General features: G+C 39.2%; 1 protein-coding gene across 1 annotated transcript; it reads right to left on the bottom strand.

Moving 5' to 3' along the window:
* Positions 1-59,765: 59,765 nt before the first annotated feature.
* On the bottom strand, positions 59,766-127,709 carry IL20RA (interleukin 20 receptor subunit alpha). The gene is made up of 7 exons (XM_036767888.1): positions 127,350-127,709; positions 79,403-79,538; positions 70,824-71,002; positions 67,658-67,833; positions 66,010-66,154; positions 61,641-61,780; positions 59,766-60,737 (listed from the first exon to the last, which is right to left on the bottom strand). The coding sequence occupies exons 1-7, from the start codon at positions 127,459-127,461 to the stop codon at positions 59,931-59,933; spliced, it is 1,695 nt and encodes a 564-aa protein (XP_036623783.1). The 5' UTR covers positions 127,462-127,709; the 3' UTR covers positions 59,766-59,930.
* Positions 127,710-144,179: the final 16,470 nt, after the last annotated feature.

Raw genomic sequence — 144,179 nt, 5'->3', positions numbered from 1 at the left:
CAGGATACCCTGGAAATAATCAGCAGGAGGAAGGCATCAGAATGAAGATGAATGCGGAAAGGCTTCCTGTAGAAAGTGGGAACTGAAGGAAGCAATTTAATAATTAATGACATAGGAGCAACTAGATGGTTAAATAATGAGCACTGGCCCTGGAGTGAGGAGGACCTGATTTCAAATCTGGCCTCAGATACTTATTAGCTATGTGACCCTGGGCAAATCACTTAACCTTGATTACCTCTAAAAAACAAATACATAATGACATCCCTGAAAATTTAGAAAAAAAAAAACCATGAACGTTGCATTTCAAGAAAACACCCCCAAAATAGGGAGCTTGGCAAAGTTATGAATTCATAATCAAGGAAACTGCATTCCAATTCTGTCTCTACCATTTACAACCCCTTGTGACATTGGGCAAAGTTGCTTAATCTCTTTGGGCCTCAGTTTCCTAAACTGTAAAATGAGTTTGGACTAGATGAAAATAAAGGAATGTAAGAGATTTAGAGATGGAAGGGATCTTCAAGGTCAACTAGTCCATCACTCTTGTTTTAGAGATGAGGAAATTCAGACCCAGGCAGGTGAAGAGACTTAACCAAGGAAATGACAGTTCTGTTTGGAAATCAGGTCCTCTGGTTTTCCTATAGGTCCAGCAGCTTTTCCACTTGACTGTAATAACAATGGAATTAAAGGGCAGAGGACCCTTGATTTAGAACTGAAAGGGACCTCATGATTTGTAAGAGAATTACTTTGTTTTAGCAGCTCTGCATTGTATACTATTCCATTTTGTTTAGTGGTTTCTTCTATGAATTCCTAAAAGCTATTTTAGGGCCTTTCTTATAGCAGTTTTCTTTATAATTTCTTCTTGTTTGAATTAGGGTCTTGAGGATAGGAACTATGAAGGGCTAGGGCTAGGGTATTGAGAACGAAAGGAGAGTGGATGTCAATCCCACTAACAAGCATCTACCTTCCCTACTATAATCCTGGATATCCTGCATGGTCCCCAGGCCAGGCCATGAGTTCAGAGGGCTGAGGCATTCTGCCTTACCTCAGCGGGAAAGCAATAGAAAGGTACAAAGTCCATGTAACTCTAGCACACAGGCTCTTGGAGGGAGGATCTGTCCCCTCCACTCCCCCACCCCTTGGCTCCCACTCTGACATGTCAACATCTACAGCAGAATTCTGGCAAGCCCTTGCTCCTTACGGTTCAAAGTCAAAGGACCCGAGGTCTGGTCCTGGCTCTACCACTCACTGACTGTGATTTTGGACAAGTCTCTTAATTTATCTTGGCCTTCTTTTCCTCATCTGCAAAATGAGATGGCTACATGAGCTCATTCCTAAATCCCCTTTCTCTGGGCCTCAGTTTCATTAACTATAAAATGAGGGAGCTGAAATTCATTTGAGGAACAAAAGGTCAAGAATCTCAAGGGAAATTATGAAAAACAGTTGAAATGAAGGAGGCATAGTTCTTCCAGACTTCAAACTATATAATAGAGCAATGATAATTAAAACTACTTGGTACTGATTAAAATTTTTTTTCTATTTAGATAAACCAGTGGAATAGACTGGGTAAGTAGAAATCTAAAGCAATTGAATACAGTAGCCCTGCGTTCAATAACTCAAGAACATATTTTACTAGTGGGGAAATGTCCCTTTCCAGCAAGAACTGATGGGAAAACTGGAAAACAAGTCAGCAGAAAATGTTTCTAGAGTCTTATATCATAAGCAGATATGCAACCTACGTATAAAAGGTCACATCCCCAAAAAATGAGATGGGAGTAGGCATCTATTACAACTGTGACTTAGGGGAGAATTATTAACCAAACAAGGGATAAAAGTGATTTAAAAGAGACAGTAGACACTTTTGATTACATAAAATTAAAAAGCTGTTGCAAAACAAGATCAATTCAAGTAGTTGCCTCAAATGTCAGGGAAAAATTTGCATAAAATATTTTTTAAGAGATTCTGAGACCCATATTGTATAGGGAATTCATAGAAATATGTAAGATCAAAATCCATTTTTCTAATAGACAAGTGACTAAAGGATGTGAATCGTTATCAAAAATGAAATGCAAACAATCAACAACCACATGAAAGAGTGATCCAAATCACTCAAGAGAAGATAAATGTTTCACCTCACAAGCAGGAAATTGACAAAGATAGCAAAAGTCACAAATAGTTAAGGTTGAAATAAGATAAACGCGCTACTAAGCACTTCGTGGTTGTGAAATGGTCTAGCCATTCTGTAAATAAATTTGGAAATATGTGAAAAAGTCACTAAATGGTTCATACACTTTAATACCATTGCTGGGGATAGTCCCCAAGGAGATTGATACTAGGATGAAAGAATATATATATATAAATATGTGAGTATACATATAAACATACACACACACATATATGTATATACATATACATATACACACACATATATATATACACCAGTATTTTTAGCAATGCTTTTTGTAGTAATAAAAGAAAAACAAGAAACAAAGTAGGTACCCTTCATTTGGAGGATGGATGAACAAATTTTGGTATATTACTATAATCAGGAGGCAATATGATAAAATAGAAAGATTCCTGGATTTGGAGTCAGAGAAATTAGATTCAAATCTCCATTTTTCCATTACTGCCCACGTGACCTTGGGTAAGTGACTTATTCTCCCTGGAGCTTAGTTGTAAAAGAAAAAGGAGGCTCAGGCCCATATCTACGGCCCCTCCTAGCTTTAAATCTATTATCCTATGATAATGGAATATTATTGCACTATAAGAAAGAATGGGCATGAAGAATTCAGAGAAACATGCATGAACTGATGCAGAGTGAAGCAAGCACAACTAGAATGAAATATATACTGTTAACAATAATGCAAACAAGAACACTAAATTAAAGCTGAATGTGGAATAATTGTAATGACCCACTTTGGCCCTGGAGGAGAGATGAGAAAAGACACCTTTGATTGACATCATTACTATTTATCAGTTATTTTTTGTATAAGCTACTTTTCTAATTTGAGTATACTGTTGATTGAACAGAATAAAATAATATAGAAATATTCCAGTCTCAAGATAATTAGAAACTGGATTTTTGGTGCATGGGAAAAATGAAGCCAAATTGGCATAACTTTACCTAGTAAGTGATTGTCTTTTTCTTCTAAGCAAAACACTGACATCATCTTTTTGTTTTTAATCCTATCCAAGTATAATTATCAACTCTGTATGTTGTGTTTTATTTTTGCTTATTTTTATTTTTAATGTTATTTATTCTATTACCTCAAGGATACAAAATGTCATCAATCTAGATAGTCCTTCAGTGAAGACCATAGCTCAGATGATCTTCATGAGTCATTCTGACACAAAAAGAAATAATCAGCTGGTGGCCAACCTTTTCTTGATGAGCCTTTCTAAGTTTAGCTGGATTGGCCTATGGATGGACAGTCTTGCAACATGGGCCCATGGACTCAAAGTTTTTCCAGATTGCTAAGACCTGCCACAGCATGTATTGTGCAGGAATAGTCTTTGGGACTCCATGGTTATGCCCAGGATATGATGTGATCATCTAGGTGTCCCAGTGGATAGAGCAATGAACCTGGGGTCAGGAAGACACAAGTTTAAATCGGTCCTCAGATGCTTACTAGCTGTGTGATACTGGGAAAATCACTTCACTTCTGTTTGCATCAGTTTCCTTATCTGTAAATTGAGGATAAAGCAGCACCTCCTTCCCAGGGGTGTTGCGAGGATGAAATAAGACAATATTTGTAAAGTAATTTACAAACTTCAAAGTGTTACGTAAATGCTAGCTATTATCACTAATAATAATAACCGGAAGTTGTCATTTTTATTATATAGTGATACAAAGTTTACATAACTGTTGGTCTTTTTTTCCCCAAGAGGACCAATGAGATCACGGGCAATATTTTGACTTGTGAGTGAGTTGAGTGTAAAGCAGAGGCATCAGCTTCACTCTCTTTTCCAGAGTCGTTGAAGTCTGGTGACAAGACAAAAGTCAAGCACTTTATAAATGTAAGTCATTTGAGCCTTAAAATGACCCTCTGGCGTTCAATAGGGCAAGTATTAGTTGAGTTTTTTCAGATTTGAACATTGAGCCTTAGAGAGATTACGTGACTTGTACCAACAGAACACAAAATGTGAATCTTTGAACTCTGAGTCAAGTGCTCTTTCTTCTATATCTTGCTGCCTCTCTAGCATGATTTAGGGACAAAGAAAACTTATCTTTGGCCTTACCTAATACTGCTCTTAAAACTGTATTTGGAGACAGGAGGAGGTCCGTGGTGAAATGTAAAGAAGGTGTGACAGATTAGGAGTCAGATCTTGGCTCCATCACTTACCACTTACATGACGTTGGTTAAGTCAAGCCACCTCCTTGGATTTCCTCACTTGTAGAATGAAGGGCTTGAACTAAATGGCCTCTAAACTCAATTTCAACTAGAAATCTGTGATTCTATTATCTTTCTTTTGGTAGAGAGATGGGGACTATGTGTGTGGAAGGTTGCATATGCCAGTGGCATAAAACTCAAATACAAATGGGGGCCACTAATCCATACATAAGTATCTCTGTGGGCCATATATTACTTGCATAAAATGTAATCCTATCTGTGGTTTATTGTCTTTTTATTTGCTTTGTTAAATGTTACCCAATTACATTTTAATCTACTTCAGGCAGTATTGGGGATATTGCAGGCTTCTGCCCAAGGGCCATGTGTCTGACTCCTCTGGCATAAATTGTTCTATATAGTCACTGTGTTGCTTGGTTTTATTGAGATGGCTTTCCTTATACAAGGGAGGACTCATGGATGGTGTGGAGGGACATGTCTAGAAATGTCTGTAACCTCAAAAAATGAAAGGTGTCAAAAAATTTAACAAAAATAAAAATAAAAGGATGAAGTTGGACTTGGTGATCTTTAAAGCTTCAGTTCCAAATCCTATGAGTTTGTGCTCTTTTTAACGACATTAGTCTTGATCATCAATGTCTAATGAATAAGAAGAGAAGGCATTGGGACAGGAGTAAGCCCCTTAATTCATCACTGGAACATGAAAGTCAGGGTGTTACTATGAATGCTGGACTGAACATGACCTGATACATTCCAGAATCACACTAATTAATACAAGTAATGAATTGCCAAGGGACATATCTAGATGTGGCCCATTCTGAAGGTCAGGGAATGAAAATGTTCTAGGAGTGGCCAATTCATGACATTATGATGGACTTCTTTTAGGTGGGTACACAAATCTCTGGTACTAACAGCCAATGGAAGAATGCTCTCAGAAACTAGCAGGGAGTCATGAATTCTATCAGGCTTTGGCCTCCTAGGGTACATAGCTCTAAGTACAATAATCTTTAAATAGTGAGTGTTTTATTGGCAGACTGATTTCCTAGCTGCACTGATGGGAATAACTATGAGCTATGTGCAACAAAATCTATTGTTGACATCTCCAAGCTCGTAATTCCTGACCAAAGAAATGGTCATAGAAGTTTGCTCTGTGACATAAAATTAAGAAACATGTGTATACTAGTGGTGGGAAAATGGGCCTATAGAGCTAGGCCACCACCCAGTTTTAAGGCTTCTCAGAAGCCCTGGGTGAAGAAGCTTCCTAGGACACTGATGAAGGGTGATGATGACTTCCTTTCACTGGAGAGAAGGCAGACACACCTCAGTGATTCCTTCAATATGCCTGTCAAAGTATATGTTGGGAACTCACAGAAATTTGACAATTTGAATTTTTTTAGTTTTGTTTGGAATCACTACCACTTGCTGGAATACATACATTGAAAGAGAGTGAATACCACTTTCTTATAATCAGAAAAGCAGTGTATAGAATAGAGAGATCTGGGTTTGAATTCTGCCTTTGACTCATAGTTGTTTGACCATGGAAAAATGATAGTGAAATGGACTGTTGGGACTAACTCACCTAGCTCACACCACTAGGGGGTGTGACTGTTGCTACCCTGAGGATTCTAGGGGTGACCTTATGAGTAGCTATCCTCTTCAGCTTTAGTTCATGAGCCCCCATAAGTGTTCTTCCCCTTAATCAGACAGTGGACTTTTTAAAAAAAAATAAATGAGGCTCAGTCTCCCTAACTCACCCTGATGACAAAAGTGCAATAGTTAATTCGTTAACCTGATTCCATTATTGATCAGTCCGACCTCCATTTTTCTGACCTGGGCTAGTAGCCCTTAGGTAGTCTGGTGGCCCTGAACTCTCAAGGGCTTACCATTCTGATGCTAGACTTGGTGTTGCTACCTGATTTACTTTAGCCCTAGTGCAACTCAGAACTTCTGAACTCCCCTACAGCAGAGACATATAGGCAAGCCCACCATTGTTAGCTCCATTCAGTTCTTTAACAAAGGCATTTACTCAAATGAATAGCAAGAATAGTAGCTATAAAGCATTTCCCTTAACACCAAGGGTACATTTTCTTTCTTTTTTTTTTGATGTTGCATTTTTAATTAATTTTTAATTTTTATTTTACAACACTCAGTTCCATGAGTTTTTGAGTTACAAATTTTCTCTCCCCTCCCTCTCCTCTGTCCTCCCCCCCAACGCCAAGGGTACATTTTCCTCACAGACACACCTAGAGTCAAGAGGAGGAGAAGAGTGGGCATGAATTTAAATTACAACAGTGGTTGTTCACATGATCACCCTTGTAGTGACCAAGACAAGTCCCAATTTGGAAGCCGCAAGTCCTTGATGACCTTTCTCTTCCCAGTGGGCTTCCACATAGTTTGCTATGAGTGACTGTTGTTCAGCTGGACTGGCTCTTTGTAAGGCACAGTTTCCACTGGACCAATAGGTCAGTTTAGCTGTTCCTGCTAGGGGTGCAGTGTCTCAGCTGGAAAGGCCAATCTGCTACTAGGTAGGGTCAAGCAGGTTATTTGGTGGTTCTGCCGACTCCTCTCCAAACCCCACTGCTGCTATTCTGGGCTGGATAGCATCTGGTTGCCAGAGTGGGGCTGAGCAGGCCACTTGTCTTGCTGACAGTACAATAGCTGCTGTTAGGCTGGCATGAGTAGGTTGCTTAGCCGCTGGGCTCTTCTAAGGCCATAGAATCTCTATGATATCAGTAGATCTGTTGGTCTCCTAGTCTTGCTCTTCAATGGACAGCTGCAACCTCTCCATCTTCAGCCACTGGCTGGGTTAGGGGAGGTAGGGTATTATTCAGTTAGAGCAACAACCCTTAATTTAGAATTAGAAGAAGCCTCTTCTTTATGACTTCCTAAGCTCTGAGGTTGTTGGTCAACTCTAAATAGTAGAAGAGGGACTTGCTCCAACTGAACATTCTTCCTGGCTCAAAAGCCCTCCCCCTTCATAAGCCACTCTATGTTGCCTTAAGGAAGAGGTTCTTGACCTTTTTTATATCGTGGATCCCTTTGACAGTCTGGTGAAGCCTATAGACTCCTCAGAATAATTTTTCAAAAAATTCATAATGGAAGGAAATGCTAAATTCCCACTAGATTAGTAAAAATAAAAATGTATTATTTTTCTCATACAAATTAACAGCCCCTCCCTAAACTCTGTCTGTGGATCCTTTGAGGATCTGTGGACCCCGGGTGAAGAACCCCTGTCTTATGATGATTAGTTTCAGTTCAAGGCATTTTCATCTCCCATAATCCTTTGGGAACATTATACAGATGAGGTTGTTGTTGTTTGTCCTTTGTTCCTGAAGAAGACCATGAAATCAGGGCGGTGATGCCATGACATGCAAGTGAATTGGATTTAAGTGAGAGAGGGCCGTGCAAAGTCACCAGCCTCACTTTCTCCTCCTTAGATGTCAGTCAGGTCATGGCAAGGTAGAGATGAATGGTGAGGGACAAAGCTATGAATGAAGTCTATGCCCTGCAGCAACATTCCTGTCTCGCTGTTCTCTTCATATACAATTGGAGAACCCAGGCTCCTTCTAGGCTGAGGAATGTTTATTTTTTATCAAAGTTGCTCTCCTTTGCATTTCAGTGACTCTGTCTTTTTATCAAGTGATATCAAACAGAAACCTGTGGGCAACATACCAACATAGAAAAAACTACAAATTAATATTATCTATGTTGTATTGTATTTTTACTTTTTTCAATTACGTTTTAATCTTCTTCTGGTATGCTGGAGCGTTGCAAGCTGTATGCCTCGTTTAGGCCACACGTTTGACACTTACATCTGTTTTAGTCTCTACAGCTTTTGCTGAGGTCTCCCTGGGATGCCTCTTTTTAAATATAGAGCTAGATGGGACCTTACTGGCCTTGCAACCCAAACTCTCATTTTACAACTTTACAAGAGAAGAGATTAAATGATTTGATACTGGTCACAAAGGTGGTAAGGAGCAGAATCAGGATTCAAACCCAGTACTACTGACTCTAAGATCTAACACTCATTATACTGTTCCATGTCACTTAGTTTTTTAATGCCTCAGCCTTCTCCTCTGTAGAATGACCGTAAAAAATCTAAAACTTGGAGGTTTGCAGAACATTTTACAAATATCTTCTCATTTGAGCCTCACAACGTCCCCTGGGGACCAGTGCTATGAGTATTTTTATCCTCATTCCACAGATGCAGAATTTTGTTGTCGTTAGGGCAGCTGGTTGGTACAGCAGATAGAATGCCAGGCCTGGAGTCAGAAAGATCTGAGTTCAAATCCAGGCTCAGACACTTACTAGCCATGCGACCCTGGGCAAGTCACTTAACTCTTTTTGCCTCAGTTTTCTCATCTGTAAAATGAGAGGGGGAAGGAAATGACAGACCACTTTAGTATCTTTGTCAAGAAAACCCTAAAAGGGGTCACAAAGAGTCAAATGCAATGAGAACAACAAAATTCCTCATCTGCAGAAAACAAGGATAAAAATACTAAAATTCTCATAATCCTTATCTCCTGGGGATGTTGTGAGGTTCGAATAAGTTGATGTGTGTAAAGTGCTTTGCAAACCTCAAAGTGCTATAGTGTATGAATGTCAGTCATTGTGACCATTCTTATAATAATAATACTATTGTATTATTACAATGGCTATGATGATGATGATGGCGATGATGATGATGGTGATGATGGCGATGATGGCGATGATGATGATGGTGATGATGATGATGATGGCGATGATGATGATGATGGTGATGATGACGATGATGATGATGGTGATGATGATGATGGCAATGATGATGATGATGGCGATGATGACGATGATGATGATGGTGATGACGATGACGATGATGATGATGACGATGACGATAATGATGATGATGACGATGATGATGATGATGATGATGATGATGATGATGATGATGATGGTTGCTCAGGTGATATAGAATGGGAAGCTGCGCAGGAGCAGTTGGAAAAGCATGAGTTATCACCATTGCTGGTTTCTCCCAGGATGGTAGGGGCAGGATGGGGGGAGAGCTGCCCTTGCTCCCACCCTTTCAGGGACTACAACAGATGAAAGGGTTCATGAAAGGCAGTCTTCCGTCCCCCTCCTAGGCTCTCAGGTAATTGGGGGATAGTATAGAAGCTGGGCAGGATTCAGCGGCCACTATTAGGTACATAAGAAGAAATGGGGAATAAAGAGGAGACGTGTGGTGTGGAAAATACTGAGGCGGGAAGGGTAGGTAAGAAGATGACGAGAAGAGGACATGTTGCAGCTGCTGCCATCGACAAAGGAATGGAAGTGGTTAGATTTGGGGATCTCATACCCCTGGTGCATCAAGAGGCAGAGCTCTAGGGAGATGACCAAAGGAAAGAGTGGAGGGGAAGGAATCATCCATTCAATAAATGGTAACATATGCAAGGTCCTTGGAGAAAATTTCAAGGGTGCTATTTCCATTCAATTTTTCTCTCTCAAGACTTCCCAAGCACCAGATGGTCAATAGTCTGGGGTGGGAGAGTGGACAGAACCTTGAAGCTGGAATCAGCAAGGCCTGGATCCAAATCTTAGAGAGGTGGAATTAAAAGTGGAAAGATTGGCTCACTGGCTTTGGAATCAGAGGATCTGGGATTAAATCCCACTTCTGATGGTTATTCCTTGTGTGACCTTGGGTAAGTAACTTAACCCTTCTGAGTCTCAGTTTCCTCAGCTGTACCAGGAAGGTTTGAACTAGATGTCTAAAGTCCCTTCAGCCCTAGCTTTCAGATCCAGGTTCTAGGAACTTCAACCTGGGGCTATCTTTCTGATATATTGATGAGGGCCACAAGATGGCAGCAATGTCTTCTTCGTTGTGGACCTCTTGGACCTTTTATCTAATGAAGAGTTTCCTCCTGACTTTCATGTGAGTTTCTTATAACTTCATAGAGAAATTTCTTTTCCTCGTGATGAATTTTAAAAAGGAGAGAGCCTTGCTTTTGCATTGAAATTCAGTTCAATTCAATGAACTTTTATTAAATATCCACTGTGGCAAAGCCAAGCCAAGGCATTTGTTAGTTCCAGGTGAGAAAAAAAGTAAAATATGATCAAAGAATCCGAGAGCTGAATAGGAGCTCGGAGGCTCCTGAGAGCAACCTGATCCTGAGCAGGAATCATATACACTCCCAAAGCGGCCATTCAGCCTTTGCTTGAAAACTCTCTGAAAGGGAACCTACTCTTTCCTAAGGCAGCCTTTTTCACTTTTGGGTAGTTATATCAGTGGTGTGTCAGTAAATGTTTAATAATCATCTCTCTCCCCTATCTTTCCCCAGCCCCCAAAAAAGGACCCAGCATACTTTTACATTTGATCTTCATTATCTACATTTTCTTCATCACTTTCTTAAGTCTAGATAATCAAGGAAAGAATAAAAGAAGCCTTTCTTTACAGCATTTGCTGATTTCCAACCTGTAAATGTTCACACTAAAAATTTAACAATCAGCTCTCCATATGGTTAGACCTGGCTCCAGTATACCCCTGCTTCTAGTTATTAGGAAAAATTTTCCTGACACCAAGCCTACATGTGTTCCTTTGTAACTCCCCCTCGTTGGCCTTGTTTGGCCCTCTGGGGTCAACTTCAAATACTTGAAGATAGCTATCATGTCTCCCCTAAATCTTCACTTGTCATGGCTATACACCCTTGATTCCTTTAATCAGTCCTCAGATAGCATGACCTCAAGGCCCTTGCCAATGCTAGTCATCTACATATATATACTCTGGTTCTTATCAAAGCCCTTCATAAAATGAAGCATCCAGAATTGAATACAATATTCTAAGCAGGGGTTGATCCACATGTACAGAATGGTACAATGGTACGAGCATTGACTATGGAGGCTCAAACACAAAATCAAGAGTAGAAGAATACAACAGCTCACTATCTGTGAAACCTTGGATAAATCACTTAGCCTGCCTGGGCCTCAGTGTCCTTATCTGTAAAATGCAAGAGTTGGACGATAAGGCCTAAAAGTTCCTTCTAGTTGCCAGATGAATATAAGTCTATGACTTTCCTCATCCAAGAAGCTGTGATTTTCTTAAAGTGACCTAGGATCAAGTTAATTTTTGGCTGCCATATCATATATGTGTGCATATGTATGTATGTGTTTATACATATATATGTAACATAATATATGTATATTATATATATTAGATTTGTAGTCCACTGAAATCTCTAGATCATTTTTAAATGAACTGCTTGCTATTTAGCCACATTTTCCTTCTTGTCTTTGTGAAGATGAGTTTTTGAAACCAGTATAAGACATTTATCCTGATTAAGTTTCATTTTATTGGATTTTACCCATGGGCTAGCCTGTCAAGATCTTTTTGTAACCAGACTCTATCATCCAGTCTGTTGGCCATCCTTTCCAGCTTTGTATCAGCTGCAAAAGTGATAAATATACCATCTGTTCTTTCAGTCATTTTCAGTCATGTTTAATTCTCCGAGACCCCATTTGGGGTTTTCTTGGCAAAGGTACTGGAGTGGTTTGCCATTTCCTCCTCCAGCTCATTTGACAGCTGAGAAAACTGAACCAGACAGTAGTTAAGTGACTTGTCCAGGGTTACTCAGATAGTAAGTGTTTGAGACCAGATTTGAACTCGGAAAAATGAGTCTTCCTGACTCCAGGCCTGGCCCTCTTATTTACTGTGCCACCTAGCTTCCCCTAAATATACCATCTGTGTCTATCCACATCAGTGATAATAGCTAGTGTTTACATAGTGTTTTAAGGTTTGCAAAGCGCTTTACAAATAGGTAACTAGGTAAGTATGCCAAGAACCCTGTGGCACTCTACTAGAGACTTTACCACATAGTATCACTGACCTATTAATCACAACTCTTTGAATCTGGTCATTCTATGAGCTCTGAATGCACCCAATTCTATCAGCAATTAGTATATAACTCCATCTGGCTCACAAGCAGAACATGAGACAACTTGACAAAAACTTTGCTGAAATTTAGGTAAGCTCTTTCTTTAAAACTGTTTCCCTAATTTACCATTCTAGTCACCCTGTCAAAAAAGGAAATGTGGTTAATCTTCTATGATCAGTAGTTAATGAAGCCATGTTGGTTCCCTGATCACTGCTTCCATTTCTAGATGTTCATTCATGACCCTTTAAATAAAGCTTTCCAGAATTTTGCCAGGAATCAAAGTCAAATTCAGTGAGCTGTAGTTTGCAGACTGAATTCTCTTTCCTTATTTGAAAATCAGGACACCTGACCTTCTCCATCAAAGATCACTCACAGTGGTTCAGCTACAGTTCTTCCAACAGCTTTGCATGTAGCCTGCCTTTGCTGGGTGGCTTGAGCTTACTGAGGTCAACTAGGTATGTTCTCATCTCTTTTGATTGCCTTGGATTTGACTTACCTATTGCCAACTTCACTTTGTCCTTTCCAGGCCAAAATTCATTCTCTTTGGCAGAGGAACAGAAAAATGAGTTAACTAGTTCTTCCTTCCCTCCATCATCTTTTATCATCATACTATTTGCTTAAAACAATAGGCCTATCCTTTTCTTTTTCTTTTTTAAATCTTCCTCTTTCTCCTAATGTAGACAAGACCTCCTTGGTTATTGTCATTAGCTTTCTTTGACAGGTTAGACGCATTCTACGCTTTTGTGCTGTTGGCAGTATTATTCCGTGTGTCATTTTTTTGTATTCATGCTTCATTTTTTGTTCCTCTATCTATTTAAAGGCTACATTGTCTTTTTAGTTATTTTTGCTTAATCTACTTTATGATAACCTTATTTCTACCACTCTCTTTTACATACCATCAACCATCTCCTATTTTAAAATGTTTTGTTTAGTTTATCAATTCATTTTTCTTTCTTCTATTGCCTAATCCTTCCCCTCTTTTTCCACTCAATTAATTAAAATCCTTTCTTTTACTTAACTTTTTTTTATTTCTGAACTTTTTTTTTTACTTTTTTAAAAATTATTTTATTATTTATTTAATATTTTCGTTTTCAACATTGAATTCCACAAGATTTTGAGCTACAAATTTTCTCTCCATTTTTACCCTCCCCCTACTCCAAGATGGCATATATTCTGATTGCCCTGTTCCCCAGTCTGCCCTCCCTTCTGTCACCCCATTCCCACCCCATCCCATTTCCCCTTTCTTTCTTGTAGGGCAGGATAGATTTCTATATATCTTATTTCTCAGTTGCATGCAAAAGCAACTTTTTCTTTTGAGTATCTGATTTTAAAACTTTGAGTTCCAAATTCTCTCCCCTCTTCCCTTCCCACCAACCCTCCCTAAGAAGGCAAGCAATTCAACATAGGCCGCACATGTATCACTATGTAAAACACTTCCACAATATTCATGTCATGAAAGACTAACCAGATTTCCCTCCATCCTATCCTGTCCCTCTTTATTCAATTTTCTCCCTTGACCTTGTCCCTTTTCAAAAGTGTTTGCTTTTGATTACTTCCTCCCCCTATCTGCCCTCCCTTCTATCATCCCCCCTTTTTATCCCCTTCCCCCTACTTTCCTGTGGAGTAAGATACCCAATTGAGTGTGTATGTTATTCCCTCCTCAAGTCAAATCCGATGAGAGCAAGATTCACTCATTCCCCCTCACCTGCCCCCTCTTCCCTTCCTACAGAACTGCTTTTTCTTGCCACCTTTATGTGAGATAATTTACCCCATTCTATTTCTCCTTTTCTCCCTCTCTCAGTATATTTGTATATCATCCCTTAATTTGATTTTTTTTTTAGCTATCATCCCTTCATATATATATATATATATATTTATATGTATATGTATATGTATATGTATATGTATATGTATATGTATGTATGTATATTCCCTTCAGCTACCCTAATACTGAGGTCTCACGAATCATACACATCATCTTTCCATGTAGGAATGTAAACAAAACAGTTCAACTTTAGTAAGTCCCTTATGATTTCTCTTTCTTGTTTACCTTTTCATGCTTCTCTTGATAGTTGTGTTTGAAAGTCAATTTTCTATTCAGCTCTGGTCTTTTCTCTGAGAAAGCTTGAAAGTCCTCTATTTTATTGAAAATCCATATTTTGCCTTGGTGCATGATACTCAGTTTTGCTGGGTAGGTGATTCTTGGTTTTAATCCTAGCTCCATTGACCTCTGGAATATTGTATTCCAAACCCTTTGATCCCTTAGTGTAGAAGCTGCTAGATCTTGTGTTATCCTGATTGTGTTTCCACAATACTCAAATTGTTTCCTTCTGGCTGCTTGCAGTATTTTCTCTTTGATCTGGGAGCTCTGGAATTTAGTGACAATATTCCTAGGAGTCTTCTTTTGGGGATCTTTTTCAGGAGGCAATTGATGGATTCTTTCAATTTCTATTTTACCCTCTGGCTCTAGAATATCAGGGCAGTTTTGCTTGATAATTTCTTGAAAGATGATATCTAGGCTCTTTTTTTATCATGGCTTTCAGGTAGTCCAATAATTTTAAAATTATCTCTCCTGGATCTATTTTCCAGGTCAGTGGTTTTTCCAGTGAGATATTTCACATTGTCTTCCATTTTTTCATTCCTTTGGTTCTGTTTGATAATATCTTGATTTCTCATCAAGTCACTAGCTTCCACTTGCTCCAATCTAATTTTTAAGGTGTTATTTTCTTCAGTGGTCTTTTGGACCTCCTTTTCCATTTGACTAATTCTGCCTTTCGAGGCATTCTTCTCTTCGTTGGCTTTTTGGAGTTCTTTTGCCATTTGAGTTAGTCAATTTTTTAAGGTGTTATTTTCTTCAGTAATTTTTTGGGTCTCCTTTAGCAAGTCTTTGACTTGTACAACTCTTATTTCTTGTTCCAATTTTCCTCTACTTCTTACTTGCTTTTCCAAATCCTTTTTGATCTCTTCCATGGCCTGAGACCAATTCATATTTTTTCTTGGAGGCTTTTGATGTAGACTCTTTGACTTTGTTGCCTTGTTTTGGCTGTATGTTTTGATCTTCTTTGTCACCAAAAAAGATTCTAAAGTCTTAGTCTGGATCTGAGTCCTTTTTTCGCTGCCGGGTCGTGTTCCCAGCCAACTGCTTGACCCTTGAGCTATTTGTCAGGGTATGACTGCTTGTAGAGTAGAGTACTTTGTCCCAAGCTTTAGGGGCTGCCCTGCTGTTTTCAGAGCTACTTCTACACAGCAAGCTCTGCCACAGCAGCACTCCTCCTCCCCCAAGAACTGCCAAGCAGTACCGTGAGCCAGATCCAAGCAGGGCAAAGCAGACTCTGTACTCTCGCTCTGATCCACTGCTTAATTCCTCCCACCAGGTGGGCCTGGGGCTGGAAGCAATCACAGCTGTAGCTCTGGAAGCAGCCTCAGAGCTGCACCACCTCCACCGCCCCTGGGGCTGGGGCCGACTGTGCACTCCTCTCACTCTGATCTAGCAGTTTTTCCACTAGCCTGCTCTGTTGTCTTTGGCGTTTGTGTGTTAACAGGTCTGGTAACTGCCACAGCTCAATGATTCATGGCCCTATGGCCTGTTCCACCTGGCTCCTGGTCTGATTGGTCCTGGCACAGCTCATGATGGGCTGTGCTCTGCTCCCAGTTCCATGCGATAGACCCTTCCCAGCGAGCATCCAGGCTGTCCTGGGCTGGAGCCCTGATTACCTTTGCTATTTCGTGAGTTCTGCAGCTCTAGAATTTGTTCAGAGCCATTTTTTACAGGTGTTTGGAGGAACATGGGGGAGAGCTTAAGCAAGTCCCTGCTTTCCAGCCTCCATCTTGGCTCTGCCTCGATCTCACCATTTTCTCATATCACCTCTTCATTATTCATTCATAGCACTCCCAGAAATAAGCAGATCAAGGGGCAATGGATAATATTAAGGAGGTCCTTAGACTTGCTTCTTGCTACCTCTGTGATTTTGTGCAAATGGTTTCACATCTCTGGGCCTCAGTTTCTTTATTTTTAAAATAAGGTGATTGGACTAATAACCTTTGAGATCTCTTTAGGAGACTTTATGTACACTGTCTCATTTGCTCCTCACAACAATCCTATGAGGTAGGTACCCATTTCATAGGTGAGGACACTGAGACACAGAGAGGTTCACAGAATGACAGATTTAGAGATGGAAGGAACCATCGAGATCCACCAGTCTAACTCTCTCCTTTTACAGATGAGGAAACTGAGGCAGAAAGGGATTAAGTGACTTGTCCAAGATTTCACAGGTAATAGGTATAAGAGGCAAGATCTGAACTGAGTAACATATCTAGTAACCACCAAAACAGATTTTAGAGGCAACCTCAGCCCTACCTAACTTTTTCATTACAAGATATGGGGTTTTCCCTTTGCAAAAATGGTCCAGGTGAGGCCATCCCCCCCCCTCCACATCGTAAAGCCACAAATTTTATTACTATATGTTGGAATAACAGATTCAGGAATAGATGAAATTCAGCCAATCTGATTTCCCCTACAAGTCTTAGGACTCAATGTAACTATGTATGCTGCCAAAATTAGTGCACAGGTGTTAATAAACCCTGGCTTAAAACAGTTTAGGTGAGAGGGCTGGCAGGTCTCTTGAAGATGGCTTAGGATAATTTGCAATTTGCCTAAAATCTTTGTGTGACATACGTAGTATTTATTTCAAGAATTATTTTCCTTTAGGGGTAATCTTCAGAGCTACACCCAGTGCTTTTAACACCTGACCTGCAATGATCAAGTTTTAACAAAGTGTTTATTTAACACAGACTCACACAGAAATGCACAAAAATGAATAAATAAATGAATGGACATTTCATTTATTTTTGTGCATTCATTCAAATAGTTTTTCCATGGCTCTGCTCTGTGGCATAGAAATGATGTTGGAATATTTAGGGTGCCAGTCCCTGGTGGACATGAAATAGCATATGGTGTGGCACTGACTGAGAGTAAATAAGGTATGGGAGCTGTCCAGGGACCTTGAAAATGGGTGTCCTTGGTTCTCAAATATATTTGCCTCAGAGTAAGGCTCAAATTCACTGAAGGGAAATCATTAATTTTCCTACTTAAGAAGTACTTGGCTGAAATAGCCTTTTAAGTGACCCTTCTTGATTCTAGAATATTCTTACTCTTCATTCTCTACTTATAGGCATTTTATTAAGCATGATTGTTTTGACAAGAAGTGTGCTGAATGTCTAGCCCAATCCAAGCCAAGAAGTAGTTACTAAGTACCTAATGTAAGGCATTGATAGTCTATGCAGATATGAGGATAAAACAAAGAATAATCCTTTTTCTCAAGGCTCTTACAGAATACTGATTAATCCACATACATTTGCCTCCCCTGCTGTGGGCAAAGAGCCACGTTGTATGATAAGGAAGCTATCAGGAAGGAGTTTAGAGCCTGCTTCAGTAAAGTCAACAATTTGTTAAGCACCTACTATGTGCTATGCACTGTCCTAAGTGCTGGAGGTCCAAATAAAGCTCTCCAGGAGCTCATATGCTTGTGGATAACTAGACAATTCAGAGGAGTGGGTGATATATCAATGACATATGTCAATTGTCCTATGTGGATGACAATGTGAAGGAAGTTGAGAGGAAGGAGAGGGGCACAGTGTTCTAGATTTCCTTCAAGATTTCCAGGATCTGTGACTTGTTGGAGGGGATAATCCCTCTGTATAGCATGCCACAGTTCTTTACTTTAGCAGTAGAGATTCATTTGTTTGTTTAGAGTTGCTATGACAAAAAAAAAATTAATTAGGTGTGGCCAACCTTGTATAAAAGAGCGTCAGTGAACTTAGTCATGCTGGTCAATGACGGTGAAAATAAAATATTTAGTATTTAGGTGGGCCCGCATTTGAACATTTTGCAGCCTGATAGGAGCTGCTATTGTTTGCACCCTAAACCAGCGCTTCTTAAACTGTGGGTCATGACCCCCTATGAGGTTGTGAAAAATTTGGCAACAGTAAAAAGTTACTAATTAAAAATCAAACACAGAAGGTGTTTCTGGCAGCGCTTGTGTGTGTTGCACTGAACAACTTCACTGCAGCCTTGGTTCTGAACACAAGGCATGTGCACTTTGCACTGTGCATGGCCTGAGGCCATGCAACACCAACGAGTGCTGTCTAAATGCAAAAAGGGGTCTCAAGAATAAAAAGTTTAAGAAGCCCTGCTCTAAACATACCTGGAGAACCCAGGGTCACCTCCATAGTGGCATTAGTGCAGGATATCAGTGGAAACTCTGAAAGTAATAGGACAGTTAGGAGGTAGAGTAGATGAAGATAGTATTTAAAAAGTGCTTGGCAAACCCTGTATAAATGCTAGCTATGATAATTAATACAGGGGCTTAAAAAATATAAACATATTTTTTGGAGGCAATCGGGGTTAAATGACTTGCCCAGGTCACACAGCTAGAAAGTGTCTGAGGCCAGATTTGAACTGAGGTCCTCCTGACTCCAGGGTTGGTGCTCTATCCACTGTGGCCACCTAAATGCCCCTTAATAAATATATTTTTTAATTTAAATGACTGGAAGCAATGGGACGTGGTTGAAGGATGAATTGGCTATGAATAGGTGAAAGGAGGGAGAAAGAGTACAGTGTAAGAAAAGATATGGAGGTAGGGAAGCCCTACGAGTGTTTGAAGTCACTGAGCAGATTTGTTTGGCTGGAGCTGAAGATTCCTGTTTGGAATTAGTGTGATATAAATGTAACCCAGGTGATCTGAGAATACATAATATTAATGTTTGGTGAGTGAGACAATAGCCTTAACCCTAAATAGCCAAGGATAATAACTTTGGGCTTAATTATCAGTATTCTACTTGATATGATAGAATTGACAATTTTCTTGGGGGGGTAACTATAGACATGAAAAGTTTTTATATTTCCACGGACTTGGCAATTGTCACCTTTTCCACAGTTGATGCTTGATTTACTGTCTGTAACAACCCTCTGTTTTTGTGAATCTTGTCTAAAGTTTCTCTGTGTGATGCCTTAGACCCAATTTACCATCATTTGCTATTCACCATCTACATTTCAGTGAAATATGGAAGAACTTTTAGAGTTTATTTGGAAGAAGTCAAAATGTAGTGTTCTGCAATGTGGTGACAATGCAAGAGATGTTTCCACTGCCCACCCTGACATATACATACACACACATATACCCACACATATACACACATACACACATTTACATACATACACCCACATGCACACAGATACACACACAGACACACTATTCTTGGCTTCACTTTTTTTTAACTTCTGGTATCTGATCTGAAATAAATGAGCTGGAACGGCCTTTAATTTCACATGCAAAGAGTCCTACTTGAGATTTCATTTCATTAGTTTCATATTTCAATCACTGAGGTGGTGAAATAAACTTAGCCATAAATTATATCGATGCTAATTAATGCTAAATGGATGTTTCCACATCTATAAAATGGGGTTGGATTAGCTAATCTCCAAGGACACTTCTACTTCTGATCCTGTGGTATAGATTCTATTCAGGTGATTGTTGTGGTGTAGGAGCAGAATGGACTCAGCATCACGAAACCATAGGACTTACAGCTGGGCCTTAGAAATAATTGACTCAAACTTTTTATAGATGGGAAAAGTGAACAAACTTACAAAAAAATCACACAGTAATTTAGAGCTATGGGTGAATCCATAACCTTAGTCCTCTGACTCTTAACAAAGTGCTACTCTATAGACTGAATTTTGGTTTTCTCTATGCCCCCCGCTCCCTCCCAGACCCCCCAGTGCCAGTCCTGCTCTTTCATCAGGGTGACTCCCATGTTCCACATAGGCTTATAGGTCTAGAGCCAAAAAGGACCAATGAGGACATCAAGTCCAATGAAGGGTCCCAAGTCACTTGCTCAAGGTCTTACTATTATCCAGATAATAAGCAACAGAGATGGTATTTCAAACCAAAGTCCTACTATGCTAGAATCAATGTTCTTTCCATCATACTGTGTCTGGCTCCTTGTTCTGCCAGCATGAAAATTTATTTGTTTTATCTCATTGCTTCAGGACCTATATGAATGAGGGTCAGGCTATATACTACGGGAAAGAATTTACCCTAAGCTATAAATGACTGGTAATGACTTAATGCATTATATACATCCCTGGGAGCATGTTTATTTCAAAACTGACTGACTCTGTAACCCTAAGAATTTCAGAGATCAAGGGCAGGTCAATGGGAGAGATATTTGGGGTTAGGAGGAGGAAGCCAATGATCTGTGCTCTAGAAAAGTAAGCTCCTGGTGGCACAGTAAGTAGGGCACCAGCTCTGGAGTTGGGAGGACCTGAGTTCAAATCTAGCCTCAGATACTTGACACACTTACTAGCCGTGTGACCTTGGGCAAGTCATTTAATCCCAATTGCCCTGCCTTCCCCCCTCAAAAAAAATTAAAAAAAGAAAAGTAAGCTGCTGCCTCTTTTGTCCATATGTGAAGCAAGTATGTGTTATAAAAGGCAGTTTATGACCTGAGTCACAATTATTCTGCTGAAATGGATGAAATTATATTGGCATGGAAACTTATCCCTGAAGATCATTAATTCAGTTCAAGACACATTTCACAGAATTACAGAAATCTTAGAATTGGGAGGGAACTCAGAGGTCACCTAGTTCATTCCACACCTACGAGTCTCTTTTAGAACATTCCCAACATATGGATAGCTTTCCAGTCTCTGCTTGAAGTAGTCAAGTGAGAAGGAACCCCTTGACCTCCCAACAGTGAGCATTCTACTTTTCAATACCTTGAAATTTTCAGAAGTTTGTCCTGTCTTCCTATCAAGCCCAAACCTGCCTCTCTACAGCTCCTACCCACTGCTCCCAATTCTGCCCTCTGGAGCCAGGTAAAACCAGCTCAATTCCTCTTCCACACAATAGCCTTTGGGTACTTGGAAATAGCTACTATGTTCTCCCTAAGTCTTCTTCTTCCTAGATTAACTGCCTTTAGCGTTTAACCAGTTTTCAGATATCATGATCTGGAGGCCTTTAATTATCTTATGTCTTTCCTAAAACATAGTGCTCAGAATGGAACACAGTACTCCAAGTGAGGCTGAACCAGGGTAGATTTTAGCGAAACTGTGACCTCTCTCATTCTGGACACCATGCCTCTCCATCCTGTTTAGGTTAGTATTAGATATTTTTTTTTCAGGGATGCCACATCATTCCCTCACATTGACCTTGTAGTCCATTAAAACCTTCCTAGCTTTTTCAGTAGAACTATTTTCCAGACATGTCTCCCTCACCTTATATTTGTGAAACTGATTTTTTTAAATGAAATTGAAGAACTTTACATTTTCCTTATTATATAAACATAATCTTATTTAATTCATCTTATGATTCTAGCTTGTTGAAAAATGGGGAAAGGGTAGGTCAGTTGGGCTAGACATTTTAAGAACAATCATCTAAACAAGATATTATGTTTATACTCACATTTGCAGTCTGGTTCTTATCTATTTCTTCAAATTTGTCTTCTACTATTCCCTCACCTGAACCCTCTCCTGCAGTCAAATTGATCTGTGTTTAACAGACATTCTCTAAGCATATCTGCCTCCACATTTCATTGCTCAAGCTTTTCACCTTGACTGGAATGCCCTCCACCCTCCTCTTTGTTTATCCAAGTCCTCTTCTCCCTTCAAAGACAGGTCAGATTTTACCTCTTTCATGGAACCTTCCCTGACTGGTTTTGTTGTCTGTGACTGCTTCCTTCTTTCTATTGCCACACGATCTGAATAGATCACTTGGCTTTTAGCCTATCCTATCTTGCATTGTCTGTTGTTTCTCTTTCTACCTGTGGATCCTTTCTATTAAAATGCCTTGTAAATGCCTTGAGGGCAGGGGCCATTTCTTATACTTCTATATCTCCAGTGTCTAGCACAGTGGCCTAACTGGAGTGAGGCACAGTAAAATAAGTCACACATATAACAAATAATACATTAAATTGTTCATTATTCTTCTTTCAATTTAGATACTATCTAGAGATTTTAAAAAAATCATTATGCATACATGTAAAAATATGAAGGAAGTAAATTCTGATCTATATTTTGAAAGAAATTATTCATCCCTTCATCTATTCATTCAATAAACATTTATTAAGGATAGAGAGCATCACTTGAAGCCATGAAGTTTTGTCTCTGGCACATGCTAGATGTGTGATCCTGGGCAAATCCCCCAACCTTTCAGTGCTCTTGGCCACACTCTAGGATTACAAGTAGAAGAAAACTTGCATCAATAAATGAAATTCCATCATCCAGAAGTTCCTTATATCAATGAAATCACGGGTCCAGTCTTTATCCCTATGAATAATGCACTGTGCACAGTTCTTGTTTTCAAAGAGTTTACAATCTAGTAATTAAACGTCAGTTGAAGAGGAGAAGGAACTTCTTTAGAGAATTCTGGGAGGGTTTAATAACAAGACCAAACCTTGAGGAACATTTCATAAAATAATAACAGAATGCCAAGGAGTCAGATGACCAGATGACACAATCATCTGTGCTAGTGTTGCCCAACCATGCACACAAACACCTGTATGTGTAAAGGAGAACAGGCTATTTGAGGGGAGAGGGAGAAGTGAAACCAGCATACCTCAGAGAAAAGGGGTGGGATTTAATTAATATAATTGGCTCTTACTGAGATCTCCTGGACTTGAATTATGCATGCATAGCAAGTCCATTCCTTAGACCAAGTTATGTTGGCTTGATCTTCAATGAGCTGTGATCCATAGATAATTCTGGTTACGTCTGACCTTACTCAACCAACAAGCTGCTGTGATGTAAAGAAGTGTCTGGAAGTAGCATCGTAATGCTATGGGCAAGATTCCTCACCAACACTTGGGAAGGCTATAGTTTCTAGTGAATGACCTGGTTATTCCTTGAATGGAACCCCTGAGTGAAATACTTGTTGCTGGCAAGTTATCTAATCTCCTTCACGGAAAAGTGATTAGTTTAAATTCAGTTTAGTTCAAAAAGCACCAATTGAGTACCTTCTAAGGGATGGACGCTGTGATAGGCTCTGGGAACACAATGACAAGTCACTATTCTTCAGGAGTTTACATTCTACTGGGGGAAAACATTACAAAGATAAGTATAAGCAAAATGTAGAGGGTAGAGACTGGATCTCTGATTCCATTGGTATAGGGAACTCTCAGGTAAGGAAACTCCCTCTACTGATACAGGTTGGCACCTTCTCTACAACTGACAGCCTTAGAGTACTGAGAAGTTAAGTGATGTGACATATTAAAAGTTTGAGAGATATAGCTTCCCTGGGTAATTTAATCATTTTATTAATAAGTTTAGCATGTTATTAATAAAAGAAGTCAGTGGCACTCTTGAATGCCAAAGACCCCTCATGGTGGTAGGTTCACAGTTTAAATGTCCTTGGAAAAGCAGATGTCCCTGAGGGTTGAAATCAATTCTGATTGGTTAACAATTAATGAGAGAATGAATATTATAATGAGATGTGGGTTCATTCTAGTGAGGGTCTTGGGGGTATACCTGGATTACTCAAATCTTGGTCAAAGAGACGTATCTATCTATCTATAAAAACATATATACATATATAATACATATACATACACAGATATATATATATATATATCTGTGTATGTATGTATATATGTGGATTTGCTTCCACAGCAGACCTGTCTGACCAATAGGAATTCACCAGGTTGGGTAAGTTTTTGCCCAAGATTTTCCCAAGATTTCTGGCTAAGGAAGAAGAAAGGGGGGAAAAACCTTGGTCCTAGTTTCAGTAATTAGTTATTAAATATGAGAGGGAAATAATTATTTCTCTCAGTGACTTGCCCAGGGTCATGCAGTTAATAAGTGTCAGAAGGGAAGTTTGAACTTAGGCTTTCCTTGCTCTCTATGCACTGAACCACACTGCCTGCCATAGATAATATATAGAATGAGTGGGGTATATAGGATATCCAGGGAACACTAGTACCTCTGATGTGAGGTGTTGCTGAGCCTTTTTCATGGCTTCTCATTCACCTTTGGTATCCACCTGCCACCCAACTTTCACCTGTGGCTCCAAGAAGCTGTAGCACGTGCAGTAGCCCAGTAAAACCATCTCAGCATGCAGACTAAACCAAGTTGAGGGTAACTGACAGGCCTTAAACCCATCGGTGAGTTAGGGAGATGTCTAACCCAAGCATGTGAAGACTTCCCCTGGTGGAATGGGCAGATGAGAATAATTTGTTCCCATGGCTATGAAGGAAGCTGAAGCAGGCACTATGGAGTGCTTAGAGCTTGGTCAGACATCTAAGACTCCAAGATCATCCATACATTCCAGGCCATCAACAGTTGTCTTGACTTTTTTCTTACCACTAGACTTCTATGACTCTTGAAGAGAGAGGGATTCTGAGGACTTTGTGCAATTCTGCCTCACTTAAATCCGATTCATGTACAAGTCAAGACATTACCTTATGATGCCATTGGTCCTCTTTGAAAGTTAAGAGGAAACAACGTAGAATGAATACAAAATAATTTCAAGGGTTGATGGGGGTCAGGGAGTAGAGTACTTACAACTGGGAAATGAGAAAGGGCCTCCTGGAGGTAAGGAAAATTGGGATTCTATGAGATGGACTTGAGGTGGCAGAGCATTCTAGGCATTGTGGGGAGGATAAAAGCTTGTGCTTTTATATGGGCAGGAATAGCAAGGGGGCCAATTTGGCTGGAACACAGAGTATATAAGAATTAATGAGAGATCAGTCTGGAAAGATAGGTTGAAGTCAAATTATGAAGGGCTTCAAATGCCAGACAGGGGAGCTTGTATTTTCCCCTAGAGGCAATAAGGAATGGGCAGTGGTTGTCTCCATTCCAATGAAGGAATCCCATAGGGACTGGAAAGGAACCTTCTTATAGATCCTGGTGAAGGGGCTTTCTCTAGATTAGATGAAGGCAGAGGATATTTATGATACTAAATCCAAATGCTCCCTCTCAAAATAAGAAGATAATTCCACAGGCCCTGAATGGGAGCTAAGTGCGGGGGAGCAGGGTTATATTCATGGTTTGGAAACCTGCTGTCTGTACTTAAGCTGGGCAGACATAACTAGAATTCTGCTTTGAGTGAAAGGGTAAAATATGAAAGGTACATTACAGGTTTGAGTGACCCACATATATCTCTGAAAAGGAAAGGGCCTTTCTAAATATGTATTAGTTCAATTTTGCAGGCTCAGGAAGATTAATATAGATTCAGAAAAGTGGGCTTATATTTTATATTTGCTCACCAGGTTGAAAAGCTTTTACCATTCATTGGGAAATCTGTGTATTGTATGAATCGGGGAGCCTAGAGGAAGGTCTAGGCTTATTCTCTTTGTGATTTTTCTGTTCCTGCTTGTTTTATCCTCCCTCTTCTTCTCTCTTTCTCTCTGTCTTTGTCCCTATCTCACTGTCTCTCTGTGTTTCTGTCTTTGCGCATCTGCCCCTCTCTGTCTCATTCACACAGATACACAGATGCAGAGTCAGAAGCTATATGCTCTCAGGTCTTTTTCTATTTCTTTTTTAAAAATGTCTTTTCTTCTTTTGTTCCGTTTTTTCTTTTACTAAGCAACTGCTGGAGAAAGACAGAGTACTTAACCCAAAGGCACACATATTAAAAGAGTAGGAGTGTGAGAGGTTAATTACCCTTGGGCGAATTCCTAGTTCTTCCTCCAGCTATTGCTAAATGCAAAAGAACGAATAACTCATACAGCAGCTTCTAATTCCTCATGTGTGAATAAATACTGACAGTTTCAACAAAGATAAGTAAGTTTTCAGAAAACTTCAGGAAATTCTAGCAGGACTAGAGTGGGAAGGAATTGAACTCACTTCCTTATGCCTGGTCAACATTTGGTTGGGACCTATAATTTCATGGGTATAAAGAGCTTCCTGTGAGGGGATGTCCTTCGCTAACTAAGGCAGACCAGTATTAGCTCCCCAACTTATATGCTTAGAAAGTTGCCAGTACCTCTACAAAAACTGACCATGTACTAGGGCATAAAAACCTCACAGTCCAATGCAGAAAGGCAGAAATATTAAATGCATCCTTTTCAGATCATGATGCAATAAAAATTATATGTAATAAAGGGCCATGGAAAGATAGACTAAAAATCAATTGGAAACTAAATAATCTAATTCTAAAGAATGAGTGGGTCAAAGAACAAATCATAGAAACAATCAATAACTTCATCCAAGAAATGATGAGACTACATACCAAAACCTATGGGATGCAGCAAAAGTAGTTCTTAGGGGGAGTTTTATATCTCTAAATGCTTACATGAATAAAATAGAGAAACAGGAGATCAGTGAATTGGGCATGCAACTAAAAAAGCTAGAAAAAGAACAAATTAAAAATCCTCAATTAAATACCAAATTAGAAATACTGAAAATCAAAGGAGAGATTAGTAAAACTGAAATTAAGAAAACTATTGAACTAATAAATAAAACTGAGCTGGTTTTATGAAAAACCCCAATAAAGTAGATAAATCTTTGGTTAATTTGATTTAAAAAAAGAAAGAAGAAAACCGAATTACCAGCATCAAAAATGAAAAGGGTGAATTCACCACCAATGAAGAGGAAATTAAAACAATGATTAGAAATATTTTGCCCAACTGTATGTCCATGAATTTGACAGTCTTAGTGAAATGGATGAGTATTTACAAAAATATAAATTGCCAAGATTAACAGAAGAGGAAGTAAAATACTTAAATAACCCCATCTCAGAAAAAGATACTGAATAAGCCATCAATGAACTCCCTAGGAAAAAATCTCCAGAGCCAGATGAATTTTCAGGTGAATTCTATCAAACATTTAAAGAACAATTAATTCCAATTCTATATAGACTATTTGGGAAAACAGGCAAAGAAGGAGTCCTACCAAATTCTTTTTATGATACAAATGTGGTACTTATTCCTAAACTGGGAAGAGTCAAAACAGAGAAAGAAAATTAAAGACCAATTTCCCTAATGAATATAGATGCAAAAATTTTAAACAAAATATTAGTAAAAAGATTATAGCAACTTCTCACAAGAATAATACACTATGACCAGGTAGGATTTATTCCAGGAACCTAGGGCTGGTTCAATATTAGAAAGTTGCCTGGGACACAGAGAAGTTGAGTAACTTCCCCAGGGTCACCCAGACAATATGAGGGGTGGTGGAAATGAGGCAGGACTTGAACCCACATCTTCTTGACTGAGATTAGTTCTCTATCCCACAATACCAGGATACCAACTGCTGCTCAGTGTCATTGTTCAGTTGTGTAATTGTGTCTGACTCTTTGTGACTACAAATGGGGTTTTCTTGACAAAGATAACTGGAGTGGTTTTCTATTTCCTTCTCAGTGAATTAAGGTAAACTGAAGTAACAGAGGTTCAGTGACCTGCGCAGGGTCACACGGCTAGTGAGTATCTGGGGCTAGCTTTGAACTCAGGTCTTCCTGACTCCAGGCCCAGCATTCTATCCACTGAGCAATCTAGCTGCTCAGTGTAGGTTAGTAAATTTTGGTGGAGATCAATGTCTCCTGCTTGAGTAAGGGACAGAGTAGACTTGACGAGAGCACAAGAAGGGAGATCCAGGGTTCTCCTAGTTTCCAGCTTCAAGAGAGAAGATACATGATGCCAACCTCTCTTCAGGTCACTGAGGAGAGAAAAAGATCTAAAAGGAAACTGACAAGAGAGGAGCTGGAAGTCTCCAAATCCATAGCTTGCTATACCAGAGACTTCAAGTCATTTCTCCTGGGTGAGATCTGGGACCCTCTCTTTTGGTTGGGCTGAGCTATCTCACTCCCAATGAGAGAGCTCCTTTAATCTATATTATTGGATATAATTCCCATTCGTATATTTTCTCTCATTTTGTTTTGTTATAGACTTAGATAAGTGTGTTTCTTTGCTAAAAAAAAATAAAATGAATGCTCATTGTTGATGGCAATGTTTAGCAGGGTTGGGCTCACACTTGGTGGAATTTCATGGATTTGCCACATAAGCATTTTCAGGGAGAGTAGGTTAGGTTTCATAGGTCCAGGTGCATTTCCTTTCTTGGGCTTGAATGAGAGAGCCCCTACATGGTCATGTGTCAGCTGGGGCAGGCCCTTGTGGCTAACAAAGGCTTTATGGGAACTTGATTTGCACATATGCCATCCCTTAAAGGGGAACCTCTACCCTGTGGGAAAGCCAGATGATTCACCTTTTTTCCACCTATCTGCCTGACTCAGGTACTAGGTCACACAGTTGGAGACTTCTTTGATAGTGCTAGGCTTGGGATTAGGAAGACTTGAATTTGAATCCTGCCTTAGAGACTTACAAGCTGTATGACCCTGGGTAAAGCATTTAACCTCTCTCATCCACAGGTTCCTTATCTACAAAATGGGGATAGTAATAGTATCGATCTTCCAGAATTAATGTGAGGGTCAAGTGAAATATATGTAAAGTATTATATAAATGTTAGCTATTATTCTATTGACCATGACATGGCCTACCCATTTTAAAACTTTCTAAGAGAAAGAGCGCCACATTCTGGGATTCAGGTTAGCCAAATTAGATAACTATGTAGATAATGCATTTATTAAGTGCTTGTTGTATGCCAGGCACTGTGTTAAGCACTGGGCCTCTTTTTTTTTTTTTTTACTTAGGAGCAGGTTTCTTACCTCATTTCTTACCTAGCCTTAATCAGTGAATGGGAATTGCCTCAGTCAGACTGAGACCTGGGAAAGACCTTAACTTAAAAAAGCCAAGGTTCCCTACTGCATCCTGGGCCATCTCCAGTTGTCCTGATCTACTTGCTACTGGACCCAGATGGCTCTGGAGGAGAAAGTGAAGCTGGTGACTTTGCACAGCCCTCCCTCACTCAATCCAATTCACTTGTAAGTCATGGCATCACTTTCCTGATATCAAGGTCCTCTTTACAAACAACAGCAATAAGCGCTGGGAATACAAATATAAGCAAAAAGAAAGACAGCCTCTACCCTCAAAGAGCTTCCATTCTAGTCAAGGAGTCAAAAATACAAAAGGGAGCTGAAAAGTGGGGGAGGGCTGAGCAAAGTTGCCCACTGTGGTAAGGTGGGGAGGTAGTCTGAGCTATCATTAGCTGGTCCTAGTTTGAGGAGAGCACGATGGATGGTATTAGTGCTTCCTCTGGAGGTTCAGAGAGGAGCTCATCAAATTGGAGGAAGAGTCTATAGGGGAGGAAGCAAGGGTATCCTAGAGGTAGTTCAAACAAAGCCTTGGGAGCCAATTGTTAAATTTTCAGTGTGAATATTTACACCTGAGAAATCAGCAATGCTACAAATTAGAGCTTGATTTATTACTTTGTTGATTGTTTACCAGAGGGGTTAAAACAGATCCTTTCAGGCTGCTTTGCTGCTTATTTACTTAGAAAACTACAAATTAACATTATCTATTTTGTATTATATTTTATCTGTTTTGTTAAACATTTCTCAATTATATTTTAATCTGGTTTGGGCACACTTGACAGTTTTTTGGGCAGCATTCAGGAGGGATACAAATTTGACACCTGCAGCTTAGACTTAAAAAGGTGATGATGAAAAATAATGTAGATTAAAGTTAAAAATGTGTGTTGCAAAAACATTTTTTTGGAGATCCAGTTGTTAAATATTTACTAGTATACTCCCAAGTAGAATTGCTGCCAGTATGAGAACATCACTAGGGCAGAGGTAGAGAGGTGATTTGGTGTGTCAAGGGCTGATCTGGGTTTGAAGAAAATTGTAGTAAGAACAAAAGTATGCGGGGACGCTAGACTATGGTCCTTCTCCCATCGTAAGCATGAGGAGCAGAAGGTTCTCCAAGGATTCTCATTAACTAGGTTAGCTTTGTTATGAGAGAATTAGGTTGCTCATAGGCCTATTGGACCCTTGACCTCTCTGTCACTCCCAATCCTGGGAGGCCACGTTCACTGGATTCCTTTTGGTTTTCCAGTTGTTAGGAAGAGTAGGTTTATATCAGTGATGGGGGAAAGCATAAAGATATGCATGGAGAGTTTGCCATGACCTAATTAATGACCAAGAGCCACCGGAGGCCCTGGGCTGCTTGCTCACTGTATGTCTCATTTGTTGTATTTGTTAAGGCTCATTTTATATTTCTGTTACCAAAAAATAAAAAAAAGGATTGTTGGGAAAGGTTAACATCAAACCAGGCTTTGAGGAACGTTTCACAAGAGTTTAATAAAAGATTATGTTGTAGCCAAACAGGGAGAAGAGTTCAGCCGCGGAAGGTTGCACAATAATGCACCCAAGAACCCAATTATGGATAGAGGAAAAAGATATTCAGAAGAATGGGTGAAGTGATGTCTCCACACATCAGGGTAGAATTTGAAAATAATGGCCTGAAACCAAGATGTCAGCAGACTGGGCTTGTGCAGCAGGCCCAATGGCTTTCGACCTGATTTCTTCAGGGCCAATCAAGTACTTACTTATTGCCTGGTTTCATCAATATCTTAGTACTTCATGGCTTTGGCAGCTATGACAGAAGGAAGGGGTCTGGAAGCAAAAGACATTCCACTTAACTTTGGAATGAGCAGTATAAGCTGATGCATAAATAATGAATTTACATAGCTAAAGCTGTTAACCATGAGTAGATAGCTATATGTGTTTCCACTGCTGGACTTGGAAGACCTGAATTCAAATGTGACCTCAGACACTTACTAGCTATGTGACCCTGGGCAAGTCACTTAACCTCTTCAAGCCTCAGTTTTGTTATCTATAAATTGGGGATAATAATAGCACCTACCTCCCAGGATTGTTATGATGATCAAATTAGGTAAAAATAATGATAATTATTATAATAGCTAACATTTCTATAGCACTTAGGGGAAGTTAGGTGGTGCAGTGGATAGGGCACCAGGCTTGGAATCAGAAAGTCCTGAGTTCAAATCCCACTAGTTATGTGATCCTGGGCAAGTCACTTAATCCTGTCTGTCTTAGTTCTTCATCTGTAAAATGAGCTGGAGAAGGAAATGGCAAACCACTCCAGTATCTTTGCCAAGAAAACCCCAAATGGAGTCAGGCATGACTGAAACGACTGAACAACATACAGTTATCCCTTCCACGTTGCGACTTTCCCTCTTGGGGTTTCGATATATCACAGAAATTAAATGGGAATTTTTTGGAGGTTTTGTGGAAGCCACAAATGCGAAGGTCAGCAGAAAAAGTTTAGAAACTCAGAAATTCATATAATATATGTATAGTATTGTGTAACATCAACCCACATTTTACAATAAGGTACTATAAACACTCCATAAAAGAAAAAGAAAAAAATTCACACTTCTTCTCTGGTACAAAGAAAGAACCAAAAAATTTTATGGAGATTTTTTCAGATGGCGGGCTGCCATACCCTTACCCCCCACAACACATTGGAACATAGCTGTATAGCACTTACTATGTACCAGGTATTGTACTAAGTACCTTGGAATTATGATCTATTTGATCCTCACAACAACTACGAGAGGGAAGTACTATTCTTATCCCCGTTTTACAGATGAAGAAACTGAGGCAAAGAATGGTTAAGTAAATTGCCCAGCTAGCAAGTTTCTGAGGCTGCATTTGAACTCAGGTCTTCCTGACTCCAGGTGCAGCTCTCTATCCACTGTGCTACCCACCCGCATATGCAAAGCACACCGCAAATCTTAAAGAAAAAAAACTGTACTCAAACTACATAAATGCTAGCTATTATCATTATTACTAAATAATGATGATTCATATCCTGTACTTTTTTTTTGTGTGGTTGAAGGAATAGTCCTTGGTTAGAATGGCAGAAGGGAGGATCAGTTGTTGCCTTTTTAAAAAAGAAATCAAATGACTTCCAGTCCATTCCTCTTTCTACTACATTGTGTGGCTTTTCTTATATTCTATATGACAATTTTTCTGGGCAGTGGGTTCAAAAAAGGAAGTTAGTGAGTCACTTAATTTCTTTGGGGCTTAGTTTCCTCCCTGAGTCACATGAGATAATGTGACTATAAAATTTGAAGTGCTCCAGAAACATCTTCTATCATTATTCCCCTTTTGCATAAGGTCATTTCAGATTCTCAAATTTTATGATTCTGTTCAATTAATGGAGCTTTTATAGGGTCAACTCTGAGACCTAGAGTTAGTCACCAGCTTGTCAGAATCCAGAATTACGAAGAGCTCCCATGAGAGGCAATAAACACAAGAAGAAGGTGTTTCTTAAACAAATCCCCCAAAACATAACTATGGACTATAAGAAATATTACATTAGCAAAAATGATTTTTTTAGATACTTAGGAAGATTTTGCCTTAATAATTTGAGAGACTGTCCTCAAGGAGAGTTGGTGAAAAATACTGGATTAGGAGTCAGAGGACTTTAGTTTGAATGCTGACATTAGCAGTGTGACCTTGGACAAGCAAGGTAAATTGTTTGGGTTTCAGCCTCCTAACTTGCAAAGTGAGTGTGGGGAGGGAGAATGTTAGATAATCCTTATGGCTCCTTCCAGTTCTATGCCTGTGATCCTAAGAAGTGTTTCTGTTGACTAGATTTAGCTTTCTCTTCCATCTGTCCACACAGTTCCTCACGTACACCAAGCAGGGCATCCAGAAATGGCAAGTAATCAAATCATGGCTAATTGAGTTGAGCCATATGCCTCCTACTTAGCTTACTTCTCAGAAATCAGATACTGGAGACAGCTCTGGCTTCTTATCTTTAGGTAACAAGTCAACCATGTCAAATTTGGTGTCAATGAAATTGTTTACTTGGTTCTTTGGAAAAGATAGCCAGGAATGCTGATACCAAAGTGATGACAGACAGCTTCAAGATCAAGGATAAGCGCATCATGAAAAAACAGGTCTATGCACAGCCCTGAAATGCAAATTTTTATTTTTAATAAAGAAAAGATTAGGGCATGGCAAGTACCTTGGCCACCTTCACACAGCGCTTGGCGCATATCAAGTGCTTAATCAATGCTTGTTGGTTGGCAGGATTTTCTTGAGAGCCAAAGAGTATCCCTTATGAGACAGATTAGAGAGAACTCCCAGTGAAGAAGGTACTTCTAGAGAGAGTCCCACAATTGTCCACAAACTTCAGCATAACATCTGGATGGTAGGGATTTTGAGCTTGAAGGGACCTTTGGGTTGTCTTATTCAATCTGAGTATTTGATTTGCATGTGAGCGTTTGGGAACACACCATGACTTAGTGATAATAGAACCTGAAAGAAGTTTTACTGATGCTTTTTGTTTTAATATCAGCCATTTGGGGATATACTCAGTTTTTTTTCCAGTGAGCCTTTGTTGTAGCAAAGGAAACCTGATGAAATGAAACCAACCACTGTGTCTGACTGGTTACAAGTAACTTTTCTCTGTTGGTGGCTGTAGACCATTGTCTTTCTGTCTGAGTAGAAGGTTGTTGTTTGTTGTTCAGTCATTTCAGACTCTCTGTGACCCCGTTTTGGGGTTTTCTTGGCAGAGATACTGGAATGGTTTACCATTTTTTTCTCTAGCTCATTCTACAGATGAGGAACTGAAGCAAAGAAGGTTGAGTGACTTGCCCAGGGTCACACAACTAGTAAATGTTTGAGGTTGGATTTGAACTCATAGAGATGAGTCTTCCTGATTCCAAGCCCAATGCTCTATCTACTGTGCCACCTAGCTTCCCCAGAAGAAGGCTACTTAGGGTTTATATCAGAGAGGATCTCCAGGGTCCTCTATATATATCTGAGGGGCTTGATATGTAATGCAGAGGAAAGAGCATGGGGCTTCCAGTTAGAAGAGACTTGGGTTCAGTTCTCCTCCCTATGTGATAATGAGATGAATAACTTCATTTCTCCGAGCCTCAGTTTCTTCAGCTGAAGAATGGGTGTGATATTACCCAGAGTAATGACTTCATAGTATTGTAGAGATCATGTGAGCTATAAATGCTATAAAGCATTTCACATATCTCAAAGTAGCATATAAAATGCTTGCTATAACCATCATCATTATTATCATCCTTAAAGTGACTGAAGGGGAGGAGAACTTTCATGTTTTCAATATATTGAATATACTGCGAAGGATTGAAAAACTCTTAGTAGTCATTTAATTTCATTACTTACCTATGTATTAGTATGCATTTTCCAATCTGGACTCTTTTGATTACGTGTTTCATTCAAACACCAAGGAATGAACATATCCAGTGTTCATGTTTAAATCTCCATTAAAAGGCTAAAGCTGAAGCATTGATTTTAGTCTGCACAATTATTTTGAATTTACCACTTCATGGCTTTTTCACCCAGAATCCCACTGCTTTAAGTTCAGCAGGACATAGGACTGGGAGAAAGCCAAGGAGAAATATCCACAAATAGAATGATATAAAAACTTTGGCCGAGGTCACCCCAAATCTATTGAAATGTCCTTTCTCGGTATTTCACAAAATACAATATTATATAACAAAATACAAAATGAATGCAAAGATTCACATTTTTTATAATTTATTGCTGAGTTTGACATGTATTTTTGACCAACATTCAAGTTTATCATGGTAGCAAATTAGTCAATCTATAACCATTAAGACACTCTCTCAAAAAGGAATTTTAAAGTAGCAAATCTTCCTGATGTGATAGTATGATGATCATCAAATGTAATAGTTTCATTTTCTACAGATGAGAAAACTGAGTCCCAGAGAAGTGGGTATCTTGCCCAAGTTGACACAAGTTAGTACCAAAGCTGAACTACAAGCCAGTTAGTTCTCATGAATCTAGAATTGTATTCTTATGAATACAATTTCCATTATGACAAAAAAGGTAGTATGGTTACACTTCACTTGTCCAGAGATTAGATTTCTATTGATTTTATCCATCTGGAAGACAGGTTAAATGGGAAAGTAACTAGGGAAAGCATCTTTGAGCTTTTGAAATGTTGATCTCTAAACTTGGCTACGGTTACCCCTCAGGAGATCACACAATCATAGGTGGAGAGCTGGAAAAAGCCAGACAGTTGATTTAGACCAACTCTCAGACTCTTGCTTAAGACACTAATTTCATTAATTTGGCACTTTTATTTCATATACAGTTCAAACAGGCTTGGCTATCTGGTTTTCCACCCACGGCTGAATAAAAGCAACAAATTGGATGGGGAGGGGTACACAACCAGAGCAGAGGGAAGTGGCAGCTGACAATGGGGTAGGAGTCAGAAGAAAAATATCCATAAAATGGGGTCATTAAGTCTCTGATGGCATCACAGTTCAGAAACTGTACATAATGATAACTCTCTGAATCCTTCAGGAAAAGTTAATGATATATTTTTAGAAAGATTAACATCAGTAATAACATAAACAACAAAATAGATGTACTGAATTGTTATCATTGAGTAGTTTTAGTCTTATCTAATTCTCCAGGACCCCTCTTGGGGTTTTCTTGTCAAAGATACTGGACTGGTTTGCCATTTCCCTCTTCAGCTCATTTTATGGAGATGGAAATTGAAGCAAATAGGGTTAAGTGACACAGCTAATAAGTGTCTGAGATTGGATTTGAACTCAGGTCCTTTTGGCTCCAGCGCTGGCATTCTATCCACTATGCCTGCTAGCTGCCCTAATGTGTTACAAGGGGAAAGCTATAGCTCTCTGGGAAGTTCACTTAGGTAGATTCCATGGGGATACCAGGTAAAGAAGGCAGTGTGTGGTACAGTGGAAAGAGAATCAGGTATTCACCACTGATACCACCTGCGTGACCCTGGGTATGTCCCTTAATCTCTCTTGGTGGTAAAATGAGGGAGTTGGACTGGAGAGGTCCTTTCTAGAAATGTGGTCCTAATCTCTTGAATGTGTCCTATACTCTTGTATCTATGTTTATCTGGTTTATAGAAACTATCTTGGCCTATTTTATTCAGTTGACACGCGTAGGATCTAGGGAATTCACATACATCCTGTATCTTAAGATCTATGTTTATTAAAGGCATTGCCTCTTCTTGTAGGAACTGGTGGAGATATGTTCCCTTACTGTGTTGTGTCCCTGGCAGGCAGCTCGGACTGGAGCTCCAGCACAAGGCTGCTAGCTGTTTTTGTAGTTGTCAGACACAAATCTGCTTCCTCAGGGCTGGAAGATAAGAGAAAGGCAGGGCTTGACTACCGCAGAGGATGAAATAGCCCTTTATTTGGCCTGCAGCTTGCTCTGTCCTCTGCCTTTTTGGTGGTCATTCCCAAAGCTGCCCGCAGGGAGCCTGGCACCCAGGAAAACAAAATGTCATATGTGAATCTCCCTAAGAGAAGACCATGGGGGTTCCCACTTAAAAAGGGAACGTGTCTCGGTGAAAGTAATAGAAATCTCACAATATACCAAATAGATTTAAGAGACCTACAATTTCACTTGTATGGGCACTGTTTCTGACCACAGCCTCTTGATATCTCAGTAGTTGGTCCTCAGAGTTGCTGGGGCCCCAGGAAGATCCAAACCCTGCTGGCTAACCTTCTGATGGATATCTCCACACTTCACTAGTTTGGATCCTCAGATAATAAATAAATACATGAGTCCACATTGGAGAAGAAAATGGTGAGCTGTCCCAGCATCTTTGCCAAGAGAACTCCAAGGAGGGGTCATAAAGAGTTGTGCAGGACTGAAAAACGATGAAACAACAAACAGACTAAAAAAAACCAATATAATCTAACCTCCTCACTTGGCAGATAAGGACACTTAGGTGGGGAGGGGTTAAGTGACTTTCCTGAAAGTCCACAGGCCATAACTGATAGAGGTGGGATTCGAACCCAGGTCTTCTGACTCAGAATCCGATATTCTTTCCCCTATACCACATTGCTCTGATAGACTATGTTCTATGTCCCAGATCTAAAAGTCTGTGTTCTAAGATCCCTTTTAAATCTGACATTCTATTTTTCTGTGGTCTCTTCCACATAGAAAGTTCTGTACATTTTATGAAAATCTCAAGGAAGAGGTTTAGGGTGCTGTGTTCTTATATACACACTCCTACTTGAATATATAAGCTTGGGAGCAAACATTGGTGGATAAGGCCAAATGTTATTTATTCATTATTAATATTTAAGAGGGAAAGATGATACTTTCTGTAACTACTACATTCAAACAACTTGAAATGGAAAGATGACACACTAATCCTCACTCCATCATGCTGTGCTTTCTCCTCTGCTCTCGCCCCACACCCAAGTCATTCTACATTCATTTTGAGGCACTGGTATTTCTCACTCTATTTACCAGGGACAGAGCTGTCCCAACAAACCCACAGCGTGTTTCATTCTCACGGTCAGTGTAACACACTTTTATTAAGTAAGCACCTACTATATACAAAGTCAGTCAATCAAAAAGAACTTACTCTGTGCCATGCACTGTGCTAAACCCAGAGATACAAAGAAAGATAAAAACAGACCTTGCCCTCAAGGAGCATCCATTCTAATGGGGGAGAAAACATATAAACACTAGCCATATATCAAATGTATGCAGAGTATAAAGGAGGGAGTCTGAAAGGGTAAGGAACTTGCTGCTGGGGGTACCAGGAAAGGTCTCCGGCAGAAGGTAAGACAAGCTGAGACTTGAAGGCAGATGTGAGGGGGCAGAAAGTTCCAGGAACAGGGGACGGATCCTTCTCCAAGATAGGAGAAAGGTGAAAGAATTGACTCTTTATGCGTATGGGCCTAGGTGTAGACGACAGGGCACATAAACATGGCTATAATAGACTAAGTGCTTTTGAAAGTAGCCAGAGAGATTTGAGGTGAGAGAGCAGACAATAATAATAATAATAATAAAAAGAAGCAACAAATCTCATTACGTTAGTATTATAAAGTTTACAATGTGTTTTCCATAAAAGTATCTGTGAGGCAGGTAGATTGAGAATAGAAACTTAGAATATAAGCTCCTTGAGGGCAGGGTCTGATTCATTTTTATCTTCATATCCTCAGAGCCTAGCAGAATGCCTGGTGCATAGTAGGTACTTTAATGCTTATTGATTGAAGACTTAAAGTTGGGGGGGCGGCTAGGTGGCGCAGTGAGTAGAGCACCAGCCCTGGAGTCAGGAGTACCTGAGTTCAAATCGGGTTTCAGACACTTGACACACTTACTAGCTGTGTGACTTTGGGCAAGTCATTTAACCCCACTTGCCCTTCCTATGCCCCTCCAAAAAAACCGAAACAAACAAAAAATAGAATATAAAAAAAGAGTTACAGTTGGTCAGATTGCTTACCATCTCAGGGAGGGGGGAGAGAAGGAGGGAAAGATAGAATCTGGTACTTAAAAAAGAAAACTAAATGTTAAAAATTGTTTTTACCTGTAATTGGGGAAAAGTATATTTTTTTTTAAAAAAGAGTTACCTTTGGTGTGGATCTTGGTAGGCTTCACAGAGGAACTCACCTGGACTTTCCTCAAAACCTTTCTACTTTGGTACAACCTACCACAGCCGGACTCTGCCGGTCAGAGAACCTTTGAGAACCAAAGCTCATTTCCTCCTTGCGCTAGGGCTTCCTATAAAAGCTGATGTTTAAATTAAATGCAATAAAGGATGTGCTAAAAGAAAGGAGCTCAGCCTCTTCTGTCAGCAGTCAGGCAAAGGAGTAATGATCTCTTCACGTTGTCAAACCACACTGGAAACGGAGCCCTGAATTACTTTCAATCACCTGCTAATTATCTCCACCTGGCACTCTCTGACAGTTACTTGACTCCTGTGAGCTTTTCATCTGAATGTTTAATTTTTTGAAAAGGAAGACTCAAAAAACAGAGCGTTTGATCTATTATGAAAAAGGTGGAAGTTAATGGTTGCTCTCTGCAAAAACTGAATTGTAAAGCCCCAGGCTGCTCTGAACAAGGGATCTGGGCCGGTTAGAATCCTCCCTACCCATTCCACCTCTTCAAAAGCCCTGAACTATCTCCATATCCCCGTAAGTGTTTATCCTTAAATATTTTCAGAAAGATTTTAAATAGGTTTAATTGACAAGTATACTTTGTGTTTAAGCATCAAAACTATTCAGAATTTGAGTAGGGGTGTTGTGAGGCTCAAATGAGATAATGAACGTAAAACACTTTGCAAACCTTAAAGTGCTATTATTAATGCCAATTATTTTATTATTATTATTTCTATTATCCTACAGTCACTAGGCCTCCAGTCTGGTGACGATCATTTCCCGAGCCTTCTACAGTACACTTTTGTTGAGCTCAAGTAGTGTTTACAGAGCAGTGTGTTGGTAAATTTAACTGTTGGGCTCTCCTCTCCCCAAAATGTATTCATGCACACTTTTAAGTCCAATATGCATTGTTAACATTTTCTTAAGTCCAGACAATCAACAAAACAACAAATGAAACTTTTATTTGTAATCACTGCTGGTTTCTGAGGTGTAAAAACTCATAACGAAAATTTAGTAATTGGCTCTCACAAGCTGATTAGAGCTGGCTCCAGTGTATCCCTGTGTTTCAGTACATTTAGGCTAAACCTGAAGCTTCCAAAATTGGGATTTTTCACTTAGAATCTAATTGGCCTAGGTTGAGTACAAGGATTGCCCTTTTAAATTCTTTGCTAGGGCATTTGGAACTGAATACAATACCCTGTGTATGGACTGATCAAGGCGTAAGATAGAATCATAATCTCCTGTGTTTTGTACATCATTTCCAGAGGATCTAGGTTCAAATCCTAACTCTGAAATATATTACCCATGTGACTTTGAACAAGTCATTTTTTCTTTCTGGGCCTCAGTTGAGAACAATATGGCCTGTGAGGTTCCATTTCTAGATTTATAAACTATGATAGTCAGTCTTCAGGCTAATTTGGGTAAAGTTTTTTTTTTTTTGGTGTGTGTGTGGGGGGGCGGGGAAGCAATCGGGGTGACTTGCTCAGGGTAACACAGCTACTAAGCGTCTAAGGCTGGATTTCAACTCAGGTCCTCCTGCCTTCAGGACTGGGACTCTATCTACTGTGTCATCTAGCTACCCCAAATTTAGGCAAGGTTTTAATCAAGGGTTAGCAAATATGGCACTACTCACCCAGCGCGGCTGGTGAGGGTGAAAATGTGGTCATTATCTCTCTTCTTTTTTTTCGTAGTCATGTTACAGTGGAAGCTAGCATAGGCCAGGAATACAGACATGGGGCTGGCATCAAGCATGAATGAACAGCCTGATTCTATTTCTGAGTTTAGGGGCCGCCAGTCATTTAAGGATTCTTTTAAAAGAAAACAATTGATGGTGGCCCTCTGGAAAGAGATGATACAGAAATAACCGTTGAGCCTTTTCTCTAACTACAGGAAGGTTATAGGTTAGGAAGAATAATTTGGGGGAACGAATGTTTTTGGTTTTGAGTGCCACAGTTCAAGGTGAGAATTAATTGCTGTCTGCTGCCTCTATCCTTCCCTCAGTACTTAGCCACCCACCTCCTTTGAAGCAGATCTATACACATCAAAAAGATGAAAGACTTCACAAAGCACAAAAGTTTTCCTTTCTACCCTTCTAGAAGATTTCCCTAACTTTTCCATTGCATTGAAATCAGGTGCAGCCTTAGAAAGGGTAGAAACCAAAAACTGCTATTTATTAAAATAGAACATCCAGGCATGGGGAAGGAATTCTGTATTATGTCTATTATTGTTCAGTTGTTTTCAGTCATGTCCAGCTCTTTGGGACCCAATTTGGGGTTTTCTTGGCAAAGATACGGGAGTGGTTTGCCATTTCCTTCTCCAGGTCATTTTACATATGAGGAAACTGAGGAAATCAGGGTTAGATATTGGAATGATTTGGCATTTCCTTCTCCAGCTCATTTGACAGATGAGGAATAGAGGCAAACAGGATTAAGTGACATGCCCGGGGTCACACAGCTAGTAAGTGTCTGAGGCCAGATTTGAATGCAGGAAGATGAGTCTTCTGGACTCCAGGCCTGGCACTTTATCTACTGCACCGTCTAGTTGTCCCTACATTATATACATAGGTATATGTAATACCCCATCAGCTCCAGCCCAAGAACATAGGCCTAGTATGGAGAAGGGGCTGCTCCTGGTAAGGAAGAGGTTAGCTGAGACAGAAAGCAGTTAAGAGCAGGACAGGACAAAGGATAGGTTTGTCTTACTTGGCGCAGAGAGTTTTAGTTTGTGCATTAAAAAAATTACATTCTAGAATTTAAAAAGAATCTTCTTTGGGAACACAGAATGTTATCTAAATACCATCAGATACAGTCATCTACACTTCCATAGGAAATACAGAGAAGCTAGTGTTTGCTTTGACAATACGTGCACGCAAATTGGAATGACATGGAGATTAACATGGCCCTGTACCAGGATGACACAACATACAGAGAAGATACAAAGACCTGCATTGATTTGACTTCCCTCAGGTAGACACACAGTCATAGGAATGCAGACTTAGAGGTAAAAGAGATGTTAGAAATCATTTAACCCAGCTCCCTCCTTTTATGGATGAGGCAATGGAATCTTAGAGGGGTGAATTGATTTTGTACATAGTGGATGGAACACTGAAATACAGGTCAGGATGGGCCTGAGATCAAATCCTGCTTCAGACACTTACTAGCTGTATGTCCTTGGGTAAGTCACTTAACCTTTCTCTGCCTCAGTTTCCTTATCTATAAAATGGAGCCAATGATAGCACCTATCATACAGGGTTGTTATGAGGATAAAATGAGATAACATATGTAAAATATTTTGCAAATCTTAAAAGTAATCTGTCATCATCATCACCATCACCATCACCATCATGATCACTACTACTACTAGTACTACTAGTACTACTAGTTCTACTAGTGCTAGTACTACTACCACCCAAGGTCATTGTTATTTTCCTTTGTTTTTGAAGAGGACCAATGACATCATGAGGTGATGCCCTGACTTGAGGGTGAATTGGATTTAAGTGAGGCAGAGTTGCACAAAGTCCTCACCCTTGCCCTCTCTTCCAGAGTCATCAAATTCCAGTGGCAAGACAAAAGTCAGGATGATTGGTGATGGCCTGGGATGCAGCAGATGACTTTGGCATCTTTGATATCTGATCAAGCTTTAAGCACTCCACTTTCATGGCTGTTGGAACAAATTGTTCTCATCTGCCCATTCTGCCAGGGGAAGTCTTCACATGGTCTGGCAGACACCCTCCCCGCCCAAATCACCAACAGGTTTGAGGTCTGACACTTATGCTTACTCTGGTTTAGCCCGTCTGCTGAGACAGTTTCACTCAGGTGTGGCCACTGTGCATGCTATAGCTTCTTGGAGATGCAGGTGAGAGTTGAGTGGCAGGTGAATACCAAAGGTGGATGAGCTTCCCTGAAAAAGACTAGCACTGGAGGTGCTAGTCCTCCCTGAACACCTCAACCCAAGGTCATACAGGTAGTGAAAGGAAGAGCCAGTATTCAAAACAAAGCCCTCTGATTATACATTGAGTAACCACCTCTTTTATTTCCCTTTTTGCCTTCCTAGTAGATGGTTTTTGAAAATTGCAGGGGCTGCCAAGATACCCCATTATTGCTTGGTGAGCAACCATCATCTGGTGGTAATGAAATTCTTCACGCATAGATCGGCTAGTATACTAATTCAATCTATCCTTGGCCTATGCTTGAAGATTTTCCAGCTTGGTTTTATTTGCCAAAACTTGTGATCCACTGGTGCCTCATTAAGGAGGCACTGGAGTAAGATTTAAAATTTCAGTGACTTGGGGTATCCTTTAAACTTTATTGAAGTAAGTTATAGGTATAAAAATAGCTATTTATACTGCTGATATAAAGGGCACTTAAAACTAAATATGGACAGAGCCAGATGCTGCAGTAGGAGGAAGCAGTACGGCTGAGCCCCTCTCCACAAAATTCCTCTAAACATATCTAGAAAATGTATTAGACCAAAGCCTGGTGGGTAAATCCAGAAAAGTCATAGTGAGTCATTTATCTAGCCCAGGTCACCATAGGAAGATAGCCAGAGAGGTCTGCAGATGCTGGGGATAGAATTAGGCTAAGAGCATCCTGCATACAGAGCACTCAAAATATTTTTGAGATTCTCTAAGAATGGGAATCTTAGGGGATATCCTAAAATATCCCCGTAAATTGGGGAATGGATAAACAAATTATGTTGTATAAATGTGAAAGATACTATTGTAGCATAAGAAATGGTGAAGGAGATGGTTTCAGGGAAACCTGGGAAGAATTGTATGAACTGATGCTGAGTCAAGTGAACAGATTTTTGTTGTTGTTCAGTCATTTTTCAGTCTTGTCAGACTCTTCATGATTCCAGTTGCGGTTTTCTTGGCAAAGATACTGGAGTGGTTTGGCATTTCCTTTTCCAGTTCATTTTACAGATGAGGAAACTAAGACAAACAAGGTTAAGTGACTTGTCCAGGGTCACACAGCTAGTAAGTGTCTGAAGCCGGATTCAAACTTAGGGCTTCCTGATTCCAAGCCTGGCCCTCTATCTACTGTGCCACCTGGCCTTCCTCACTTTTGATAAACTAGGTTATAACAGCTAGTGACAGCTAGTAAGTATCTGAGGCAGAATTTGAACTCTCAAAGATGAGTCTTCCTGACTCCAGGCCCAGCACTCTATCCAATGTGCCACATCACTGCCCCTGAAGTGAACAAAACCATAACAATTTATAAATCATCACAATATGATAAAGACAAACAACTTTAAAAGAATTAGAAACCCTGATCAGCATCATGATCACCCACGATTCCAGAGAACTAATGATAAAACATGCGACCCACCTCTTGGTCGAAAGGTGAAGGACTCAGAGTGCAGAATGAGACAAATGGTTTTTGGACATAGCCAATATAGAATTTTTTGGGGGGGATGGACTATATATTTTTGTGGCTGGTTTTGTTTTTCTTTAGTTCTCAATTGTTGGGGGAGTGGGAGCAACTTGGGGAGGTGGACTTTTGCTGCTTGAAAACAATAAAATATAATTTAAGAAACTAAATATATTAATATTCAGGATAATAACTGTATGCAAGGTATTATTGTTACTGATCTCTGGATAACTGAATTGGTATTTACATAATGTAAATATTGATTGGAGCATAGTTTCAAAAAGTCTATCAGGATTTATAAAATAATTTGCTGCTCCTTATTAAGAGGATTGTAGCTAGTTTTTATTGCTTCGGTCTAAACTGTTGACAATTTTGAAGTCAGAAACTTTACAAGGACTTTGTGACCACCCTGCACTAATAAGATAATTTCTTCCACCAGACTAGAAGCAGAGATGCTATTTCTCTGATAAATTCACTATCTAATTTCAAATAGATTAGCACCTCAGCACTGAACCACATGCCTGGAACATTTAGCATGACACCTGGTTAATAACAATGCCCTTTTATTTTCTTTCCTCAAACCTATTTTCAATAATCAGAATTGTGGAATAGTATACAGTTGCTGGTCAAGTTTTTCCTATCATGAACTTCTTTTTGAACTCCACTGGATTGTGACCAAATTTTATTTGAAATTTAATTTATTATTTTTTCAATTAAAATGCACTTTTGTCCTCTATCCTCCACTACCCCCCCCCAAAAAAGAACAAGAAAGAGGGAAGGAAAGAAAAAATAAGGAGAAGGAGAAAACTCATATAACAAATATGCATAATTAAATGGAGCAAATTCTCTCACTGGCTGTGTCTAAAAACATATGTTTAATTCTGCATTTTTGGTCCATCACCTCTGTGTCAGGGGGCGGGTGGTGTAATTCATCTTTTTGTGGTTCAGTTATTTCCTACTCATTGTGACCCCATTTGGGGCTTTCTTGACAAAGACACTGGAGTGGTTTTGCTATTTCCTTCTCCAGTTCACTTGACAGATAGAAAACTTAGGCAAAGAGGGTTAAGTGATTTACCCAAGTTGCACTAGTAAGCATCTGAGGCTGGATTTTAACTCTTGTCCTTCTGCCTCCAGGGCTGGTATTCTATCTGCTGTACCACCTAGCTGCCCTACCTGCCGATTACCCTGTATCTATTTTATAATAATAGCTAATAGCTTTCTAAAATTACCTTTCATCTACTCTGTCTCTATGGTGCTCACTGCCCCTGAAGTGAACAAAACCAGAACAATTAATAAATTATCACAATATGGTAAAGACAACTTTAAAAGAAATAAGAACCCTGCTCAGCATCGTGACCAGCCATGATTCCAGAGAAGTAATGCTAAAATGTGCTGCCCACCTCTCGATTGAAAGCTGACGGACTCAGGGCATAATGAGACAAATATTTTTTGGACATAGCCTAGTTATTTGTATCCAGTTATTTATATGTTGTCTCCCTTATTAAAATGTAGTTCCTTAAAGGCAGGGACACTGTTTTTTGCCTTTCTTAATATCCCCAGTGCTTAACACGGTGCCTGGCATGCAGCTAGTGCTTAATAAATGCTTGTTGCCTAATAACTGACAATCGGGGGGACATCCAGCTGGGGCCCAGACATTGCCCAGTGATGCAATGTTCCCATATACTCTAGAATAATTGTGGTGGTGATTGTTTCTGATATTTCTCACTCTTTTATCTTAGACCCTTGTTCCACAAGCCTTTTGGAATCCTGCCAGGGTTTCTAGTGGCCTTTGTACTTCCCTCTTCCCTTTCCCTTTGCTCTCTACATCTGGGATCTGGGTGAGAAAGAAGAGAGATGATAACCAATCAAGACATCAACATTGAGAGTTAGCAGTAATACACTTTTAACTTGAAACTTATCTGAGAAAAGACTATACAGAAGGTATGGAAATCAAATGCAAACACATGCAAATTCATGCACCCTAATGAAGCCTACTGCCTTAGAACACACAATAAAAGACTCTTATGAGTGGCAGTCAATCCCTAAGTGATAATTATGCAATGAAAACACTAAAATGGGATTTTCAGGTTCAAGCAAGCATGTCCTTGAGTTCAGATGAATCATCAGGTGTTGACTCAACTGTGTTTAACAAAATACTTTAAGGTAAAGATGCATCCAACCTAATTTAACTGACATTGGGGTCGCTTGGATCATTTTGATGAGAATTATGGGTAATCAGTGGGTTCAAGGATGAGAGAAGCAAGTCTTCCAGGATGTCATATATTCTTTGATACGTTGCTGTTGCAATTCTGTTTTTCACTGACTAATAATATGTTGTCTTGTATTGAAGATCTATATATATTTAAATAAAAAGAACATGACAATTCGCATACCAGTTTTGACTTCTCTACTGAGCTCTGGATTCTCCTCTTTAACTCCTACTACATATCTCTATCTGGCTGTCCCACTAGCACTCAAGATCAGTATGACGAAAAATCAAGCTTATCTTGTACCCTGTCAACAGCACTACCATCCTCCCAGTCACCCAGGCTTGAAATCTCAGAGCCATCTTTGACTGTTCTCTTTTGCTCATTCTAGACTAAATGCTGGGAGGTGATTATATTCCCTTAATACTTCTTGGATCCTTTTTTCCTTATCATTTCCACTGTCACCACCCTAGTTCAGATTTTTATTACCTCTCCTCTAGGATATTGCAGTAGACTCCTCCTCCAATTCATACCACTTCCAGATTTGTCTTCCCAATGAGCAGGTCTAATCATGTCATTTCAGGGCTTAAAAACCTTCAGTGACTCTCCATTGCCTATGAAATAAGTTCAAGCTTCTTAGCTTAGCATTAAAAGCTCTTTGTCCCCAAACTCCAACCTTATTTCCCAGTCTTACCTTACTCAAGAGATAGTGTGACATAGTGGACAAAGAGCCAGCCCTGGGATGAGAAAAACCTGGATTCAAATCTTACCTCTGATATATACTGGCTGTGTAACCCTAAGCAAGTCATTTAACTTTTCAGGCATCTCTAAGACTCTAAATTATGAAAGAGGGGCAGATTTACATCAGCAGTTTCCTCATTGGGAACACCCTAAACCCATGAAATCATAAGTCCTGATCAAAAAAGACCAAAACGAAATTTAAAAACTTACCTTTGTTTTTGTTATTGTTGTTTAGTCATTTTAGTCATTTCTGATTCTTCATGACCCCATTTGGGGTTTTCTTGGCAAAGAGACTAGAGCGGTTTGCCATTTCCTTCTCCAGCTCATTTCACAGAATGAGGAAATTGAACCAGATAGTGTTTAATAACTTGCCCAGGGTGGCACAGCTAGTAAGTGTCTGAGGCCTGATTTGGACTCAGGGGGTCCTGACTCCAAGCCTGGCACTTGATCCACTGCTCCATCTGGCTGTCCCCGCCTTTGATAAACTAGGCTATAAAATGGGGATAAGTAATACACGCACAATGCATGTTGTAAAGATGGAATGAGGTAATGTGTATAAAATGTGTTATAAAAAAACGGAGTGCAAGCCTCACTGAGGCTGATAGAATTGGAAAGGCTTTACCTAGACTAACTAGCCATCAGGTCACCCAGGTTTACAATCTGAGTCATTCTTGACTCCTTATTTTTCATCATCCCACGCAACAAGTGATGGCCGCATCTTATTGTTTCTACCTCCTTAACATCTCTCACATCTGTCTCCTCTCAATTCAAATGGGCACCACCCTACTTCACGCCTTCATCATCTCTAGTCTAGTCTATTGCAATAAGATCCTAATTAGTTTCCCTGCCCCTCCCCCCATCTCTTTAATTCATTCTCCACACAGCTGCTAACATCACATCCCTATTCTCTGCTCAAAAACTTTCCAGTAACTCCTTGGACAGTCCCTTCTGTTTGGCATATAAAGCGCTTCCCAGTTTGGCTTCAACCTTCCTTTCCGAGCTTATTTGACATTATTTAACCTTATGTATTCTTTGGTTCAGCCAGATTGGCCTGCTTCCTGTTCCTCGTACAATGACATTCTGTCTCCTATCTCTGTACCTTCACGCAGGTTGTCTCTGATTTCTGAAATGTGCTCCATTCTCACCTCTGACTCTTAGAATCCCTAGTTTCCTTCAGTGCTCAGCTCAAGCATTGCCTTCTTCAGGGAGCCTTTCCCAATGCCTCTAGCCACTACCTCCTACTTTCCTTATGTATATTTTATATTTGCTTATTTGTATACATTTCCCATGATGGCATATCAACTCCTTGAAGGTAGGGAATGTCTGTTCAACTTTTGCCTTTGTATTCTCCCGGCCTAGCACATAGTAGGTCCCTAATAAATGTTTATCGATTGATTCAATCATGTCTGGCTCTAGTGAATGGACTATGTCAACCTAATTCAGAAAAGCTTATTACTAGTTGGCTACATGGTGATGAACTTTTTCAGTCAAGGATGAGTAGAGCTGGAACTAACATGGAGCACCCAGGGCTTTCCCTTAGACAGTGACAACCTGAGGGGCATGAATCCCCGTCCCCCACCCCACCCCCACCATTCCACAATCCCCAAACCTAGTCCATTGGGTTGCCAAGCCACCACCTCTTTCCTGGATCTTTGGCCTTTACACCACTTTCCCTATATGCTTCATAAATAAATGTTTATTGCCTGACTGACACAAGATTGCCTCATTGGTCAGCTCTGGGTACCAAAACTACATACAGGAGAAGGATAGAGCCGAGAATCCTGAAAATAAAAACTACTTTGGAAAAAGAAATTATAGTTTATGAACACAATGATCCTGTTTTCAAGAGCAACATTCTCTTATCCATATCTATTCCCTCATTCATATGATTTCCCTCTAAGTATTAATGTAACACTCACATAATCTCAGTCCTTTTCTCCAGGCTAACATTTCTACTTCCTTCAACAATGCCTCAAATGACATGGTTTCTACATCCCTTCTCATTCTTTTCATCATCCCATGGATGTACTCCAGTTTATCAATATGCTTCTTACAGTGTGAAACTCTGAATCAGGATTCAGACTCTGATAGGGAAGAATGATTAACAAATGATTGTTTTCTCTTCATATTTAATTTTAAATGTTGGATGTTACTTTAAGTCCTGTTTCATATCTTGATCAGAGATGTTTTTGGTCTGAAAATGTTCACAGAGTACTGAATTTCACAAGTCTTTCATTTCAGAAGAGAGAGTCAAGGACATGGTACAAAATACAAAATTTGTGAAACCTAAACATACTTTTATTTATTAATGATGACTAGTAGTTTGTAATAAGATCCAAACTTAATAGGATAAATAACAGACAACTGATTCATTTGAAGCATAAATTCTAGGATGAGTTTCTTTTTTCAGTACAGGTTATAGGACCATAGATTTAGAGCTAGAAGGAACGTTAGAGATAACCTAATTCAAACTCCTCATTTTATAGATGAGACTCAGAATGGCTTAGTTTTTCAGGTGAGATCTGGGGTTTTAATCTACCTCCTTTTGGACTGTACCTAGGTAATCACTAAAGAGGTTAAAGAGATACAAAATATTTGTAAGTTTCTTCATTGGTGTTTCATTTATACTTTAAGTAACACCTGGATTCTTCCCTTTCACTAAGACATTTTAGACTTCTTTAGCAGATTCCTTATTACCTATCAGTAAGAGATAAGGTGCTTAAGTGTTAGAAGCAAAGTTGGGTACCCATCAACTGGAGAATGGTTGAACAAGTTACAGTTTACAAATGTAAAGATATACTATTGCACTGTAAGAAATTACGAAAGGGACTGATTCAGAGAAGCCTGGGAAAACTTATATGAATGGATGCAGAGTGAAGTAAAGAGAACTTTGTTGTCATTCAGTCATGTCTGCCTCTTCATGGCCCCATTTGGGGTTTTCTTGGCAAAGATGTCGGAATGGTTTGCCATTTCCTTCTCCAATGTGTTTTATAGATGAGGCAAACAGGGTTAGTGACTTGCCCAGAATCACACAGCTAGTAAGTGTCTGAGGCCAGATTTGAACTCAGGAAGAGGAGTCTTCCTGATTCCAATCCCAGTGCTCTATCTACTGTGCCACCTAGCTGCCCCTGAAGAGAACTAGGAGGACAATTTACACAGTGACTACCATAATGGAAAGGAAAACAACTGTGAGGACTCGAGAACTGTAATCACAGCCACGTGCAATCATGATTCCAGAAGATTGATGATGACATTTACATCCCACCTTTTGACAGAGAAGAGATGGATTGTAGCTACAGAATGAAGCATACATTTTCAGACATACAAAAGAAGGCTTGACCTTCATAAGTATGTGGCAACCTCCCATACCTTGGAAAGAACTCGGCCTTTCAGTATTTTTACATAACCACATCTCTCATTAAAGCATGGGACCTTAATCTAACAAGTTACTTGCCTTTCTAATAAGGCTTTCATTAAATAATCTACTAATTGCTATTTTCTGTTTACAGGCAACTCAAACATCTTGTCTTGACTCAGACACATAAAGATGTAGCTTAGAGGAATCTTGGCTCCCTTTAAAGATCAGCTCAAATGTTTCCTCTTATAAGAAGCTTTTCCTGATTCCTCCAGTTATTAGTACCACTCTATCCCTGAAATTACTTTGTGTTTAGTCATCTGTATTCACATTGTTTTCTACCAGTAGAAAGTAAGCTCTTTAAGGAGTAGGCACTGTTTCCTTTTTGTTTGGTTGGTTTTTCATCTCCAGGATCCATCATAATATCTGGCATGTAGTAGATGATAAATGTTTGTTGAATTGATTTATAAATTAGCCTTAATTTACCAAGGGGAAAATACTAAAGAGTCACCTCAGTTTGGGATAAATTTGCCTTTTGGTTGACAAGATTATTTGTTGATGATTTGAAATTAGTAGAAATCAGCCTAATTCAATTTTAATAGACAAATATCCTCATTTTATAAATATTATATTAGATGTCACTTCTGAGATCTGTTTGAAGTTATTGCTAGGTTAAATACATTTTCTGTAACTAAATGCTGCCAAATTCTTATTAAAAACAGAAGAAGTACAGTAATTCTGAGAACTACTCAATAAGCTCTCACTAGTTCACCTAAAAATATCCTAAGAATGGTTCTCATGCCATGATTTCTGGGCTCTAGGGGAGACTCATGTAGGGAAGATATATAAGAGATGAAAGAAAGATATGTATCAGACACTTGCATATTTCAAACCTTCAAAAAGAATTATAACCCGCTCATTTCCTCCAAATAGGCTTGGTACCAGGGTTGGGCAAAGGGCTAGGTTGTATTTATCTCAACCAATGTCCAGCCATCCTCTTAAGCAGCACATGTAATAAGACAACAACAGCGACAAAAAGCATGAACCATACGCCCATCTCCTGGGCCAGGGATGGGCTCCAAGCAGTCTCTATTCCAGAAAATGACAGAATGAGAAATAAAAATAAATCTGCAAGGAAGGGATAGGCAAGCTAGGCTGGCCAACATTACAGAGGGATCCAGCTTCAGGGGCAACACACCAGCTGACTGCCTGATCTGGGGAAAGAAAAGAATGAAAAAGCCTTTCTAAAGGGGCCCTTGAATACAGTAGAGAGATAGTGGCTTGATAGAAAGTTAATGCCATTGAAAGCTCATCTTCAGTGGAATGCCATGAATAAAATTCAACTGCGAGAATATAAAACCATCAAAGGAGACTGGAAACACGCCAGCCTTCGGTGGGAGAGAGAGAAAACAAGGGTCTTTGGAGGTTGCTCCTAAAGGCTTAAAATAAGATAGAGGCATACCTCGTATGACTTCATTATGATTGAACCACTCCTTAATATCACAAAATTCTACTGATGCAAATCAAATCAACGACCACTCCTAATCCAAGCTAGCACTGTAGGGAACCCTATTTGAGTTGACCCTCTGAGCGGGTCTGCTCACGGTCTGCAGCATTCTTATTTTTTTTGTGGAACTAACTGCCTCCCATTAACACACTTTTTTTTAACATCCTGTTTTTGTGGAACCACTTTATAATGTCAGATTGGGGCTATTTCAGTAGTAGGAAGAGACATGTCAAGGCAGCATTTAGTTACAGAAAATGTATTTGGAAAGGCAAGAAGGATCTTACACATTTCTTAGAAAAACTGCTATCCAATACTGACTCGAGATTTGAGGCAGTTTCATATATGCATATATGTATCTTTTCAAAAGTCCTCATGCAGCAGCAAAGTGGTTTAAGTATCACTTTTGATATGTTGCAGGTTCACTTTGTAACTGGGGGAGAAAAGGCCTGGCCTATAAAGAAAAATTCTCCATGCAATATAATAAATATCCATGTTGTTCAAGCTGGATCTGGAATCCTGCATCATCAAATTGACCTAAGTAGAATCAGACCAAATAGCACAGGAAGATTTATTGTGCCTTTAGCACAAGTTCTACCTCTACCCATGGTCTCTAAGAAGCTACTGGAGAGAAAAGATTTGGATAGAAACCCCAAATGAAATGGTGAAACCCAGCTCTTCCAAAAGCATTGTGCAAAAAATATCTGCATCTCGAGTGATACTGTGGGTGGAAAGGGTAAGTTTGATTTATGACACAGGCGTGCCCAATCACAGCAATCAAGTATTCTATTTAATGCTCTCATCAGAGTTAAACATGTGGGCCTGGCTGCCGCTGACTGGGGGCTGTGCAAACACATTTTCTTTCTGCATTTATTTTAATCCCATATGACTCTACAGGTCCCTACATCCTGTTCACTGCACCAGGCTGGAGCTACAAATGTCTCCTCTTTAAATAGTCACACATTTACTCTGCTTGTGGTGCTGGGCTATGTTGACAATAACCTTTTGCCTATACCATTGCCTTCTATTTGTTCCCTTCTTTGTTGTCACTTTAAAAAAAGTTAATTACGAGTTCGATGGCCATTTTCAGGCATGAAAAGCACTAATGAAAAAGGCCACATCACTGGCAAACAATTGCCAATAGAGTCGTTTGATAGTTCACCTCTGGGGGTTTATGAGATATGGAAATCATTAAGAGATTTACTTTTTAAATACAAATTGACTCACTGTCAATAACCGCAACCAAATATACGTGTAAAACAGGGTTCAAACACACAAAATCCTCAACCTTTGAACAGAGCAGAGGCAAATAAATTAGCAAAGCACAATTGGGAAATGAAAATGTTATTCTATGTCCTCTTCCAAGCCTGCCTGAAGTTCTACCACCTTTGGCTATGTTTTCCTTCCATCTTTCTTTCCTTTCATATACATATTCCAACATAGACAGACATACACACAGAGGATCCAATTCATACACACACATGTGAATGTGCACTTAATTCTGATTCTGCTGACTCCCCTTTGTATCACCTCATGTAAGCACATCAATGTTTCCTTGACAGCTTCACATTTATTATTATTTTAGAGCATTATAATGTTTCAAAAACAGTTTGGCATAGTGACTAGAGGACCATCCATCAAGTCAGAACATCCTGAATTCAAAGTCCTGCTTCTGACATGTAACGGCTCTGGCCCTGGACAAATCACTTAACCTAATTTTAGTGTTATTTGTATCGATGGAAGAAAATTTCACACTAGGAGTTCCCTACACCAACAAAATCACATTAATATACTTCTCCAACTGTTGAGCATATGGTTATTTAGAGATTTTGAAGTGGAAAAAAAGTTATCTATCATGAAACAAAGTTTAGAAAAACCTATCATTGAAGGCCAGTTGGTGGATGGGTGAATAACACTTTCCAGAGATACTATTTCCTTTTTTATTCCTTCAGTTTCCATTTGAGTCAAAGGCCTAGAGATTGTTTCTGGAATCCCTATACTGTGAGAACAGAGTGGATGGGACTTTTAGGATAGGTTATAGAAGAAGCAACACAGTATATAATCCCTGTGCTATGTTGATAACCTGAGTGCCCACTAATGAATGGTATATATGTCTTTTGTGAGAAATTATTTGCCTGTAAAATTGGTGTCCGTGACATATTAATATTTTTATTACTATTAATATGCTCATGATGTTGAGACAGAGATACAACAAAACATTCTGTTCCAGTGACATTAAAAAGTCACTAAATCTGCCATATCACCAAATGGTGTTGGCTTGGGACTCTGAAGTATAGAGAGAAGGGAAGTCAGAGTTATAGTGGAAAACGTGCTGCAGTAGGAATTAGGGAACCTGGGGTTTGGATTCTGGCTTCATACACTGCACTTACTAGCTGGGTCAACCTAGGCAAATCGATTAAAATCTCTGAAGCTCAATTTCCTCACCTGTAAAATGGGGATAATCATACTTGTGCCACCTACTCACAGGACTGTTATGGGAAAAGAGCCATAGAAACATAAATTTTATTGGAGGGTTGGGGGAAAACCCTAAATTAGGCACTATCCTTTTTTTCCAGTCCAACTATATTTGTCTACATGGCTTCCCCTTCAGTGAATAGACTACAATCTCTTCTCCCCTCCTCCCATCTCTTCCTATAAATTACTTTTGGCTGGTAAACATTATATACTTAGTGTAAATTGAATTCTCATAGGTTATGGTACGAAATGTTTGAAAGGAAGGAAGTATATTTTCTGCTTGATGAAATTGTCTAAAACAATGTGTCTTGGAGCTGTCTTGGTCTGTAGTCTATATCCAAAGATTACAGGGGTCTGTGGATCAGAACATCAAATTGTAAATAAATGCAACAGTCAGTAGGTGGCACAGTGGATAAAGCACCAGGTCTGGACTCATCTTCCTGAGTTCAAATCTGGCCTCAGACACTTACTACCTGTGTCACCCTGGGCAAGTCATTTAACCTAGATATTCCAACATATACAGACATAAACACGGATGATCCAATTCACACACACACTTGTGAATGTGTATTTAGTTCTGATTCCTTGTCTGTCAAATAAACCGGAGAAGGAAATGGCAAACCACTCCAGTATCTTTGTCAAGAAAATTCCAAAATGGTGTCCCAAAAAGTTAGACACGACTGAAATGACTAAACAACAACACAAATGAATACTAGAAACCAATGTGGGGGTTCTATAATATTTTAAACTTAATATCATAAGGGACTAGTTCATGAGACACTGGAAGGTTATTGGGGATCATCAGTGCTTCCTAGACCATACTTTTCTGGAGAACCACTGTCTTGAAATGTGTGATTGTGAAGTGAAAGAAGGAAAAAACTCACGGATGTAGAATAAAATGGAGTCAAGATGGTCTAAAAGATGGGGACCTTTGCTATAGTAGAAAGAATTAAGGGCAAAGTCTACCACTTTTAAAGGGTGTTGGGAACTTTTGTTAAAACAGCAAGAATGCAGAGCAAAAAAAAGGCCAACAATTCTACCAAGGCCCCCTAACCCAAGGTTGGGTTAGGAGAGTGAATTCTTTTCAAATGCCACGATGTCCCTAGCAACTAGTGACAGAGCCATGCAAAGCACCTTAAAGATCCATAATCCTCAAGTAGATATTTATCATCTACAATTTATTAAGTGCCTACTATGTGTCAGGCAGTGTGCTAAGTGCTGGGGCACAGTGCAAGTGCTATGTACTTAGCCCTAGACTAGGCAGGACAGAGCTGAGAATCTTTGTCTTATATTCCTTCCTTAAGGCACCATCCCTCACATGCTATATAAATCCCCTATTTTTGTTAAAAAGTCCTTCTTTCTCATACAAAGACCTGGGGAGGAAACTCTGTCACAGAAGGAAAAAGTTGGTGGCAATCTTCTTCCTGCTTCCTTGTTGTGACCTAGTGTTTTTTTTTACATAATTTTTTTTATTTAAATTTATTTTTAGTTTACCACTTATGGTTCTACATAATTTTGAGTTCCAGATTTTCTCCCCTCCCTCCCCTCTCCCTCCCCAAGATGGCATGGAATCTCATATATCTACCATGTATAACTTCACGTTGAATTAATTTATACACTAGTCAAGTTGTGGAGAAGAATTATGACCAATGGAATGAATCATGAGAAAGAAGAGACAGAAGCAAAAAAAAAACCCAAAAACAAAAGCAAAAGAGAAGAAAAAAGGCGAGCATGTAGTGCGCCTCAATCTGTATTCAAACTTCACAGATCTTTTTCTGGATGAAGATAGCATTCTCCATCATGAGTCCCCTGGAGTTGTCCTTGCACCTTTCGTTGCTGAGAAGAGCGAAGTATGTCAGGGTTGGTCCTCACGGAATCCATATATCTGTGGTTGTGTACAATGTTCTCCTGGCTCTGCTCCACTCACTCAGCATTATGTTGTGTAGGTTTTTCCAGGTTGTTATGAATTTTAAATAAAATATTAGCAAAAAGATTGCAGCAACTCATCACGAGAATAATACACTATGACCAGGTAGGATTTATTCCAGGAATGCAAGGCTGGTTCAATATTAGGAAAACTATCATCATAATTGACCATATCAACAACAAAACTAGCAGAAACCATATGATCATCTCAATAGATGCAGAAAAAGTCTTTGACAAAGTACAACACCCATTCCTATTAAAAACACTAGAAAGCATAGGAATAAGTGGAACCTTCCTTAAAATTATAAATAGCATCTACCTAAAACCATCGACAAGCATTATTTGTAATGGGGATAAGCTAGATGCATTCCCAATAAGATCAGGGGTGAAACAAGGATGTCCATTATCACCCTTATTATTCAATTTGGTACTAGAAACGTTAGCTGTAGCAATAAGAGAAGAAAAAGAAATTGAAGGAATTAGACTAGGAAAAGAAGAAACTAAATTATCACTTTTTGCAGATGATATGATGATTTATTTAGAGAATCCTAGTGAATCAAGTAAAAAACTACTTGAAATAATAAACAACTTTAGCAAACTTGCAGGATATAAAATAAACCCACATAAATCCTCAGCATTCCTATACATTACTGACAAAGCCCAACAGCAAGAGATAGAGAAATTCCATTCAAAGTTACTGTAGGCACTATAAAATGTTTGGGAGTCTATTTGCCAAGACAAAACCAGGGCCTATACGAACATAATTATGACACACTTTTCACGCGAATAAAATCAGATCTAAATAAATGGAAAAATATCAGTTGCTCATGGTTAGGCCGAGCTAATATAATAAAAATGACAATTTTACCTAAATTAATCTATCTATTCAGTGCCATACAAATCGAACTACCAAAAAATTATTTTACTGAGCTGGACAAAATAATAACAAAATTCATCTGGAAAAACAAGAGGTCTAGAATATCTAGGGTATTAATGAAAAGAAATGCTAGAGAAGGTGGCCTAGCCATACCAGATATTAAACTGTACTACAGAGCAGCAGTCATCAAAACTGCCTGGTACTGGTTAAGAAACATGGGTGCAGATCAGTGAATAGGATAGGTACACAAGTAGGAGAAATCAACAAGTTTAGCAATCTACTCTTTGATAAACCCAAAGAGGCCAGCTTCTGGGCTAATAATTCACTATTTCACAAAAACTGTTGGGAAAATTGGAAAATGGTAGGGCAGAAACTGGGCATAGACCAATATCTTACACCATATACCAAAATAAAGTCAAAATGGGTTCATGATTTAGGAGTAAAAGCTGATACTATAAGTAATCTGGGAAAGCAAGGAATAGTTTATCAGATTTATGGAAAAGTAAAGAATTCATGACCCAACAAGAGATAGAGAGCATTACAAAATGCAAAATGGATAATTTTGAGTATGTCAAATTGAAACGTTTTTGTACAAAAAAAGCCAATGCAACAAAAATTAGGAGGGAAGCATAAAATTGGGAGAAAATCTTTGCAACTAGTATCTCTGATAAAGGCCTCATTTTTAAAATATACCGGGAACTGAGCCAAATATATTAGGAATACAAGCCATTCCCCAATTGAGAAATGGTCGAAGGATACGAATAGTGTTTTATTTTAAGACCAAATGAAGTACTGGGGAACCCTAAATAGCTCAATGCAGGGCTGTGTGGAGAATTTGTGTACTAATGGGGCCCTGGGGATGGAGAAAGGAGATTTTTTCTATTTCTCTCTTTCAACTAATGTCGCCCCCTGTCTGAGCTATCAGTCAAACATCAAGCCAGCCATCGATGGTTCCAAATGACTCTTATGCCAGCTGGAGGACACTAGATGTCCCTTCCTCCAACCATCCCCCCTCCATTGATTCAGCATGAGAATTCTGAGGGAGGAGTCTAAGGAAATAAAGTGGATGCCTCTATTCCAGAAATGCTAGAGTAACATCACAGGGCCTTCAAATTGCTGCAGAGTTGTCTTCATTACCTTGTAAGCAGATAGCAACTAAGTGGTGAGGGGCCCTGGTATCAACAGAGGCTGCAGAGCTTCCAAGTGCCCCACTGTAGCAATGTCCCTGGCTTGATGAGAAAGACTTCATCAACCTCAACATGTCACTTGGGTTCAATTTGAATCCTTATCTACATTCATCTGCCAATGAGTCACCTTCAGCCTCTCCGTTTCTAGAGATCATGCATGGATATTTTGCCATTCATTGGAGGTCTCTTAATGTTTGAAAGTTATTGCTTTATGTCGTAGGGGATTCAATTATAAAGTCGAAAAAAATCACTATAATGTTAGCTTGGCTTGATATGTGATTTATTTGCAAAAAGCAATGTATACTTCATTTCCACAAACATGTATTAAACATTTACTATGTGCAAGTCATTATGCTAGATGCTGAGGATACCAAATAAAAACCAAGACACATCCTCTCTTCCCCCTTCAAGGAGTTGACATTCTCCTGGAGTGATCCAAGTGTAAATCAAGCAATTAATATTATAACTGTAATCATAGCTCAACTCCCAGAGCAGTTCAGCAGCAAATATTTCTCTTAAATACAACTTCAGAAATAAATATAATATTTTAGCATAAGATTTGGCCTTATTTTGCACACTGGAGCTGGTGGACAGCAACAAAAGTACAGTATTTATTATCTAAAAGGATTCTGAATTGGAAAGGAATAATAATAAAATTTAATGGACTTCTATGTACTCTACGAATGAACTCATTAAAAATCAAATGAGATAAGGTGTGTGAAATATTTTTGTAAATGGTGAGGGGCTATCCAAGTAGTAGGGATTATGCGGAGGCCACACGTGGTCCTCAAGTGCAGCCCTTTGATTGAATCCAAACAAATCCAAATCCAAACAGAACAAATTTGTTCTGTGGAGTTTGGATTCAGTCAAAGGGCTGCACTTGAGGACCTAGAGGACCACATGTGGCCTTGAGGCTGCAGGTTCCCCACCCCTGGATTCTTGTTAGGAAATGTCCAATTCAGTGTGACATTTGAAAGATTTGAAAGTCAGTGTTAGACTGTTAATGAAAATTTTGTGGTCCTAATTACACATGTTGAATGGAGGTGACCTATTTACTTGGCCAGGAGGAAAACTGGGTTGCTAACGACAGAGAAGTGAAATGAGAATGTTTCCTACAATGCATTTGTCACTGATTGATTGGTGGATTTCATTTAGAAGCATCTCCTAGGGTTCTTTAATTCGATTTGAAATTGAGGACAATAACACTTGTACAATATCTACCTCAGAGCAAGGGCTTCTGTAAAAAAAAGGAGCCCTTTCAATGTGATGGAGACATGAATTATCACTCATGTCATTATTAAATAGCTTCATTAACGGTACAAAGTACTTTAGGATGACCCTTATGAAACACAGCCCCATGCATCTAATAAGTACGCAAAGAGTTTGTGTCAATGGGCTTATTAAAAAACATTACCTAATACCAATTGAATAAAATATATTTTGAATTTATTTGCAAGACCGCACATATATAACCTTTATCAAATTGCTTGCCTTCTCAATGAGGGAGGTTGGGAGAGGATTTAGAACTCAAAATTGTAAAAACAAACAGGTTAAAATTGTTTTTATATGTAATTTGGAAAAAACATTTTAAATTTAAAAAATATTTTGGACTCATTGAGGAAAATCTGTTTATAAAAACTAATCTTTTTCTTGAGTGATTTATTTTATCATAGTTGAATTCATCTGCCTGTATGTGCATGCCTTGAAACAATATAGAGATATAACAAATACACTAAGTTTCTAAAACTAGTCTTCCATTTGGACGTGTAGTCCCCATTCCTCCATGAATTGCACAAGATAGGTTTCATTTCCTGGGGGTGATCTGTTGGGCACTTGTGCATCATAAAGTTTTGACAAAAGTCCCTCATTTGGATAGCCATCATAGTCAGAGTGCCCGCCTCCTTTGTCATCTACCACATGTTCACAATCAGATAGGGATGGTATACATAGTCTCCCTGTTTGGGGATCCCAATCTACTAGTGTCCTTGACTCCTCTTCTTCCTCTTGTTTCTTTTTTGTCTCCATGTCTTCCTGTGTTCCCTGTTGGAGATTTCTTAGCTGTGGATTGTATGAACAAAGTAATGCTTCCTGGTCAAAATTTACTAAAGTAGTCTCTGACTCAAGCATTAGTTTGCCCTGAAAGGGTGTTCCCTCTTGCAAGTTAATCTCCTGATCCTGATAATCTGTACCAGAGTCACTAGGTCTCACATCAAACTCATATTCTATGATGGGTTCATTCTTTGTTCTTGAAGTACAAAGTAATCCTTGTTGAGCTGGAGAAAGGCAGTGTAAAGTTTCCTCATTGTCACAAAAAAACCCCATTGCCTTTGACGCATAACCCAAGTGCTTCACTTCCGGTTCCTCCTGCTGGCTCTTGCCCTCCATATTCTCAGCAATGCTCAGGTCAGAAATGTCACCGACTTTTTCCATTAAACTCAGATCCTTTGAGGAAGTTTTGGCATCTTCTACAATACTGAAGGTAATAAAGTTAACTACTACTTTTTCAGCAGGTGCAAGAAGTCTTTGGTCATATCCAGTTCTATAAATCAATACCTGAAAAGGGGAATGGAACAGTTAAAAAAAAAAAAACCAAAAACCTTTTTAAAATTTAAAATGGACATTTATTTAAAAGAAACCTGAATTGGAAGTCTGGTTTCATTAGGTCCCTTTTTTAAAAGATCAACTCTTTCCCAACTCTGGCAGTGGTAATCATGACCTAAATAAATGATACCTCAAAGTCCCACTGCCATTTAGATTAAAAGTCTCAGGCTTTCTTAGAAATAGCATGGATGAAGTGGTCACAGAATGTGACAAAACCAGGGGAAAATCTCATCAGCTGGAATGTTCCCCTCAGCTTATTCGATGCATCTGGACCCACAATCTCACCTCTGAACAACAATTATCATGACTTATTTATGTGAATGAACACACAAACAAGATTTAACAACAGAAGAGCAGCATTGCTCTCTATCCATTCAAAACCATGGCCAGAGGCCATTGGAACAATTCTTTTCTTTTTTGGGGGGAGCTTTTCACTAATATTAACCCCTTAATCTTCCTCAAAATCCCAAGGAAGCGTACAGTCTTCTAAAGAGGAGGAATCTGAAATACAAAAAAGGGTACTCACTCATCAGTTAGCCAATGTGGCCTCATGCTCATTTTTAACTAAATAATTATGCATTCTTCCCTTATTTCACAAAGACAATGAAAATAAAACCAAAAAATAGGAATTTTAGTTAACCTTAAATTATCCATGTCAGTGCCTCTGTGGGTTACTTATAAAGGAAGCCTATTAATTAGCAGCCAATCTGTAATTGTTGCTATCCCTGTGTCAGGGGTGGGACTCAAACCCAGGTCTTCCTGGCTCTGAGGTAAGCTCTCTGTCCACTATGCCAAGTTGCCTCTTGACAAAGTGATTGCCATTTTATTTGGTGTCATTGGATAATAGGAACTTACCAAGTTGGTTGGTTGTTTCTCTTTGCCAATATGTACATATCTGTACATGGAGCAGCCTATTACTAAAAAAACAAAGGCTGTAACAGAAATGGGCAAAATATAACAAAGGATGATTTTTACTTTCAACTCTGAAGTTTGATCTGTCAAGAAAAACAAAAAAAAATGAGTGGGGGTAGAGTAGAAAGAAAACTAAATTGGGAATTTGGATACCTGGGTTCTAACACTGATCTGTAGTAGAAAGCACTGGATTTTGAGTTGGTGGAACTGATGGACCTGAACCTCGGTCTCTTCACTTTATGATGCTTAAGTGACAAAATATATGTAAAAGCATTTTTAACTGTAAGACACTCATGCATTTAAGTTATAAGAATGATAGTATGCCTACTCAGACCATCACCTCCACCTCTCTTTCCCTCTAACTAGTAAACTTGATTTCTCCTCTAGGTTTCTCTGCTCTAATAGTTGACCTTTTGCCTTATATTTTTTTGTGGTGTAACTCCATGCCATTTCATGGCCTTTTCCATGCCATGTCAACTCATGTGTTCTACTGTCTCCACCCCTGTCTAAGTCCCCTTCACGTCTTGTTTTTTTTCCCCATTAGACCATAAGCTCCTTGAGGGCAGGGGCTGTCTCGCTTGCTTATTTTTATATCCCTAGCACTTAGCACAGAACTTCGACTAAATAAATGCTTATCCATCTGTCTGTCTATTAATCTATCTAGAAAATTTAGAGCTAGACAGGTGGTAGGAGATCATCTAATCTAATCATACTTAATCATGAAGGATTCAAGGCCCAGGGAGGTTATTACTGATTTCAAAAATATAAGACAGAAGAGGATTACAAATATTCAAGGACTCAAATGAAAGGCTTCTGAAAGACATAATAGGTAGCTTAGCATCCCTAATATAATGGACAAAGGGCAGAGCTATAACTAATACCTGAGGTTACATAATTACCCTTCTTCCCTTTGTCAGGAATATATTAGGTAGCCTTGAATTGATGACATATGAGGATTGATTGAAGGAATTAGGCATGTTGGCATGGTAGACAGAGCACCAGGCCTGGAGTCAGTTCAAATCCAGCCTCAGACACTTACTAGTGTGACCCTGGGCAAGTCACTTGACCCTGTCAGCCTCAGTTTTCTAATCTGTCAAATGAGCTGGAGAAGGAAGTGGCAGAGCACTCCAGTATCTTTGCCAAGAAAACCCCAAATGGGATCGTGAAGAGTCAGACATGACTGGAACAACCTGGAAAAGAGAAGACTCATGTGGACATGACACCTCCTCCAGTGTTTGAAGAACTATTTCATGGAGGAGGGATTAGACTTGCTCTCTTTGGCCCCAGATGGCAGAACCAGGAAAAAAGGGTAAGTTGCAAGGAGGAAAATCTAGGCTCAACGTCAGGAAAAACTTGCTGACAGCTAGGACTGAACCAAAGTGGAATGAGTGGCCTCGGGAGGCAATGGGGTTCCACTCCTTGGAGGCCTTTGAGCAGAAACTAGACGACCATCTGTCTGGTATGTGATAGCAGAGATTCCTTTTGTGTGGGGCTAGATGTCCACTGAGGTCCCTTCCAAATCTAAAATTCTGTGATTCTCCAAGGACTTACGGTCCATATGAACACTTAGGACACTTTTCACGGAATCTGATCTCTATTTCTGCCATTTGCTTAAATGATTTCCAATGGCAATTCATTGGTAACATTTGACCACAACCTAAGCTGTTAATAAACAAGTCACCATCTCATTAAATAAGACAATTTCTTCAATCTGGTTTATTTTTTGGGCAGGGGCGACTTGATTGGCACTTTGGTTTATCTAACAGAGGGGGAAGCCAGGTGGCATAATGGATAGAATGCTAGGCCTGAAGTCAGGAAGACTCATCTTCCTGAGTTCAAATCTGGCCTCAGACACTAGCTGTGTGATTCTGGGCAGGTTGCTTAACTCTGTTTGCCTCAGTTTTCTCATCTCTCAAATGAACTGGAAAAGGAAATGGCAAACCACTCCAGTATCTTTGCCAAGAAACCCCCACACAGGGTCATGAGGAGTTGAACATGACTGAGCGGCAGTAACAACAACACTCTGACAGATGGTGTATTATTCTTAACTTTACAGAAAGGTGCCACGAAGTTTCTGGAACAGAATATCCACTAGTATATGTTCCTTTCTTTTCCCCTGTAATACATTTTACTTTGAAATTGGGATGGGGTGAGGAATTGTGTTCACATTATGGGTCCTATAACCCTGGGAAGATAGCAACGAAGGATTTAAACACTTGCCTAAATTAGTGCATTTGTGAGAGATCAGAGAGGTGATGGGATGAATTTTAACATGATCAAAGCAGTTTTTCCTTTCCTTTCAAGTTTCTGTTTCGGGACTTAATAACTCTCAGATTAAGGAAGAAGGACAAGGCACATGCTGCACCACTTGTAACATCTGTTGTTCCAGTATCTCTCACAGATGAATTTGAGGTTTTGTACAACCTGGTGATCACAATTTAAAGTCAGCTGTTCCCAGGGAGAGGCAAGAAGGAAAGAAAAAAAGAGAGGTGCTTGTAATTTAAACTTTTATCTTCTTGGTGAAATCCAAGAACATTTGGCTTTATGTGAAATGTGTTCCCCAGCATTTATTCTACCTACTGCTTTGATATGGACTGACACCCAATGCCGCTTCATCCAGAAAGCCCTTTCTGATCCCCTTGTTTTGTAATTCTTGATTCAATTATCATATAATGTTGTGTATTAAATTACTTGTGTTATTGTCTATCCCCTGATTGAATAACAAGCTCCTTGTGGGCAGGAACAAGTCAGATCTAAGTTGTGTATGTTTCTCAGTTACTCAGAGTATTCTGAACACAATAATTACTTAATATGTATTTTCCATAGTATCTTATCTATTGTTAAATTCCAAGGAATCACTTATGACAGTAGTACATATAGCTTAAAGGTAAGGGGGAAAAGAATCTATGTAAGTGAATGCTTTTATTTATTTTCTTCTCAAAATAGGAGGTAGGGCAGAATATATGAAGTGGGAAAATAGTTAAAGAAATATGGTGCGTATTTTTTTAAAAAAACATTTGCCTCCATCCATAGTGAGATAATATGGTACAATGCTGGATTTAGAACCAGAGGACATGAGTTCAAAGCTTGGCTCTGCTGCTTCTACCTCTGTGACCCTGGAAAAGTCACTGAACCTTTCAGTGTCTCGGTATTCTCATCTGTAAAATGAAGGGGTTAAGCTAATTGTCTTCTGTGGTCTTTTCCAGCTTTAAATCTAGAATCCCATAATTCTATGACTTGAGTTAAAATTGTGCCATTTGCTACCTGTGTGTCTTTGAACAAGTTAATTGCTTTCTACCTCAGTTTCCTCATTTGAAAAATGAGTGTTCAACTACCTGGCCTCAAAGGGTCAGTTTGGCTCTTTCTTCTAACACTGTGAACTTAAGAACTAGAAGGAACAAGGGAAATAGGAGGCTGAAGGGAGAAAAAAATGGGGGGCATGCTAGAGAGAAGTTACCAAACACTTTAATGGTATATCTTTTAGAGAGAAACCTGAAAATGTGATCCAGAGTATGAAACTTTAGGGAAAGAAACAGAAACAGACAGACTCACACAATTCCGAGATGGCAGGGGAACATTACACTGCCAGTCAGAGATACTGCCTAAGAGAGTCATTTGGAGAGAAGCCTAAATAAAAGACATCATGACTCTTCCTTTAGCTTAGAGGAACAGGTCAGGACAGTGGTTTGTCGGTGAGAGAGATTCAGGGAATAAGTGCAAAGATTCTTGGGTAATGTGGGAAATGCATCACAGGATTTTATGGTTGCTCTAGGCAACTTGTTAAGACATAAGTTGTAGAGAAGGTGCTGATGACCTGAACTGCTAGGGGGAGTTTCTTCACCAGGGAGTTCCCTATAACAGTGAAATCAGAGATCCGTTTCCTATCACTATCTGTTTTCTGCTTGAAAGCACCCTTTTAGATTAGACAGTAACTAGAGCAAAGAATAATGGTTGCTATGTTCTAGGTAATTACCACTTTTGCCTCTCAGAGGATCATATGATCATAGACACAGAACTAGAAGCAATCTCAGAAGCCACGTAGTCTAACTTCTTCATTTTACAGCTGAGGAAACTGAGGCACAGGTAGATGGAGTGATTTGCCCAAAGTCCCACAGGTAAAAAGCGAAAGATGAAGGACTTGTACTTAGTGTCAGAGGTGGGTTTGATCTCATGTGTCCTCACTCCAGAGACTGTGTTGTTTCCCCTATACCCTGCCGATCTTTTGCTTAGATAAGGCGGTCACATAATTTGACTTCCTTTTGATTTTATCAGGTTTCCTTCTTCACATGCCAAGAGATTTTTTTTTACATACCTTTCAAGGTAGTGATGCATTGGTTTTCTGAAGGCTTAGTCTTTAGCAGTGGTCCTGGGACGTAGGCTTGCACACTGACACAATAGAGAGTATCTGATTCCAGCTGGGGAAACTCCAAGGTATGATTTGTGACAAATTTGTACCACTAGAAGAGGAGATTGCAAATGTGATGTTTAGAGGTCAACCTCATAGACAGCATGCTGTAGTAGCTAGAAAGCTGCACTTGGATTTAGGAAGACCTGAGTTCAAATCACTCCTCAGATATTTATTTACTAGCTTTGTGACCACAGGTAAGTCACGTAACTTCTCTGAATCTCAATTTTCCTCATCAGTAAAATGAGGATCATAAGACCTGTGGTAAGAATCTCACGGGCTTGAGACACTTACTAGCTATGTGACCATGGGCAGGTCTCAGTTTTGTCATTTGTAAAATGGGAATAATTCCTGTCATAATTACCTCATGGGGTTGTTCATGAGGATTAAATGAGATCATAATTGTACAACACTTAATGCAGTGCCTGAAACATTTGCTTTTCAATTGTGTCCAACGCTTCATGACCCCATTTAGAATTTTCTTGGCAAAGATACTGGAATGGTTTGCCATTTTCTTTTCCAGCTCATTTTACATATGAGGAAAGTGAGGTAAACAAGGTTAAGTGACTTGCCCAGAATCACACAGCTAGTAAGTGTCTGAGGCCAGATTTGAACTCAGGAAGGCAAGTCTTCTTAGCTCCAGGCCCAGCCCTCTATTCAGTCTGGAACACAGTAAGCACGATATAAATGTTAGCTATTATTACCAAATGACATAATGTCTATAAGATCATTTGTGAGTTTTGAAACATTATGTAACTGTCAGCTATTACTATTTTCAAAGATTGTTCTCATTTTTTTCATCTTATATTTGATTGAGATAAAACAGAAATGGTCCAGGGACAGGTCACTATCTTATCATGGTTCTTTTGTATTGAATGTTTAGAGGACCATTATGCTGGTGGATGAAACAATGATTTTTTGTAATTGAATAAGGGATAATGATGATGATTCATAGCCAAATACGACTCCAGAAAAGAAAAGCAATAAAAGAATAAGAAATAATAAAATTCCTCGTCACCATAAGCTCTTGAGGAAAGAAAAAGATGATACCACCTTCCTACCATCATTTCCTTTAAATATGGTTTCCATGTATCATGCAAATGATAATGAACCGAGTGATTCTTATCCAAATCTGTCTTGTTGATTCTTGCCAACATTTTTTAGCCTTGGGTGTGAGGAACCAATGGGCATTACACAAAGAAGATAGGTCCACATACTTCATAACTATGATTGCTACACATGACTCCATTAGCAAGGTCTTGCCATGTCAACGGGGAGTTTCTCTGGAGAAGATCAGGAGTCATCTTGCAAGCCAACTCTGGAGTCACTTTCACCCCATCCTTTATGTGCTTTTTTAAAAAAAAATGCTACATACTTAAGAATCAAATTTTAAAAAAGAAAGAAACAATACGTGAAATTCAAAAAATTTATATTTGGAAATGCAAAGTGCCTATCTACACACACACGTACACAAGTGACAAAGTTACCTACAAGAATTAGGTTGCATGTAATGCAAACATCATCTGCCATTGCTTCATCTTCTCTCTGAATTTACCTTTTTGTTTGCTTTGGTGTTGTAGATTGATACATTATATTTCAGAGTGGGGTAGATTTGGTGCATGGATACAGAAGTGTCTTCTGCATTTTTCTTCCACTTCTCAGGGGCCGTCAGAACAACTGAAATTGATTTCTCACCAGGAGTCAAAGCAACCACTGGGGGGCCAATTTGTGCTAGATGGACAGAAAAACAGGTTAATCTAATTGCTGAAGGTAATGCTACACTGAAAGCTTGATAAAACTGCATGGTACACAATCGTATCGTAGAATCACAGAGGCGATCGCCAGACCCTTTCTGCCATTTGGGTTAAATAACCTGTCATGTACAGGATAGGAAGTGAACCCACGCTGTTTCACTTTCTGTGCTCTCACAAAGCTGTAACGTTGGAAGGGAAAAATTACTACTGCATAAACCCTGAATTTCAGACTGGTAAAAGAATAAGTCTCTGTGTTTTGTATTTAGACAACACTTTTCTAAAACGGCTTTAGGAACCTCAGTAAATGTTTAATTGATAATCATTCAAGATCATGAAAAATCCTCACGAGCACTCTTTATGGAACACTAGTTACTTAAGTTTTACAGTATTCTTATGGTCAAAAGGGTAGAAAACAAGTAAAAGGAGCCTGATTTTACAGGTGGAGAAACTGAGATACAGAGAAATAGAGAAGTTTACTGAAGACCTCGGGATATGAGCGAAAGAACTATGACCAGGGTTTGGGGCATCACAGAGACAAGTGGGTGGGTTGAAGCGTAATTGGGAGGCTCCTCTGGGCCACTGGCATGGAGAATCTTATATCCCTGGAAATAAGAGACAGGAAGTTTAGGGTAGGGAAGAATCCAAATACTTATTAAGCACCTGCCTTCTAGGGATGTGAGGATCAGGTGAACTAATAATTGTGTAAAGCTCTTAGCACAGTGCCTGACAACGAGCAAGTACTATATCACTGTTAACTATTATGTTATTTTTTTAAAGCAGAATCTGCTTCAGATTTTGAATTTGACCTAGAAGGAGAATAATTTTTGCTAGTCAGTAAAGAGGGATGAATGGGAGATAGGCTGTTATCTGTACTGCTTATGGGAAGACTCAACAAGTTTAATGACTATGATACTTTGGTCCAGACTTGAAAATAAATATGGAGATTTTATAAGTCTTTTATTTTAAATTTTTTTTTGCCTACAATGCCTGTGCTAAAGGAGAAATAAAGGTAAAATAAGCATCCTTTTCAATTGATTCATAAAGAATTTTAATTCTTCAGAGACTAGTTTTCCATGACTTGAAGTCACTGGAAGACTACTGGCCCTTTATTTCAGAGAGAAGCATTGAGTCACTAAAAGCTCTATGTAATTTCCCAAGAGCAATTCAGTCTGTCTTTATCTCCTGTTTAATTCTGGGCCTTCTCATTGTCTTATCTTTAGTGTTCATTCAAGATGTGGGTACTGATGGACCAGCTCCATGGATTGTTCATATGTATAACAAAGACTGGACAAAAGGCATTCTTCATCCACTTGGTTTTTCCCATGTGGATAGTTAGACTGAAATTTGGGAGCGTTATTCTAAATCTCATTTAAGAAATTTTGCAATGTTCCAGCACAACATCATTTCCAAAGACAAAGAAGTATGTCGGGGACCACAGCTTTTATCAGGAATCCCTCTTCAATTTGGAAGTTTTGCTAAGGGCCACCTAAAGGGACATGGAGAGGTGTGTGATGGGCATGGATAGTCTGCAGCATGGGACCAATAAGGAATTGCATAAAAGAAGTAGCAAAAAGCAATGGTTTAAAGCTTAAAGGGAAACTGGATCCCTGTAGGATGTATATTGATTTAGAAAAACCATAAACTGACATTATCTATTTTGTATTGCATTTTTATTTATTTTCTTAAACATTTCCCAATCACAATTCAATCTGATTTGGGCAATACTCAGATTGTGGCAGCCTGTACAGGGGAGAGTTTGACACCTTTATCATAAAGGATGTTATCAGAGAGAGGTACGCATGACTTGAAAAAGAGGGCTGGTCATGTATGAAGTGTGAGAGATAATTGATTAATGTTTGCATTCTCTACTGGAATTTATGCAATGGCAGGAGATTTAGGGATGGGCTAAGTGTGGTACAGGGAGAGATTTTGAATCAGAGTACCTGAGTTCAAAACCTGTTGCTCCCTGTGTGACCTCAGACAAATAATTTATCCTCTGTAATCCTTACTGATTTCCTTACTTATAAAATAGAGGGATTGGATTTGATAGACTTTAAGGTCCCTTCCAGGGCAGCTAGGAGGCACAGTGGAGAGAGCATTGGTCTTGGAATCAGGGAGACTCATCTTCATAAGTTCAAATCTGGCCTCAGACATATACAATTAGCTGTGTGACCTTGGGCAAGTCACTTAACCTTGTTTGCCTCGGTTTCTTCATCTGTAAAATGAGCTGGAGAAGGAAATGGCAAATCACTCCAGTGTCTTTGCCAAGAAAACCCCAAATGAGGTCACAAAGAGTTGGACATGACTGAACAAGGGCTTAGTTGAAGGTCCCTTCCAGCTCTCATTCTATGATCCTATGATAGTGGGCCACCCTCTCTGTGGAGTGTTTATAAGCAGATACGGACAACAGCCATAAAGAACGAGAAAGCCTAGATGAGTTGTGATCCGCATTGCTGAAGGGAGTATCCATACTGATAATATCACAGATTCGTCAAAGTATCCAAGATTAGAATTTTAGGAATAGCAGGGCCTTAAAACATTTCAAGTGCAATCCTTTCATCTTACAAATGAGAATCTGAGGCCTAAAAACGTTAAAAAGTGATTTGTCTAAGGTAGAGGTGGGCAACCAGGTGGCCTTCTAAGTACTTGGGTGTGGCCTTTGGATTTGTTCTGTGAAGTCTGGGTTCGGTCAAAAGGCTACACTTGAAGACCTAGAGGAAAACATGTGGCCTCAAGGCTGCAGGTTCCCACCCCTGGCAAGGTTACACAGTAAGTGTGTGGGAGGTGCAGAACTAGAACCCACATCTCCTGACACCTAGTATTCAATGACCTCATTTTTCTATAAGGCTGATTTTTCTTTTTTAAGCACCAATAGATCAAAGTAGAGAAATAAAAAGGTGGGTACCCTGAAAATAATTGCTTCCCCATTCTGTTTACAACCTCTGATTATTTAACTATGTTACTTACTTTCTAACCAAGGATTAAATCGTTCTGTCTCTGCCCATTTGGAACACTGTTTTCCCCAGATGGCCTTAACTCTCCCATAGTATTGCTCTTCATGGTCATAAGTCTCATAGGAGAGATCACAGGAGGTCCTGTTGATACTTCTGCATTCTGATTTATTCAGCCATCTCTTTTGGCCATATCTGTACAAAGACAAAGAGGTGTATGATGAACCCTGAATGTTCATTGTTCATTCCAATCAAAACAGTCATAACCTAAAACTGACTGAAAGTTAGGACATTCTTTCCAGTAAAAAAAATATAAAAAAAATGCTCTAAGTCACTATTGATTAAAGAAATGCGAATTAAAGCAACTCTGAGGTACCACCTCACACCTATCAGATTGGCTAATATGACAGAAAAGGAAAATGATAAATGTTGGGGAAGATGTGAGAAAATTGGGACACTGATGCACGTTGGTGGAGTTGTGACCTGATCCAACCATTCTGGAGAACAATTTGGAAATGTGCCCAAAGGACAACCAAACAGTGCATACTCTTTGATCCAGCAATACCACTACAAGGTCTGTATCCCAAAGAGATAGCAAAGGGAAAAGGACCTACATGTATAAAAATATTTATGGCAGCTCTTTTTGTGGTGGCAAAGAATTGGAAATTGAGGGAATGCCCATCAGTTGGGAATGGCTGAACAAGTTGTGGCATATGAATATAATAGAATACTATTGTGCTATAAGAAATGATGGATTTCAGAATGGTGGATTGGTGGAAATTGGTGGAAATTGGTGGAAATGGTGGATTTCAGAAAAAACCTGGAAAGACTTGCATGAATTGATGCTGAGGGTAGTGAACAGAACCAGGAGAATATTGTACACAGTAATGGTTAACAATGTGAAATGATTAACTATGATTGACTTAGCTCTTCTCAGTAATACAATGATCCAAGACAATTCCAAAAGACTCATGATGGAAAATGCTATCCACATCCAGAGAAAGAACTACTAAATCTGAATGCAGATTGAAGTATATTATTTTCACTTTTGTGTGTGTGTATGCGTATGTGTGTGTGCGTGTATGTGTATGTGTGCATGTGCATGTGTGTGGCTTTTCCCTTTTGTTCTGTTTCTTCTACATCATTACTAATGTAAAAATAAGTTTCCATGATTGCACATGTGTAACCTGTATCAGATTGCTTGCCATCTTGTGGAGGGAGGAAGGAAAGGAGGAAAGGAGGAAGGGAGGAAGAAAAATTTGGAATTCAAAATCTTTCAAAACTGAATGTTGAAAACCATCTTTACATGTAATTAGAAAAAATAAAATACTACTTACAAAAACAAAACAAAACAAAGCAAAAACTCAAAGGTGTCTGTCATGGAGACAAAGGAGAAAGCCACTTTTCCTGCCAGCATTTTCTTCATTTGCTGTCAGGTGAATGAGTCAGTGTTTTTGTCATTCCTTTCCTCTTCTGGGAATTATCATTTGGATGGTACAAATTTCTTTCTTTCTTTCTTTCTTTCTTTTTTATTCTTTAAATTTATTTATTTAACATATTTGGTTTTCAGCATTGATTTTCACAACAGTTTGAATTACAAATTTTCTCCCCATTTCTACCCTCCCCCCCACTCCAAGATGGCATATATTCTGGTTGCCCTGTTCCCCAGTCAGCCCTCCCCTCTATCACCCCCCTCCCCTCTCATCCCCTTTTCCCTTCCTTTCTTGTAGGGCAAGATAAATTTCTACACCCCATTGCTTGTGTATCTTATTTTTTGGTTGCATGCAAAAACTTTTTTTTTTGTTTTTGAACATCTGTTTTTAAAACTTTGAGTTCCAAATTCTCTCCCCTCTTCCCTTCCCACCCACCCTCCCTAAGAAGTCGAGCACTTCAACCTAGGCCACGCATGTATCATTATGGATAACCCTTCCACAATACTCATGTTGTGAAAGGCTAACTACATTTTGCTCCTTCCCAACCCATCCCACTTTATTGAATTTTCTTCCTTAACCCTGTCCCCTTTCCAAAGTGTTTGTTTTGATTACCTCCACCCCCATCTGCCCTCCCCTCCATCATCCCCCCCCCTTTTATTTTTTTTTTATCTTCCTCCCTCTTCTTTCCTGTGGGGTAAGATACCCAACTGAGTATGTATGGTATTCCCTCCTCAGGCCAAATCTGATGAGAGCAAGGTTCACTCATTCCCCCCTCACCTGCCCTCTCCCCTCCTCCCACAGAACTGCTTCCTCTTGCCACCTTTATGCGAGATAATCAACCCCATTCTATCTCTCCCTATCTCCCTCTCTCAGTATGTTGCTCTCTCATCCCTTAATTTCATTTTATTTCTTTTAGATAGCTTCCTTTCCTCTTCAACTCACCCTGTGTCTGCTCTCTCTCTTTTACATATATATATATGCATATATATATGTATATATATATGTATATATATAAACACACATATATACACATACACACGCATACATACTAGATACATACATACATACACATTCACTTATATATATATACATAAACATATACATACATATATGCATATTCCCTCCAACTACCCTAATACTGAGGTCTCATGAATCATACACATCATCTTTCCATGTAGGAATGTAAACAAAACAGTTCAACTTTAGTAAGTCCCTTGCAATTTCCGTTTCTTGATTACCATTTCATGCTTCTCTTGATTCTTGTGTTTGAAAGTCAAATTTTCTATTCATCTCTGGTCTTTTCACTGAGAAAGCTTGAAAGTCCTCTATTTTATTGAAAATCCATATTTTGCCTTGGATGGATGGTACAAATTTCTTAATGTTCTTGGACTACAGTATGAGTCTTACATATTGTGTGATCTAATTATGCAGTAATGACATATGCCAGTATGTATATGGCAGTCACTTGGATGGTATAAGAAAGGGTAGTCTCATCCTAGTCCTGGACAATTATTGTTGCTGACTTAATTATTCTATATCTTGACCATTTTGTATAATTTTAAACCTGTTTGACATCAAAAAAATCCAATAGAAATTCATTGCCAGAGTCCACCAAAATTATTTTGAAACTAATAATAATAAGGTTTTTTACACCTATTATCTTCCTAATTATGCTGCGTGAGGTAGGATGGATAAAGACTATTATTTCCACTGAATAGACTGAGAAACCAAAAGCTCTTTAAAGGGAGACAGAGATGGAAATAATAATAACTTTGAGGTTTCTTCACACCTGCTACAATGTCTTACCCAATAAACCGAATCATTAATGAGAGGTCAAGAACTGTGAAATTAGAATTTCATTTAGCTATAGATGGTAGGAATTCTGTTTAATAATTGAGCGCTCATTTCTTCCACTCATTATATTGTGCTGTCACAGCAGGCAGCTCAATTAAACTCAATTAGTGTTCATGGAACACCTAGTATGCTTTTCAAATTGTAAGCTACTTAAGGGCGGGGACTGTCTTTTGCCTCTTTCTGTATCCCCAGTTTTTGGCACCGTGTCTGACATAGGAGACACTTAAATGTTTATTGATTGATTCATGGATCGACTGGATTTTCTTATTTCCCTCAAGTTGGGCGTGCAGGTACTATTCGCAGGTCTATTTCCATTTTGATTAGCAAGGGATCTTTGATCAGCTTTGTTTCTGAAGTGGACTGGTTCTTTCTTCTTTAGGCAACTCTGTGGACCCCTGCTCCTGGGGACTTGCCATGTTGATGCTAGACTTAGTTTAAACACCTGAGCTGCAGAGTCTAATGAAGCTCAGAATTCCCAAGGCCCATGAACTTCAGCCATCTTGGATCACTACTGATTAGGGATTATTTTTATAATTATATATTATAATTAGATTAGGGATTACAGGATTGTGTCACAATGCCTAGAAACACCTACTTTGTCTAAGGCTCTGCCGCGTGCTAGGGATACAAAGATGAAGCCAGATACAGTTTCTGTGCTCAAGGAATAGGGCCTTTGCAAGAGCTGTTCTAATGCAGAAAGTACACTCTTTCTTCACCTCTGCCTCTTAGAATCCCTAATTCCCTTCAAGGCTCAGCTCAAGGCCTTTCCTGATCCTCCCAGGTCCTAGTGTCCTAACTCCCCAAGTTGCCATTTATTCATGTTGTATATATTAGGTACTGTATATATTTATACATGTACATTTGTCTCCCCCCGCCCCATCCAGAATGTAAATCCTTATGGGCAAGAAGCATTTCATTTCTGGCCTTGTATCTCTAGTGCCCTGCACAGTGCCTGGCACATAGTAAACATTTAGCAAAGACTTGTTGACTGACTGGTTGATTGAAGGGAGTTTATAATCTAGTGGTAAGAGTTGGGGTGGGGAAACAAGAGCATAGGTAAGCATAATAGAAAGTTATAATGTGAGTGCATTCTATTCAGGCAAGTTTCTCTTGCCCGTCATAGTTGACTCTCCTATGCACTGATATTTAGCAATCCATGAATGAGCACAAGTGCATAGGAAATTGTGGCAAAGTGCAAAGAGCCCTGGGTCTGGAGTCAAGGGACCTGCCAGAATCTTTTGACACTTTGGTGACCTGGGCAAACATAAAAAATAAGGTGATTGGACTAGATGTTCTTTGGATTCTCTTCCAGTTGTTGTTCTAAAATCCCCTGAAATTCAAATAGCCACCCTGTGATAGACAGAAGAAACCTTTCTATACAGACACTTGGTATAATATATAGCTCTTATCTATATTAAAGCTAGACAAATCATCCCATAAATCCCTTCTGTCAAATGCCTCACACTATACAGAAAGAGGATTTTCTTTATCATTTTGTCCATTCTAAAAGTACAGGTAACTGAATTTGTGCAATTGAGATTTGACTTTTATAATATAGTAATTATAAAGTGCAGCTAGGTGGCTCACTGGATAGGCCTGGAGTCAAGGAAGACTCATCTTCCTGAGTTCAAATATGGTCTCAGACATTTACTAGTCTGCCTGGTCAAATCACTTTGCCCTGTTTGCTCATCTGTCAAATGAGCTGGAGAAGGAAATGGCAAACCACTCTAGTATGTTTGCCAAGAAAATCCCAAATGGGGTCATGAAGAGTTGAGCATGGCTGAATAAAAACAATTGTAAAGGCAATAGTAATTATACCAAAATACTGCAAGGTAAGAACAATTATGGAGAAAACATGGGCTTAACACTTGAGGACAGAGTTGGCATCACTCTGCTGTGGGAAACTAGGCTTTTTGGCAAATAGATTTATATATACTTTTAGTAGAAATAGATTTCAAGTATGAATTTTGCAAAAGTATACAGTCACTTGTGTTAAAGTTACCTGGTCATCCAAGACATAACAGTGAACGTCTGATCCCATTGACCAATAGGGATTCTTAACCTTTTGGTGTTGGAATCTTTTGGCAGTCTAGTGAAGCCAATGAGGCCTTTCTCAAAATAATGCTTTCAAATGCATAAAATAAAATACATAGGATTACAAAGAGAACCAATTATATTAAAATACAATTATCAAAATATTTTTTAAAAGTTAATAGATCCCAGGTTGATGACCTCTGCTCTAACCAAAATGACATATCTCTATTATCACTGCATGAATCCTAATGTGTCAAACATCAACGGCCAGAATCTGCAGGGATCGGGACAACCACAACATCTGACCAGGCATAGTTATGCAGTATTTCAGCCAACATGTCAGTAATAATGCTACATGTATAAAAAAACATTAGACTGTATCTGAGCCTGGGGTGGGAGTGGGGTGGGAACAGGGAAAGAGGAGGAAGAGGATTTTCATGGGGAGGGAACCTAACATAATGGAAAGAGCACTGGATTTGGCATCAGACTTGGAATCCCATCTCTGCTAACTACTACCTGGATGACCATAAGGAAGTCACTTTATCTCTTGGGAGCTTTGTAGAATGAGGGCCTTGGACTAGATCAAGCATCCTTATCTGGGGCCCATAGATAGATTTCAGGGCATCTATGAAACTGAAACTTTAAAATTTTTGATAAAAAGTATAATTGGTTTACTCTGCAATCTTATTTATTTTTATGCACTTAAAAACATTATTCTGAGAAGGGATCCATAGACTTCTCCAGACTGCCAATGGGGTCCATTATCATAACAAAGAGTAAGAATTCCTGGAATAAGAGATCTTTGAAGGCCCTTCTAGCTCCAAATACTGTGATCCCATGATTTGTTAGACGAAGTCCAAATGGAACTAATAACAGATTAAAGGAGAAATTTTAAGCTATGACTGCAAATACAATGCAGTATAGTATATAATGCTAAGCTTCTCCAGTTGTATTATCGGGAAGGGTATTTCTTAAGTAGTAAAAAGCTAATTATCTTCTAACTCAGTTTAATTTCATCTCTGTTTATGTGAAATTGTGAAGGTACCTATAGGGAATAGGTTAAATTTTTAAAAATATTTAATTTATTTATTTTCCAGTTTTCAACATTCACTTCCATAAGTTTTAAATTTTCTCCCCCTTATTTTTCAAAAATAAATTCATTTTAATTGTTCAAAAAAAATTTTCTCCCCCTCCCTCCCTCCTTCTTCCCCAAGATGGCATGCAATCCGATATGGGCTCTACACATACATTTCTATTAAACACATTTTCACACTAGTCATGTTGTATAAAAGAATTATAACAAATGGGAGAAACTATGAGAAACAAAACAAAACAAAAGAGAAAAGAGCCTGCTTCGCTCTGCATTCAGACTCCATAGTTCTTTCTCTGGATGTGGATGGCATTTTCCATCATGAGTCCCTTGGAAAAGTTTTAGGTCCTTGCATTGCTGAGAAGGGGTAAGTCTATCAGAATCAGTCTTCACACACTGTAGCTGTTACTGTGTACAATGTTCTCCTGGTTCTGCTCACTTCACTCAGCAATAGGTTAAATCAATCTCATTTCTAATCACTGCATTAGCAGTAATTAACTAGCAACTTAGCAGACAATGAGAAACAGGAATTCTCATAGTTCAAATAATGTAGTTTTCCCCCCATTCTTATGAACTGGCTTTATGCTTTTATGTAATAATTCCCTCAGTTAGTAATGACCGCTCCTACCCCACCTACTCAGAGCAGAGTTCTAGACACCCATCATCATAGGCACTTATGAACTATTACTTTGTATTGTAGTTCATCGGGTATATGTTGTATCCCCCAATAGGCTGGCAGCTCCATCAGGTCAGGAGTCATGTCTTAGCTAAACTTAACCACACAGTCTCCTCTAGGGACTTATGATTAACAAATGGTGGTTCAACTGATTTGAATGGGAATGTAGCCTCACTGCTTGCAGGAGTCTGGTGACTTTGGGATGCCTTTTTGCCCAACTCTATTGTTGCTTGCCTTAAAATGTTTTCATATGGACTTGCAACATGCACAGACACATAAGTACTCCTTTATAGTAAAGAAATCTGCAAGTTTTTTTGTTGTTGTGCAATAAAAACTGTGTTTGCTTACATAAATCCTGTGTGGTTATGTTCTCCCCATTCCCAACCTTCCAATCACATTAACATCTAAGGATCAGAATAAGCCCTGTACCTCCACCTAAAGGAGAATTCTGAAGAGAATAGATACTGAGGAATATTCAAATATGAATGCAAGAACTCATTTTAAATGTCCAAATCACCAATTAAGAAATTTCTAAATCAATAAGAAAAGGTCAACTGGGTAGTGGTTCCATTTTAATCATAGGAGTATTATAAGCCTATATGTCTCTTCAATGTGCTCATTGATAAATGATGTTTTTGTTTATATATCACTGTCATTTTTGGATATCCCCTAACCTCCAAAGCTCTCCCTGGGAACAAGGAAAAGCATTAAGTAAAACTACCAACCCAGTGATCTTGGCTGACAGTGTGTATAACATTTTGTACTTGTATTCCCTCACCTCTACTACCCAAAGGAGGAGATGAATTTCTTCATCTCTTCATTGGTGCCAAGGCTGATCAATATCTTATTCAACAAGTTAGGAAGGGCTGATTTTGCTGCTCAGGATTTTGCACCAAATTTGTAGATCGTCTAAACGTTGTTAGCGTAAGAACCTTTGGAATTCCATTAAACTACTTTTGCCCATAAATAAGTTTCATACTGGGTGAATTGTCCTATTTGCTTGTGTAGGATGGAAATTTTGTCCATCCTTTTCCACTTAAATATTTGTCCCTTGACCAGGACCAATGCTGCTGCTTCTTTAATGAAAACAAACAACATTTTGTCACTTTAACTTAAAAATATTTTGTTGCTGTTTAGTCATTTTTGACTCTTGGTGACCCCATTTGGGGTTTTCTTGGCAAGGAGGGGTTTGCCATTTTCATCTTCAGCTCATTTCACAGATGGGGAACTGAGGCAAATAGGGTTAAATGACTTGCCCAGGGTCACACAGCTAGTAAGTGTCTGAGACTGGATTTGAACTCAGGAAGATTCCTGAATCCAGGCCCTGCTCTCTATCTACTGTGCCACCTAGCTGCCCTAACATAAAAATATATTAGAATTTAATGAACTAACTTTATTTGGCTTAAGAGCTATTATTTGATGCTATGAGAGTTTTCTCTTCGTTCATATCACGATAATCCTTGGTCAAAGATGGCAAAAAGGAAAAATCAAACAAATAGAAAACTTACATTAGATACTGCACAGTATAAACAACTTCAGCTCCTCTTAGACCCTCTGGTGAATTCCACTGTAGAACATTCTTCATGTTTACAGATGAGAAAGTGACATTGGTTGGTTTAGGTATACCAGTATTGATACAAGGTGCTGAAAAAGTAAAAAAAGGAAGCATTCATACAGAAAAGAAAAATATTTGTCACTTATTAAACTGGAGAGTGTGTGCTTAAAATACAAAACAGCAAAGTTCTATAACAACTTTAAAAAAACGACCACCTTGTTTTTATTAAAAGGGTATGATGATGGATGTTACAATATACACGCTACAATAGACAATCAGTGTGAAATAAGCGGATTTGTTCAAACGATTTGGTCTTGCCAAAATCATACTAGAGGATTTAATGAATCAATGGAATACACTGCAGATAATTAGCTACTATTTTAGTATAATAATGGAGGATTGGAGAAGCATTTAAATACCACATACCTAAATTATAAAAGAGGAAGAAGGACCATCTTGGAATGAAAAAACAAGTTTTAATTCCAACATGAAGGATGATACAATCCAATGAGAGGAAGAATTTAAATTTCATTTGTGATCAAAGCACTGAGTAATAGCATTACTGTGGGAAGAACATGTCCCGTCATGACTGCCCACATATCCTTCTTGACAAGAGGCTTGGAAATATCACAGTACAGGGAGTCAAAAAGTCTTCCAATGCAGCCATTGAAGGTGGTCTAGGGCTAGATAAACCCACTTGGTTCATGTATGCTAAAATTAGCACTAATAGCAACTGAAATTTACACAGAACTTTTGAGTTTGGAAAACCCTTTATATACATTATCTAATTATAGCCACACGATAGTCCCATGACGTAGGCAGTTTAAGTTTAAGTATTTTCATTCTTATTTTTATACAGGAAGAAACTGAGGTTTGGAGTATTTTTGTGACTTCTCCATAAGGGTTTGACTTTCATGCCTCATCTGGTATGGAGGTGCCCTGGGCTCTTGAAGGTGATGCCAGAGGACCATAAAGATCGTGGAATTAGAGCTGGAAGGGAGCTTAAAGGTCATCTAGTCTAACTCCCTCATTTTACGGATGAAGAAACTGAGGCCCGGAGAAGCTAACAACTAGCATTTATGTAGCGCTTAAAGATTTGGAAAGCATTTTACATATGTTATCTCATTTGATACTCACTGCAACTCTGTGAGGTAGTTAGTAATCTCTGACAGGTTCTATCATGCTAGAAAAATCTCTAGCATGGCCTCCAGCAACAGAACGAGACTGTTTTTCTTAGCTAATCCTAGCTGAGAGCAGAGCGCCTCATCATCTCTAAATACAGAGAGACCAGTAGACTGGCCACTTGGTTATTTCTTTGGTCACAGCAATCCACAAAGAAAAATACAAAATGGCCCCCATTCCTGTGGCAATTCTACAGTGACGGTGGAAGAGTGGCAGAAAAGGTAGCAAAGAATCACAACGTTTAGATGATCTACAAACTTTAGATTGGTTGTTGGTCTTATAAACATGAAATCCTTGGCCAATAATCAATGAGTAGATGAGGAGCAGTCATATTACTCTTGACATTTTCAATTATAAACAAAACCAAAGAAGTAAGAAAATTGCAGCTAAATAAAGGGATGGCTCACATCCCTGGAGAGACAAAGAAGGAAGTGGTGGAGCTGTTACTGCATGCCTAATGGCAATGAGAAGCATGATTTCAGGGCTTATTTGTACTCTTCATGATAAGCATTTGCAAAACAACCACCACGAGAGTAACTGTAGTTTATGTATCAATATTGGTTGAAGAGGTAGAGAAATTATCTGAAGAACTTGATAAGGTCCTCCATGCAAAACCAATAGGAACTGAAGCACCAGGGCATCCAGAGGGAGAGAGAGGAGGTGGTGGCATGTGCTGAGATAATAAAATCACCTCCAATATTTTGACCACCATCTTTACTCAGAACCCAATGGAGACAGCCCAGAATTTTGAACACAAGAGCCTTGGGAATGGTGGTATCTCCCAAACCACTAGCCCTGCCTCCAGTACAGCTCCCTGAAGCCATCCAGGGAATCATCTCTTAAACTACCTTACCATTTGCTTTTATCACTGCATTATAAGGACCATGGGCCTTTCCACCTAACTTGGTGCTGAAACCTCCTATATATTTTTTCCCCTGAATAGAAGTGAAATCCTTGAAAGCAAGGACTGTCTTGTTTTACTCTTTGTATTCCCAACACTTAGCTCAATACTTCATATGTAATAAATCCATTTTAATCAATGTTTTTGTCATAATTTTCCTTCCTTCCTTCCTTCCTTCCTTCCTTCCTTCCTTCCTTCCTTCCTTCCTTCCTTCCTTCCTTCCTTCATTCCTTCTTTCCTTCCTTCCTTTCTTCCTTCCTTCCTTCCTTCCTTCCTTCCTTCCTTCCTTCTTTTCCTTCCTCCCATCCTCCCTCCAAGTGGTTAATTGTGGGATGTGAAACAATCCCGGACCTCAAGAAGTTTATATTCTATCAAGAAAAACAACATATAGGTATAAAACTAATTCAAAATATATTTAAAATAAATACAAAGTAATTTGGGGAGCCACTGGTAGTTCCAGCAGATTAAAAAATTGAACTTTATGAAGAAAGTGATGCTTCAACTGGGTCTTGAAGGAATCTAGGGATTCTAAGAGATAAAGGAAAATTGGAGTTTGATGGAGGAAAATAAGCTAGTGCTTAGCACGTGTGATTTGGGCTCAACATTTTATAATTGTGGCATGTAAAAGGTGTAATGATTAAGGAAACAAAGTTCAAGCTTCTGAGAATATCCATTTATTAGGCAATGCATGTCAACTGCATAACAAATCAGGATCAGTCCTCCTCAGCTTAGGGGGAGAGTAGACAAATGCAATTACCTGAAATCAGAAAAAGAGGTGTCCCACTCCCCCCAAGTGTGTTTTTAATCAAGGGAACATGAAAACAATAACTGAATGAGCAAGTACAGAGCCAGTTTTCAGGTAAGACATGAGTTGCTTGAGATGTATAATTGTGAGAAAATTCCTAGCATCCATCTTCAGATCTGGTGAGCATAACCTAGGTCTTTAAGGATCTCTAAGCAGCAGGTAGAGCTGGTCTAACACCCAATCATGCAGAGCTAGGTTCAAGCAATGCAGCAAAGTCCTCTCATGATTCCCACAATTAAATAAAGATTTCACACAAGACAGAAATTGGACTAGATCCATAATTGAATGGAAAGAGAAGTGAGCTAGCTCTGGAATTAAGTCACAAGATGGAGTCAGCATGTTTCACCCAATTCCCACAATTAACCACTTGGCTGTCCTAATCCTCTCAAAGTAACCCTTCCTAAAGGATCCCTGAATTTAGGAATAGAAATCCTCTGTATCCAGGCCAGATCTTTAGGTCAATTCCCACTCCTTTTGTTGTTGTTCAGTCATTTTTTTTCAATCATGTCCATCTCTTTGTGTGATCCCCTTGGGGCTTTCTTGGCAAAGATACTGGAGTGGCTTGCCATTTCCTTCTCTTCCCACTCCTGTATGATCTATATAAAGGCAAGCCATACTAGATGGAGTGCTGGACTCACTGCAAGGAAGGACTTAATTTACTTGCATTTCTGTATACATAATGTGAAATAAATCTTCACCTCTGATCTGGGTAAATACTGAATTGAAATTTCCAGGAATCTGAAACTTATCTGGTTTAGATAGTAGAATGTAAGCTTCTTGAGAGCAGAAACTATTAAATTTTAACCTTTTTATCCCCAGGGCTTGTTAGATTGCATTTAGATAGCTTTAAAAAAACATACAAGCTCAGGGATTCTGTGCTGTAGTGGGCTAAGCCGATTGGGTATCTGAGTTAAGTGTAACACCAATATGGTGAGCTTCATGGAGCAGAGCTCCATCAAGCTGCCTAAGGAGGGGTTAACCATCCCAGGTGAGGGAAAAAAAGAGGTCAAAACTTGCCTACTGATTGGAAACGGAGTCTGTGGTAAGTGGCCAACTGCACTTTTAACTTGGATGAGACAGGGAGGCCCAGGCTCAAAAAAGGAAAAAATCCCAAAACATTCCAGAGGTATATAAACAACATGTGTGCATGTATGCAGACATATCTGTATATGCAAACACATCTTTATATGCAGCCCTTACATGAAACAGTGATGCCTGATAATTTTTACATTGTTTTATATGTTAATAGCTCTTTACCATCATGATTTGACTGATTCACACAACCCCAGACAGGTCCAGAAGCTGAGACCATTGTCTTCAGGAGCCTGAGACAGAGAGACAAAGGTGGAGGTAGAAATAGTGGGCTGGCAAAGGCCTTTCAGTGAGCCAGAGCTGGATGGGGAGAACTCAAGTGTTTTTGAGATATGATCTGACACCTTGCTACTGTAAGGAGGTGGACAGCACCCTGACTCCAAAAGACTAGCTAGGATTGGGCATCTCAGATGAGGACAGGACAAAGAAGATAGCCGGGGTCCACAGCTGCCCCAGGAGTTGGCATACATCAACAGTTTTACCTTGTTTGTGCTACAGAACAGATGGAGTATAGTGACATTTTAAGTGTCCACAAGTCTCGAGAACCAGGGGAGGGGCTAATCCAAAAACCATGTACTTAGTAACTATATTATTGCAGACCAGTCCTGAAATCTACTCAGTCCAGATTGGCCTCCATGCTGGGTGGGAAGGTGGCAAGGTGTGTAGTAGCAAAGAGATAGGAGCTGACCATATCTGACCCCTGGTTGTAGCTGATGACATGCAGACCTGATGACTTTAGTCCTAAATATATAAGGACTCTAAGGCATGTCTATCCGACGTGTCCATTTCTAGACTCCCTGGTCTGAGTTCTGTCCAGGGCCTTTCATGTAAGGTGTATCTGCGTGTGAGGTGGAGGTTCTCCAAGGGTTTCTTTGGCTCCCAGTCTCCACAGATGAAGCCAACTGGCTTGGAAGAATTGCAGAAGTCTCTATGGCTGAATCTCAAGTTGCAGATTGTGGAGAGCACAGGGAAGGGTCTGCCAGACTGAGAAATTGAGAGAACGATGATCTTACCAACTACATCTACTTCAGGGCAGCTATTATGGGTCCTTCTCCAGTGTGCCCTTGCAGTGGCATAAGGCTGACTCCCCGAAGAGGAAACTCTGAGCTTTGTCATTTCAGCCAGGGATTAAAGCCTCCTCGTTTCAAGGGCATTAAATATAGGAAATGTACTTGTCCACTTCCTCATATAGGTTTGCCTGGAGGCAGGGGGATGTGGTAGGAGAAAAAGCCAGGTGAGTCAAAGACCTCCAAGCCTAGTTTTTTCTTGTGCCTAATCAATGCAAAGCAGAAACCCTCGAACACAATGGAGCCAAACTGGGCCCTGTTATCTCCTTAGCAGCTAGGTAAATTAATAACCAGAGCCTTTCCCCACTGTGCAGATAGGACCCCACTGACAGGTTCTCCGATTAACTTCCTGTTGTAGGATATACAACAAAGGAACACTGATGCGCTGAGATACAAAGCCATGGCTGCAGATGTATGAAGCTTGCCTAACTTTAAATGTGGCCTTATTGGGCACCACCCAATGTGTCATCTCAGTTCTGCCCTGTATGGGAAGCCGCAAGGATTTCTACACTCACCATATTGCTGGACTCTTCCAAAATGGAGGACTTATTTGTGTCATAGCTGACCAGAGCTGCAGCCCCAGACTCATAGACACCTGGCCTGAGTCAGGATGGCCTTCTCTCTCCATTATCCTTTTGTTTCTCACACGCTAGAATCGGTGTTGCTTGACACAAGCTTGACAAGGAAAACCATTGCTGTCTCCTAGAGTAGATTTGGCCTGACAGTGTCTGGATCAGAACAGCATCTAAGAGATCAGTGATGGCAGCCAGCTTGGAAGGAGAGTATAACTTGAAGTCACAAGGACCTGAGTTCAAATCCCAGCTCTGACACTTACTACCTGTGTGGCCTTGAGCAAATCACTTAACCTCTCTAGGCCTCAGTTCCCTTCTCTGTAAAATGAAGCCCATGTGCTAGCTGACCTCAAAGGTCCCTTCCAACTCTAAAAATGAGATCCTAAATTCTTGCTGACGCCATCTCCTGCTCTGGTTGACACAGATCTTTGATTCATATGACTTAGCAAGAAGTTGAACAAAAGTTTCTTCATCTTTGCTGAGGAAATTTCCTGTCTCCTCGAAGAAATAACTCTATTTCCTCTCCTCTTAGACTGAGGAATGGGGGGAAGGATGGAGAAGTTGGACAGTTTACCAGATCCTTCCGAGTTACAGCTCTGGCACCATTATTTACTTTGAATTGTGAATTCCTTCAAAACCAGAAACACCCATATTCAACCACAGGTGCAAAAAGAATACCCCAAAGCCAAAAGAGATTTACAGGTTATCCATACTGATACACATACGTGTATATATGCGTGTGTTTCTACACACATGTGGTGGGTTTCTTATTCTTGGTGATCTGCTATGAAATATAAACATTTTGTTTAACGTATGCTTATATGTTTATGTTTTGCTTAATGTACGCTTATATTTTGTAGCAGATAACTGAGAATTAGAAACAATCTGCCTTTCTCTAACACCTTAACCCGTTTGGTATGAGCTCTCATCTGGCCAAGAGCTAGACCGAGAGAATTTTTAAGGTCACAGTCACAGGCTACCGGCCGCTAAGGCCTCGGGCTTATTGGTGACTGTTAGATGAACTGTCTGCCCATGGAGTCTTAAGTCAATTACCGTGACCTTAGAACTTATTAATAGATCATAAGCTCCATGAAGGCAGGTACCTCATCTTATTTATCCTTACATCTCCCCCATGCAGTGCTGTGCACAAAGTAGATACTTAATAAGCATTTGTTAAATTTTAATTTTGTTTCACCAGAAGAAAAAATAGTGTTGCCAATTGGTTGATCAAAATCAATAATTTTAAGCCATAAGAAATTTTTTAAAACGGGGGCTTTTGGGGGGCGGAGCCAAGATGGCCGCATGAAGGCAGCCTCTTACCCGAGCTCTCTCACAAGGTCTGTCAGATTCCCATAAAAAAGTGAATTTGAGCAGATTTGAGAGAGTCAGAAACCGCGAGCAGTCTGCGTGGGGCAAATTTCCGAGCCGGGAGAGTTTGAAAGGCCGGAGGAACGAACCTGCAGGCTCGGAGAGTGCCCGGTGCGGAGCTGCTCCAGACCAAGGCGGAAGCGGCTGGCTGGGAAATCCACGTGGGAGACGGGCTGGGAGAAAGCTGGGCGCCCAAAACCGGCAGAGATCCCCAGGCCTCCCAACACAGGACGGCAGTCTCTGGGAGCGACGAGAGGCAGCGCAACGCCACCAGCCGCGAAAACACCCAGTCCTGCCGCTTGCAAAACCCAGGATTTCGGCCTCTTGAACTTCCGGAAGACTCAATGGCTAGGTAAGCGGCTCTAACCCCTCCCCCCCTCACCCAGAGAATTCCTCGGGAAAAAAAAAAAAAAGAGAACTGAAACAGAGGAGAGAGTAGCGGGGCTTCACAGGACAAATACTAGAAGCTCATTAGTCCCAGAGGGGAAGAGTCGGCAGGGGGCCAAGCCAGGAGCCCAGACGTAACCTTGCTCCCCCAGGGGAAGCGCCAGTCATCAGCTCAAACAACAAACGGCTGAGACCATTGCTGAAAAGCAAGTGCTGGAGAGCACCCATAGGGAGTGAGACGCCAGGGAGCCAGACCCCTCCCCCACACCTCAGGAAACTGAAGGTTATAATTTTAGACTCACAACCCCCAGAATAAGAAAGCTGGGACAGAAAGCCCTGAGACTCACAGATAGAAATTCGTTCTAACGCCAGCAAAAGGCAATCCAACATGAAGAAGAACACAAAAAAACCGAGGACAATAGATTCTTTTTATGGAGACAGGCAGGATCAAAATATCGACTTAGAAGAAGATAGCAATGACACGGTAGATACATCAGATACCTCAAAAGCTAATATGATCTGGTCTCCAGCCCAAAAAGCACTGCTGGAAGAGCTAAAAGAGGATTTTAAAAACCAAATTAGGGAGCTAAAAGAAAATATGGAAAAAATGGAAAAAAGGGAGAAAAAATCCACTGACGAAATCAAGTCCCTAAAGAATAAGATTGGCGAAATGGCTATGGAGATTCAGAATCTAGAGAGAGAAAAGGACACCCTGAGAGGTGAAATCAACCAATTGAAAATGGATGCTCAAAAGCAAAATGTAAACACTAACTCATTTAAAATTAGACTTGAGCAAGTGGAAGCTAATGAATCTATGAGGCATCAAGAAGTAATAAAACAAAATGTAAAGAATGAAAAAATAGAAAAAAATGTGAAATATCTGATTGGCAAAACAACTGACCTGGAAAATAGATCCAGGAGAGACAATTTGAGAGTTATTGGTCTACCGGAAATCCACGATGAAAAAAGGAGCCTTGACAGTATCTTCGAAGAAATTATCAAAGACAACTGCCCAGAGGTCCTAGAACCAGAGGGCAAAATAGTCATTGAAAGAATTCACCGATCACCCCCTGAAAGAGATCCCAAACTGAAAACACCAAGACATATTATAGCCAAATTTCAGAGCTATAAACTTAAGGAGAAAATACTGCAAGCAGCCAAAAAGAAGCAATTCAAATATCGTGGAACTACAGTCAGGATCACGCAGGATCTCTCAGCTTCCACATTAAAAGACAGGAGAAATTGGAATATGATATTCCGAAGGGCAAAGGAGCTGGGACTACAACCAAGGATCAACTACCCAGCAAAACTAAGCATAATTTTCCAGGCAAGGCGATGGACATTCAATGAAATAAGGGAATTCCAGACCTTCCTGATGAAAAGGCCAGAACTCAATGGCAAATTTGATCTCCAAATACAAACCTCAAGAGAGACATAAAAAGGTAACCAGGGGGAAAAACCCCACAAACTTCATTAACCAATAAGCTTAGGTTGTTTACATCTTTATGTGGGATTATATCATCTTATGTATGTTTTTTATGTATATATATATATACATATACATATATAAGTCATTCGTGTGAATGGTACAACTATTGTGACAAATGAAAGGGATATACATAGGTTGTGAATGCCTGTATAAATTGACTGATGTAAAGATATAAAATATAAACAAGAGATATAAAGGGAGGGCTATGAGGGAAGTGGTAAGAAGGTTGTAGAAAAGGGTAAATTACACCAAAGGAAGTGGCAAAAAAAACATATTATAGTAGAGGGAAAGAAGGGAGGGAGAAGAGCAGTATTTGAGCTTTACTGTCATCTGATCTAGTTCAAGAAGGGAATAACATACTCGGATAAGTTTAGAAATCTAACTTGTCCTACGGGAAGTGGGAGGGAAAGGGGGGAAAAAGGGAGGGGGGAGGGCAGAAGGAAGAGGAGAAGTATCAAGTGGGTAACGGTTAGATAAGGGAGGGGAATAAAGAGGGAGGGTTAACTGAGGAAAGCGGCGGTCAAAAGCAAAACTTTGTTGGGGAGGAGAAGGGGAAAGGGAGAAATAAAAGCATAAACAGGGGGAATTAGGATGGAGAAAAAGACACAGATAGAAATCATAACCCTGAACGTGCAGGGGATGAACATTCTCACAAAACAGAAGCAGATAGCAGAATGGATTAAAAACCATAATCCTACAATATGCTGTTTACAAGAAACACATCTGAAACAGGGGGATACACATAGGGTTAAGGTAAAAGGCTGGAGTAAAATATATTGTGCCTCAGCTAAAGTAAAAAAAGCAGGTGTAGCAATCCTAATCTCAGACAAAGCAAAAGTAAAGATAGATCTAATTAGAAGAGATAAGGAAGGACATTATATCCTGCTGAAAGGCACCATAAACAATGAAGCAATATCATTGCTTAACATATATGCACCAAGTGGTAAGGCATACAAATTCTTAGAGGAGAGGTTAAGGGAGTTACAGGAAGAAATAGACAGCAAAACTGTAATATTGGGAGACCTCAACCTCCCCCTTTCTGAACTTGATAAATCTAACCTCAAAATAAATAAGAAAAAAGTTAAGGAGGTAAACAGAATTTTAGAAAAGGCACATATGATAGACCTCTGGAGAAAACTGAATGAGGATAAAAAGGAATATACTTTCTTCTCAAAAGTACATGGCACATACTCAAAAATTGACCATGTACTAGGGCATAAAAACCTCACAATCCAGTGCAGAAAAGCAGAAGTAGTCAATGCATCCTTTTCAGATCATGATGCAATAAGAATCATTTTTAATAAAGAACCATGCAAAAATAAGCTAAAAAATAATTGGAAACTAAATAATTTAATTCTAAAGAGTGAGTGGGCCAAAGATCAAATCAGAGAAACAATCAATAATTTCATTCAAGAGAATGACAATAATGAAACAACATACCAAAACTTATGGGATGCAGCAAAAGCAGTTCTTAGGGGAAGTTTTATATCTCTAAATGCCTACATGAATAAAATAGGGAAAGAGGAGATCAATGATCTGGGCATACAGCTGAAAAAGCTAGAAAAAGAGCAAATTGAAAACCCCCAATTAAATACCAAATTAGAAATACTGAAAATCAAAGGAGAGATTAATAAAATTGAAACCAAGAAAACTATTGAATTAATAAATAAAACAAAGAGCTGGTTTTATGAAAAAACCAATAAAATTGACAAACCTTTGGCCAATTTGATTAAAAAAAAGAAAGAAGAAAATCAAATTACTAGTATCAAAAATGAAAAGGGTGAGGTCACCTCTAATGAAGAGGAAATCAAAACAATAATTAGGAATTATTTCGCCCAACTGTATGCCCATAAATTTGACAACCTTAGAGATATGGATGAATATCTACAAAAACATAAACTGCCCAGACTAACAGAGAAGGAAGTGAAATTTCTTAATGACCCCATATCAGAAAAAGAAATTGAGCAGGCCATCAACGAACTCCCTAGGAAAAAATCTCCAGGGCCAGATGGTTTTACATGTGAATTCTATCAAACATTTAAAGAACAACTAATTCCAATACTTTGCAGACTATTTGGGAAAATAGGAGAAGAAGGAGTCCTACCAAATTCTTTTTATGACACAAATATGGTACTAATACCTAAACCAGGTAGAGTTAAAACAGAGAAAGAAAATTATAGACCAATTTCTCTAATGAATATTGATGCAAAAATTTTAAATAAAATATTAGCAAAAAGATTGCAGCAACTCATTACGAGAATAATACACCATGACCAGGTAGGATTTATTCCAGGAATGCAAGGCTGGTTCAATATTAGGAAAACTATTAGCATAATTGACCATATCAACAACAAAACTAGCAAAAACCATATGATCATCTCAATAGACGCAGAAAAAGCCTTTGACAAAGTACAACACCCATTCCTATTAAAAACACTAGAAAGCATAGGAATAAGGGGAACCTTCCTCAAAATTATAAATAGCATCTACCTAAAACCATCAACAAGCATTATTTGTAATGGGGATAAACTAGATGCATTCCCAATAAGATCAGGGGTGAAACAAGGATGTCCATTATCACCCCTATTATTCAATTTGGTTCTAGAAACATTAGCTGTAGCAATAAGAAAAGAAAAAGAAATTGAAGGAATTAGAATAGGAAAAGAAGAAACTAAATTATCACTTTTTGCAGATGATATGATGATTTATCTAGAGAATCCTAGAGAATCAAGTAAAAAACTACTTGAAATAATAAACAACTTTAGCAAAGTTGCAGGATATAAAATAAACCCACATAAATCCTCAGCATTCCTATACATTACTGACAAAGCCCAACAGCAAGAGATAGAAAGAGAAATTCCATTCAAAGTTACTGAAGGCACTATAAAATATTTGGGAGTCTATTTGCCAAGACAAACCCAGGGCCTATATGAACATAACTATGAAACACTTTTCACGCGAATAAAATCAGATCTAAATAAATGGAGAAATATCAGTTGCTCATGGTTAGGCCGAGCTAATATAATAAAAATGACAATTCTACCTAAATTAATCTATCTATTCAGTGCCATACCAATCGAACTACCAAAATTTTTTTTGCTGAGCTGGACAAAATAATAACAAAATTCATTTGGAAAAACAAGAGGTCTAGAGTATCTAGGATATTAATGAAAAGACATGCTAGGGATGGTGGTTTAGCCACACCAGATATTAAACTGTACTACACAGCAGCAGTCATCAAAACTGCCTGGTACTGGTTAAGAAACAGGGGTGTGGATCAGTGGTATAGGATAGGTACACAAGTAGGTGAAATCAACAAGTTTAGCAATCTACTCTTTGATAAACCCAAAGAAGCCAGTTTCTGGGCTAATAATTCACTATTTCACAAAAACTGTTGGGAAAATTGGAAAATGGTAGGGCAAAAACTGGGCATAGACCAATATCTTACACCATATACCAAAATAAAGTCAAAATGGGTTCATGATTTAGGAGTAAAAGTTGATACTCTAAGTAATTTGGGAAAGCAAGGAATAGTTTACTTATCAGATTTGTGGAAAAGTAAAGAACTCATGACCCAACAAGAGATAGAGAGCATTACAAAATGCAAAATGGATAATTTTGATTATGTCAAATTGAAATGTTTTTGTACAAAAAAAGCCAATGCAACAAGAATTAGGAGGGAAGCAGAAAATTGGGAGAAAATCTTTGCAACTAGTATCTCTGATAAAGGCCTCATTTCTAAAATATACAGGGAGCTAAGCCAAATATATAGGAATACAAGCCATTCCCCAATTGAGAAATGGTCAAAGGATATGAACAGGCAGTTTTCAGAGGAAGAAATTAAAGCTATCTACAGGCATATGGAAAAATGCTCTGGATCGCTGCTGATTAGAGAAATGCAAATCAAAACAACTCTTAGATACCACATCTCTCCTGTCAGATTGGCTAAAATAACAAATCAGGAGAATGATAAATGCTGGAAAGGATGTGGGGAAATTGGAACATTGTTGCATTGCTGGTGGAGTTGCGAGCTGATCCAGCCATTTTGGAGGGCGGTGTGGAACTATGCCCAAAGGGCTATAGAAATGTTCATACCCTTTGACCCAGTAATACCACTTCTAGGGTTGTATCCCAAAGAAATCACGCAAGCGGGAAAAGGACCCATATGTACAAGAATATTTATAGCAGCTCTCTTTGTGGTAGCCAAGAATTGGAAAGCAAAGGGATGCCCATCAATTGGGGAATGGCTGAACAAGCTGTGGTATATGAAGGTGATGGAATACTATTGTGCCATAAGAAATGGGGATGATGCAGACTTCATAACAACCTGGAAAAACCTACACGACATAATGCTGAGTGAGCGGAGCAGAGCCAGGAGAACGTTGTGCACAGCCACAGATATGTGGATTCCGTGAGGACCAACCCTGACATACTGCGCTTCTCTCAGCAACCTAAAGGGGCAAGGACAAATCCAGGGGACTCACGATGGAGAATGCTATCTTCATTCAGAGAAAGAACTGCGAAGCTTGAATACAGACTGAGGCACACTACATGCTCGCCTTTTCTGCTTCTCTTTTGTTTTTGGTTTTGTTGTTTTTTTTTTTTGGTTCTGTTTCTTCTTTCTTATGATTCATTCCATTGGTCAAAATTCTTCTCCACAACTTGAATAGAGCATAAATTAATTCAATGCGAAGTTATACATGACAGTTATATGAGACTTCATGCCATCTTGGGGAGGGAGGGGGGAGGGAGGGGAGAAAAACTGGAACTCAAAACTATGTAGAACCGTGTGTGGTAAACTAAAAATAAATAAAGGAAAAAAAAAAAAAAAAAAAAAGAATAAAAAGTACATTTACAACATAAAAAAAAAAAAAAAAAAAACGGGGGCTTTTCTTTCTTTTTAGTTAGCTATGTACAAAATTAAGCTATGCCATTTCCAGATTTCTCCTTCTCCTAGATTTGTTGCAGAACGTGACAGTATTTTTCAGAATAGTCCAAGGAGCATTTACACAAGGGTGCCCCCCATAAGATACCAGAAGGCTATCTTTAATTTTTCATCATCTATGATCAAACAAGCCTATCCCTCACTCCTTTGGCATCTAGTAAGAGTAAGGTCTATGGTTAGGCCCCAGAGGGCATCTGAGTATGAGACCGGAGCTACCACACAGGCAGTGAAATTGGGCCTGGTTTGGAAACCAGAAAGGCCTTTCTACAGGAGTGCTGAGTGCAGTAATAGACTCCGGGGTTATCAGGTACCCATTGTAGATAGGCATATTAAGTGGTGTGTAGTAGGGTGCGGACCTGAGCATCCAGGACATGTTTGAAGATACCTAGCCCCCTGCAATAACTAATTCACCAGGCCAGAAGCCACTGATGTATTTAAAACACTTAACAAAATGTATTTTATGTGAGAAATGTATGAACACTGTATATAATATTAGCAACTTTGTGTAAAAAAATTGGTAATCAACAGAGTAATATTTAAAACATTTTTTAAAGACAACCACCGATCTTTGATATTGTATGGAAGTGACTTCATGTTGTACCTTGAAGTCTAACTGGTAGTTTCTCACTGTATGGAGACAGTGTGTCTGGTCCCCAGGGCGCTGTGCATGCCAAATGGGGACCTGTGAAAAGAGCAGCTTCTAAATGGCAGTGTCCTTCATAAGACATGAATTTTTTTATTAAAACTATTAAATTTCTTTTAATAAAAAAATAAAAAAAACATACAAACAAACAAAAAAGTAAATTTTAAGGCAGAAATTGAAGAATGCCTTACTTAAGAACTGTATTTTTTGAATATGAAAATCTTGGGGATAACAAAGTTTGTGCTTCTGAACTCTTAAAGAAACCTATTACTCTTCCAACAGAGGAGACACAGCAGCATAGCTTTCTCTGCCGTCAAAAGCAGAACAATGAGGAAACAAAACTGGTTGACGTCATTCTGGAGCACCAACAATGTCTGTGGTTTAATTTGGCCTTTGCTTTGCACTTCCTTAAAGGCCTTCCAGCAAAGGTAATCCAAATGCATAGCAGTTGACTTCTACCAAGTTTTAGTGCTTCTTGTCAACCAAGAATATTCATTAGCAACTAAAAAAAGTAAAAACTAATTTTCTTGTTATTTCTTTTTTTGGGGATGCCTTCTATTTTAAATAGGATCTTATATATCATAATCTTATGTATCTTCTATCTTACATATCCTCATATAATCTTCAATAAGACTAAAAGTCACATACTCTATGATAGGAAACCTAAAATAAGAGAAATACAGTACCATCCTTGCCCCTCACGCCCTCTTCCTCCCCAAAAACTAAACAGGAAGAAGAAGAAAAAATTCTATCTTCTCTTCTCAGTTATCTAAGAAAATTTATAGTTCTTACTTATACTAATCCTAAATAACCATCTTTTTAGGCAGCTAGGTGGCTCAGTGGATAGAGTGCTGGGCCTGGAGCCAGGAAGACTCATCTTCCTGAGTTTAAATCTAGCCTCAGGCACTTAGTAGCTTTGTGACCCTGGGCAAGTCACTTAATCCCGTTTGACTTAGTTTCCTCATCTGTAAAATGAACTGGAGAAGGAAATGGCAAACCACTCCAGTATCTCTGCCAAGAAAGTCTCAAATGAGATCACAGAGAGTCAGACATGACTGAAAAACAACTTAACAAATAACTATCTTTTTAACATTTTTTATTTTATGTCAAATTGGAAAACTAAAAACTAAAAGCAAAACATTTAAAATTGAATAATCATTTAAATATAGAGGTGGTAGGAGCTTTTTTTAGGGTGGGGGGAAGAGATTTTAAAAGCTAAGTTTGTAAGTGTACTGCCTTGGTTTCAGAAAGGTAAAAGAAAATCAGTATAAACAGTACCCTAAAAAACTCCAATATTAGTTGTACTGTATTTTTTCAGGGGTGAGGGGTGGGGAGGTGGTAGAAGGAAGCAGAGGAGATATGGCAGTTTGACTACAGTAAAAAAAAAATTCTTAAAGCTTGATTTAATTTTCCTATTTTCACTTTCTGAAATGAATCGCCCATCTATATGATGTTGCAAGCAGTAGTTATAGCTGCCCTGGAACCTCATCGCAGTAATGAATGGAACTGCCAACTTGGGGGAAGCCTTCTAAAGCTGAAAGTAGGTCAGAGATTAGGCCCAGATATCTTACTTCTTCAGCTGAGACTAGGGGAATTGCCCAAAACGAAATTTATGATAGGGCCGGCTGATGTTTTGAACTTACCTTTGATGGGAGGAAACTGAACCATCAGATATTGGTCCTCCATTCTTTTCAGTTTGTAGCATGTCCAAAACAGAACTCATTATCTTTTTCCCCCAAATCCTTCTCTCTCCCCAGCTTCCCTATTACTACCCAGGGTACGCCTGTCCTCCTGGTCACCCAGGCTGTCTCCACTTTGTCATTCTCGACTCCTCACTTCCACTCACCCCACATATCCATTCTGTTGCCAACTCTTGTCTTTTCTACCTTTATGCCATCTTTAGTACATGTCCCCACCTCTTTGCTCACATAGCCACCACTCTAAGCCTTCATCACCTCCTTCCCATACAACTGCAATTGCCTTCTGGTTAGTTTCCCTGCCTTGTTCTCTCCCTGCTCTAATCCATCTTCCTCTAGGTGGTCAAAGTGATTTTCCTGAAGTACAAATCTGACCATGTCAACCTCCTTCCCTTCTAACTCGATAAACTCCAGTGATTCCCTATTACCTCTAGCATCAAATATATAAAATCCTCTGTTTGGCTCTTAAAGGCCTTTACAATCTGGTCTCTTCCTACCTTTCCAAGTTTTCTTATACTCCCCTCCATGTAATCTACAATTCAGTGACACTGGCCTTTCTGCTATTCTTCACGCACTTCACCTCCTAATTATTGCTTTTCTGTGACTGCCTCCCTTACTTGGAATGCTCTCCTTCCTTACCTCTGCCTCCTGGCTCCCTTCAAGTCTCAGCTCAAACCCTACTTTCTACTGGAAACAATTCTCAATCACTCTACCCCTGTCCCACTATAAACGCATCCTCTTGGGTACTGTCTTCCATTTATACTGAACAGGGTGTCCCAAAAATCTTAGTGCCATTTCAAGCTATACTATTGGTGTCTTGGAAAGTGTGCAATGCAATAGCTTCATATCATTATATTAATATTATATCTTGTATGTACATAGTTGTTTTCATCTTGTCCTTCCCTGTTAGAGTATGAGCTATTTGAGGGCAGGGACTGTGTTTTTTTTACCTTTATTTATATACTAACACTTATCACCGTTTCTAGCACATAGTAAGCCCTTAATAAATGCTTGTTCACTGATTGATTCCTGAGAATGAAGGCCTCATGTATAAAAACTGCTTATTTTGACGGACAAACTCCTGATTCATTGAGCTCTATGTGGTCCTCATTCCTGTACTCACAGGGCTTACAGGTAGAGCTGGATGAGCACCTAGAGATCACTTAGTCCAACTTCTTCACTGTACAGATGATGGAATGAAAGCCCAGACTTGGGACCAGATCTTGTTGGCATATCTATGATTTACTCTATGGTAATTTCTGTTCTTTCAGCAAAGGATAGTTCCAAGCAAAAGTTCCCTCACTTGAGGTATCCTCTCCTTCAGAATAAAACTGGTTTTACAATATAATTTTTACATTTAATTTTTAAAATAAGACCTTAGAGTTCTAGTCTGAGAGTTCTTAACCCTTTAGGCCACCTGTCTCAGCCCCAACAGAACCCCAAGAGGAGCATGGATAGATTTCAGAAAACCTATGACCTTGGATGGGAAAAAAGTATATCTTTCTTTCAATATAATTAGTTTCCTTTATTTAGATAGAATACCGGACCCAGAGGAGGGAAGACCTGGGTTGAAATCTGTCCTCAGATACTTACCAACAACTGTGTGACCCTGGACAAGTCACCTGACCACTACATGTTTCAGTTTCCTCAACTGCCAAATGGGGATAATATAGCACCCAGGGTTGTTGTGAAGATGAGATAATATTTATAAAGCACTTGCAGACCTTAAAGTACTATATAAATGTTAGCTGCTGCTGCTATTATTAATTACATTTATTTTAGTTTATATATGTAAAAACATTGTTCTGGAAAGTGGCCCCAAGGCTTCACCAAACTGCCAAAGGGTTTATGACACAAAAAATGGCTAAGAACCTCTGAGAGTTCAACTTTCTACTGATGCATGAAGTCTCTTTCTATAAGATTTTACCTCTAATTATTTTCAGTAATGAAAAATCATATCCTCCTACTCTATTTTGGACAGTTCTAATGGTTGAGAACTTATATTGAGCCAAAAAGCATTTATGCAGTTTTGCCTTTTGAATCTGGATAGAAAAAATCTAATCTTACTTTCAGATGGTAGTCCTTCAAATATTTGAAATCAATGAGCAAGTCCCTTTCACATGATCTTATCTCCATGTAAAACAATCCCAATCCATTTTGTCCTTTCTTCATATGGCATGATTTCAAGCCCACTATTCTGATCACCTTCTTCTGGATAGGCTGAAAATAATCCCCAATGTGGATCCCCAAAATAACATATTATTTTTGGTGTGGTTTAAGTACAGTGCAAGTATTGCCTCTCTTGTTAAGAACATTCTATTTCCGTAAATGTAGCTTAAAATCACATGACCTTTTTGGCCAGTCACATCATACTCTTGATTTCTACTGAGCTAACATTCAATTAGAATGCCGAAATCTTTTTCACATGAAATACTGTTAAACCAGGTCTCCTCTAATCTGCAGCTAAATTTTTGAATCCAAGTACAGAACTTTACATTTATCTCTATTAAATTTCAGCTTGTTAGCAATGGCCATTATTCCAGTCTGTCTAGATCTTTTCAATGATGACTGTCCACTGTGAATTTGCTTCATCTGCCCCAAATTAATATGATTTTCAAATGTGATAGTATGTCAACTCTGTCTTCATCTAGGTAAAATAGTATGTTGAATAGAATAGGACCAAGGGTAGAAACCTGACATGCACCATTAGGGAATTGCCTTCATGATGGCGTCATCAATTTTACAATAAATTTCTTCAGAGTACCTATTGATGTATGATGGGGATACAAAGAAAAATTAGAAACAGTACTCATCAGTTTGTGAGTAAAAATTCTTTGGTTTTTCAAATCTACCTGCAATCTAGCTTATATTTTTTGAATTTTCACTTAAGGAAAACATGAAGACTTTGTCAAATATCTGGCAAAAATCTGAGATACACTTAGATACACTATGTCTATAACCTTCACTGGAAGATAGTGCTACTGTACATACTCTCTGACCCAATTTTATTACTACTTGGTCTATAGACCATGGAGGACAAAAACAGAGGGAAAGTTCTATATACACAATGATATTTATAGTAGTACTTTTTGTAATACAAAGAACTGGAGACAAAGTGAGCATTCATAAATGGAAGAAAGACTAAATAAATTAAAATATCTAAATGCAATGAAATATTATCATGCCTTAAGAGATGACAAATACGAAGAATTAAAAGAAAATTGGGAAGGCTTGTATGAACTGATACAGAGCAAAGTAAGCAAAAGTAAGAGAAGAATTTACACAATGACTATGGCAACATAAAGGAAAATAGCAATTAATGACATGAGAGATATTTAGCCAATATTCTGGAAATGCACCTCTTCCAGCAAAAAACTAAAAATTTCACCAGGCCAAATAATGATAAAAAATTTTAATTTATTTTAATTTTATTATTTTTATTAATTTTTAATTTTTTTCCAATTACATGTAAAAATAATCTTTAAAATTCATTTAAAATATTTAGAGTTCCAAATTCCTTCCCTTACTCTATCCCCTCCCCCGCCCCTCCCCCCTCCATCCAAAAGGCAAGTAATTTGATTTAGGTTATATGTGTGCAGTTATGCAGAACGTATTTCCATATTAATAATGTTGTTAAAGAAAACACAGATATCCCCTCTGCCAAAGCAAGAAAAATAAAGAAAGTTTGAAAAAAGGTATGGTTCTATCTGCATTCAGATTCTATCAGCTCTTTGTCTGAAGGTGGATAACATTTTTCATCATAGTCCTTTGGAATTGTATTAGATCATTGTATTGTTTAGAATAGCTAAGTCATTCACAGCTGATCATCATACAATATTGCTATTACTGTGTACAATGTTATCCTGGTTCTGCTCACTTCACCTTACATCAGTTCATGTAAGTCTTTCCAGATTTTTCTAAGAACATCCTGTTAGTCATTTCTTATAGCACAGTAGTATTCCATCACAATCATACGCCACAACTTCACTAGCCATTCCTCACCTGATGGGCATCCCCTCAATTTCCAATTCTTTGCTATTACAAAAGGAGCTGCTACAAATGTTTTTGCACATATAGATCCTTTCCTTTTTTTAGTCTCTTTGGAATACAGATCTAGTACTGGTATTGCTAGGTGAGAGGGTATGCAGTTTCATAGCCCTTTGGGCAAAGTTCCAGATTGCTCTCCAGAATGGTTGAATCAGTTCACAACTCCACCAATAGTTCATTAAAGTCTCAGTTTTCTCACAAAGCCTCCTACATTTGTTATTTTCCTTTTCTGTCATATTAGCTAATCTGAAGGGTGTGAGATGGCACCTCAAGGGCTTTAATTTGCATTTCTCTAATCAATAATGATTTAAAGCATTTTTTCATATGACTACAGATAGCTTTGATTTTTTTGTCTGAAAACTTCCTGTTCATATATCAATTGGGGAATGACTTGTTTTATTTTAAATTTGACTCAGTCCTCTATATATTTGAGAAATGAGGAACTTACCAGAGAAACTTGCTATGAAAGTTTCCCCTGAGTTTTCTGCTTTTCTTCTAATCTTGGCTGCATTGCTTTTGTTTGCGCAAAATTCGTTGTTTAATTTAATGCCATCAATTATCCATTTTATATCCTATAATGCCCTCTATCTTGTTTAGTCATATTTTTTTCTCTTATCTATAGATCTGACAGGTACATTTTTTCATGCTCCCTTAATTTGCTTATGGTATTATCTGTTTGCTTATGGTATCACCCAATCAAAAATTTTAATGAGAAGCTACAGGAAGTAATTTCTTCTACCCCAAAACAGTACAAAAAGTTAAGTGGAAGCCTTCTGAAAATAGGAAAGGGGGCTATCAGCAAAGCTACTATTCACTTAGGCAGACAATTAGGCAGCTTCTGTAACCGGACTCAGTAAGAGCAGAGAGCTTTTCTTTTCATTTCTTTCCTTAGAATGTCCTTTTTTGCAACTTCTACTCATTGTTCTAATTTCTGCCCTTTGGGCCTAAGCAGGTAAAACCTAATCCCTTTTCCCTATGACAATCTTTTAAATATTTAGAGGCAGCTAAAATATTTCCCCTAAGTCTTCTCCCGACTAAACACCTCCAGTTTCTTCAACTCTATTTTCATTTGACATGAGCTTGAGGACCTTTGCTATCCTGTTCACTCTCTTTTGAATGCTTTCCACTTTAAATTCAATAACTCAACTCAACACACATTTAAGTGCCTACTGTATGCCCAGAACTGTGCTAATCCTTGGGATATAAAGAATAAAAATGAAAACAGACTCTGACCTCAAGGAGCTTACATTCTAGAGGGGCCAGGCTTCCTTGCTAAAATGTGCCATCGAGAAAGTGTTTTGTGAAGTTTTGACTTTAATGCCCTGTTTGTGAAGTGATCAGTTACAATCACCCAAGGAGAGACCTGAGACAACACTGAATTGTCTTGCTTTCACAATGACCAAAGGGACCAGGAGAGGGACATTGCTAATGCAGGAAAGAAGAAGACTTTCGAATTTAATATGAACAAAATGTCAATTTAAAGAAAGAAACAAAATTTCTCCATCCTTAATCACAGCTTGCATAAGAAGTAAATAAATAACTCTGTTAACCAGCAAAGCCATGGTAACGATATTGGACCTCCTATTTGGAGGAAAATGCTTGGTAAATTGGAAAGTATAAAGCTTTAAATAATATAAGCTATTAACTATGTAACATAAGCTATTATTATTATGTATAAATGCAAGCTATTATTAACTATGAAAACCTATTAGAATTTCATAATTATACTTTTATAGCTGAATTATATAAAATGCAGTTACATTATTTCTAACTGTCACAGTGCATTGGATATAATAAGAAATGATTGCTTCACAGCTCATATGGAATATCACTCTTCATACTCCCACCTTTAGCTGTCCATCTAGCGGAAAAATAGTACTTTCACTTACCCATAATATAGAAAGACTATGCTAAATATAAATTAGTCCCTAATTATCATCAGTAAAGAGTGGTGAACTGATTATAAGAAAGTTAACCCAGACTTTCAGATTGTGATTACCCCCAAAACCCTCACTTTGACCACTGCACTCAGACTTTCCAATTCACATTGTCAATGTCAATGTCATCAATAAAAAAGGGAAAGAACCTGGCTGCACAAGACTTAACAGTCAAAAGTTGCCTGTCTGGGGACTTTCCCTTTAGGGACAATGAAGTTCTTATGGTTTTGATTAGCTAGGGCAGTCGTGGGAAAGCTAATCAGAGACTACCACCCGACCTTCTAGGTCTACTTTTGATTTTCTAACATTGGATCTGTATGTAGAATCATGTGAATAACCAGAATCATGGGGGGCCCAGGAGCAGGCAGCAGAGCCTAGCCATAGGGGATTTTATCATTTGAATTATGATGAGATCACATGAGGTAATGAAATTTTCTGAGGTAAATCTATCAACCAACATTGAATGCCTCTATGCCAGGGAGGTACTCCCCATGTCTTTGCTACATGCTGGGGGGTACAAAGACAAAAAAAAATAGTCTTCCATCAAACAGCTTAAATTCTATTGGGGAAGACATCTTGTACACATATGAACATATACAAATAGACACACACGAATACACAAATATATACACATGTGTGTATTATATATTAATGTGTATATATATACATGTGTATATACATATATGTATGTACACACACATGTATGTGTGTATACACACATATTTTACGAGGCAGTTTGGTAGGTGGAGTAACAAAAACTGGCAAGGAATTGATTCCAGAAAGGCTCCATGTAGAAAGTGGTACTTAACTGGGCTTTGAGAGGAAATAGCGATTCTAAGAGACAGAAGTTAGCCATATGATTCATTACTCATCATATGTTTTTAGAATTCAAGGCCTGGAATAAATTTCCCCTGTGACTCCTTCCCTGAGGTTTCCAGATGCAATTGACCTCTCTGGTCTTTTTAGCATGTTATACTCTATGTGCTTATCATATCTTAATTCTTGTTATATTTACCTGTGAACATGTTTAATAATCTTTAATAGATTGTAAGGTACTTGAAGTATGGAATAGGTCTTAACATATCTATTTGAGGATCACTTCTTTACTCAGAGTTTTGCACAAATTGGTTGATTAATAAACATTTATTGATGAAAGACTTGAGAGAAATAATCATTTCTTTCTTATATTAATAACCAATTATTAATTGACATTAAGGTTTTTCTTTTTCTATTTCATCATTCAGAAATAAACCCCTGTCGGTTATTCAGCCAGTCTCCGAAGGACATTGCTGATAGATTAGATTACCCGAATGCTCATGATACATGCTTCTGGATCTTGGGTGGGACTCCATTCAACCAGAAGACCTTACAAACAGAATCCAGTCAAAGCAAGATCTTGCCCTTAGGAAATAAACCAGTCTGTCCCTGAAACCTTCCATTAGAATTTAGGGTGACTTATGAAGGGGAAAACCACACAGTGAGGTCTGAATAGAGATGGATTCTTTTCTCAGATTGTTGGAGACAGCTGAGTCTCATGAATAGGTCATGTTCTCTGTAGGAGGAGATGAAGACTTTTTGCTGACTACCTCATTAATATGTTTACCCCTTATTGATTGTTAACCAATCAAAACTGATTTTCAACCTCAGGGACATGCCTTTTTCCAAAGACTTTTTAAATATTCATTATTCTCCAGGAAGGATCTTTGGTTTATAAGAGAAAGCCAATGACAATTTTATTAATTATCTACTAGCCATAATTAATAAAATTATTAATTACCCAGAAACTATGTTTCTTAAACTTTTCATACACCACAAAAGGAGTGGAGATAAGTAAGGTAAAGTAGCAGGCAATAAACATTTACTGTATGTAACCTATGTATTTTGAAATGGGAAAGTACCTTGGAGTGTTTAAAAAAATACAACTTTCCACTCACTCAGTGTGGTTTCTATTGTGGTAAATGAGGTTAGCATGGATTGAAATACAAGCACTTACAGTTGATAAAGCAATCTCTGCAAACAAATTCACAAACCTTCATCTTAAAAATTAATACAGTAAATATTTTGGAGAAAGAAAAGTGAAAGAAGATGGTTAATTTAATATGTCTAATATTTAAAAATACTCTAAAACTTCTCGTCACTGAGAACATAACATGCACATCTCAGAATATGAATCAGGAAGGTTCCTCAGAGGCTAGCTAGTCCAAACTGATAGAATAACTTTCCACAACTTTCCTGACAAGTGGCCATCTATCTCTGTTTGAAGACTTCTAATTTTGTCTTGAAAAACTTCAGTCCCTCAATAGGCTGATAGGTTGTCTTTCAGCTTTGAAATTCTGGTCTTCTTAGCTGCAAGTAAGTTAAATTATGACAACAGTCAGGTCTAGAATTTTGCCTTATGGAAAAGATACAAGAGTCTTTATTAACTAGGTTGTATGATTGAGAGTTGGTAAGAAAAATCCTCTTTCTTTTTTTGTTTTTCTTGGTTCTGCTAATCATTTATATGTATCTCTTAATCTCTTAATGGTAGCTCTCCAATTTTCATCAACAGTTCTATTTGGTTTTGACTCCATTGAATATCAGGCCCCACACTGGGTGCTCACTGTCATTATGCTTTAAGTTTGTGCCAAATCTTCCCCTCCCCCAACTCTGTACTTGTGGAAGAGTATAACCCCCAAAGTGTTTGGAAAATGTTTTATACTAACTTCTTGCTGTGCCATTTCAGTAAAGGCTTTTAATGGTAACTATTTGAGTCTACTGGCTAATTATTAATGGGAAGTACAGTGATAGGGGTTCATGAATGACTGTAATAGCAGTGGGAATGTACAAGATCACCAGAAAGAAGCAGATCATCGGAGTAACTGGAGGAGTGACCCTAGAGGGGATGTTACATGAAGTGCCTACTGTATGTGAGATGCTGGATTCTGAGAGAGATATGAAAAAAAGACCTGAAAATACCTTTCCTCAAGAAGATTACAATCTATTAAGAGTGTCAAGATGTACCTAGAGAAATATAATGCAAATTAGAATACATTAAGTGTATGAGCAGATCATAAACTGTCATGAGATCAGAAAAAGGGAAAAGCAGCATAGTTTTAGATGGATTCTTTCTTGTCTTGTATCCTCACAACATAGCAGAATGCCTTAAAAAACATTTGCCAGATTGAACTGGGCGATGATATGCTTATTCCAATAATGCTGCCATTATTCTAGGTATTTTTGCAGTTCCTCTTTTGAATGACCCACAAGAATCACAGATTTAGAGCTGGAACGACCTTAATGGTCATGTAGTCCAATGTTCCTAACATCATCATTATCATCATCATCATCATCATCATCATCATCATCATCATCATCATCATCACCACCACCACCACCACCACCATCATCATCATCACCACCACCACTAACATTTACATAGCATTTACTATGTGCTAGGCACTGTGCTAAGTCCTTTACAATTTTACTGATGAAACAAGTGGGACCCAGAGAGGGTAAGACCCAAGTGGTGAAAGAACTGAGATTCTAACATAAACCCTGAGACTCCAAGTCTAGTGCTATGCTGCTCTTCTATGTTAGTTTCATTCTCTTATTGACTCTGCTTTAAAAACAACAAAACCTCTATACGTGACACTGCCCAGCTTGATCACCTACACTATTCACCAGACTTGATTCTGAAATGATTCTTGGTTATCTCTGAAAATCAAATCCACTTTCAAAGAATGATGATTTGCAACATTTAACATATTCATAAGACTGTACTGTAGGCTATGAGGGCAAATCCAAAAGGATAGTTCCAGAAATGACTTGCAAAATCATAGGATCACTGAAAGAAGTATATGGGCTCCCAAGAAGATTTCTTTACAGAGGAAAATATTCACTTGGAGGCAGAGGTGTGTGCTAGCAAATGTTTAACAAGTGACTCCAAAAAAAATTATCTATGACAATATAATTCAAGTTTAATCTGCTTTGTTAAGATTTTGTCTAATTACTTTCTTAAATCTAGACAACCAACAAAACAATGAATCAAATCCTGATTGTACGGTTTGCTGATTTCCGAGGTGTAAGTGCTCAAATTAAAAATTTAACAATCGGCAGCTGGTTCCAGCATACCCCTGCTGGGAGTACAAGTTCTATTTTGTGTTTAAAAAATTTCAAATAGTCCAGACTCTATCAGTCTCTCAGGGGCAATGTGACATAGTAGACAGAATGCTAGACTTGAAGTCAGGAACACCTGAATTGAAATCCCATCTCTGACACTTATTAGCTGTGTGACCCTGTATGAATCATTTAAGTGCACTGAGCCTCAGTTTTCTTATTGATACAAAGGAATAATGGTATCCATAGTGCCTACCACACAAGGTTGTTGTGAAAATTAAATGAAATAATGTGTGCAAATCACTTTGTCAGTTTTATAGCATGAGATAGTCATAGGATCATAAGACAATAACAGCTAGCATTTACATGGTACTTGGAAGTTGGCAAAGTTTATTATGTACCAGGCACTAGGCTAAGACTTTACAAATATTATCTCATTTGGTCCTCACAACAACCAGGGGAGGTAGATGCTATTATAATCCCTGTTTTATAAATGAAGAAACTGAGACAGACAGGGGTTAAGAGACTTGCCCAGGATCACACGACTAGTGAGTGTCTCAGGTCATATTTGCACTCAGGTCTTGACTTCAGGTCCACCACACTATCCACTGTATCCACTCCTAACTGCCTCTAAGATCATGAACTTAAGAGCGATAAGCAACCTTAGAGGCCATGCAGTTCAACCCTTCTTTTATAAATGAGGAAATCGGGAGACATAAAAGGATTTGTCTAAAAAAGTCATGCAAGTAGGAAATTATTTTAATGGGAAATAAACCATACTCTTTTTTCACTGACCCACAGTTATTAGTACATGCTAGTTAGAGAAAGGAACAAACAATTTTTCCACTTTGTAATACTCCAACATTTTATAGTGTCATGTACACTGTGGGAAAAGAGCAAATTGATCATGATGATGATGATGGAGGTATATTTGAATATCATCAGTTGTGGAATTATGATAATGGATGAGGCAACACGGAATAATTGAGAGACAATGCTGTCAAAAGAGAGGTCATGGACCCTCCCTACGGAGGCCAACTTGTGCCCCTGGGAAAAATACCTTGGTCCCTGCCTTCTGTATTTGTTCGTTTCCATTTTCCGTATAGGATCAGAGATCACGATCTTGTGAATCTAAAAGGTGAAAAGAATGAGCCTCTAAGAGTCCAGGATCCACCTGAGGTCTGACTATACTTGCATACCAGAGTGTGAGTTTTGCAATCAACCCAGTATTTGTTGTTGTTGTTGTGTCATTTTAGTCCTGTCCAACTCTTTGTGACCTCATTTGAGGTTTTCTTGGCAAAGATCCTGGAGTGATTTGCCATTTCCTTCTCCAGCTCATTTTATAGGTGAGGAAACTGAGGTAAACAGGCCAAGTAACTTGCCTAGATTCACACAGCTAGTAAGTGTTTGAGGACAGATTTGAACTCAGGAAGATGAGTCTTCCTGACTCCAGGCCTGGTACTCTATCCACTGTGCCATCTAGCTGCCCAGCCTAGTATTTATGCCCTGAGAAATAAAGAGTAACTTTCGGGATCCAGCCCTATAGAACCAGAGACCAGAACTCTGACAGCAGTGAGATATATTTGGCCATGGACTTGTCCAAATGAATGTTATGTAAAAACTGTGCTGAATGAGCCCATTCTCCTCTAGACCAAAGTGCAGAAGGGGAGAATGTGCCCTCAGGGTATTGGGGAGAATGTTTGAACTTTTGTAATGCTGTACTTTCAAAGTAAGTATCTCTTGTAAAAGCGAAATGATGTTAAGTGGCAAAAATAGAACTGGGGAGCTGGTTCATCACTCTCAACTATCAGTGGGATACTATGTTCCTGGCACTGTGCTAAGTCCTTTACAATTTTATGGATGAAAGAAGAAATACATATATAAGATTTATATAAAATATAATACATTTCCCAATATATAAATCATTATGCAAATACAAGAGGTTAAGAGTGGTTGTAGAACAAAATGCCTGAGGGATGTCTGTGCCTCAGTGATTTCCATCACATGAAACGACAGTAAGCACAATCTCAGAGCTAGAAGATAACTCAGAGGGAAGTTAGATTGTGATTGACCAGGGCAGGTATCCCTTTAAAGAAAAAAAATCAGAAAAAAAGAGGAAGAAAACCTGTCTTACCCAGAGAGGGTGAGACACAAATAGTGACAGAACCAAGATTCTAACATAAACCCTGAGACTCCAAGTCTTTCCCCTACTGATGGGGGTTTTAGCTGATGGCATTAAAGAAGAAATACCACTAATTTCTCGGAATAACCCCCAATCCTCCAGGTTGGGAAGGAATCATTACTACCCAGCTTCAGTCTGGGAGAGTGAGACCACAGCATACTCATTAAGTAGTCATACATTTGATCATAGAATCTTTGTAAAGCTTTGAAAGTTGGACGAGAGGGGCAGGTAGGTGGCTCAGTGAGTACAGCACCAGCCCTGGAGTCAGAATGACCTGAGTTCAAATGTGACCTCAGACACTTGATATACTTACTAGCTGTGTGACCTTGTGCAAATCACTTAACCCTGACTGCCCTGCCTTCCCCCCTCCAAAAAAAAAAAAAGTTGGAAGAGATGTGGTTCTGGGATCACGACTATATAGGGCTGAATTCCTCTTTGTTTAGAGGAACAATTAAAATTTAATAAAATTAATAGAGATACGGGTGCTATACAAACCTTGAAGAATTCCTCTGGTGATTTCTTTTTTAGGAACATAAAATGTTAGGAAAAAGAAAGGCAGGGATGAGGATCATTAGTGACCCTCGGTCAATAGTTATTGTTATCACTGAACAAGACAAAATTAAAGTTTCTCAAGAAACTACAGAAAAAAAGGATTGATTCTGGGCCCAAATAAAATCTCCATCACAGAGGATTCTGGACCAACATATTTGTCAATACTTTGCCATGTTCTCCTCCTTCCAGTGCAGCCAAGTGTCAAGGTAGAGACTTATTACAGAATGCTTTCCCTCATACATACTCTATGGTCCAGCCCCATGGTCCTAGTAGCTGTTCCCTTACAATCCATTTTCCATCTTCTATTGTGTGCCTTTGCTGAAGCCTATGCCTGGAATGAACTTCTTCCTTTCCCTCACCTCTTAGAATCCAGCTTCCTTCAAATCTTAGTTCAAACATCACATTCTACAAGATGCCTTTCCTGGCCCCCTCAGAAATTTCCTTAGACTTACTTTCTGTGTATCCATTGATATGTGTACATGCTGTTTTTCTCTCACACAGAATATAATAAGCTCCTTTTGGGCTGGGACTGTTTCTTTTTTTGTCTTTGTTACGCTCAGAGCCTGCCACTTAGTGAATGCTTAATAATGCTTTTGATTAGTTTAATGAATAAAGCATTTATTAAACAGTTAATGTGCAAAGCGCTGTGTTAATGACTGGGAATATAAATAGAAAATGAGACATTCCCTGCTCTCAAACAGCTCACATTCTGATGGTGGAGGCAACACCTATGAAAAGTTTTATATCATAGCAGGGTGATTTCCTAGGTTCGTATCAGTACAGACACAGGCGGTATTGTAGAAGAGGGAACACTACTAGATAGTACAGTGGTTAGAGCACTGGGCATGGAATCAGGAAAACTTGGCTGAGTTCAAATTTGGCCTCAGACTGTGGCTGTGTAGACCTGAGCAAGTCATTTAACCCTCCCCACCCTTTGTAAAATGAGGATAATGATAACACCTACCTCCCAGGGTTGTTGTGAGGATCAAATGAGATGATAATTGTAAATTGCTTAGCAGAGTGCCTGGCACTTAGTAAACTCTATATAAACATTAGCTATCATTATTAATCATTACTTCTTTTCCACTGAGGAAAAACAAAGGCCACTATGTCCCTGTAGATCAATACAGAATGGAGAATTATTATCATGAGACCCTAGCTGAAAGGAAACCCTAGAGATCATCTAGTTATTCATTTTACAGATGAGGAAACTGAGATTAAATAATCTGGCCAATATTAACACACCTAGCTAATGGTCGAGCTGGCACCAGAGTCCAGTTCTCCTTATTCCCAATCTGGACATCTGTTCACTTTGCCTTGATGCCTTTCCAAGCTGAATGTAATTATAAAGAGAACACAAGTTTAAAAAAATTTTCAGGTGGTAAAATCAGAAAAATCTGGCATTGAAAATATCAAGACTTTGAATAAAAGTAAAATCTTAGAAGGTTACTGTAAAAATATCTTTAGGGGAAAAAATCATTCCCTTCTCTAATGTTAGAGATAAAATAGATTTGGTTTGAAGTATATCTTGTTAAGGACATAAAATCTAATAAAGCCCTGAAAACTAATGTCTTCTTCAAATAGTGGTAAAATATCACCCAAGATAAGAATTCTATAGAAGAAAGCCAAAGTTTAATATTCATGTCGATTTTGTTAAAGAAGAATGAGAAAGTAACTTCTTGGGTCCACCATCATCCTTGAGGCCAGAGTACATTATAGACACTAAGTCTATCAACTCCACACAAGTTTATTTCTCTGATTTCACAAAAACTCTCTAGTAACACTTGAAACTACTTAGCATTTTTAAGAAGAAAGCCTACAAGGAAGAGGATAAGGTTTAAGAGGAAGGAGATAGGAGAGCTACTGTAAATGTGAATTTCTCTTTCCTGCTCCAGAAAAGTCTCATTCAACTAAACATGGGGCAGTCGATGCAGGAGGTGGTATTTCTGAAGACCCAGAGCTATTCTATGGGGTAAAGTTCATTAGGTTGTGAACTCCTTGAGGGCAGGGACTGAATTTTGGCCTCTTTTTGTATTCCCAGTGTTCAGCACAGAGCCTGACACACAGTAGACACTTAAATATTTATTCAGTGATTGATAAAGAGTGATGGTTCTCCACGGGGCTGAGGTTGACTTCCTCTCAACAACACTCACATGTATGCTGATTAACACTGTGTATTCCTGACAACTGGGAGAGGAGGAAAGTGCACATGCAGAAAATGATGTGTCAAACGATAATCAGGGAGATAATTTTGCCAAAATGTCTTATAATGAGTGCATTACCAAACCAAACACAAATGTAATTGCTTTTCAGGGGGACTGGGATTATCTGTGCTATGGTTCTCTTCCAGTGGTTTAAGACAATGATTGATTTGGTGGAGAGCTAATCAAAAGTATCAGCGTAAGAGAGCATATGAACACTTGATCAAAATTGATAGGAACATGATTGAAGTGATTGGACTGCCTGTGTTACTGTTTGATTTTGTGGCCCACAGGATTGTGAGGTCACATTCTTTCTCCAAAAACAAAAGACCTAGAACTGATGGATGGCATATGCTGACAGGTCCTAAAAACCAGAACTACAGGAAATTGTAGTGATTTGCATAAAAGCACACGTCACAAAAAACCACAAGTAAGTTTTAGAAAAAGGATAACCATCCACATATTTATTCTTAACTCTACGGAGTAAATGTTTAACAGAATAAAACACACAAAAGTTAGAGGTAACCAATGGGCCACAAGGAAATGGTCCTAATGGAAAACATAAAGGAAATTTTCAATTCCACTTGTCAAGTATTCCACTGCTCTTTTTTCTAACAATCCGGTATTCTGTCTAGAGAGAACTGCCATGCTTTAACGCTATGTTTTCCGTTCAATTCCTTTTGAGTTTAATGCTAAAGTCTGTATATTTGGACCCTAAAAAAGTAATCAAACTTGAAAAATAGAGTTAGGCTAGTTGTATATGCACAACACTAAATTAACATTGCTCAAGCTATTCCACACTAGGAAATATATGCTACTAAACATAACTCTAAGTAATCCATAGGTTAAGTAGTAATGTTTAGGCTTGCCATTGCATTGAAAATAATCTTTTTAGGAATATCAGGGGATATTATTGCTTTCAAGAAAAACAGGCATGTGGGGAATTGATTCTTATTTTAAATTTAATTGTCTCATGGACATAGAGTTTAGACCTGAAATTTAGTTATTGTTAAGTAAACTCCCTCTTGCAAATGTAGGTTGGCCTCTTCTCTGACACTTAATAGTCTTGAGCTGCCTAGAGCAGAGGCGTCAAACAAGTAGCCTGTAGAAAGCAAGATACTCCCTGTTACAGACCAAATCAGATTAAAATGTAATTGGGAAATATTTAACAAAATAAATAAAATATAATAAAACATAAATAACATTATGTCAAACACAACTAGCTGTGTGACCCTGGGCAAGTCACGTAACCCTGTTTGCTTCAGTTTCCTAATCTGTAAAATGAGCTGGAGAAGGAAATGGTAAACCACTGCAATATTTTTGCCAAGAAACCCCCAAATAGGTTCACAGAGTTGGATACAACTAATTGACTAAACAACAACAACAACAATAAGCAGATGTCCTCACGTATAGATCGGTGGCCCCTGTTTCTATTTGGATCTGATACCACTGGCCTAGAGACCTGTGAGTGTCTGTGATTGTCCAGGGTCACACAGTTCGTACGTGTTAGTTTCTGAACTTGAACCCAGCTCTACTCGACTTCAAGGATAGCTCTGTTCACTCACACACACACCAAATCAAACAACAGACAAAGCCTTTCTTCCTTCTACCCAAGGTTTACACCTAAGGGGAAGAAGTGGCTTACCACCTCAAAACCACACTCTAGGCAACCAGTAGTGAGTAGGATTTTCCCCTTCACATGTGCTGTGGGTAGCCCTACGAACAGGTGCTGGCAGCAAGAGACACACCTTGGAGGATGGTATATTTCTGATGATCTTCCCTCTTATTTCCCTTTTGGGGTAAGAATGAAAGAAAGCTGCTTAGCAAGGGATCACTGCTATTTTTTTCCTCCCTAATATGTAAACATTTGTGCTAATCATACAAGTGCACATTTTCATAAACTTACTTCTGGTCCTGGAGAGAAAGAGAGGTGGGGGGAAGGAAGGGGGAGAGAGACAGAGACAGAGAGAGAGACAGAGAGAGACAGAGACAGAGACAGACAGAGAAAGCAACAGAGAGACAAAGACAGAGACAGACAGAGAGACAGAGACAAGAGATAGACAGACAGATAAGGGGGAGAGAGAGAGAGAGAAACTGAGAGAGAGAGAGAGAGAGAGAGAGAGAGAGAGAAACAGAGAGAGAAACAGAGAGAGAGACAGAGACAGAGAGACAGAGAGAGATAGAGAGAGACAAAGAGAGAGAGAGACAGAGAAAGCAACAGACAGAGAAAGCAACAGAGAGACAAAGACAGAGACAAGAGACAGACAGACAGATAAAGGGGGGACAGAGAAAGAGAGTGAGAGAGAGAGACAGACAGACAGAGACAGAGAGAGAGACAGAGAGACAGAGACAGACAAAGAGAGAGAGAGATACACAGAGAAAGGAGGCTCATTCAATGAAAATAACACATTAGTATTAAATGTCCTATAGAGCAAAGATTTAGAACCTTTTCTGTCCTATTGTGTCCATAAAAGTTTACAAGTGCTTTTTATGCTGTTTTGCTTGATTAGCTTTGCTTTTAAGTCATGAACTCGACATGCTAGTTTTCTCCCATTGAGGGAGAATTTGTTAAATGGATAAATTCTCACTAGGCTAACACAACACACTAGAAAAGCTTAGAATTTTAGACTTTAGTATTTGGAAGGAACTTTGGAGATCAACTTGTCCAACCTTCCTCATTTTGCAAATGAGGAAACTGAAGGCAAGAGAGGAGAAGTTCAAGGACACACACTGAGTTAGTGGCTGAGTTAGGATTAGAACCCAAGTCTCATGACTCCTATTGCAGGGCTCTTTCCACTACATCATTTTGTTAACAAAGGAGCAAAGAAACACTGCCATAACTTCCCATTGAAATATTAGTGCAGCTCACACAGAGTGTTATTTTTATTAAATGTATTTTCCCCTATTCAACTGCATATTGAATATTAATGTCAGTTCAGTGCTAAGATGAAAAATATATTTCATTTATGAATAAAAATAACAAGCTACTTTTTAAAAACCATAAAGGCCTGATTGTGATATTTCTACCTCTCCCTCCTATCTTAACCATGTCAATTGGTTTCTGGTTCTTTGTAATCATCCTCCATATTAAAAGGCACAACTGAATGGTCTTCTTGCTGTTTTTATATCTGTGACATCATCCTTTTCTTTGTGTATATATTTCAGATCAATTACAGAAACATTTTCATTCTCATACTTGAATTCCAAAGACAAAATGTTAATTTAAATTCAGCTTTATGCCTTGCTAAGAAGTATTTCTATTGGAAAACAGTAGTTGTGCTTGATTTTCTGAAAGTGAAAGATTTACAGAACATAAATATACTTTTGAAATGCAAGTATAATTTTATCAATAAATTATCACTAATATGTCACTATCAAGGCATAACCTATGTTCATGTACTTAATAATTTAGTTGAAATGTTAATAGCTAAGGGTTCCTTAATTTGTTAACTACGTAGTCTTCCATCTATGTTAGATCAACATTCTTGAATGTTAACAAGAAATAGAGCTGCCAAGAATTTTGAGGATCATCTGGTCCAATCTCCTAATTTTATAGATTAGAAAATTGAAGCTCAGAGAGATAAAATGACAGATCAGGTAGGTGGGGCAGTAGAGTGCAGGACCTGGAGTGAGGAAGACCTGAATTCAAATCCTGCCTTAGACACTTACTAGCTGTATGACCCTGGGCAAGTCACTTAACCTTTGTCTGCTTCAGTTTTCTCAACTGCACAAGGGAGATAATAATAGTGCCTACTTCCTAGAGTTGTTGTGAGGATAAAATGAAGAAATATTTATAAAGTACTTCTCAAATCTCAAAGCCCTAAAATACATACTGTACCGGCTATCATCATTACTATTGCTTAAAGTTGCACAATGAGTTAGTGAGAGAGCTAGAATAAAAACTCAGGCCTCCAATTCTAGTCCAGGGCAGTTTCTAATATATCTCATTGCCTCCTCCCTGAAAAACCTTCTATTATGTTTACATGCCTTTCCAAATTCATAGATGTGATCATCTTACAACTTAATTTTAACAGCTCTCAATAATTTCCATCATCTAATGTTTTACTCTGTGTACATTCTATTTCTTACATTAGTTGGCTGATACTTCTTTCTATACACTTTCTCTATTCAATGAAAACACATGCATCTCTTATTCTTCTTTAGTTCCTCCTCCTCCTCCCATTCATATATTTTTCGACACTATCAGGATAATCAGTCTTGAACCTAAGCCAAGCTCTCTCTTTTTTTATCTCTTGAAAATCCTATCTGAACATTTAGGCTTTCTGGGTAGCTTTTCCTGGTTTATCACAGGAGCCATGAGGAAGGATGGAGAGTGAGTGGAGCATGCCATTTTATCCACTATCTCTTTTCTTTGAGCCTCTTTCTCTACTTTTCCCTGCATTGTTTGAGTCTTATCTACTGAACAAAGAGGATGGATATGTCTAACCCAGATATGTAAAAACAGTAGAGTATAGTGGAGATAGCAACGGATTGAATTGGGTTTTGGTTCAATTTCAAGTCAAATTCAACAGCTATTTTTGATAAAAAAATTTCTGAGCCTCAGTTTCTTCATCTACAAAAAGGGACTAAAGTACTTTCACTCTACCTTTAAGCATGTTATGAGGAACAAATCAGAGAGATTAACTGGATCCCTAGACAACTTTGAGTCATTATTATTAATTTGCTGAGTAGAGATGTATAGAGAAAGTAAGGTTTCTCATTCAGTCATAGATTTAAGCTAGATGAGACTTGAGGCGTCATCTGAGCCAATCCTCTCGTTTTACAACTGAGGAAACCTAGAATAAGGAAATTTCTTGATGGAGAGGAACAGATTAAGTAACATCCATCTCATGAGGCCCTTTGGTCTAAATCTGACACACTACAAAATACATTCATTTGGCAAAAACGACACGAAGGGACCACAAGGGCACTCTAATTGAAAAACCAACACTGCACTCCAATATCATTCTCATTAAATAGTATTTGTCAATGAATCATATTTTTAAAACTTTTGTTTTATAGACTTTCATAGTAAAAACTTCATAGAATTTCAGAGTTGAAAGAGTTGTTAGGGGGCATCTAGTCTAACCTATACTTAAGCAAGATTCTCTCTAACATATCTGATAAGTGGTCATTCAGTCTTCTGCTTGAAGACCTTCAATGCTGAAGAAGCACATGACACAGCCCATTCCACATTGGATTGCTCTCATTTTTAGGAAGTTGTTTTTCTTATATTAAGCCTTAATTTATTTGCCTCATTGCAATTTCCACCCATCGCTCCTAATTCTGTTCTCTGGGACCAAACAGAACAACCTGCCTCCCCAAATACTTGAAGGGAGCCATCATAGTCTTCTTAAGACTTCCCTCCCTGCCAGCTCAATATCTCCAGTTCCTTTAAGCCAGAGTTCCTTAATGTTGTTTTGTGTCATGGATCCCTTTGGCAATCTGGTGAAGCCTGTGAGCTTCTTCTTAGAATAATGTTTTTAAATGCATAAAATAAAATGTAGAGAGTTACAAAAGAAACCAAGTATACTGAAACATAGTTGTCAATATATGTATATATGTGTATATATATATATACATATATATATTTAAAGTTCTCACACTCTAATTTAAGAATTCTTGCCAGAGCAATTATTATTACCTTTTTCTGGGTGCTATCCAGCTTATCAATGTCTTCCTAAAAGATGGCACCTAGCACAATATGGCACTCAGCACAATATTCACATGTGGCTTGACTAGGGCAGAATACAATGGGACCATCACCTTGTTCTTCTTGGAAGCCATACTTGGCTTAATGCAATCTTAGGTCACATTAGCTTTTTAGGTGGCTATGCCATGTTATTAATGCATATTGATCTTGCACTATACCAAAAGTCTTGGATTTTTCAGGCACACTGAAGTGTAATCATGTTTTCTCTTTTACTTGTGAATATTTTTAAAGCACATGTAGTACTTTATAATTATTCCTACTGAATTTATCCTAACCAGTTTAACCCAATGTTGTAACTTGTCAAAATCTTTTGGAATCCTGCTTGTCATCCAATGTGTTGACTATCCCTCCCAATTTTGTGTCATGTAAGTTTGATAGGTAGGTCATCTGTGTCTTTATAGAAGTCAATGATAAAAAATGTTAAGTAGCACAAGGCCAAGTGCAGAACTCTGGGGCACTAGACACCTAATTCCAAGCTGAGAATGAACTACCGATGACTAATCTTCAAGTCTAGACATTCAACAAGTCCAGTCCATTCTGCATCCATGTGATGTAATGATGTCTAGCCCATGTGTTTCCATCTTTCCCAAAATGACAGGAGGAGACACTTAACCTAGATTTTAGAAAACAGTTGGCAAACTCTACCTGTAGCACTCCCCTGATTTACCAGTTTAGTAATCATGACCAAAAAAAAAGTGGAGGGAGGGGGATTTGGCATGATTTATTCTTGAGAAGCCATTTTGGTTCTATGTGATCACTGCTTCCTTTTCTAGATATTCACTAATTATCCCTTCAATAATACATCTTGGAATTCTGCCAGTAATAATAGCCAAACTCTGTTTTGTAAACTAACTTTCCTTCCTTCCTTCCTTCCTTCCTTCCTTCCTTCCTTCCTTCCTTCCTTCCTTCCTTCCTCTCTTCCTTTCTTTCTTTCATCAAGAGATTTGCTCTCCTCTAATCCTGTGGTACCCCCTCCATTCTTCAGTATCTTTCCAAATCATGAGAGTGGCTCAGCAATCACATCTAGCAGTCCTTGCCATTCTCTAGCCTGTGATTTAGTTGAGTCAATTCCCTTGAACTCAGTACAGGGCTTTACATGCCATACAAATTCCAGAAAGGTCAAGTCATAGCTCTGTTATTGCAAAAGCCAGACTTTGTTGACTTCATTTTATAGCTCATCAGATTGCTGAATCATAGATTTAGATCCGGAAGAGACCTCTGAAGACACCTAGTCCAATACTCTTATTATACAGGTAAAGAAACTGAGGTCCAAGTAGGTTAGGTCACTTGCCCAAAGTCCTATAGATGGAAAGTCTCAGAGATGCGATTGGAATACAGATCTGGACAGTCTTAGAGGGCTATGGTGGGTGTTAACCCTGTGGGGGTTTTTTCCCTCCTAAAACTGTATGAAAACACCAGCCTTTATATTTATTTTCTCCTAAATGTGGGTGTCTGTTTTAAATTCCTAATTGCCATTACATTTTTAGATTGGCTTTTATACTACAACCTCAACATAAAACTACCAAATAGATACTATTAAGTGATAAGTTTACCTCTTGGGAATTCAAAACGAAAAAAATTCAAACAACTTTTTGGCCAACTTTAGCCAAAGGGAAGGCAACAGTAGTCCCCACAGGAGTCAATAATAACCCAGAAATAAATCACTCAATGGTAATCAGAGATCTAATTTCAGACTCTGCAACTCAAAAGATGTGGAGACTTGGAAAGGATTCAGAGAATTATAAAGTACGTTAAGAAGATGACAAATGTGTCCTAGAGAAGTTTAAATTGTTCAGAAAATAGAAGATTTGAGAATGGCTCCCATTGTTCTAGGGAAAGGGCATCATGAGAATGGGCATATATCTATGTTCAAACATAGGGTAAGTCAAAGGTCTCTAAACCATCTTCATCATAGCTACCTGGGACCTTTTGGTTCTTCCCCAAATATGAAGAATTATTATGAGAAGAATAATGAAGAGAAGTTGTTGTTTTTATTTTGTTTTGTTTTTTACTTTCCCCAAAGCTGTCTGTTATAGAGAACAAATGTTGGGCCTGTAGTAAGGATGGAAGCCTCTGAAGTAACGAGGTTCAAATCTTGCCTCTGCCATTTACCAGCTATTTGGTTCTAACCTGTGACTTCACTGCTGTAGAGAATTCTCACTAAGAAAACTCCCTAAACTTATGGTCTTAGAGAGTTACTTGGGGGCACTGAGTGATGAAGTGGCTTTGCCCAGGGTCAGAGGTGGGTCTTGAAAAGGATATATAAGTGCACAGTTAGGTGGTAAAGTGGATAGAGCGCTGGCCCTGGAGTCCTGAGGAACTGAGTTCAAATTTGGACTCAGACACTTACTGGCTGTGTGGGCAAGTATATTGGGAATCAAGATGGGCTCTTAGCACTAATTTAACCAAGTGACCTTGAAGAGTTTGGCCTTTGTTTCCTTGATTAAATTAGGAGTCTTTGATGACCTCCTTGCCTCAAAGGAAAGCCTAGCTTACATGGGTTTGAGTGACATGTTTGTGACATCAGAGGCTTTTAGACCATGTGGGTTTAAGTTGCATTTTTGTGACAATTTTAGGTCACGTGGGTGAGTCGCATGTGTGACTCACCTTTCACCCTGAACAAGATATATAAAACCAGAGGCTGGCTCTCTTTTTTCAGAGCTCTGAGCCGCAGCAGGAGTGGCACGTGACTCTGAGCCAGGCTTGTCCAGCTCCCGGCTGAACTCAGATGTTGATGGTCCCTTAGTAACTATGAATTGTATTTGATCTGTTCATAAATGCATGTTTGTAATTTGTTTGTATTTGCTCTGATGTTCAGGGTGCTGGCTTTTCCCCTGAACTAAGTGAATGATATTTGTATGCTGGATTAAAGTAAGATTGTTAACCCCTTAACGTTGCTTTCCTTAGTAAAGCAGATCAAAAGAAGCTGGGCTTGCAGCATTCTTGTTGTTGGGCTCATGTTGGTTTTTCACCCCCAGAGCAGCTGCTAGCTGAACTGTTGAAACAGCAAGTCACTTAACCCCTGATTGCCTTCAAAAAGAAAAGGATATGTAAAAAGACTACATAAAAAAAGCATGTAGCTATTTCTTCCTAATTCCCAGGCTGGTTCTCTAAACTTTTTTCCATGTTGTCTCTGTGACTATGGGTAAATCACTTAAACTCTCCATCTCTTAAACTATAAAACTGCACTTCTCTGTCTGCCTCATAGAGCTGTTGGGAAGAAAACACTTCGTGAACTTTATGTGTTAGTTGTTATTAGTCTGTGAAGACCAAACAAGAGGAAATGGGTTAGAAATGTATTCAAGAGAGAGTCATATTAGTCTTCAAGATAAGCATTTTGGCTTTTTGAGGGATTAAACTTTAGAATAAGCTGCTAAAGATGGTTGGAGAGTATTCATATATTTATGGGGTTCTTTAAAAATAGAGAATGTCTTTAGATGTCTTGCATGTCTTTAGATGGCTTGTGAACTGGATCATGTGGATCACTGGACCACTTATTTGTTGTCACTGCTGAGCCATTTCAATTATGTCCAACTCTTTGTGATACGGTTTTGGGGTTTCCTTGGCAAAGATACTAAAGTGGTTTAGCCATTTCCTTCTCTAGCTCATTCATTTTATAAATGAGGAATCTGAGGCAAAGAGTTAAGTGACTTGCCCAGGGTCATACAGCTAGGAAGAGTCTGAGGTCAGATTTGAATTCAGGTCCCCCTGACTATATGAGCTTTGGAAACTCCTCTTTATGTTTGTATGTGACCAAAAAAAAAAAATGAAAAAGATACATCCAGTATTGGAGAGGATACTCAGAGATCCAGTGTTTTCCTGGTATAACAGTTGAGAGTCAGGTTTGGCAAATGTGTTCGTGTGTGTGTGAATTTGATTTTTTTTTTTAAATTCAGATGAAAAGATAGCTTTGTATGCATATGTACAGAACCATATGGACCCATATGTGCAAAACCTGACTCTCTACCCTGACAGCAGGAAGACACTGAATCCCTGAGCCTCCTCTCCTATATTGAATGTATCTTCTTTTATCTTTCCAACCCTACCCCAACCGCCAGCCCAATCAAGCACTTAGGCCAGGAGGAGAGGTAGGCACACTCCTGGTTCCTCACTGTCATTCCCAGACCTGACCTCGGTTACTATCACTTTGCAACCTTTGTTTAGATCCTCTTTGAGGTTCATTCATTTACATCCTAGTTGCTGTCAACCATCAGGTTCTCTCTCTCCTTTCTCAAGTTCTGTACCTGGTTCACAGTTTTCTGCTTCACTCTGAACTGCCCTCACACTTGATGTCAGTTTTTGGCTCTGATTCCCCCTCAAACACTGGAGCATTCTAATTCACCAATTTCCTCAGTTCCCACATGCACACCTTTACTCCACTTTAGCCACAGACAGCGAGTCATATCCTTTATTTAATCATCATGGAGAAAAGTTTGACTCTTATCTTCTAGAATTCTGAAATTCTAATCTTAGACCATAGCCTCATACCCATCCATTTCTCCCTCTGGTTTTCTCCTCCTAAATCTATTTTATTTTAAATATTTTTCTTTTTCATTGTGAACAATTATCAATAGACATCAACATTTCTCTATCCCAAGAACAAGAAAAGAAACTGAATTTATATTATTTAGTATGTTTTTAAGGAATTTATATGTGTGTATGTATATATGTGTATATGTATGTATATGTGCATATTGCAGTCTCAGATACTAGCTTTGTGACTCTGGGCAAGTCATTTAGTTACCAGTACCAGAGCCAACTGGTTTCCTCATCTATAAAATTGATATGATAGTAGCACCTACCTCTCATGGTTGTTCTGAGGATCAGATGAATTAATATTTGTGAAACACTTAGCATAATGCTTGGCACCTAGTAGGACCTTTATAAGTATGAGCCATAGTATATATACATATATATGCATAAATATACACATATGTGGTGGATATACTGTATATACACAAATATATAAGATTTATCAAGGTGTTAACAAAACTGCTTTACTTGTATCATCTATATTTCAAAATTTTTTCTTCTGTGCATGCAGGAGAACCTTTTATTTATGCTTTTTGGAGGCATATCTATCACTGCTCACTAACCTACTCCTCAATCCCTTGTATAAACCCTCCTTTGTGGGTACTGTACTGTACTGTACACATATGTACAGTCAACCAAAATAAATCAATGGAGTCAGGTATGGGGGTGGGGCAGGGGGCTAGGTGCATAAGGAGAAGCTAAGATAGTAGAGAAGCAGGAAGAAGATACAGGCTCAACCCCACAATCCCTCCACACAAATTTTTAAAATGTACCTGAGTGAATTCTGATCTGGGAAATCCAAGGGGGGAAACCCCCAAAAACCCTTACTTGTTTTTCCAGCACAGGTCAGCAAAACGAGTCAGAAAGCAAGGTTTGTGCACATAGAGGAATGGTCTCATGCAGTACTCTGGCCCTGGAAGAAGCTCCACACCAGGGTAAGAAAAGGTCTCAGATCCAGCAAAGACAGGCCTGACTCTGTGCACGCTGCTGGAATAGATACGAACTGGCAACTAATTGTTGCTCACTATTCTGTTCTGGGTCATAGATCCAGGGCTACCTAAGGATCTTAGCCTCAGGGTGGTGGTCAAGGGTAAGGAGGGGGCAGTAGGCCCTGGATGGTTTGCCTAAAGAGGAGTAAGTTCAGAAGGAAGCTGAAGCTGCTGCACGACCTTGACCCTAGGAGTGGAGCAGCATTTCTGTTTCAGTCTAGCCTGAGGCCTTCAGAGAAATGACCAAAGAAGGCATCCCACACCAAAAAAGAAGCCGCAGTTCTGGTACTCTGAACCAACAGAGCTTTCCAGCTGACTGATGGTGGCTGAGTCCAGCAGCAGTTTACTGGAACTCCAACTGGGACAAGTGCATACATGTGTTACTCAGACCCAAACACAAGTCAGGAACTTGCACAGCTCAGACCAGGGCAACAATCAGACTTCTCCCTGGATCAGATCAGTCTTCTTTGAGAACATGGAAAACTTGTGGGTCTCTAGCTTCAGATGTCTCTGAGGTCCTGGATTAACACAATACTCAGGACCCTGGAGCATCCCTTCTCTAATTTTTGACCTCTCCCTACCTCTAGCTTCTTTCTTGTGGTACACAAAATATCTAAATTTACCGCATCTCCTCCATCATTAAAGTTTCTTCCCTTGGCTCTGCTGTCCTCTCAAGTTGTAGTCTTTTCTATCACCTTCACTTCACAACCAAACTTCTAGAAAAAAGCTGCCTACCCTTACTGCCCCCATTTTCCCACACTGAAGTTACTCAATACCTTGCATTCTGGTTTTCAGTCACACTATTCCACTGAAACAGCTCTTTCTAAAGTTACCAAAAATCTCTCGATTTTATCAGTCAAAAAGCATTCTTAAGTGCTTACTATGTGTCTGTCACTCATTACACACAAAGAGAAGCAAAAATTGTCCCTTTCTCAAATATCACACACTAATGGGGAATTCAACATGCAAATAACTATCCACATATAAGAGCAGGTGGAAGGTAATCTCAGAGAAAAGGTACTAGTGAGGGATGATGGGAGAGAGGACAGGAAATGGCTGTTTCTCCATCTTCACCCTTTTTTTCCCTTTCTGCAGCATTGTACACTGTTTACTCCCTTCTCTGGGTTTTCTTAACACTGCTCTTTCCTGGCTTTTCTCCTAGCTGTCTGACCATTCCTTCCAAGTATCCTTTGTTGGCTCATAATCCACGATCTACCCCCTTTGTGGGTGTACTTCAAGAACCTGTCCTGTGTCTTTGTCTCTTTCTGTACTCTGTAGTTCAATTTCTCAAGATTCAATGATCATTTCTAAGTAGATGATTGCCACATCTACCTAGCCATCTCCAATCTTGCGTACCAACTGCCTGCTGGACATCTCCACTTTGATGACCACAGGCATCTCAAACTCAATATGTCCAAAATGGAACTGATTGTCTTTTCTCTTAAATTTATCCTTTCCCAAACTTTGTTATTTCTTTTGAAAATTCAGCCAGTTTCTCAACCTTGGAATCATCTCTGACCCCTAACTCTCCTTCACCTTCTACTCCATCCAATCAGGTGCCAAGTCTTACTGATTCTACTTCCACAACATCTCTCTTCTCCTTTCCCTTGTCTTTATATACTCACCATACCAGTTTAGACTCTCATCATTTAGATTATTGTCACATTCTCCAATCTTGTCTCCCTGGCTCCATTCTTTCTCCTCTCTATCTATCCTCTGCACAGCGGCCAAATGAACATTCTTAATGCACAAGTCTGACAATGTCACTCTCCTGCACAAGAATTTTCAGTGGATCCCTATTACTTTGAAGATAATATATAAAATGTTTGGCATTCAAAGAGAGGAAGCAAATGAGCATTTATTAAGCACCTAGTATGGATCTGGCATGGTGCTAAAAGTGCTTTACCAATATTATCTCACTTGATCCTCAAAACAACCATAGGAGGTAGACACTATTGCTATTCTCATTTCACAGCTGGGGAAACAGAGGCAGGGAGAAGTTAAGTGTGTTTCCCAGAGTCACATAGCTAGTAAGAATCTGGGGACAGATTTGAGCTTCAGTCTTCCAAACTCCAGCCTGAGCTCTCGATCTGTTGTGCCACCTAGATGCCTCTTCTAGGTCCTTCACAATCACTTTCCAACCAATATTTCTATACTGTTCTCATATTAATCTATCTCATGTGCTCTATATTCCAATCAAATTTATTTACTTGCAATGTACAAACAGTACACAATACCATCCCCTACAACCATGTTTTTGTATCAGCTGACGCATTCTTACTTCCACCTCTTGGAGTAGGAGGATCATCAAACTAAAGATAGAATAGACCTCAGATGCTAATGCAAATCCCTCTTTTTTACAAATGGGGTATAACAACAATGTTGCTAGCAGCTGCTGTGGGGGTGAAAGACCCAACAAGACCAGCAACAAGAGCACACAGAACGGCTCCCAGCACAGGTCCTTTGATCTCCTTTACAAAGGAAAGCAACTTTAAGGGGTTAACAATCTCACTTTAAACAAATATACATATACCATTCACTTAGTTCAGGGGGAAAAGCCAGCACCCTGAACTTCAGAGCAAATACAAACAGAAAATGTCAACAGATCAAATAATACAAACCAGTAGATAGGCTTCTAGCTTTCTGTCCAACATCTCAGTACATAGTTACCAGGGAAGCACCAACATCTGGGTTTTCAAGCTGGGGGGGCTCCTTAACAATGGCTACCCTGAGTCTTATCTGGTCAAATCACACAACACTCTTCCAGTGAGTGAGACCCCCAAACAAAATGCTCACCTTTGAGTTTATATACCCTTTTTAGGGCCTGAAGGCTTCATACCTCATCAGCAAAAGGGTGTGGGCATGGAACTTCACACTTAGTTAGCAAAAGGGTGTGGGCCTGGGACTTTGCACCTAGTAAGACTTAATCAAAGGCATTCAATTACTTTAGCATTCTAAAAGAGAAAACAGTAAAAAAAAAAAAAAAGTCCCACCTTAATTACCAATACATGGGGAAACTGAGACAAGGTGAAGTGACTTATCCAAAGTCACACAGGTTGTAACTGTCTGAAGCAGGATCGGAATTTAGGTCCTTTCTCCAAAGGACTAATGCTATTTCCACTGTTCCATGGTGCCTCCCAATCTCCGACCTCCTGCAAGACTCAGTCCAAATACAATGTCCTCTACAAGGCTTGTTCTGACTACTGTGATTTGTATGCCTCCCCACCTTGATTACTTAGTATCTATTTTATATTTACTTAAGATCATAAGATCATTAATTTTGAACTAAAAAGAACCCTAGAGGTCATCTAATGTAATCCCTTCAGAGGAACTAAGGACCAGAGAAATTAAGTGATTTGCCTAGGGTCACACAGCTAGTAAGTGATTGAAGAAGAATATAAATCCAGGTCTTCCTGAGTCCAAGTCAATAACAACTCTGGCTACTATACTATACAGTGGATAGAGCACTGGACCACTTCATAAGTTGTGTGACCTGTGGCAACTCATTTAACCCTGTTTGCCTTAGTTTCCTCATCTTTAAAAATGAGCTGGAAAAGGAAATGGCAAAACCATTCCAATATTTTTGCCAAGAAAATCCCAAATGGGGTCACAAAGAGTCTGCTGCAGCTGAAAACAGCAATCGTGCCATTATCTCTGTACATGTTTTTCCCCCCAGTTGAATGAAGATGCCTACAAATCAGTAACTGCTTCACTTTTGCCTTTCTATACCCAGTTCTAGCACATTGTAGACACTTTGTAAATTTCTAACTGAATTGAATCAAGCAATGTGGGTTTTAGTCTCTACTGTGCCCCCAGACAGCAGTCTTGCCTTCAGCAAGTTTCTGAGTCTCAATTTAATAATTTGCAAAAAGGAAATAATACCTTCACTGTTTACTTCTTACGATTATTCTGGATATTGAATCACATAATGTATGTACTTTGGAAACTGTGAGGTATAATACAAATATAAGGCATTAATCAATTTGTTTTCTCATCAGTTGCCTCTTTCTCCTAAAACCTGAGTGCAAAACAAAACAAAAAGTAATTTTTAAAGTGTTGGTTAATTTGGTTCCAGTTAATGGAAACTTTACTGTATTTTTAGACTTACTTGTGATTACAATAACTTTTAAAGAAATCATTCATATCTTTAGGAAACATAATCTGGTGTATATCTGCTCTGACTGGAAATTGATGTTTTTGATTGAGTCATAAACTTACTGTCATTCAGCTAATGCTTAGAATAATTTGAAAGTTTTACTTCCTAAACCCATTTGAAAACACTCTTCTTGAAAGTAACTACAAAGGAAAAAATGATGCACTCATGAAAGGACAATTTTATTTTAGGTATTTCTTTGCATTCTTCTTTGTAGATACCTTTACTAATTAAAAAAAAGAGAGACAGTCAATATGCCAATATTTAACAGTGACATACTAATTATTCTAATTATAACTCAACCTATATAAAAGTATCAACTACTTGGCAGTACTTAAAAAGAGGTCACGATCCATATTATGACTACAAGGAACTGGAGTGGAAAGAACACTAGAGCCACGCTGTGTAGATTAAGCACCCTGGACCTGAATTCAAGATCAAATGGGTTGGAAACCTGCCTACCTCATTTAGCACCACTCTGAGCAAATCCATTCATCTTTCAAGTCTCACTTCCTCATGTGTAAAATAGGGGTAATGATAATCCTTGTGAGGAAGGATCAAATTAGGATAAAGTCTGTTTAAAAAAAAAAGGTTTCTACTTGCTATATAAAAATCAGCTTTTTTTTTTTAATATGTGGCTGGAAGACTTGGATTGAAATTCTGGCTGTGCCACAGACTGTGACCTTATGAAACTGATTTCCCTTCTCCCAGCATCAATAAATTGTTTGGGGGCTAGTTAGAGAATTTCACCCTAATACCCCCTTACAATCAGATAATCCAATTCCTGCGGTGAAAAAAAAAAAAGTGAATATCAACAAACTTAGCTAGGCTGCCTCTGCCACCAGGGTGAAAGGAGTTTTTCTCCCCACGTCTTAAGTGTTGGGGTTACCCTCTGCCCTTGCCGGTATCTGCCGCAAGGTAAGAAGGGAGGAAGCGGGCAGCATCCCTGGAAGACTGAAGTGGGCGCTCCCGCACCCCTGCCTGCCCACTCCTGGGCCAGGGCCAGTGTCCCAGTCTGAAAGCGAAACAACGAACGAAGAGGAAGAGGAGGAAGAGGAGGAAGAGGTGACAGCGGCGAATCTGGCACTTGGAGCTCTGAGCCAGGAGCAACTGGGGTGCTCTCCTTGCAGTCGGGGGACTGAACATCAGCTTCGGCCCCGTCGGAATAGAGGATGGGGCAAGGAGGTTGGGGAGGGGATGCGAGCCGAGGCTGCAGCGTAGACAGACTGGCGGACCCGGTCAGACAGAGGAGCACACGCACAAGCACAAGCACACACACACACACACACACACACACACACACACACACACACACACACCACACACACAGACACACACACCCCTACTTACCTGAGAACACTGGCTGCAGTAGGTGAAGCAGGAGCCGAGCCACCAGGGGCAGGTACCAGGGCGCCCAGAGCCCTCTAGCTGCTGCCCTCCTGCGGGGCCGAAGGGTCCGCATTGGGCAAGGACGGAAGGTCACATCTCAGAATAGTCAGGTCACATCCCAGACTGGCTAGGTCACAGGTCTCCAGGCGGCCGGCACGCCACTGTCGTGCGCTCCTGGTCGCGGCAGGAGCTGCGCTCGCTCCACTCCGCTGGGTTACGCTCGGCTCCGCTCCGTGCAGTTCTCCCACCTCTCGCTCGGGCACTACTACCGGGTCCCTACCGCGTTTGGACTGGTAAGGGGGAGGGGAACCTTTCCCTCACTCTGCTGGACTCTTGGGGCGGGAGAGAGAAGGGGCTAAGCCTAGGTAGTAAGATAAGGTCCGGAGGGGAGGAGGTGTTTGCTGGCCCCACCCACTCCCAGCTCCCAGGCCCAGCACTCTGGGGGAGGAAAGAGAGGGAAGTTAAACCCAGAGGAGCCCAGGAGGGAGACCGCTCTGCTGGACAGAATGAACCAGGGAGGAAGACAGCAGCCCCAGAAACCCGTATTATGACAAATGTCCGGGCTGCTAACTTTGGATGACCTTGGGACAACAACTTAACACCACCCATCAAACTCCATTCTGGTGTAAACTTCTTGAGAAGTGGTTCCATTTATTTGTTTATTTGTTTTTGGTGGTTCTTTTGTGGTCTTTAAGTGGCCTTTGTCTATCACAGTGCCTTGCACAAAGTAGGCACTCAATAAATCTCGTTGGTTGACCTTTTTAAGTAGGAACTCAATAAATCTCTTTGAATGTTGACCTGTTACCAGGATGAGATGAAAAGTAAAGTCTCAGACAAGTTTCATAGATTTTTTTTCCCTTCTACCACCAAGTATTTCACATCTGACAACTTGAGTTTTTTCTACTTCTTTTATTTAATTCCTGTTGGTAGGTATGGAGAATGGATGATAGATAATGTTGTTGTTCAGCTGTGTCCAACTGTTGGTGACCCCAGGAACACACTTCAATACTGTCCATGGGGCTTTCTTGGCAAAGATACTGGAATGGTTTGCCATTTCCTTCTCCAGTGGAATAAGGCAAACAGAGGCTAAGTGACTTGCCTGGGCAAGTGGTCACACAGCTAGGGAGTGTTTGAGGCCAAATTTGAAATCAGGTCTTCCTGACTCTAGGCCCAGCGCTCTAACCACTGACCCATTTTACTGCCTTCCTAGCTGCCTCATAGGGTCATAGATTTAAAGCTGGAAGGGACCTTCGAGGTCATCGAGTCCATACTTCTAATTTTACAGATGAAGAAACTGAGGCCTAAAGAGAGCAAGGCACTTGTCCAGGGTTACACAGGCCAGATTACAAACTTGAGGCAGATCCAGTGTCTTAGATGCCTCATGGTCCCTAATCATAGGTGTCACAGGGCTGACTATAAAACTGCATTTTCAATATTTAGCGCACAGACCTATGGAAGAGAGGACATAGTCCTCATAACATTCCTTTCAGGTATAAGTAGTATTTCCTGATTAAAATACCTACAGTTCAAGTATTTTCTGCCAGCTCATTCTGGGTTAAAATCCTTACATTCTCATTGAAGAATATGCATATTAGTATGACAAGATCTTTCTAGTCTTTGACACAGCTGCCTCTTCCAAGAAAGGTTTGGTGACCTCTTTAGGGGGAACTTATAGATCAGATTGTCAGGTACAGGTTGTGTTAGGCTTCTGATTACCTTTCAGCTCTGAAATTTTGTGATTTTCTGACTCTATGTCCCTACAGACTCCATTTTTAAGACAAGCTGAGAAACAGAAGGACCATTAGGATAGCCATTCCATAACATTAGTAATAATAATAAATTAATTTATACATCATTTTACAGTTTGCTTTCCTTATAACTGCCTGATCTGGTAAATCGTACAGATATTGTTATCCCAATTTTTGCAAATGAAGAAACTAAAGCTCTGAGAGTTTCAGTTGGACCTCACATCTCTTGATTCCAAGTCCAGTAACCTTCCCGCTCTGCTGCTAGCATCCTGGACTCAGCTGCTGGCATCCAGGATGTCTTTCTCCCTGACAGAAGGAAGAAAGCCTTGCATGGGGCTGACAAGCTTTGACTGATGCACAGTATCATTTGTCAGTCTATTATATATTCCTCTTCCTCTAATTCCTTTTTGTTTCTCAGCTTCCTTTTTTAACTCCAAGAGTACAAGATAAAGTTTATGAGGAGATAGCACCGTCATGATTTATATAAGCAGGAGGATTACTATGTCTGTATGTAATAAATGTGTTCCATGAACTAATCCTGGCATATGATTTATGCTTAACACATGTTCAATTACCATAAAAAACTTCCTGACAAGTTTTCTTTGTTTTTTACCAGTGACCCAGACCTACCTTGAGGAGTCTCCTTGTATGTCTTTCTTCTCCAGCTTGTTCCCCACCCCTTCTAGGTAAAGGACACTCCCTTATCTTCCCTCTGCAGTTCTGATACTCCCCAAGGAATTTAAACCTTAGGTTCTCTTCCTCAAAGAGATTTTTCAAAAATGACTCACCCCTTTCCAAATTGGTATTTTGTTTTTTCTCAGTGAAAACTCTGACCCTCCTCCCCATAATTTAGCACTTTAAATTTAGTTACTGTGGCTCCTGGTATGAAGATTTGTGGGTTAGCTGGCCAAAAATAACAAAAGACACTGAAAGTACTTGGTTTTTGTTTAATAGATTAGCCCGGCTTCCAAGGAGTATGAGTACAATCGTTACTTAAAAAAGAGTGTTGTAACTCCCTTTCCAATCTTCTTACTTAAACAATAACTATGTATATTTCTATACATGGCAGTTTGCAGAAATATGGGATTGGGGTAACCACTAAATAATAACTTAAAAATAAATTTATTTTGAATACTTTGAGGGATCTGTGATTACAGATGTGGCTGTAGATTGTAATCTATCCATATTTGCTCATCTAGTCCAATACATGGGGAGCTTGTTGCTGCACAAAGGAGCCCATCCCATGTTTAATAGGTCTAATTTTTAGGAAAATGTTCTTTATATTGAGCAAAAATATTGCATCCTGTAATGTTTACTCATTGGTCTCAGTTCTGGCCTCTACATTTAATTCCTCTTCTAGGTGACAAAAATTAAAATATTTGATGATGACCAATAATAATAGCTAATCCTTTAAGGTTTGCAAAGCATTTACTAATAATTTATGTAAGTCTTCTCTTCTTTAGGCCAACTTGACATTCTGGGGCTTAAATATAATCTTCTGAGGACTCTGCTCTTTGAGCCGGTTCTCCCGGGGGCTGCCCTTCCTTCATCTCCCCTTTGGACCTTCCCAAGCAGACAGATGAATGAGCAGCAGTACCTGTCACTATGTTGTTTCTTTTTCAACTAGAATTTGGGAAGTCTGAGTGGCCTTGTTTTAGGCCCAGGAAAGGTAATCTAATTCTGGATTTTATTATAAAGGCAGTGGGAAGCCAGTGAAGTTTATTGAGCAGGACCGTGTAACACAGTCAGACTTCTATTATGAGTCAGTTATTGTGTTATTTCTTTCATGGATGGATTAAAGAAGGAGGAGCTTGGAAGCCTAGAGACCAATTAGAAGGCTATCATAACCAAGCCCAGTCCCTGAAAAAGGGTTGGGAAAATGAAACTGTCTTTCTTATTTGCAGGCAGGGGCAGGGTGCAGTTATAGGGGTCGAATATTGCATATACTGTCATATTAAGTTCAGCTGATATGCTGCTTTTCCCCCCTCTCCCTTTTATATTCATTGTACAAGGGATGACTCTCTGGAAAGAGGATATATTCAGTAATGAAAGTGATGTTAAAAAACAATAGCAGTAACTTTTTTAAAAGATAGTTATTCTTCTTTAAAATTTTTTTTTCAATTAAAAATCTATTTTCTCTCCCTCTCCCCCCTGGTCCACTGGGGAAAACAAAAGAAAGAAAGAAACCCCTTGTAACAAATATGCCACGCCTCAGTCCATAATTACTCCCATTGTCCACTTCCTTCTGTGCTGCTAAAGGAAGATTGAGAAAATCCCTGGGATGATGGAGTCTTCTACAAATATTTATTACGTAGTTGTCTTTACCGTGGCAAGGCAATCTTTTATACCTCTCTAATTGACTCACTATCCTACTCACCAAAGTGGCTTTTCCAAACCCTTTTTCACCCTCTCCTAACCTCCTATGGCTCCCCAACCCTACTCTCTCAGCTAGGGTCATTGAAAAAACTGAGAGACCAGAGCTCCCTCTTCTCCCTTGTTCCCATGACTCTGTCCTGGTTCTTCTCCTACCTGTCTGTCCACCTTTTCTCAATCTCCTTTGCTGGATCTTCATCCATGACATACCTGCTAACAAGCAAGTATGCTACAAGATTCTGTCCTGAGTCCCCTTCTATTCCCCATCTATTCTTTTTCACGTGGTGATCTCATCAGACCTCATGAGGTCAGTGATCATCTCAATGCTGCCCTAACATCTCTCTTTACGTCCAGATTCCCATTTCCAATTGCCTATTGGACATCTCTAACTAAATGTCCCATAGACATCTTAAACTCAACATGTCTAAAACTGAGCTCATTATTTCCACCCAAAAGCTCCTTCTCAACTTCCATATTACTGTTGAGGACACCACCATCCTCTCAGTTACCCAGGCTTGAAACCTAGATAGCATCCTTGGCTCCTTGCTCTCATCATCTCATGTTCAATATGTTGCTAAAGTCTGTTTACTTCACCTTCATAAGAACTCTTGGGTATGCCTTCTTCTTTCCTCCAACATTGACACCACCCTGATGTAGTCTTTCATCACCTGGACTATTGCAAGAGTCTTTTAGTTGGTCTTCCTGCCCCAAGTCTCTCCCCATCCCAATTCATCCTCCACTCAGCTGTCGAATTAATCATCTTCATATAGTGGCTCTTTCCACCTCCAAGATAAAATATAAAATCCTCTATTTGACCTTCAAAACCCCTTACAACCTGGCCCCCTCCTCCCTTTCCGTTCTTCCCACACCATACTCCCTGACACATCATTCTCTAACACATACTCTGTGATCCAGTGATCCTGTCCTCCTTGTCAGTCTTTGCACAAGATATTGTTTCTCCCAACTTTGGATATTTTCATTGGCTGTCTCCCATGCCCAGAATTCTCTCCCTCTGCAATTCTGTCTCCTGGCTGTCCTGGCCACCTTCAAGACCCAACTAAAATTATACCTTCTCCACAAACCTTTTCCTGCTCTCCCTTGATGCTAGTACCTTCCCTTTCTTGATTATCTCCAATTTATCCTTTATGTATCTTGTTTGTACCTAGTTGTTTTCATGTATCTCCCCTATTAGACTGTTAGCTCCTTGAGAGCATGGACTGTCTTTTGTCTTTGCTTTTTTATCCCCAGTGCTTAGCAAAGTGCCAGATATGTAGTAGGCACTTAATAACTGTTTATTGAGTGACTTGCTAGTCAAGCAAAAGAAATTCCAGCATTGATCTTACCAAAAGAATATGTCTTACTCTGATGATTTCATCTTTCTGTAGCATCTTTCATTCTTTGGAATTGTGGGTGGTCATTGGGTTGATCAGAGATCTAAAGCATTTCAAAGTTGCTTGCCTTTACAGTTTTATTATTGTATAAGTTGTTCTCTATGTTCTTCTCATCTTAGTTTACATCATTTTATACAGATCTTTCCAGGATTCTCTGAAATTGTTTCTTTTGTCATTTCTTACAGCACAATAGTATTTCATTACATTCATATGCCGTATTTTGTTAGCCACTCCCCAATTGATGAGCATTTTCTTAGTTTCTAGTTTTTTGCCTCCACAATAGATTTAATTAGAAATATATATATATATATATATATAGAACATGTGTATATATGTATGTATATGTCCATACTATATAACACATAGTACCCTCTTCTAAAAATTTCTTTGGGGTATAAAGCTTGTAGTAGTATTGCTTTGTTAAAAAGTATGCACAGTTTAGAAATTTGAGGGGGCATATTTCCAAATTGCTTTCTAGTGTGGTTGGACCAATTTATAGCTCCACCAACAGTCCATCATATTGCCTGTTCCCCCTCCCCCAACATTTGTCATTTTCCTTTTTTTAAACCAAATTTGACAATCTGATGGATGTGAGATGGAACCTAAGAGTTATTTTAATTTGTCTTTCTCTAATTATGAGTGATTTGGAGCATTTTTTTCATCTATCTAGAGCTAGCTTGGATTTCTTCCCTTGAGAACTGCCTGTTCACGTCCTTTGACCATTTATCATTGAGAATAATGGTTCTATCCTTATAAATTTAAATCAATTATTTATATATCTTAAGATACAGAAATGATGTAAAGATTTTTTCCCCTGAACTATCTGTTTCCCCAAAGATCATTATTATGGTGATAAGGACCTGAATATAGCACAGGGGCAGTATAAATCAAGAGAAGAGATAGGATATAAAATTAGATATTGGTAAATAGTAGGGAGGAATAAAAAAATAACCTGGAGGCTATCATTCTGAGATGGTGGAGATGTAACGAGTGACTTGGAAGGAAAGCTCTGTGTTTTAACATGTCCCTGACTACCTTGTATTTATTCTTTGTATGATTATGTATGTGGAGTGAGCCCCCACGTGTGATGAGGGGCTCCATGTAGCAAGATGCCAAGGGACTGGGTATATAGATGAGATGCCCTTTGGGGCCAGTTTCTGGTGTGATTTCTGTTGCAGCCAGCAGTCCAGTTTCCAAAGGTAAATATGGACTCAAGCTACATTTTTTGGAGATCTGTCAGAAAATCTGCATCCAGCTGTGGACCATTTGAATGAAGAATAAGACCTTCTGCTGTAAAATAAGAAGAAAACACCACTCTATTCGCTCAGATATCTCAGGCTCCAAAATCTAAGAAAGACAGAAAGGCAGAATGAGAGAAAATGTTCCTGCAAAACTTTGTGTGTCTGAGGAACCACCAAATACATCCAAAAATATTGCAGAAAAACTAAAAGACTGAACAGTGTAATGTCCTAAGAGGAAAAATACCTGAAGAATTATGGCTATCTTATTACCTATGATGAGGTTAAAAGGAGAGATGCAGAACAAGGCAGAAGTTCAAGAAGAGTTATAAGCACACCCCAAATAACCCAAATCGATGATCTGGCATGGTTACTGCGGTGTGCCCACCTGTATGTTTCAGACAGTAGTTAACATGATAAATTAAAAAGTCTCATACTAATCAATCTTTCTTTTTGGCCTAGAATTCTAAGCAAGTGGAATGCTGTCTCCCACACCCTGTGTTCCCCACTTGCCAATAAGAAAATCCGGGTTCCACCCAGCCCCTGAAGTTTGTTTACAACAAATCAAGTGCTTCTGATTAACAGGATACGACAAGATAAAGATATGGTTGAGACCTGTATGCATTTGGGGAAAATAAATTATCAATGTTAATTTAAAAATTAGGAAGAAATTAAGCTTTGCTAATATTTAATGTATGGATTCACACTTTGGAAGTCCAACAAGGCAGTGGCAGCCTCATGAAACCAAGATCTTAAAGAATAATGAAGCATATTCAACCACATTACTATTTAATATTTTAGTAAGAGCAAAAGGGGTTTGTATCATTAATAAATAAAATAAAATTGACTTAAGATATTTTTATTTCAGCCTTTTTATTTCTATTGTATATAACATGTTAGTATAGTGGCATATGTATATAATTTATAAATAAGTTTACATATATTGGAGGATCAATGCTTAAAACTTTTTTTATTGATACAGGGATATCACCAAAAAGGTTTAGAGACCACTGTCCTAGACTATTGCAATCACCACTTAATTGGCCTCCTGCCTTTAGTGTCTCTCCTATCCAAGTCAACCTCCTCAAGAGCTGACAAATGGATATTTCTAAAGTAGAGATCTGCTCATGGCAATCTCTTTTCTACCTGAAAAATCTCTAATGACTCCTTGTTCCCTCTAGGACCGGGGTTGGAGCCTGCAGCCTCGAGGCCACATGTGGCCTTCTAGGTGCTCGGTTGCGGCTTTTTGACTGAGTCCAAGTTTTACAGAACAAATCCTTTTATTAAGGGGAATTTGTTCTGTTAAGTTTGGATTCAGTCAAAGGGCTACAGTTGAGGACCTAGAGAACTACCTGTGGCCTCGAGACCACAGGTTCCACACCCTGCTGTAGGATAAAATACAAAATCCATAGCCTGGCATTTAAAGCCCCTTACAGAATGACTCTCACTTACCTTTCCAGTCTTTTTTTTTTTGAATTGTATTTTATTTTATTTCATTTAATATTTTTAGTTTTCAGCATTGATTTTCACAAGAGTTTGAATTTCAAATTTTCTCCCCATTTCTACCCTCCCCAACACTCCAAGATGACATATATTCTGATTGCCTCGTTCCCCTGTCAGCCCTCCCTTCTGTCACCCCACTCCTCCCCCCATCCCCCTTTCCCTTCCTTTCTTATAGGGCAAAATAGATTTCTATGCCCCATTGCTTGTATATCTTATTTCCTAGTTGCATGCAAAAACTTTTTTTTGAACATCTGCTTTTAAAACTTTGAGTTCCAAATTCTCTCCCTTCTTCCCTCCCCACCCACCCTCCCTAAGAAGGCAAGCAATTCAACATAGGCCACATGTGTATCATTATGCAAAACCCTTCCACAATACTCATGTTGTGAAAGACTAGCTATATTTTGCTCCTTCCTATCCTTTATTTTCTCCCTTGACCCTGTCCCTTTTTGAAAGTGTTTGCTTATGTTTACCTCCTCCCCCATCTGCCCTCCCTTCTATAGTCCTCCCTTTTTTATCTCCTTCCTCCTTCTTTCCTGTGGGGTAAGATACCCAATTGAGTGTGCATGGTATTCCCTCCTCAGGTCAAATCCGATGAGAGCAAGATTTACTCATTCCCCCTCACCTGCCCCCTCTTCCCTTCCCTTTTTCTTGCCACTTTTATGTGAGATAATTTACCCCATTCTATCTCTCCCTTTCTCCCTCTCTCAATATATTCCTCTCTCATCCCTTAATTTGATTTAATTTTTTTGATCTCATCCCTTCATATTCAACTCACCCTGTGCGCTCTGTCTATATATATACACATATATGTATATACATATATACATTTATATATACATATATATATTCCTTTCAGTTACCCTAATACTGAGGTCTCATGAATTATACACATCATCTTTCCATGTAGGAATGTAAACAAAACAGTTCAACTTTAGTACTAAAGTCCCTTATGATTTCTCTTTCTTGTTTACCTTTTCATGCTTCTCTAGATTCTTGTGTTTGAAAGTCAAATTTTCTATTCAGCTCTGGTCTTTTCACTGGGAAAGCTTGAAAGTCCTCTATTTTATTGAAAAGCCATATTTTGCCTTGGAGCATGATACTCAGTTTTTCTGGGTAGGTGATTCTTGGTTTTAATACTAGCTCCATTGACCTCTGGAATATCATATTCCAAGCCCTTTGACCCCTTAATGTAGAAGCTGCTAGATCTTGTATTATCCTGATTGTGTTTCCACAATACTCAAATCGTTTCTTTCTGGCTGCTTGCAGTATTTTCTCCTTGACCCGGAAACTCTGGAATTTGGTGACAATGTTCCTAGGAGTCTTCTTTTTGGGATCTTTTTCAGGAGGCAATTGGTGGATTCTTTCAATTTCTATTTTACCCTCTGGCTCTAGAACATCAGGACAGTTCTCCCTGATAATTTCTTGAAAGATGACATCTAAGCTCCTTTTTTGATCATGGCTTTCAGGTAGTCCAATAATTTTTAAATTATCTCTCCTGGATCACTTCTCCAGGTCAGTGGTTTTTCCAATGAGATATTTCACATTGTCTTCCATTTTTTCATTCCTTTGGTTCTGTTTTATAATATCTTGATTTCTCATAAAGTCACTAGCTTCCACTTGCTCCAATCTAATTTTTAAAGTAGTATTTTCTTCAGTGGTCTTTTGGACTGCCCTCTCTATTTGGCTAATTCTGTCTTTCAAGGCATTCTTCTCCTCATTGGCTTTTTGGAGCTCTTTTGCCATTTGAGTTAGTCTATTTTTTAAGGTGTTATTTTCTTCAGTGTTTTTTGGGTCTCCTTTAGCAACTCATTGACTTGTTTTTCATGGTTTTCCTGCATCACTCTCATTTCTCTTCCCAATTTTTCCTCTGCTTCTCTAACTTGCTTTTTCAAATCATTTTTGAGCTCTTCCATGGCCTGGGACCAGTTCATGTTTTTCTTGGAGGCTTTTGATGTAGGTTTTTTGACTTTGTTGACTTCTTTAGGCTGTATGTTTTGGTCTTCTTTGTCACCAAAGAAAGATTCCAAAGTCTGAGTCTGAATCTGAGTCTGTTTTTGCTGCCTGGCCATGTTCCCAGCCAACTACTTGACCCTTGAGTTTTTCGTTGTGGTATGACTGCTTGTAGAGTATAGAGTACTTTGTTCCAAGCTTGAGGGGCTGCGCTGTTGTTTTCAGAGGTATTTCTGCACAGCAAGCTCTGCCACACTAGCACTCCTCCTCCCCCAAGAGCCGCCAACCCGGACTGTGACTCAGATCTGGGCAGACTCTGGACTCCCACTCTGATCTGCCACTTAATTTCTCCCACCAGATGGGCCTGGGGCCTGAAGCAACTGCAGCTGTAGTTCTGTCCTCAGAGCTGCACTACCTTGGCTGCCCCCGGGGCAGTGGCCAAACTGCGAACTCCTTTCACTCTGTCCCTGCAGTTTTTTCCCACTAACCTTCTCTGTTGTCTTTGGTGTTTGTGGGTTGAGAGGTCTGGTAACTGCCAAGGCTTACTGATTCAGGGCACCAGGGCCTGTTCCGCCTGCCTCCCAGTCTGGTTGGTCCAGGTGCAGCCTATGCTGGGCTCTACTCCGCTCCCAGCTCTGTGCAATAGACCTTACCCAGCGACCATCCAGGCTGTCCTGGGCTTGTGTCCTGCTTCCTTCTGCTATTTTGTGGGTTCTGCAGTTCTAGAATTCGTTCAGAGCCATTTTTTATAGGTGTGTATAAGTGTTTTATAGGTTTTGTAAGTGTTTGGAGGGTCCTGGGGGAGAGCTTTAGGCCAGTCCCAGCTTTCCAGCTGCCATCTTGGCTCCATCCCCCCCCTTTCCAGTCATTTTTATTAATCCACTCCATGCATTCTCCATTCTAGTCAAATTAGTCTACTATTCCCTGTACACAGAATTATATCTGCTGCTTTGCACAATTTGTCCTCCAGATTCAGAAGGCACTCTGCACTCCACCCCACTCTCACTGAAACCTCTGGCTTCCTTCAAATCAGCTTTTGCTCCAAATGAGGCCTTTCTTGATCTATTATTATCATTCTTTCTTGAAATTGCTTTGTCTGTACTTGTCTTGTGTTCCTGTAGAATGTAAGATTCTTGAGGGTAAGGGATGTTTCATTTTGCCTTTCACAAGACAAGCTTTGAGGCACTTAACTCTCTCTTGCAGTTCCCCAAATCTCAGTTATTTATGTCCTCTCAGAGTTGGAATCCCCCATGAGGTGTCAGGCAGTTATCTTTCTATTGCTGTAGTTCCTAAGGCCTCAGCAGTATGTTTCTTCCCAATGATCATCAGTTGGGAAGGAGAATCATTTAGTTAGATCTTATAAACCTCTATTTACTAAGGGTACAGTAAGAAGAGTTGGTATAAAACATTCCCTCCCTTAAATCTGTGACACGGTTTCCCTCTAGTACATACAGAGTCCAGGGGAAAATGGGCTTATGCTTTGAGAGCAAGGAGGTAGGTCAGCTCTGGAATGCCAGAAGTCCCCCCCCCCCCACCCCCCCCCCCCCCGCCTTTGAGGCTACTGAAGAAGTTTCTCACATTGCCACCAGCCACTACTATTCCTGAAGACAATGTTAGGATACTGATGGAAATATGGGGAGTCCAAAATCCCTTGGACTCATAGAAACTAGCAAGGTCTTCCTCCAGCTGTTGGGTTAGGGTGGAGGGTGGAGAGGAGAGCAAGACTGAAGCCAAAGCATTCTCCTCCCTGACAAGGACCTTCTTCTGAGAGATTTTAGTGGGAATTCTTCCTCCTTGTTTGCCGCTTGCTTGGTTCTGAATCTCTTCCCAATGCTCAAAAACTAGGATTCTGAATTGGAATAAGTCTTCTATTTTATAATGAACTACTGACCATAACTAAAGTTCCTTAACCAATTTGAACATGTTTCCTGTCAATGTCACTCCCATTCATCTCAGAACTTGTTCAGTCATTTCAGGTGCATCTCACTCTTCGTGACCATGTTTGGAGTTCTCTTGGCAAAAATACTAGAGTGGTTTGCCATTTCCTTCTCTAGCTCATTTTACAGAAAGGCAACTGAGGCAAACAGGGTTAAGTGCCTTGCCCAGGGGCACACAACTAGCATCAGAGGTCAGATTTGAACTCATGAAGATGAATCTTCCTGACTTCAGGACTGGCATTCTATCCACTGCACCACCTAGATGCCCCTCATCTAAGGACACATCTTAGTTAATCTAAAGTGTTTATGACCCCAAGTGGGTTCACAAAGAGTTGGACAAGACTGAACGATGATAGCCCAGGCCTGAATTGCAAACTCACCCAATATCTTCCCTTACTTAGAAGCCTTCCAGGACCTACTTACTCTGCTACTACTTCTGGACTTTTCCCAGAAGCCTGTGTTTAAAAAGCCCCCAGCAAGGGAGCTTTGAACTGTCGCCTTGCTTTTATCAGAGGGATGGCATCATTCTGCCTTCTTGGCTCTGCTAATTAGCCCTGGAGCACAACAGCGGTTCTCTGTTTGCTTACTTTCTTGGTTAACTCTCAAAATCCTTACCCTGGCTTCTCCTCTCATGACCAAAGCACCAGCGAATATCCAAATTCATGCAGTACCGATACCTACCCTGGAGCTGGGACTTCAGAAAAGAATTACTCTTGGCCACTCTGCTGTCACTCGGTCCTTACATTTTTTCCCCTAGTACTTTACATTGAATTCTGTCTCCCCTACACTTGGACCCCATTGAGCCATGAAGTTTCTCTGTTTTTCTTTATAACTTGGTTATGCTCAAAACTTCTTTTCATCCTTAAAAGGAGCAGGTTTTATTTCCCTGTTGATATTTTTAAAAAGAGGGAAGCAGCTTAGAACTCAAATGCAACAAAAAATTTGAAAAATATATTTTAACCAAACAGAAGTATTTTACCCAAATTAACTACAAAGGACATGTGAAGGAAGATGCTACCTGCATCTAGAGAAAGAACTGACAAACAGAAGTGTGTATAGAATGTTTTTTACATATATATGTATGTATACATATATATATGTGTGTGTATATATATATATGTGCTATATATATATACACACACACACACATATTTGTGTCTAATGGTATCGATCTTGAGGGTAGGGAGGGGGAAAAATAAAATTACATGCTAACTTTATATTTAAAAGGAATAGCAAATTATACACAATAGATTTGCAGTTTTGTGTATAATCATCTTTTTTTTCTATGCTTATTTTATTAAGTTCAGCATTTAAAAAAACCCAAGTTATCCCACTATTTACTCATAACTGGTATACAAAAATCCCTCCTATGGATAGCAACAGGACCTGTGATTTCACTGGTATAGGGAATTCCCTTGGTGGGAAAATTTCCTTCTACTAATATAAGTTGGCACCTTCTCTGCAACAGTTGCCTAGAGCACTGAAAAGTTAAGTGACTTTCCTCTATTGTGGCATATACCACAGGCAGTATTTGAACTCAGTCTTCTTGGTTCACTGGCACTCTCTGCACCATACTGCCTTTTATACATATTTATTTTACTTTTCCATTTGGTCACCTTCAGAAGAATCCTCAGCTTCCTGAGAGGAGAAAGTCATACTTGGATTGGTTTTAGAGACAGTATATACATTTACCACAAAGCTCAGTGGGATTCTTATTTCATAGGATCATAGGTCTCACTCAGGGTCTTAAGATTTTATACAGGGGAGATGATTCTGAAAAGATGGTAGAGTAGGTCAGAAAACTCTTAAGCTTTCCAGATTTCCCCCACAAACAAGATGAAACAGCACTTCAGGGTAAACATAGAATGCTAAAAATCAACAAGAATTAGGGCAAAATAGGATTCCTCCTGGGATAATCACAGATCACAAGAAAAGTCCCAGGACCAAAGTTTGGTCCTTGTGAAGAGTAAACACTTCCAGGCTAGGTCCACTTAAATAGCCAGGCAAGGGCTGGGGGTGGGGCTAGCTAGGTTGGGAGGCTGCCTCAGCCCCAGCCACAGGAACTTTCACCTCCCAGACAGTGTGGGGAGCCTGGCATCTGAGCCAGGGAAGATTGAGGGAACCTCTGCTGATAAGGGATGCCAGCTGTGCTGCTGAAAGGCCGCCCTGGGCGAGAAGAAACCAGCACAGGCCTGGTGAAAGCAAAAGCAGTGGGGTGGGTACACCGCTGGCTGTGGGCACTTACAGGAGGGCAGAATTCTTGGTTTCAGTTCCAAGCTGGAGGGGAGAACTGAAGGAGGATCTGAGGCCAGAGGCACTATCCCCCATACCCCAGATTTAGAGGTAATTACAAAAAAATGAGCTGCTACAAATTTAAAGAAAAATGAGCAGGCAAAGGAGAAAGAATCCATCCATAGAAAGTTACTATGGGAATAGAGAAGACCGAGGTTCGTCTTCAGAGGAGGATACTGAAGCAAAACAAGCCTTTCCTACCCCAAAGAGTAACTTCAAATGGTTACCTTCCCCAAAAGAATTCATGGAAGAACTTAAAAGACTTTAAAAATCAAATGAGAGAGATTGAGGAAAAACTAAAAAAAAAAAATAAGAACAACCCAAGAAAAACAAGAAGCTTATGAAAAGAAAGTCAACCAATTTAGAAAAGGAGACCCAGAATCTTAAGGAAGGAAATGACTCCTTGAAAATTAGAATTGTGCAAAGGGAAGCCAGCAAAGTTATAAGAGACCAAGAAATAATAAAACAAAATATAAAGAATGAAAAAAATAGAAGAGAATGTGAAACATCTCAACAGATCAGGAAGAGAAAACATAAGAAAAATTGGACTACCTGAGAGCTATGATCAAAAAAAAAAGAATTTTGATACACTAATACAATAAGTAATTACAGAAAATTGTCCTGAAGCATTAGAACAAAAGAGGAAAATAGAAATAGAAAAAAAATCCACCAACCACTACCTGAAAGAGAGTCTATGAGGAAAACCTACAGGAATATAATAGTCAAACTTTGAAACCCCCAGCTCAAAGATAAAATAGTACAAGCAACAAGAAAAAAAGCAATTTAAATATGGTGGTCCCACAATTAGAATCACACAAGACCTAGAGGTGGCTACATTAAAAGACTACAGGTCTTGGGATGCTATATATTGAAGAGCAAAAGAACTGGGCTTCTGGCTGAAAATATCATATCCATCAAAGTTAAGCATAATCCTGAATGAAAAAAATGGATGCTTAATGAATTGTCAGACTTTAAGGATTTTGTTTAAAAAAAACTGAACTTAATAGAAGATTTGACATATAAGATCCTAGAGAAATATAAGGTACATGTCAAAGACTGATTATAGGGGATTCAATAAGGATAGACTGCTTACTTTTTAAACAAGAAAATATAAAATGTACATCTAAGATTCCCATTAGTAATTGAGCAGTTCGTAAGATAGATTGAGGTACACCTGAGTATGATATGATTTTAAAAAGTAAAACTATTTATGAACAGGTAAAAAGGATGATTATTTTATACACATGAGGTCTGAGAGAACTGACATAGAACTGGCACAGAATAATTAGACGAAGGAGGAGAACTGGTCATTCTGGTACCCTACTTTCACTGGGAATGGGTTTAAGATGATAGAAGGGCATAAAAGTTTTCTAAATTCAGAAAGAAATAAAAGTCTAAGGGGACAGAGGGGGGAGGGGATAAGGGAGGGATTTCTAGAGGTGAGAGTGAGGGATTAGGAGAAGGGGGTAATAGAAAGATGTTTAGATTAATAAGAATGGGAGAATAAGAGAGGGATCTGTAATAGGAGGGCAGAGTTTATAATCTCAAAGAGGATCATAAACATGTCTGAAAGGTTCGGAATCGCCGGATATAAGAAACTCTCAAAGTAGAAGGCAGAAGAATCAAAACATTTATTTAGGCTCCACAGTAACCAACCCATGAACCAAAAGCCCCATTTTGATATGTTGATCATAATCTTCCAGGCCCAATAAGTACGCCTTGAAAGAGTAACCAGGAGGCTACAGAGAAACATGATTGCGTAAAGCAAAATCATGTTTCCCCCTTTTATGGTAATAAGATTACCCACTGGACTGAAGTCTTTGTTCAGCTTCCTCCCGTAGATCAGCTCTGCTACTGGCAGCTCCTGCCTCAGCTGTGTCTTTGTCTGTAACTGAAGCTGCAACTGTAACTGACGATGTAACGGTCGCTGTAACTGACGTAACTGTCGTAACTGTCACTGGCTCCAACCGAAAAAGGAAAGAGAGTCTTCAAGCTGTCCTCTCCCCTCTTATAGGGTTTTTGACATCATCAAGCTCCGCCCAAATGACCAGGGCCGATTGGTTCCTGAGTTGGCCCCTCCCCCTAGCATAGACATTAACACCTCCCCTCAGCCAGCCCCATGACTCCTCACACAGGAAGCTGTCTGCTTCCCGGCATGCTCCCCGGGCCTCCTGCCCCGGAAGAGCAAGCCACAGTGTCCAGAGGCTCAATGAGGCAAGCTGAGCCATCCAAAGAAAACAAAAGCCATTATGGCTACAGGATCCTTGGGTGGGTGGAGGTATGTTAAGTAACAGGAGGACAAGGTAGTGGGTAGAAGTAAAGTAGAGGAGTCAGGAGGAATAGGAAATAAGAGATACAC

The sequence above is a fragment of the Trichosurus vulpecula genome, chromosome 7 (genome assembly GCF_011100635.1).
Source record: "Trichosurus vulpecula isolate mTriVul1 chromosome 7, mTriVul1.pri, whole genome shotgun sequence".
Classification (NCBI taxonomy): domain Eukaryota; kingdom Metazoa; phylum Chordata; class Mammalia; order Diprotodontia; family Phalangeridae; genus Trichosurus; species Trichosurus vulpecula.
Note: the sequence above shows the minus strand (reverse complement) of the source record. Positions and strands in the feature narration are given on the sequence as shown.

Excerpts from the sequence above, each read along its gene's own strand:
- IL20RA (XM_036767888.1), bottom strand. The coding sequence starts at position 127,461 with ATGCGGACCCTTCGGCCCCGCAGGAGGGCAGCAGCTAGAGGGCTCTGG. Across the intron at positions 71,003-79,402 it reads TATACTGTGCAGTATCTAAT|ATATGGCCAAAAGAGATGGC; the intron begins GTAAGTTTTCTA and ends GTCTTTGTACAG. Across the intron at positions 60,738-61,640 it reads AGAAACAACCAACCAACTTG|GTATTGATTTATAGAACTGG; the intron begins GTAAGTTCCTAT and ends TCCCCTTTTCAG.